Source organism: Aptenodytes patagonicus, chromosome 14, assembly GCF_965638725.1.
Source record: "Aptenodytes patagonicus chromosome 14, bAptPat1.pri.cur, whole genome shotgun sequence".
Classification (NCBI taxonomy): Eukaryota; Metazoa; Chordata; class Aves; order Sphenisciformes; family Spheniscidae; genus Aptenodytes; species Aptenodytes patagonicus.
In genome coordinates, this window is record NC_134962.1 from 18,259,012 (window position 1) to 18,375,237 (window position 116,226).

The 116,226-nt window shown below is 55.3% G+C and overlaps 1 protein-coding gene across 7 annotated transcripts; it reads right to left on the bottom strand.

Moving 5' to 3' along the window:
- Positions 1-3,504: 3,504 nt before the first annotated feature.
- Positions 3,505-98,364, bottom strand: CHD6 (chromodomain helicase DNA binding protein 6). Of its 7 annotated transcripts, none has more exons than XM_076352310.1 (38): positions 98,271-98,364; positions 65,236-65,291; positions 52,654-53,153; positions 48,256-48,394; positions 47,516-47,665; positions 44,511-44,576; positions 43,960-44,018; positions 43,482-43,599; positions 41,931-42,017; positions 41,518-41,652; positions 41,076-41,197; positions 40,207-40,450; positions 39,582-39,758; positions 37,754-37,897; positions 36,716-36,971; positions 36,004-36,214; positions 35,291-35,486; positions 34,575-34,739; positions 33,989-34,168; positions 32,633-32,743; positions 29,041-29,243; positions 28,425-28,624; positions 24,925-25,084; positions 24,403-24,492; positions 23,286-23,389; positions 22,469-22,598; positions 22,122-22,182; positions 21,352-21,409; positions 20,469-20,688; positions 18,154-18,362; positions 15,431-16,996; positions 14,679-14,827; positions 14,185-14,391; positions 13,039-13,485; positions 12,156-12,347; positions 10,225-10,344; positions 9,078-9,182; positions 3,505-7,029 (listed from the first exon to the last, which is right to left on the bottom strand). In XM_076352310.1, exons 2-38 carry the CDS (start codon positions 65,266-65,268, stop codon positions 6,139-6,141), a joined length of 8,205 nt encoding a protein of 2,734 aa, XP_076208425.1. In that variant the 5' UTR covers positions 65,269-65,291; positions 98,271-98,364; the 3' UTR covers positions 3,505-6,138. The 7 variants fall into 7 exon arrangements, with proteins under 7 accessions (XP_076208425.1, XP_076208424.1, XP_076208423.1 ...); XM_076352309.1 differs by having other exon boundaries at positions 14,194-14,391; positions 41,503-41,652; XM_076352308.1 differs by having other exon boundaries at positions 41,503-41,652.
- Between the last annotated feature and the right edge of the window lie 17,862 nt (positions 98,365-116,226).

Sequence of the window (116,226 nt, forward strand, 5' to 3'; positions counted from 1 at the left end):
CCCCCTTCGCCGCCACCCCGCCGGGAGGGCAGGGCTTTTGCAGCCGTGGCCTTGGCGGGGCGGTCCCGCGCCTGAAGCCGAGCGAGCGTCCGAACGCGGGGCCGGCGCCGCTGGGTGCCGGCGGACGGAGCCGCGCTCGCCCGTCGCTCGTGGCGCAGGCCCGCTCCGGTGCGGTTGGCGGTGCGGTTCAGAGGCACCACAAGATGGCCGATCTCCCCGGGTGAGGCGCGGGCGGCGCTGGCGGCTGGAGCACTTCTGAGAGCGCCCGGTGCTCGCCGGGAGCGGGCGCCGGCCGTCCCCGCGGGCAGGGGCAGCTCCCGTACCCCCTGGAAGGGGTTCGCGTGAGCCGGAGCCTGGGTGCAGAGATAGGGGATGTGGTTTCAAACCCGCGTAATGTTGGAGGGTACTTTAACCACCATCTTACGCTTCGTTTCGAGTCCGCTGCTGCTGCTGCAGGTCTCTGCCTTGTCTGAGCTGCGGGCAGGTCGTGGGACAGAGGAAACGTGGAGCAAGCCCAGAGCAAGCCGAGCTTTCTAGCTGGGGGGTGAAACCCCCACCCTGCTCATCGGTACCTTGAACAATGTGATGCTCAGAGGCGAGTTCACGAGCAGCTGTAGGAACACAGCCCCGGTGTCCCCCGCTCACGCAGCAGCTTCTGGCCTGCCCTAAGTCATGGTCCGACACGCGCTGGGTTTAGTTTCTTTTAAAATGTTTCTTCGCAAAGCCCAGGAATCATTTAGTGGGAAGCCACGGGCTGGCGGAGCCAGTCCCTCACCGAGAACCAGCTCAGCTCGGTGCTTTCCAAAATGTTACTTCCCCTAAAAGCCAGCTTTAATCCAACACCTAAATGTGTTTTTAAAAAGATTTGCTGTGAGAAGAAGGAAAACTGACTGCCGTGAAAAGCCAGGAAATGCATTTAATTGCTGATAATTAGGCTATGCAGTCAGAGTCCTGCAGTTGTATTTATTCCTTCAGGAACAAAGATGTGCCTTCCTTGGAGGGACCCACGCTCTGCTTTTTGTGCATCTGTTCCTTTATTAGAAATCTCTGCCCTTTTTTTGAGAAAAGAAAAAAAAAAGTCACTGTGGGATTTTTCTTTAAAAATTTGTCTTTCTAAATGGTACAGGCTATTCCTGTAAAATGTCTCCTTTTGCTACAACATATCCAGCTGAAAAATGTAACGGCCAAATGCTTGGCAGGAGCCAAGAGAGATGAGCAGACACGCTGCAGAGCATCTGCTACGACTCCTGCTCCCCTCAGTTGCTCGTCCGTTGCTGCTGTTCCTTGACACCCCCCCCCCGAGGGCTGGTGCTGGTCTTGCACAGACCGATGCTTTCAGTGAGACTGGGACTGAACTCCAGGCTAAACCAGTAACGTCACATCCCCATCCGGACCACTGGCAAACGGGAGCCAGGTAACAGTGCCGAACGGAGCCGTTCCTCTACGTAAAATCACGCTGGAGGGCTAACGAGGCAAGACGGGAGTGGGACCGATTTTCTACTGGGCTGGAGATCCTGCATTGTTTTATGCCTTTTGAGGTGAAATCTGGATTCTCCAGGAATTAGTGCTGCCTCGGCACCACACGGATGGCCTTGAGCCACCCCGGGTGCACCGTGAAACCGCAAACGCCCCAAAAGCCACAGCAGGAGACTGAGGATGATGCTCCCAGACCAGCTACACAAGCTGTAAAGGGCATGTTGTGCATGTAGCTGGGAAGGGAAATGAGAGGTAAGCTGGATTTCTCTTACCGCTAATTTTCCAGAGTTGCTGCTCTGCCAGCCGCTGGGCCAGCTCCTTGCCTGGCAGCGCTGCCCGTCTGCCCGGCGCCTGCGGCTGAGCACCCTGCCGTCCTGGCCAGCCGGCGACCGTGGGCTGCTGTACGCTGGCACACATGGTGCAAAGCACTTGGGGACTACAAACAGTGCTTTTACCTGTTTGGTAAAACGCTTGATATTGCTTTAGAGTTGTAAAAAGCGATGAGAATTAGTGGTCTCGTGACTCAGCCCGTGCTCCACAGCCCTGGAGCTGAAGTGGCTCCTGGGGAGGTGGAAAATACAAATGCACTGAAAAGCTCAGGTTTTATTTGATACAAACCAAATGTCATTAGAGGAACTGCCCTCTGCTCACTGCCAGCGGAGATTTTGGACCAAAACTCCTTGCTTATAACTCTGTCAAGACACCAGAGCTGCGATGTCTGCCCTTAGGGCAGGTAACGCTCACCCAGCCGTAGTTCAGTGCTGAGGGAAATCCTGAACAACCTTTTTGTGACCATAGAGAGAGTGAAAGATCCTGCCTAAATGTGCAATGATACTTTTCTATTCTGTGTTCTATCAGATAAAAATCGGGCAGGGACAGAAGTGCAGAGATGAGCGGCTGCAGGGTGTCTTACTCCCTCACGCTCCGGGAAAGGGCACCTGTATCCTGCAAAACAAAACCCAAAGAGAGAGCTGTGCCTGCCAGCGCCCCGTCCTCCACAACCACATCCACTCACTTCTTACCAGAAGGTGAACAACACACCTCATCTGATGAGACAGAGCACATCGCGGCCGCCATCAACTTTACAGCGTAAATGCCAGAACGAATGCTTCTCCATGTACCAAGGGGCTGCCTGGTTTCTGCAGATCCTTCGAGCAAATATTCTGCATTAATGATGCCAGGGTGGAAGGCTGCAGTGTGTGGAGCCAGAATTCAAAGGGAGACTCGGGAACTGGAAATTCAGAGTTCACACCATCGTTTTGCCTCCTCTGCCCCTGTCCAAGCGGTATCTGATGCCTCTTCTGCCCGGTGCTTTCCTGTTTCTCCCACCAAATAGATGCAGCAACGAAATTCCAGCACAAGGTGTTTATGCAAGGGCAGGGAGAGCAAGCAAAAACTCTTGGTTTACTCTACCTTTTTTCCTGGACCTTAGAGAAATTATTTAGCTTTTCCTGTGCATCTGTTTATTCATCTGAAAAACTGAATTAATACCTACTTTTCTAAAGCATGAGATCCTTACATTGAGATTTATGACAAGCATTTATTTGGCACCTATTAGCATTTTACAAGGCTTAGATGGAGGCGATTAATACCTCAGCAAGAGGAACCGAACACCTCTGCTGCTGGGAAGTGCCGCGTAAGTGCAAAACTGGTACGGGGGGATCTCATGACCGGTCTCTGGGCTTCTACCCATCCTCCGGATGGAGCAGGTCAGCAGAGAGCCCCTGCGCACTATCGCGTGCTTAAACTGGCCGTGGAGCTTGGGCTGCTCCAGTGATCTTGCAACCCACGCGGGAGGGCGAGTTAACCCACACAGCGCTGGGTGAAAGAGCCGCTGGCCGCAGCGGGGGGGGTTTAGCCCGGTAACCTCCTTCCATGGCAGGAAAAGCTGGTGAGCCAGCTGCAAGCAGCCCTTCCCCAGAGTAACACGCACGAAGAGGAACCCTAAAGAAGGGAGAAGTCCGCTGGGTTCGACAGCTTCTCAACGGATTTGTGCTGAGAAAAAGGCAAGTAACGTTTATCACTGAGTCAGGTGAATTAAACATTCACATATATTTGCTGAAAAAAATTATATACATCTGTAGCAAGGCTCTGCCAAGTTTGAAAGATAAGCATCATCTAGTCACTAAATTAAAAAAATAAAAATCTGACTTTTAAATCTTTTTCTTTTTATCCATGTTCAAGAGCACAGACAGTTTATTTTGTTAGCACATTTGGTGACGAATGTATGTTTGTGTGAGTAGCCATGAAAACCGGTGAAAATTTGGCATTTGTTTTGGATATGATGGAAAATAAGAAGAAGCCGCTTACGCCTTACAGTCTAAATAATCCACAGAGTATATCGGGTTGCAAAAGGGTCACAAAGTAGCAGTCAAAGAGAAGCCTAAACACCCAGAGACGTTGCATACATGTCTGATAAGGAAGAACAAGGCATAGAGCATGCTGGCTAATTAAATATATTTCACTTTAAACCCTGTTCCTTACGTGTGTAACCCTGGGAAAACCATCCCGTAACAAGAAATGGACTCTGAAGAGATTTCTGTATCCATTCACAGTAAGGCTTTGAAGATATATGAAGTTTTATAGCATTTGTATTTTAAGGATTTAGGGCAAGTACATGTTCTTCTACTGAATAAAAAGAAAGTTAGTACTTAAAAGGTTCAAAAATATATCAATCGTGATTTTTTTTTTACATAAATAAATTATATTGATTTTGGATTTAACAGCTGAAAAAACCCTTTCTGCTTCCACTGGAGGCAAAACTGAACAAAATGTTAGTTAAATAGAGATAGCAGCATTTCTAAGAAATCTGTCGATAGTGATACAGTATCTATGCTACAAGGATGTTATTAAATAGAACACATTTAATTATCCGGGGGAGTTGCATTATGATTGGTTACATACTTAAAAAAAAAAAATCATCCAATGCAGTAAACTGGGAATAAATTCCGTGAAAATATAAACCAAATGCTTTTTAGACCATGGGTAACAGACTTCTTTGAGATGCTAATTTTAACATGTACATAATTTATAATCCCAAATGTATAAAAGACAATGACAAAAAGCATCATAAATAAATAATGCAAACTGAAATAGTTATGTCAAAACATTTGGACCATCTGATAAATTAGCAAAACTGTAACAGAAAATAAGTAAAAAATACAGTAAATCGTGACAACCAAATGTGAAACCAATTACTAGCACGCTCCCAACTCCCTCACCAGCCTGCCTTTTATCTCACTGCTGCACCACCGTGGGTTTATTTCAAGTCTCAAACCATGAGCTGCAAATAAGAACAAGCCCAAGTGAAAGAAAAATTAAACAAGGAGTGAGGGGAAGGAGAAATAAGAAGAGTTGCCTGTGGAGGTGTCTCAGTACCCAGAGCTGCGGGGGGCTGACGACGTTAAAACCTGTCCATTTAAAATGCAGACGTCAAAATCATTTGCCAATGGGGGTGGGACTCGGAAACACTGTTCAACAGCAAACGGAATGGAAAGAAGAAGCCAAGGTCATCTCTTCACAGTCTAACGCTAGAAAAGAAGAAACTCAAGCTTTGAAAGTCTCAATGGTCCTTCTTAGAGGACTCCCCAAGTAGGAAAGCCGGCCTACAGCCTTTTCCGTGTTTGCTGAAAGGACGTTGCTTCTGGGGTAAGGAGTGGAAAATATAAAAACTCAAAAAGCCTCAGTGTTCATTATAAGAGCATTAAAATCAGTGTGGCCTGTTCACAGCTGGAAAAAAATACCTTTACAGCACTTCTAATGCCATAGATGAGAACTAACGCCATAGAGGAGAACTGAAGACTAGCAGAATGATGAAGAAACTGGTAGCTACAGGTACAGTAATCCCAAAAAAGTCATGCAAGATGTGCAAAACCTTTCCAGCTCAAGCTGAAAAGTTCTTGTAACTATCGAGGAAAGGGCAACTAAACTCCACTTAACGTAAAACCAAACTTTGGTTTTAAAAAATACAAAAGAATGTCTACGTCATATTTTCACTCGCTGCAGTTTGTCTCCAAACCTTTGAGGTGGGGGTGATAAAGAAATTATATCACTACCAGTTATGCTTTTTCCTTTCAAAGAAATGAATATATGCATTTTCAATCATTAGTTATATACTTCTGTCTATACTACTATTCTAGTAACCATGATAAAATAGGGAAATACTTTAAATCAAAAATACACATTAGCACTTACTATAGCTGTGCTTTTTACCCCCAAATACAGGCTTTTTCGTTCAGTGTCGCTGTAGACAGAAATACCCTTGTCTGCGTGTAGACCAAGAGGTAAAGACTTTTCTTTTGCTCTTGTTTTTTTGCTGCTTTTTCTTCTCAAAGGAGTGAGCAATTTGGGGGGGTGACCGAGTACTGGATTTGCTATCGTCGGCTGGGATGAACGACTGGAAAAACAGAACGAGAATTCGGTGCCTCCCATACTAGCTAGACAACACTGTTTATCTAATAAAGTGGCAAGACCCTGCAACTATTAACATGTAGTATGTCACCAGAGTTTTTTCTGACAGGGAATTAGGTAGATAATATTACTCATGGAAACACAGGTTTATGAAGGCGGAGCGGGGCAGGAGGGTAAGTAACAAAGAGTTTATGGGATAAGAAACTCACAAGCCACAATCTTTTTGTGTTTTTTTTCAATGAAACAAAAGTTCTAATTGGTATCGCGAGCCGCTGCGCGCTCCTCCTCTGCTGGTCCGTCCTGCTCTTTCTCTGCCGACAAAGGCGGTGTTTGCTCTGTACAGTTTTGACTGTTTGCAGCTTCTTTTTCCGGCAGCGAGACAGTTTCTGGCTCTGGGTTTGCCAGTTCCCCTTTCGCTTTCTTTCTCTTCCGCTTCTGGCTTTCCAGGTTCGCTGCCTCCGAGTGTCTGGTTTGCTGTATGCCAGGCAGCGCCATGCCAATGCCAGGGGAAAGAAACATTGAGGGATAGATCAGTCCAGGAGACATCCCTGGGATAAGAAACGGGTTAAAAGCTACAGGACTACTGGTAGTTATTGCGGATTCTGTCTGATTAGAAAACGAACTAGGACCAGGCTTATCTTCCGAGAGAGTTTCTTTTTTCACATCCTGGCTACTCTGTTTATCCTCAGTAGCTTTCTCTGCGTTGGCTGTACCACTTTTTGTTGTGCTTGTTAACGAAGTCGGAGCAGTTGCAGTACAAGTAGTTGTCATGGGGGGGTTGAGAAGTCCTCCAACGCCAAACATCTGTGGTACAGTAGCCATGCCCGGCAGCATCATGGGCAACATATTCAGGGTGCTTTTCACATCCTCGCCGGCGGGCACTGCTGCAAATCCAGCAGGAAACCCAACCAGCCCGGTCAGAGGGATCCCTTGCATGTTTCTCATGTTCTGAAGTCCTACTAGATCCATCCCAGCAATCAGTCCGTTCATGAACAATGGTCCCATTCCAGAAGAAGAATCTGCTACAACGCCGGGGCCTTTAATGAGTTCGCTTCGGGGCCTCCTCCCCCTCCGGCGGGGCCCTGCGTCTCGGAGCACAGGCTCGGTTAGGATGCGATTGAATTTGCTTTCTGGTAAGTAGCCCTGAAAACGAACACACACAACAGAAAACACGTGACAGTTATTACTGCATCAAAGGAAATCTGGCTTTTCTGTGCTCGCATCTGCATCCCAGATGGTGTCAGCACAGAAACATTTGCCTACATGATATGGAATTTGAGAGGTACACACAACTTTTCCCCAAGGGATGCTGCCAAATGCAAAACACCCTCGCCCTGCCCTAGCATGATACTGCAGCGTCAAAGTGCACAGGGAGGAAAGGAGGAAGCACATTTTTACCCCGCATTTTCACCCGAGCCGTCAGCATAGGCTGTTCACAACACGAGAAGCACCGGGACAGCTCTGTGTCAGATGCCAACTTAGCTCCCCTTCCAGCTTTAATCGTGGCTTCAGCAACAGGTGAAAAATCATGTCTTTTAGATGTGAAGGGCCAAATTTTCAGTGCTCTGCAGGACAGCAAAGCTGCATGGGATGACATACAGAGAGTGGACATGCTGTCTGAGGAGCTCCTGGTTAGAACTTCGCTGAGACGCCAGGAAGGTTCTTCTAGGCATTCAGATATGGGACCAAAACCCAGCGGCCACAACTGGGCGAGACTGTCCGGTTACACAGAGCAGCGTGGGGGGATCCGTAGTGCAGTTTAAAACTCCATTTTTCAGCATCCTCATCACAGACATTGAAACATTTCCCTTCGTGGCTCCCTTGAGTTTCAGTATCGCCGCTCTTTGAACCGTTTCCAATAATAGATTTAGGTAGGAAAAGTACTTCCCATTGACACCTGCAGTGCAGAAACTTGAATCAAATGACCCTGGCAGTCTGCACAGCACAGCTACTGCCCAAAGAGGGAGAATCTTCTGCTCTGTTCCCACTGGCACATGGGAAAACCTGCATGGGACCATGACCGCGCCTGGGCTCTGCGCGGCAGCTGACGCCATGCTCCCGCCCAAGCGCCTGGAGTAGCCAGACGTCCCTCCGCATGCACGTGCCAGGACGGATGTGCCCTCGCCAAAAGCAAAGTGCTGATGGGGCTTGGGGGTGCAAATGCTAATGGGCATGCAGCCGCCGAACCAGGGTATGTGAGCGGGTGCCCGGGGCGGTGGCCAGGCACACAGCTATTCCTACTGGCAAAGAGACCGTCCCCTGCAAACAAAGGTAAGGAATAGCTGCCAGCTCACATGGGTGCTGGCCGCCCAGACGGGGCACTGACGCCAGCCCAGACGTGGAGCTGTTTCCTGGGGAGTGGGACAAACCATGCCAAATCTCCAGCGCTAATTAAAAGCAAATTTGAGAGCAGTACAAATCTCTAAGCCAACTGATTCCCCTTCCAGCCCCCCGTAAGGGCATCACACAAACCACTGCAGCCACAAAACCAGGGAGCAGGCGAGAGGGACCGTAGGGAGAAGTCCGGATAAGGCCAGCCCACAGGGCGGGGAAGGGCGATCTGGCAGCACCCGTGTGCCGGAGGGAAGAGCGCTCCTCCTCCTCAGGGTCTGCCATGCACCGGGGCAGGGACTGGCTTGACGAACAGGGTGAATGAATGCGGCAAGGGTCAGCTCTGTCCTGCCCCTCTCCCTGTCGCTGTCTGAGTCTTCAGGCCTGGTGACCTCTGGGGCCTTTAGTGGGCTGAGGTCTGCGCAGGCAGAGTTTGCAGGAGCTGATGAAAAGCCTCGGCTGAGGGTATTTTTGAAAATTTGACCCGCGAGAATGTGTTTTGTACACTCCCTGCCATCCAGCACCCGAGGTGGATTACTGCTCCTATGGCATTTCTCTTGCCCCTGCTATTTCGAAGCATCCCGAGGCTTTCTGGACAGTCACCCTGAGCCCTGTTCCCAGGGTGCTGACCCCCTTCTCTCCTTCCCCTGGCCGCACCGCTGAGCTGTGGCACGTGCCCAACCTCCCTCTCTGCCATGTGAGTGCTCCCGGTGCTGCTGGCCCTGCAGCTATCCCCTCCTGCGTGTGCAGCTGAGGTCCTGCCTTGCAGCTCCCAGATCCTCACTGGAGAAAGGTTGTGGGGATGGGGAGGGGAAAGAAAAGATGACATGATACAGATTTCTCCAAAAGCTCTAACTTACTGAAAGCTTAACAATGTCAGCCCAGTCAGCTGCAACAGCATACTCCAAGTTTGCATCAAGCCACCTTGGCAATTCCTTCAATGCTGGTGCTGTGGCTCCCCCTAACTATAAAACACAGCAGAAGGATGACCTCTATTGCAGAAAGAGTTATGTAAAATAATACAAGAAATACGATTAAACTTCCCCTAGCTCCTTGCTTTGGGCTGCAATTTGGCTGGGGCAGAGACTCTTCCCTTGCTACACATCTTTGCAGGACGCGGTATGCGCCTGCTGCCTCCAGACACACAGTTCAGGGAGAAAAGGCAAGTTCAGCCTCTGTGGCCCGTCCCATCGCTCTCCCCATGAACAAGCGATGGGGATAGAGCTTCTATAAAAGCCATGCTCAGAACTGGACAAACCCACCAATTCACCCAGGTCTCCAACAGCCATCGTGGGTGTGACAGAGGGAAACACAGATGTAGCTGAAACAGCCTCTTTCTGCCTCACTCTTTAGTTTTGGTTTTAGATGTGATTAATGTCACATCACCTTCTGACCTAGTGCAGTCCTGGGTGTGTTTGGGTGGAAAGTATCTCTAAACTTCCCCTCTCATTCAGAGAGGTGAATATCAGTGCACTGGAGATTAAACTGCAGACAAGTAAACCCATGCTCCTTGCTCAGTAAGCAAGAAAAAGCCCTTTAAACCCTCCACTTCCCGCATGCCCAGCACTTGGATGGTTATTGGTATGCTCTGCCTGTACCTCGTAAGGAGGAACAAAACAGAGATATTTGCATGGCAATATTACAATTTGTGGCATATTGCAGTGAATTCAGGGGGAACAATCAAATCCGGAATGGGAAGCACCAGCCAGGGCTGTGCCAATGGTGGCTTTAAAGCCAAAGGCTGAATCCCCTTGCTATTGCAGGGTCTGTGTACCCTGGCAAGGGTGGACACTCAGACTTTCCTTACTTCAAACAAAGTCACTTATTTCGCAGGTCTGTGTCCCCTCGGGCACACACGTGTTACAGGATAGTGTAGATCAGTGACGTGTTCCAGATTTCTGTCCCATCCACAGGCTTCTCTGGATTAAATCTGGCCCCCAGTGAGCTTGGGGTCTGCTAAGCATTTTAAGACACCAAGGGCAGAGCACAGAACAGGCCTTCGCTTACCCGCCGTCCGGTACCCTTATGTACCACAGGCACCCGCTCCTCTCCCGTGAGTGAGTTAATGTCCAATTTGCTGGGGTCCTTGCAGCGTTGCCTCCTCTGCTTGGGCTTGTCTGAAAAATTCTGGAGTGCAAACAAGACAACATTAATGAGACTAGATGGCCTAATGAGCCTGGACGGCTACAAGCCCTGCAGGAGAGTGACACAGATGAGCTCCCAAGGGACAGAGGGTCCCTGCAGACTTGGGTGGGAGCAGCACGAGTGGCACAAGCTGGTCTCTGCCACAGGGCCAGCTCTTAAATGAGGACAACTGATTTTTGTAGGTATAAAGGGGTTTTCAGTGTACCCCACTTAGACTGCTCCAGCCCTTTCTAACTCCCCTCCAGTCCTAAAACTGTAACTTGCTGCCCATTCATATACGTGCATCTGTAAACGAGGCGCTAACTACAACTAGGAAAGAAAGAGAGAACAGGTCTGTGTGTGCCACCTCGTGTCAGTCTGATACAGCTACCCACTTCTCACCAGCTCATCTGTGCTTTGTTTTGCTCCTATTTCAGCTGTTCCCACCACAGAGCTGCTGCACCATGTTTCTTTGGGATCAGAACCCTTCAGGACCGCAACCTACAGAGTTACAGTTGAGTTGTTGCACACCCACTGTGTGCACCGAGTCAACGTGCCTGCAGAGATGTAGCATTATAATGAACTACTGCAGGCTCTGATTCCTGAAAGTCAAAGAAAAGACCCTGAGCTTGGTCTGTCCTTCAACAAGCTGAGCTGCTGCAGTACCCCAAAGCAGCTTTCAATCCATCCTACCTGGAGAGAGGACACCCGCCCTGACAGGGGAGACCCTGCAGGGTTGGCCCAGGGCACAGGGGGCTTGCTGGGAGCAAGAGGTTCACCAGCGGCATGGCCAGACTGGGCGAGCTCCAGTAAGCCCCCATGGAGGGCAAGGGCAATGGAAAGGAGTGGGAAGGCACCTCCACGCCTGCTCCACCATCTGACTGCTTCTTGCAGTGCTACTGGGAGTCTGGCCTTGGGCACAGAGCTGCATCTATCTCTGGACTTTGAAAAGCAATGGCCATCCTGCCTGAGCAAACGGTGGGCTCCACATCTCTCATCTCTAACGAGCTCCAAAACACTAACGGCTTGCCTGTACTCCAAGCTCCAGGGAATCCCTGCCTCAGGCACACAATCCTCCAGGACCAAGATGTACAGTCTTTTATGTATTACCACCACATTTCTTCCTACTCTGTTTTACAGCCTGTGCTCTGCCTACCACATGGTCTAATAGGCTAAATAAGCTGAAACTTGGAGCAAACCAACCCGTGAAACCAAGAGGCGGGTGCTTATGAGACGGCAAGAAGAATCAGACAGACTTTGCCCCCCACCCTCTGCCACTCTGCTTTCTGACGGCGCCTGCGGCCATGCAACCACAGCCTTTGCAGCCTGCAACACAGCCGCTTTGGTCCAGTTTTTAAAGCGAGGAGGTTTCCTCTTGTCTGGGAACCTTATTTAATACAACAGCACTGCCTAAAATGACCCCAGGTGAAAGGGAGTAACACAGACAGACCTCGAGCATCCCAAATCCCTTTTCCCATTTCTCTCCCCATCCCTGGTGCTTCTGGAAGACATTGGACTAATTGTGCACTGGGCAGACGGATGCACTGGAGCTGGAGAACGGACCTTGGGGCATGAGGACGCAGCTCAGCAAGTGCCTTTCACTGCTGTACAGGGAACCGTGCCCGCCTCCCAAACATGTGATGAGCCTCCCAAACAGCCCTGATGAACACCACAAGCCACAGTACAGGGAAAAAGGCTGCATTTTGAGACACTTCATGGAAGCCCTGAACTCAAGAGCAACTGCAGAAGACCTAACACAAAGGGCAACACACAAGGCAGACAGACACACACGTGCCACTGAAGGCCACCCTTACTGTGCCAAAGCCGGGAACGTCGAGTGTGTAGTCGGACTGCTGACGGAGCCAGTCAAGGAGACTCTTATTTGGGACAGCCTTCTCTGCTTGGCTGCCTGCAGCTGGGACTGGCTGTGGAGTTGAGGTAGCAGCAACCGATCCATCGGGGAGGGGACTGTTCTGGGGGGGCTGCGGCTGGTCTTCCTGAACATCCTGACATGGAGGGAGGAGCAGGGAGAGCCCATCAGCAGCACGTGGTGATGCATGCGCACCCAGATAAGCAGAGCTCCCAAAGCAGGTCATCTGCTCCCATCACACAGATTAATCCACATATTCCCAATACCTGTTCCTTAAATTACCACCCACCACCGCATTACACTTCCACTCCGTCCCCAGCACTGGTGGCATGGAGGGCAGAGGGAGCTGGGAGATGCTTCTGAACTCACCTGGAAACACCCTGTTCACCCACAGGACCAACTTCCCCCCAGATCACTCCTAAAAGTGGTCTAGAGGGACTGGTCTTGCTCCCAGATCCCCAGCCTTCTTTGAGTGGATCCCAGGTTAGAAGGAGAAAGGGTGCAGGCAGGCTCTTGGCCACAGCTCCAATGCAGTAAAGGACCTTTCCTCATGTTCTCTAACCCTAGACACACCCTGAGGTGGGACAGCTGCTTTTGATAATGCTTAACAGGACTCAAACACTCCAGGCAGAGTGCTGCAAGCCAGAGGGAAAACTTCCCTTCCTCCCTGGATACTTCCGCTCCTGCCTGCTCCAGCACAAGCCAAGCTGTCCTGGAGGAGGTCCTGCATTGTCATTGGCAGCAGAGCTTGTAGGGGAGAGCTGGACCATGAGACAAATCATGCTGACTCCATCGGGGCCATGTGAAAGGGGGGAGCATCAACCCACCTGCAGCCTGGTTGGAAGAGGCCTCTCCTTCAAGAAGATGAGGTCCATCCCTTCTACATTTTTTCTCCTGCCCCGTCTCCTCCTCATGGCAGCATCGTCTCTTCGGAGGCTGCCGTTTACAATTTGTCCTGTGACAGGATGGATTAACCCTGCCTGGAGGATGCCAGACAAGTCCATGCCCAAGGAACCCTGGAGGGTGTTCACGGTCCCCAGTTTGGGCATGTTTGTGTTCAGAGGAAAAGGAGAGGAGTTCCCCGGGGACCCGTCAGAGGCTCTGGACAAGTCCACCGCTGTGTCACGCCAGCCGTTCAGCACAATGGGTGGATGAACATGGGTTGCTGCTAGCTGCTCCAAGCTCCTCTGCTTGGCATCTCTCTCCATCTCGAATTCATAGGGCCTCCTGTGCTTCCGCTCGTCCTTTGCAAAGGCAGGGGTCAGGAAACCTTCCTGTGTGTATCAAAGCCATGGAGAGGGTTACGGCTGCTTGCGCACTGCCCAGGGACCACAGCTCTTCGAACCAACACAGTTAATGGTCAGGCTCTTCTGCCTCTCCACAGGAGCCCTGAAGGATGCTCTTTCCCTGGGCACATCACACCTCTCTTTCCCTGTGTGGGGATGGTGCTGGAGCACCCTCACACACACTTTGATCTCCCAAGGTGCTATAACCCTGGGTGCTCCGCCAGCTTCTGGGCAACCAGGCTGGGGTCCCAGGCCAGCAGCTTCTGCCTCTGCACTGTGTCCAACAGTGAGAGGAGATGAGAGAGAGCTGGTGACTGACGGGGCAGTGCCCTCTCCTGCACCCTTTCCTTTGGGACACCAGGGCAGTGTCCCCTTTTCCCCCTGACCATGCCGGGTGCTCCAGTGCTGACTTTGGAAACATCTCTGCAGCCACAGGAGCTGCAGAGCTGTCGCAGAACAGCCACCTTCCCAGGACGTGAGCAGGGCTGGCAGGGGGCTGAGAACACAGAGACCTCACCAGGAGCCCTCAGTGGAGGGGACCAAGTGGCTTAAGCCATGTGTTATACACCACAAGCGGCACCAAGAGGCAGTGAAAACCCAGGCTCTGCTTGAAAAACTCCTGAGCACTTCTGGGCAATGCTTCACCCCAGAGTCCCAAGCCTGTCCCTGCCTGAGGGCCCCCCTCACCTTTTGTACCTGTGAGATTAACACCCCATTATTGAAGCTGGGATCGGGGGCTTCTGACTCAGCAAAGCTGTTCCTGCTGCCGGCATTGCTGGCTACCGCTGGAGCTGTCAGCAGGCTTTGTGTCTCAAACTGCTGGCTGGAGGAAGGCCACTTGCCCTTCAGGATGGCATGGCAGATGTTGTCAATGCGGTTGATGATCACACGGTCCTGCAAACAGAATCAGACGGTGTCAGGCTGGGACTCGAATGACTGACTCGTGTATGTCATCTCAGGATTAAAGACAGCGCCAGCCCTGGTGACCTCAGCTCAGCGGGGAACTACTTTGGGGCAGGCATATCCACGGCACGGGTGCTTGGGAAGAGCACCCCAGTTAGAGCATCCACAGGGAGCTGTGTGCGGAGGACCAGGAGGCAGAGCTGGGGCTGTGTGAGCCACTGCTGGTCAGGATTACGCAGTAACACTCCCAATACAAACAGTGTCAATTTTAAACTCACCTTAGGCCACTCAGAGAAGGAGTAAAGTGTCTTCTCCTGCAGCAGCTGGGCGATGGTCGGTGCCCGGGCATCCTGAAGGTCATCCATCTCCCCAGGCAGGACAGAAGCAGAACTCTTGCTCTCTTCCTCTAAGTACTTCTCTGGACCATCTGAGAAAGCGACAGAGAACAGAGCCCATCACCGCTCTGCCTCTCTCACCCTCTCGAGGTGGGAGCAACTCCTCACACCTTCCCACCCCAGTGCCCAGCTGGCTCCACAAGGGTTCTATTCCGCAACCAGCCACCAAGAAACGCAGCAGCTCTGGGTCACGGCAGGTGGCCCACGCTGCTCAGGAAGGGTCAGCACTCCCCTGGGCTGAGTCTGGAGGGCTTGTATTGCAGTGGCCGCCATCCCTGACCATCCCCATACCCCAGGTGGGCAAGGAGGAGGGCACATGCCTTTCCAGAAGAAGCTGGTCGCCAGGCAGTGCCCTGTGCCAGGAAGGGAAGGGCGTCCTGCATTCCATGGGATGCTTACGGCAGAAGAGCTGCTGGGGCCCCGGTTGGGGGGTTCTGGCCAGCCCTGCTGGCAAACACAACCACCAACCCTTTGTTCCCCAATCACATCAGCTAGAGGGACCCCAGCTCCTGCAGAGGGGAGGCTGCTCCGGGGGCTCGGCAGCCCCAAGGCTTTGGCTCTGCAAGGCAGACAGCAGGTCCCTCCCACCCCAGCCGGAGGTGACTCTCAACCAGAGGGAGCTCTCAGGACCGTACCTTGACTCTGGCTGCTGCTGGCTTTCTCCCCCTCATCTCTGTTCTCACACTCTTCTTGCTTCACCCCCTGGGGCTCGGGGTGCAGGGCCTCTCTGCAGCCTGCCTGCCCCTCAGCCCCTTGGCCCCAGGCCTCCCCGCCACCACGGGGGGGCTCTGCCCCTGGGGCCCCCAGCAGAGGTGCAGGCAGGCTGAAAGCCTGGCTCTGAGCCTGGCCTGGTGAATGCTGCAGGGTGCTCTCCTCATCCAGGCCACGGTCCTCCCTACCCTTTGGCCCAGGCTCCCCCAGCCCTTCGTGCGTCCCCAGCCCCAGGGACTCTCTCTCGCCATTCACGTCTTCTGGGCACGTGCCCTCAGGTGTGGGGAGTCCAGAGCTCTGCTCCTCACCCCCTAGTTCATTAGCCTCAGGGTCACAACCGGCCCTGGTCCTGGGACCACTCAAGCCTTCCACAACATCTGCTGCTGCCTCAGAATTATCATCGTCCTCTTCTTCCTCCTCATCTTCCTCACTGTGGCTCTGACTTGGCCCTGACTTTGCCTCCATTCCTTTCTCCTGCAGCAGATTGATGAACCTCTGCTCAGGAGGAACCTTTATTTCATAGTTATGAAGACTGGGACTGTAAAGCCCCACACTTATGACCCCTTCCATGGAACCATGCTCAGGCAGCACTGGCGCAGGGCTGGTGAGATCTCCCTTCTGCTGCAAGGCTTCGCAGAGCTCTGCTGGGACGCTCCGCGAGGGGTCGCTTTCGGGGGTAGAAGGTGAAGGCTCAGCTTCCTCGTTCTGACTGTCCATTCGGTCACAGCCCACCTGCAAACCCTCTAGGAAGGGAGTCTCTCTCATGGCATCTGCATCGCAGCTAGACGGATCCTCGTCCCCGTCTAGCTTGCCCTCAGAGAGTTTAGCAACACTGCTTCCAACATCTGTGCAACTTGGGCTGTCTCGGGCAAGGGAGCTTTGCTCGCTGTTACAGGCCTTCTCATCGTACATCATGCACACCAATGAGTCTGGCAGAGAGCTCTCATCATAGTTACTGGAAATTATGTCCCGGACTTTAGACATGAATGTTTCACAGTTTGCATCCGGCAGACTGCCCCCAGCCTGGGACATAGTGTTGTCTACAGTGTCTAGCTTGATCTGACTCTCGGCTTCATTCTCCAGGGATTCGCAAGTCCGGTCCACCTGGCTGTACAGGGGGGAACTGTAGAGTTTGGAGTTAGTCTGATAAAGGCAGCACAGGGTTTCTGGGCCTGGGAGCCCCGTTCTTTTATGCTGGGCATAGTTCCTGTATGCATCTAAAAAAGACAGCTGGGGGTCATTCATGATGTAGTAATCAGTGCGATTCAGGCCATGCTTGGCGGTGCCGATCAGCAGGTCCCGATCATGTTTGCCACACTCCCACCACACTGGCAGGTAGAGGCTCGGCCGGCACAGCTTGAGCCGCTCATGGAGCTGTGGACACTTGAGCACCTGCTCGCGCACCTTTCGCAGAAGTTCGATACGGTAGAGGGTTCTGGCAGCACGTTCCTCCGTGATGGGCTCCACGTAGATGTCAGGGTCTGGGGGACCTACAGCAAGGATAGAAAAGCCAAGGCCCCGTTATACAGATTGATGAGAGTTACTCAGAGGCAGAGATGAGCAAGGTGAGTTTTAACTCTTGCTCAGACTGCAGGTGAGGTGGGGGGAGTGCTTGTAGCCACCGTTGAGGCTTCTTTTCCCAGTCTCACCACCTTCCATTCATTTGCCACCAAATGGACACACAGGAGTAAACTCCCTCGACTTTAGCAGCTGGACCAAGAGTGGCACTTGGCTGCAGAGGATTTCAGAGTCTTGTCTGAGCTCTGCACCATTAGCGCCATCAGTGCTGGAGCTGCCTAGACCTGCCGGTGGAGCAGCTCCCTGGGGTCTGAGCCTCTGGTAGCCCTTCAGCAGGTTCTCAGGGAAGGGAGTCCCTCAACTCATGCAGCTCTTTTGATGAGGAACATCTACCTAAGGCATTAACACACACATCCAAGCAACTGTGCCTGAGACCAGACCTCCTGACAGGTCTGAGATGAAATCCTTCCTGCTGCTGTTAGAAGCAAATTGCTTTGTGTTTAAATAGCTCCCAAGCAGCTTTTCATCTGCCATGTCCTGCACGGTGCCAATGCACTGGGGCTCTGCAGGGCACTCTGAGAAAATGGATGCCCTGTGTGTTGGCCGGGCTTCCCAAGCCTCCTGCAATGGGTTCAGATGCGCTTTACCCTGTAGCAGAGCTCTCTAGTCAGCTACGCCACAGCACGGGCACTGTGCAGACTCTGTCCAGCGCCAGCAGAGAGATGCTCGGAAAGAAAGCAGCAACACAGATCGCCCAAACAACCCCCAGCTCCAGTGTGGAGGAGATGTGGTCTGCTGCTTCTCTACTTCTCCTCCCTCACATCTAGAGGTTGCTGTCTTGGATAAAATTGGTTGTGATTTCATGGGAGAGCTCTGAGACCTGTGAGAGCAGGGGCCGGAGCCCACAGGGCTGCCCTAGCTTCCTGTTGCGCTGGGGAGGCGGTACACGGTGGTAACAAGGCAGCCAGAAATCTGCAAGCCCACAGCCTGCCTGGTATCTCGCTGCCTCCAACTGTCCCTGAAACTCCTCGCTTGCTCTCCTGCTCCACAAGAGCAGTGGGACCATTTCTGACCTATGGCTACATGGGCCTACCATTACCCCCCCATAGGCCATGCAATTTCCACTCACCATCCTCTTTCCACAGTGGGAGACCACAGACATTCTTGCACATGGCCACGAAGCTGTAGAAGTACTTCTCCAGGCTCTCATCTGTCTTCTTCTCCAGTCGAGAGATGGCTCGGAACTGGGCCCAGTCAAAGATCTTTTTCTCCTGGTCATAGATAACCCCAAAGGAGGAGACCGTGCGGTAGAAATCAGCCTGCTCCCTCCTGGTCCACCTGTGGTGCAGGGAGGAGACATGAACACCACTGAGACACGTTCTGGTGCCAGTATGGGCAAGGCACCAGGCAGAGAGGCTCAGAGAGGACTATCTAGTTACTGCCCACCAGTTTTTGGGGAGCTGCCAGGAGGAGCACAACAGGGAGATCACCACAACCTGAGATCCTCTGCCTTATGGCGCATAGTGAGGAGGAACGAAGGCCACGGGCCCTCTGGCTCTTGGCTCACTGTTGAAAAAACACTCTTGGCTGTTTGAAAAAACACTAAGTGCAGCTCCTGGCTGTGCTGCCGATGGGGCACAGGCTCCAGCAGCTTCTGTGGAGGCACAAACCTATCTCACCTACTTGCTTCCTGCCACATCGAGTTGTCTCACCACCTCCATGGAAAGGCCAACTCCCTGTACCAGGAATTAGAAAGGAAGGTCCTGCAGACCCAGCTCTCATCCAGCCTCTTCCAGAGGGAAACTGGGACTGGGATTCGTTGCCGTAAGGGTCCCAGTAACACCATCCACCCTGCTGACTCCTGTGGACTCCTGGGTGCCAGGGGTGGGTGTCACCCCCTTTCCACTGAAGGAAAGCAGCCATGGTGATGGGGGGGTTCAGTTACAGCACTGTTAGAGCACAACTTTCACCCTGGCTTGGACTCTCTGAGCTTTCAGCTCGTGGGGATCACTCAAAGGAATGATCCAGGACAGAGATGGTGAAGAGCGTCCTGGGCAAATACAGCCCCAGGCAAACAGAGCACAGAGAAACAGGCCACAGAGAACAGACCAGGGTGCAAACTACAGGGCAAGCGCAGGAGCAGGTCACGGCAGAGAAAAGTGAGTGCTGTAGGCTGAAGAAAGCTTAAAGTCAAATCTCAGCTCCTCTGAATTGCAGCTCTGAGCCAGCACCAGCAAGCAGCTGGGACACGTCAAGGGAGAGCAGACACAGCACTCCCCAACTAACCAAAATACACCTAGACCAGCATTTCCACCCCTGCTCCCAGGGGCCGTGAGCCCCCTGCAGTGATATTTCATTCCAAAAGGGAGAATAACAAGAGGAAAGTTAATAAAAAAATCAATGATCCAAATCAAAGAGCCCAACAGGGAGTTTGTTGAAAGGCCTCAAATTAAAGGCTGGTTGGAAACTGCCTAGGACACTCTGTAAGGACACTCAAAAATAAAAAGCCCACAGAATTAAAGAGCAGGAAATACCAGACTGCTGTGGTGTCCACAGCACAACCACTGATGCCCCCACCTTGAACAGGGGACAGTACAACTGGAAGAGGTCCAGAGGAAGGGGAGAGGGAAGATCAGTGGGCTGGAGCAGCTTCCATACAAGGAGGCCGTGAACAGAGAGCACAGGGCAGCACAGATACCAAGTGGTTACGTGGGTTCCTGCAAGGGGGACAGGTTCACAGGAGACAAAGCCATGAGGACTGCTAACCACAGAGAGCCCCTGCAGCTCAGGAAGTCCCACAGCTGTGCACTGGGGACTGGCAGTGATGGAGGCAGCACCACCCTGCTGCACACCCTCCCCGGTTTCTTTAGAGAGCCACGCAGGGTGCCAGGATGGTCCCACCATCCTTCCACTTACTGGGACACCAATGAAATGGGAGCACACCGCAACCAGGATATGCCACCATTGGGCTCCCGAGGCCATGAGCAGGAGGCTAATGCAGCGGCGTGAGAGCCACGAGGGTCAGAAAGGCTACACACATGGGCTGTGACAGCGCTCATCTGTCAACCCTTCATCCACGGTGTGTCCCAAGTGCACAACACTGCTCAGAAGCACCTGCTCTGCTGGGGCTGTGTGCGATCCCTGGCCCAGCAGATGCTGGATTTGACCCTGAAGAGCTGTCCCCTCGCTTCTTTCCACCATGTCACCAGCTGCTACCCACAAACTACAGTGGAGGCTGCTCTCCGGCTGGGCTGGCTGCCAGAGCCACAAGGCTCCCTCGCGGCTGGGAGCAGCATTCCCTGCCCAACAAGGACCCACGTGCCTCCGTCACACAGGCAGCTGGCTGCACGGACAGCCATGGTGACATTTACCTGGGTAAATCCAGGGGGGCAAGGATTTCAACTGGCCTAAATCAGCTTTGGAAAGGACCCTCTGCTGCATTACCTTTTCTGCATTTCTTTGTTCACTGAGTCCATCTCAGAGGCTCTCCTGAACATCTCGTCCTGCAGCCAGTATCCATGGTTACCAGGCACCAGCATCTCGGCACGGGGAGGCAGCTCTTTGCGGTTGCAGCGCTGGTAGACGGTGACGAGCCTCCGCAGTCTGGCTGTGAGGGCAGATGAGACAGGCCAGCAGGATCTGTCTGAGTCGGAGCCATCCTGGGCTTCAAACATCAGCAAGGACATTAGTATTTAATGAACACTCAAAGCCACAGGTTCCACATCCCTCCGGCCAGCTCCCAGAGCTCCCTCTCACCTTCCCTCTCCCATGGGGGACATAAGGGATCACAGTCATGAGTGGGGGGCTGTGGTGACCATCCCTGGGCCTCCGCAGTCCAAAAGCTGCTGGCTCACAGCCTCACCATGTCTAATCTTCCTTCAGAGAGAGCCCAGAGGCAGAGATCGGGGTAGGAATGATGGCTCCAGGCCAGGCCATGTGTGGGAGAGGACTGCTGCTCCCTGCTCAGCAGTGGGAGCATGGCATCCGCCAGCATGGCATCCGCCAGCACTGCCCACTGCAGAGACCCTGCACGCTCATCTCATGCAGGCAACTGCATGGACAAGGGCAGGCTAATGGCTTCTAGTCACCCCTGGCTGGCTTTGGCTGGAAACACTCTTTTTTGGGACCCTGGCTGCCCTGCCACAGGGCCCATCCCTGGGTCACGCATGACTCTGCACGGGAGGGCCCCTAACAGGAGCCTGCCCAGGTTAAGATACCTCACGCACTAACACAGAGCAGCATGTCCCTCCCACCCAGCAGCGCCTGCCTCTGTGCCGTGCCAGCCCCTGTGAAGCCACATGCCATGCTGCGGGAGATACGGCCTCACCTGCCGCTGGCTCGTCCTGCTTCTCACCGGCTTCACCCACCCCAGCAGCCATGATGTCCTGCAGAAGGAAACCATCAGAGAAGGCTCTCCAGCCCCACACAGAAACCCCCGTGCCGCAGCCCACCCGGCCCTGGCAGGGTACGGGGTGGCAGGACGGGCAGGTCCACGTGTCCTGTGCCCTCGGGCTGCAGTCACTGGCTGCCCTCAGCACACGGGATCAGAGCAGCATGGACAGGGGAGGTGGCAGCTCAGAGGGGCAGTGCTGTCCATTTTGGGCCTGGAGGGGTGGTCCACCACAGTGACACAGGCTGTAGTGCCACTGACCAGGACAGTAGCAGTGCGACAGCCTCTGCTGCTCAAATGAACCTTGCACCCTCCCATGCTGCCTCGTTTACTGCTCTTCCTCTCCCCCAGGGCCATTTCTTTTGGGACACCCCCAACTCCTTTGCCCGCCCCACGTGGCTCCTGAAGCCGAGTGCGAGAGCCAGCACCCCTGGCCATCAGCTCCCCATGAGGTGGATGCTGCCCAGGTCCGCAGAAAACACACAGAGCCCACAGCAGAAGCTGTGCTCCAGCGAGCAGAGACGACGCAGACAGCGTGGGGCAGAGCCCATGCACAGTGCAGCAGAACTGGCACAGAGCAGGGTCACCGGCAGTGCTGGTTCCTCCGTGCCCCGCAGCAGAGCTGACGGCGCTAAGCCTGCAGCGCAGGGTGGGAGGGCAGGCCTGGCAGCAGCAGACATGCATCGATCACCGTGAATCCCACTCACCTCCTGCTTTGGCAGCCCCTCCAGCTTTTCTCCACCGCTCTCTTCCTTTTCCATGCTGCCCCTGGGTAAGAGAGTGAATTAGTCCCTGGTAGTGGCAGCACAGCCCCCTTGGCTGTGCCAGTTGTCGGCAGGAGGGAGCAGAGAATTGGTGCTCATGCCATCCCTCTGCCTTGTACTGGGAGCCAGCTCCCACCTGCCTTCCCCCCTGCCCGCTGTGCTCAGATGCATGGTCTGCTTCCTTCCCTCTCCCTATGCACAGCTCACCCCACAGCACTGCCCCACTGCTAACATGGCCCCCAGGAGTGAGCCAGACAGCCCCCGAGAGCTTGGCTCCATCCCCTGCCCACCTTTCGGCAGCGTCGTGGGCCCCGTCGCTGACGCCCTGCTCCGCAGAGAGCAGCTTCTCGTCTGGCATGCCCACCTTCTCCAGAAAGCACAGCGCCGGGTCCGCCCGCATGGCATTGTACCTCTCGTAACCTGCCAACCGCCATGGGCCATCAGAAAGGAGAAAGACGGCACAAAGCCAGGCCTGAGCCTGGTTCAGGCGAACCTCCTGCTCTGTGGGATACAGCTCCCCACCTGGCTTTCACACTCTCTGTCTGTGCTGCTGTGAGAGCAATTCTCACCCCCAGAAATTCAGAACACTTTCCCAAAAGCTGCTAATTGCTCTGCAGCCCCTGGGCAGCGGGCAAAGAGAAAGGTCAGCCTTTCCATCCCAGCAGGCAGCCCTGCCTGGTAGGCAGCGCAGCACCCGGAGAGCTGTGCACAGCACCCGTGGCAGGTTGCAGCTGGGCGCAAACAGCCCTGTGGCTCCTGGAAGCTGCAGGGGGACTTCATGACAAGGCTGGGGATGCCAGGATAGGCTCTGTGCCTTCCTCCTCGCCCTCACGTGGCAACTGCATGCTGCTCCCGGCAAACCAGAGGAGTCTGCCACGAGACTGGGCACAGCAGTGTGCCTGCCCCACCACCCGAATGAGCTGGCAGCGCCGCAGCTGGCAGCTCATGGGGAGAGCTGCCTTGGCCCTGTGTGGCTATGGTGCATGGCCGCAGCTCTGCCCCCTCGCACTGACGTGAATGTCCCCTCCAGGTACCGGAGCTCTGGCCAGGTGCTCCACTTGGGTCCCTCTCACGCACTGGCACCCACCAGACAAGCTGGGTACACACCGTGCTTGAAGACGCCGATGAGCAGGGATTTATCGGCTTCGGCATTCCACCAGTCCACTGGGATCTCCACGTAGTCAATGTCTGGCAGCAGCACGTCCAGCTCCCTGTGGCAGACAAGGTATGAACGCCCCTCTCCCAGCCTCACCAGACACTGGAGCGCACTGGGTACTGCTGGGCAGGGGCAGGGGGAGACAGGAGGCATCACCCACTGGCTTGGGGACAGCTAATGAATGCAAGGCTGGCCTGGGGCCTTGCCATGGCCTGGTGTGCACATCTCCCTGGGGTCAGAGAGCTGGAGCCTTGGCTCCACCGCAACCCACTGCCTTCCACATCGTCTTTCTCCAGAGATGGGGAGGCTGCACAGCCCCTCTCCCCTCCCACCCAAGCAACACCAGAGGACTGGAGATCCTAACTGATCTGAACAGCATCTCTTGGGGGAAACCACTTCAAACCTACCAGCCCCAAAAGAATAGAACATCTGGTGGGGTGGGCTGCAACATCCCCTCCGCACAGACTCATGCTGATGGAGCTGTGCTGGGGAAGGCAGCAGCCTCTGCTCTAGGAAATTAAGCTCAGCATATCACACTTCTCTCTGAAGCACTGAGAGCTGAGTCTTTGCAGGAAGATCAGGAGCTGGCAGGCTGCAGGCTCAGTGGCATTAACAGAGCCTGTCAGCCCCCTTGTCCTCAGTGCTGGGAAGGGACTACAGGCCACAGCGATGGGGCATGCTCTGCTCTGAGGCCTGGCCCTGGGAACCAGGCACAGTCTCTCTCCAATCCCACTTTGGATTAAAGGCCAGTTTGTCAGGCAGCATGTGGAGACATTTTCCTGCAGGCTGCAGGGTGTCCCTGAGTGTCCTCACCACCCCCCCAGGCTGGTGCTGCAGCCTCAGAGCTGCCTCAACAGGGCTGCCACGGCCACGGTCCCTGCTCAGGCAGAGCTGCCATCTAAGGATGAAGTTTTGCCTGAGCAAGACCTAGGGATTTGACCACAGGGTCTGACTCGCCCAGAGCCGCAGTGAGCCCAGACCTGGCTGGGCTGGATGGCTGTGGCAGTGCTCGAGCGCTGCCACCACCTCCCCGAGAAGCATCGCAGGGGTTCACCGTAAGGTCCCTACCTGGCAGGGGTCCCCTCGAAGGCTTTGTCTGCGGCCTCCCCCAGCACTTCAGCCTTCAGGTAGTAGAGCATTCGCACCCGCAGCAGAACCCTGTCCCAGGGCAGCAGAGAGGAACATACGCTAGCACGCAGGTGCTCAGATGCCAGCCTAGGGCCTGGCCCAATGGCCCTCGCCAGAGCATTTGCAGGGGGATGCTCTGAGGGTCAGCAAGGCCAGAGAAACCTGCTCGACACCGTGTTTCCCCATGTGGGAGGACCCACCTCCTCAAAGCAGGACACGCACCGGCCATGCGGTGTCCTGCCACAGTGCCCAGCCCTGCGATCTGCTGGGACCCTGCAGCCAGAGGTTTGCTGCTCAGGGCATGGCTCCCGTTAGCTGGAGGAGCATCCGAGAGCGGTCCAGCAGCCGGAGCATGGTGATCCTGCATGGGCTGTGAGCCTTTTGCAGCTCCCTCCCACCCTCCCCATGCTAAAGGCCCTCAGCCTACGGTCTACATGAGCTGACATGGGCTCCTGCACTCACTTGTTGCAGTGCTGTTTGAGGTGCTTCTTGTAGCTGTCGTCATGCAGGACGACCTCGGGGTTGCAGGTGGCGAGCCAGTCCGCATTCTTTATCTCGGGAAGCAGCATCTGGTTTTTCGTCTTCTTCCCCTTCCTGCCTCTGGGCACCGGTGCTGACAAGCCTGTAACAGCAAGTGGCAGCCAGTGAGCACCGTGGGCACTGTGGGCCAGACCAGGCATGGCCTCGAGGCATCTCTGGCCCTGCGGTGCACAGGCAGGGCAGCAGAGCCAGGGAGCTGGAGGAGGCCGTGCAAAGCTCCTGGCTGCAGGTCGGCAAGCCAGGGTAGGGGAAGTTCACGGGGTAAACGCAGAGCATGGGAGGCTCCGTCTCCAAGAAAAACTTGGGGATCGCCACAGAAACTGAAGTGCTGTGAGTTCTCAGTGCAATGCTGAGCCCAAAGGATAACATGGCCCCTTGATGTACAAAAATATCACAGAGAAGCATGGAAGGGACCTTGGTCCTGTGCACGGCTCTTAGAGCCTTACTTGGACACTACAGCCAGCTCTGAATTTCACCCTATGGGGTAAACACAGTGATTTGGGACAAGAGTTCAAACAAGAGTCTCCCAAATGATCAAAGACCAGAAGACAATCCTGATGATCTGATCTGTAAGGGTTGTTTCCTGTTCCATGCATCAGGAGGAGGGCTGCGTGGCAACCAGATCACTGCAGGGGGCATTTAACTTGGCAAAGATAACGAAGTGAAAAGGAACGCAGTGTCGTCTGGCTGACAAAGATAAAATGAGATCCAGTGGCTGGAGCTGAAAATTAAACACATTTTCAACCTTGAAATAAGATGCGAGTTCACAGCAGAACATGGGAACAACTCCTGGTGGGGTCACTATTGTTTGGAGTCTTCTGAGAGGGATGAGCTGCCTCCCTGGGCAGCCGCTTCTGAGGCAGGGTCCTGCAGATGTCCTCTCCTGCCTATGTGTGTGAAAGGGAAAGAAGTGTCTCAGCAGTCCCGTCCCATCCGTCTGGTCTTGTGACACCAGGGAAGAAGAGAGAGTGTCACCGTGTCCTCAACCCCTGCACAAAGTCTGCAGCTCCACGACAGGACAAGGGCTCCAGCCTAGGTGGCTGCTGGAGGCCTGCAGTGGGCACCAGGGCTCCTGTCCCCAGCACTGAATTGGCCTGACGAACTCTGGGCAAACGCTGCTTCCTCAGCACCTTGACCTCTTCCAGGACGGAAGGCAGGACGGGGCTGGATCAGAGCAGAGGTCTGAGCTGCTGCCCACGTGCTATGCTCGCCCCTTGTAGTCCCGTGGATATGGGATTGAGAAGGAACAGCCCCAGGATGCACTAGCAAGGGCTGGAGGTTGCTGTTGTTTTTCTGCACATCAAGGAGGCCCGGAGCATGTCTTGCCTGGTCAGCTCTCTGCAAATATGAGTGGTACCTCAGGCTCCTTGGCGAGCCACAGCAGCACCTGCCGCGTGGCTGCTCCTGAGGTTAGGCTAGATGGTTTTGTTGTTCCTCTGGCCAAGACCACATGGAGGTTTCACAGGTGGGAAAAGCCATTCTGAAGAACTGATGGAGAAGCTCCTGGTTGCTTCCCTCTGCTAAATATCCAATTTTAGTGCTGCTCTCGCACTAAAGCATTCCTGACCCTCCACTGAAACCGCAGCTTGTTCGTTACTTGGCATATCTAAATCAAGCCCATTCATATCGACCAGTTTGTTTCTTACTCTTGCTCTGCTCCCCACAGGGCTCTCGAGTCCAGTCCCAGCACCGCTCTGGGCACGGCTGTGTGGCAAGGGCAGCAGGCAGCACTGCCAGACTGGCTCACATTGTAGGTGATTGGAGTAACTTAAGGAAGCCACTGAAGGCCACATGCTCGGACCGCACACTGTAAAGCCAGTTGGACATTTCCAGACAGAAGGAAATGGTGATGTCGGGTTTTAAGCACCAAGTAACACGCAGCATGCTGTCGGCGCTCAGCGACAGCACCACTCCAGAACAGCCTTCCTTGTGCTCCACCACCTTGAAACAGGAGCCCCACGTTTCAGCCTGGCTCCCTGATGCCAAAAGCAGGCTGGAGACTCCCAGCCTCCTCGTTACTCACCTTGCACCACAGATCACAAGTGCACAACAAGCAGCACACAGCCGTGGGGCCCTGACCACCCCGAGGGAGCGCCGTGGCCTCCCCCAGCTGGCCCTCCCAGCCCAACTCACCTGTCCTGAAAGCCGCAGGTCGCAGGCGCTGTGCTGCTAGGTCAGCGCAGAGTCCTCTGACACAGAACGGGCAGTGACCAAGTGTCCCAGGCCACAACCTTCCAGCTGATCCAAGGAGCCAGCACCGGCTCTGTCTTCATATCATTAAAGACAAAAGCCACAGCGGCTGCACAATGCTGTTTGCATGGTGGGCTCTATTTGCTGTGCTGCTCCAGCCCCAAGGGATGCCTACAGAGAGCAGATGCTGCACTGCAGGCAAGGGGGTGAATCTGCAGTGCCCCACTGCCCAGGCAGAGTCAGCGACAGTGGGAGAGCAGGGCTGGGGAACGCTCTGGGTGGCCTGTCTGAAGCTGAGGATACACTGGAAACCTCCACCCAACAGAATGCAGGTGCAACTACAAATTGGACATGTGGTGTGATATGTGGACCTCACACACACTGGAAAATAAGCGTACGAGTGCTCTGAACAGGGAGGGCACAGCCAAACCTGAGATAAAGGGTCCTGCTAGATGGAGTGAGAGAAGGCAGCATCACCTGGGTAGGATTCTGCATTGCAGAGGTCTCGGGACAAACCAACACTGCACCTCCACCCATCAGGGCAGGTACTGCAGACCAGTATGTCTGGGACAAGAACCATGATGAGAGGAGACACAAGCTGGTGACCTGGGGTGAGATGGCTGGACAGACTGCACCACTAGCTTCCCCGGCGCAGCCACGAGTGCCATGCCTGGCAGTCTCAGCTGTTGGCGTTAGCGCTGGGGCTGCCAACAGGCACAGGTAGGGTCCCTTGCACAACGATCCATGCCGTGTCCTGTGATGCCCTGAGGAGCAGCCAGGCACGTCTACGCTCATAGAATATGCACCCTCACACCTATCACACCCAATGTGTTCATACGATCACCAGCACCCCACAAGCTCACTGCCCGGTGTCTCCCCGCATGGGGGAACCCTGACAGTATTCACAGGCCAGAGAAAACCTAGCAGCGCCCATTTGAGAGTAGGATGGCATCTCTGCTCCCACCACAAGGCGCTCTCTGCACCAGCCATGGCACTGGGAGCCAGGAAACAGCCTCCCCCACCCAGCCAGCCCCTGCTGCTGGCTCTGAGGGTCAGTGTGGAGGTCAGTCCCATGGCAGCCACTTTCTCTGTGCAGGGAGAGTCACGGTGCTCAAGCACAACTGCTTGCTGACTGTTTCAATCAGCTCTGCTTTGACTTCTGCAGCCTCGGTCCCATAGGCTGGCACAGTGGCGACGGGTACAGGTGCAATGGCAGAGAGAACACGCAATACCTGAGTGATTCTGCAGAGCCTGGTTCTGGCCATCCTTCGTCGGTGTGATGAGATCCCAGATAAAACTCTTAATCTTCTCATCCCCTTTGTAGTGTTTGACGCAATAGACCAGCAAGGCCCGACAAATCATCTCCATGTCCTTCTCATTCAGGTGCCACTTGAACCGCCCATGGGTCAGGATATCTTTCCAGCGTCCCCAGCTGGAACAGCAGGAACACAGACAGAGTAAACACTCCTGTGCAACTAGAGACCTCGCCGGCACCTCTCTCCAGGAGCTCGCTCAGGGGCACGGCCCTGCCAGCTCCCCTGGATAGGGGTGTTCTGCCCCCACATTACGGGAGCAGAGAGGGGGAGAGGTTTGCCCAGGACTGAACAGGGCAGAGGCAGGAGCAGACTCTGGAAGCGTCAACTGCCAGCTCATGATTTGCCCGCCCTAACTCTCCTTCCGTCCCAAATGTTCACTTAGAGCCCAGGTCCCACCAGGGAGGTCACTGCTGGAAGGAGGGGACACTGCAAGCAGGATGGACAGAAGCTGGCTGGGGCAGCCAGTGGCCCATGTGCGTGCTGGGGCAGCTGGAGGCTGTGGCTGTGCTCTCCGGGAGCGGGTGAGACTCACCCGAATATGAGCAGGTTCTTCTCCACACGGAAGCACTCAGCCCGCAGGTACCGCCGTGTCTTCTCGTTGAAGCGCCGTGAGCGCGTGGGTCGCTCATCCGAGTCACTGTCCAGCTCGGAGAACTCCATCAGCTCGTCCTCTTCGAAGGAGTTGTAGTGTTTGGTTTGCTTCCGCACCCGGGGCCTGTCGATGACCAGGCTCTCCTATGAGGGGCAGAGAGGAGAACGTGCTCAGGTATGGGCAGAAATACCTGCCTTCCATCAGGGCACAGTATGTCCTCTTCTCCACACTGCCACCCTGCTCTGCTCATGCCTCTGGTTCCCAACCTGCCAGCTCCATAGCTAGCCATCACCTTCCCACTGGGATACCTGCTCCAAATTACCTGCATGCGGCTCTGCCCGCACACATGAGACAATTCCTGGCCAGCACAAAATTCAGCCTGAACGATGGCAGGCTGAAAATCAGGCCCTCTGGGTTCAAACTGCTGACAACCAGCAGCTGATTCAGCTCTGAATCATACTCCCAGCCCTCCCAGCACCACCTGCGCTGAGCGCTGTGCTGGAGGCAGTGTAATTTCTGTACTGGGGGGGATGGGTGTGCCGGAAGAGGAAAGGCAGCTTCCAAGAAGGTGCAGGAAGGAGCAATATGAAATTAAACAGCATGTACCTGCCTCCTCTCCTTCCCCCCACCCTGTCAAATGAATCCATGTCATCTAAATCTGCCTGGATTTCAAGCATGTGGGACACACACACCCCCCCCCTCTCCCATTCTCCCTGCTAGAGCAGTGAGCTCTGCAGAGCTGTGGGGCGCCTCCCTCTTGCTGTTGTCTAACACCATCTCTACAGCGTTGCTGCCTTAGCTGGAATTTTGGCAGGCCCTGGGGCTGCACTGAAGCCGGCTGCAGTGCCCTATACTTGATGGAGGAGCTGGGAGCAGAGGCCCGGGTTGCAGCCAAGCCCACGAGCTCAGCAGGGCCAGCAGAGAGATGGGACCCCATCTGTCCCCTCCTGCCTCCTGACAGGCAGAGTCATCAACCCTCCCAGCTCCATCTCAGTGCTCAGCTAGAGAGCTCCTTTCGTGGGCAGAGCAGGGAGGGACAAGGATGCTGCCCCCAGGAGATGCTCCCCAGAGCCGCATGGGGAACGTCCGGCAGCTCTGACACCAGGCCAGGAGAAGCCAAGTACCGGCTCGCTGGAGCTCCAGCTGCCGCGTTTGCCCATGGCCGCTGCTGGGAAGGAACCAATTTGCCAGTGAGGGCAAGAGGCGAGACTCCGGGAGCATCCCTTTACAGTCCGCAACCCCCTCACCCAGACATGGTGACGGGCCTGCCAGATCCACTTGGCTTTACTCCTTGTTCCCATCCCTGAAGGCAGGAGAGCAGGGCTGCAAATGCTGACGGAGGAAGGAGCGGCACAATCCAAACCTGTCCCCACTTGCTCCATCAGGCCAGGAGAAGCTCTGGGCAGCTCCCTTCATCCCTATTCACATTCAGCTTTTAGAGAGATTTGTTTCTAAAACAATGCCTGGATATTGAGCCTGACCCACATGGTCTTCAAACAATGCCCCAGGCTTGGGTGAATGCGGCTAGTATTCAGTTGGATATGGAAAATATCCAACAGGCAGCACGAGGGAGCATTTGACACTGTAAGAGCAGGGGGAAGTACTGGAGGAGTTGCCCAAGCCGGACCTCCTCTCGCAACACCCCTTGCACTGTCAGGGCCAAACCCAGCTGGCCCGGATGACCTCGCTTGCACCCTCCTGCTCAGAGAAGATGAGAAGTTGAGCAAGAGGGAGCATTTGCAGACACCACGCAGGGCTGTGTCCATCCCCTGAGGCACTGAGCCCCTGGCAGCCCCTTCCCCAGCCTGCGCTAACCTAGGACAGAGCTCTGAGACCCAAACCAGACAAAGCATCCACACACAACAATGCTCTGACAAACCCAGTGCCACAGCCATGATATTCAACCTCCCTGCAACCTGCCTTCGTCTGTGAGCGCAAACAAGGCAGGGAAGCAGCAGGGCACCTCACAGCCCTCACAGTATTGGCGTGTTCACCAGAAAGAGACATTTCTTCTGCAAAGAGGTACTGCCTTCCAGCCAGCACCCACCGCCTGCTCCAGCCCAGCCAGTACACTGCTCCCACTACAGCACCACAGCCCAGTGCTTGCTCAGTGAGGGCCCCCAGTTCCGGGGTGCCCTCATATCCACGAAGCTGGTGAGAGGCTGGGACCTGAGGGTGCCAGTGTGCCTGACACAAGCCTCTTGACCAGCAGTGTTCTCAGCACCATCATGCCACTGCAGCTCCTCAAAATCTTCCCGGGCTGCTGCTGGAACCCATACATTAAGCTTTATGAATAAATCACAACAGAGAAGCACAGTTATTATGGTTATTACCTTGGCATTAAACAGGACCACGTGATGCATGACTGATTCCAGGGACCTGCTTGCTCATCATTACCTGCTCTCCAGCAGCCTCACCTAATTGCAAGTCCACTTTGCTTCTAGGTCACTAAATGGCTGGACTTGCTACTGGGTTGAAGGCTCCCTGAACAGGCCCATGGGTGCTGCAGCCCTGCAAAGGGTCTGGAGGACTACCCGGGGAGAAGAGAGGGAGCCCGGGCCAGCGGGCACAGTCGCATGCAGCCCAGCTTCCTCTCTGCCTGCTGCTGGGAGAGCCGGGGCACCCTGCCGAGCCTCATCATAACAAACACCACCTCCTTAGCCATCAAGACCCAGGGTGGTGGGAGCTGGGAGGCTGTGGTGAAACGAATGTGCCCGGCACTGCGAGCTCCAGGGCTCAAAGGGCTGGAGTATACAAACTCATGTCAGCTCGCCAGGCTTCTTCCAGAGCTGCCAGGCCAAATGCTCCCCTCTGTCCAGGGTGCCAGGGCTCACGTGGACTTGGGTTTGGGCTGGGGAATGGTTATGCAGGTTAAGAACCTCGCTTACCCCACCAATCCCCAGCCACAGCAAGAGCTGGCACTTGGGCCCCTTTGTGCCCTGCCAGAGCACAGAGCAGCTTGGCCCTGGCGTGCCTCGAGCTAACAAAGGTGTCTAGGCTTGGTGAGACAGCCAGGGAGCTGGGAGATCAGAGCTGGCACCTGGAGGGCAGCATGGGACCATCCTGGCACTGCTCCACACCAGAGCCCCAGCCCCAGCTGCCCAGGCTGCCAGCACCCAACCTGGCTGGCAGCGGTAGGCACTCATGCCTGCCTGTGCTGTGGGGAAACTCTGGCACAGCTCGAGCTCACGCACAGGCAGTCACACCAGTCTGCTGGGTTCACAGGCATGCCATTGTGCTGGCTGTTTCATCCTCTCTTCCCCTCACATGCTGCCAGCCCCAACTGTTGCCTCTTAACGAGGCTTGGGAGTAGCTGGGAGCACAGACTGAGCACCCTGAAATACCAGGTAGACACAGCCCAACATGTGGCTAAAGTAATTGGGGCATGGGTCAGTCTTCTCTTGCAGTAATTCCTGATGCCTAACACATGTCCCTTCATGAGCCCAGTGGAAGCACACAGCTCCTGCCTGAAGACCATGCCACGCGGTGTCAGATCAGTTGTGGGGCACACGGGCCACGAGCTGGATCCTACCTTTTCATTCTTGGCGTCTGTATCAAGCTCTGCTATCTTGGCCCACTTTTGCCAGAAGTTGGGGTCATCTAAGGAAATGTCAGTTCTGTTTCCTGATGCTACAAAGCTGGCCTGGGAGTGAAAGAAGAGTAGTGAACAGGGTGCAACCCACCATCCAGATGTGCCTTCCCCCATATAGAGATCCCCAACAGATCTGTCTGCAGCGCACAGTCTCGCTGCCATGGGGTGTTACACCCCATGTTGACACGTGCCAGAGGGCTCTGTTTGCTTAAGGGAGCTGAACCCCTCTCTTCTGCAGTCCTCCCTGACCTGTTGGAAACGGAGCCTGGGCTGTGCCACCCGCAAGAGGAGGAGGGACAGATGGCCCTTGGTGCACCCAGCAGACAACCAGCCACAAGCGTGGCACAGAGCTGGCTCCTTGGGTTCTCTCCTGTGGGGATGTCAGTGCCCATGGTGCACAGCTTCCCATGGCACAGCAGCACCCAGCTTCGGGCATTGTGCAGGCCAGCAGCCGGTTCCCACCACCTCCTTGGTGCTCTCCCTGCAGAGCCAGGACCCACGGCAGCAGAAGAGTGAGGCTGGAGACAGAGATGGGCTGCACTGTGGGAGGGCTGTGCTGAAGCGACCACAACTCCTTCCCACAGCGCCGGCAGCCCAGGTTTCCATCTGCATTTCTGCTTGGCAAAGCACCACACCGAGGCAGCACCAGTGTCCGGAAGGGCAGGGGAGGTGACAGACTCCGGATCAAATAAGCTCAGCCCAGGAGTAGAAGATCAGCCCAGCTCAGGACTGGATCTCACCCGGGCTTTGAACTCATCCATCCTCCCCAAGGAGAGGCCTGACCCTGCCCACACCAGCCCTGGGCAGAGGATCTAGCTCTGGACATGGCCTGCTGCCACGGCAAGGAGTCCTCAGCCCATCAGAAGAGCAAACCCTCCACCCTGCAGTGCCCCGACTGGGACACAAGAGCAGCTCTGCATCCGTCCACACTGCTGGCCCAGTGACAGGGCACACCCTGGCACTGCCTTCTCACCAGCCTAAGCCAGCTTCAAAGGAAAAGTGGAAGCTGGCAAGCTGAACCCTCCCGGGCAGCCTCACATCACCCACCCAGGCTGGTGGCCCCCTCCTCAGTGCTCTGTTGACCACCAGTGAGACAGGAGACCAAGCTGCTGCCGTGCCCCAGCAACATCTCACTCCTGGGTGCAGCAGGACAGGCAGGAGAGCTTGGCATCCACGTGGACATGTCTCTACACACGGGTAAGAAGTAAGCCCACCACTACTGCCCTGTGCGCTCCCAGCATGTCCCCTACCACCCCGGGGGGAGTCCCCCTTCCCTCCTGATGGAGCATAGCACACCTTGGCAAAGGTGGAGCCCTTCCCCTCAGACTGGATCGTGATGGTCTGTGTCCTGCGCTGGAGGATCTGATCAATGTCTTCCTCGCAGAACTTTGATCCTTCATCCTCCTCATCCATGAGAGCGCCGTAGGCACCCTTCCGCAGCAGGTCCTCCACCTCCATCTTTGAGAGCTGCTGAACCTGCCCAAAACACGGGGGCATCACCAACCTGGCCAGCCACCCTGGGTACTGCACAGCAGGAGAAGGCTCTTCCATCTGCCCCAGGAGGGAGGGCAGAGATGCCCCAAGCCAACCCAGACCTGCTGCTGCTACAGCAAAGAGGTTACTTCATAACACTGCCTGAGGGACTGTCAGGAATTTCAGTCCCTGTCACCCATACACAGTACCACATGTGTCACCCAACCCCATGGCAGTGCAGAGACAGCCTGCCAGGCCAAACAGCAGCAATGCGAGTGTGTGGGACTGGGCTCTCCCTCCCCAGAAGCCTGCCCAGGTCTCTGCTCCGACCTCACAGTGACTTGCAGGGGAAGGAAGAGAGCTCTCCCGCAGTGCCTCCCGCCTAGCCCCACTCTGACAGCCATCCTACCCCATTGGTGCTGCCCTTGCGGTTGATGTCCTGCAGCACAGCCTTATCCAGGCCCAGCTTCAGGCTGGCCTTGTCGAACATCTCCCGCTCGTAGGAGTTCCTGGTGATGAGGCGATAGACTTTCACCGCCTTGCTCTGCCCAATCCGGTGGCAGCGAGCTTGAGCCTGGGAGTGCAGAGGGCACAGCATCAAGCACAGTGAGCCCAGCAGGATGGGGACCATGTGGCTTGTGGCACCCTGCACCAGCACCCACCACTCACCCACCTGAGCCACAGTCAGCTCCCACCCACCAGAGCACCCTCATCTACTGCCTGTGGCTGACCTGGCAGGGGTCTGCCAACAGGTGCTGGTTAGCGCCAGGCCTGCACAGCTGTGGAGCAGGAATCAGAGACCCCTGCACCCCCAGGCAAGGACACAGGGCTCAGGCTTGTGTCAGCCTTGGCTCTCTGCAGATGGGAGCACCCAACACTTCACCCCCTCCAACACCAGGTATGGACAAAGTGTTGCCTGGCCTGTGGCCCACCCATGCTTTTAGCACCACACCGTGATCTCCCCCATGACATGTCCCCTCTGCCTGCACTCCTGCCGGCTCTCCCAGCACAGCACCCCATGCCCAGTACAGCCGGGTGCTGCTGCCCTTCCCTCCCCGGCTGGCATGAGTGACAGGAGCTGTGCTGCAGGACCTCCCGGCAGCCTGTCCCGGCCCAGCCTGTTACCTGGAGGTCGTTCTGTGGGTTCCAGTCTGAATCAAAGATGATGCAAGTGTCAGCAGCGGTAAGGTTGATGCCCAGCCCACCTGCCCGCGTGCACAGGAGAAAGACGAAGCGATCCGAGTCGGGCTTGCAGAAGCGGTCGATGGCAGCTTGGCGCAGGTTCCCGCGCACCCGCCCATCAATGCGCTCATAGGTGTACCTGCTCCGAGAGGGGAAGAGGTGAGAGCAGGATCACAGCAGGGCCTGAACTGGCTGCAGCTTACAAACCCCTTCTTGCTCCTTCCCCCAGGCTGTGTGTGGGCATGCAGGCAGCTAGGACTTACTGGCAGGACCTGTGCACAGGTGGAGGCTCTGGCCCCATCAACCTGTGTGCACTGTAGTTGTTCCCAAAAGTCGTTCCTCTTATGATGGCAAAATCATCAATGACCCCACGCGTGGTACACGGATATGAGGCTCATGGGAACCAGGACCAAGGGAAGGGCCTATTTCCATTTGGTCACTCTTAGGACTAGCCCCGGGCAACGCAGAATGGACAGGTCAGAGCTGCCCAGCTTTGGGGTCTCTGCAGCCACCAGCAGTAGCTTGTAACTCAGATTCTTTGGTACGTGGGCACAGAATGGCCAAATCCCCACCTTGGGCTGTTTCCACTCTGTATCTACAGTGCAGGATGGAGGTGATGTGGAGGAGCTGTGGTGAATGCTGAAGCCTGTACTAACCGCCTCTGAATGAGATAGTCTTCCAGGATGTCGAGGCAGCGCACCATCTGGGAGAAGATGAGCACCTTGTGCCCACCGGCAATCAGCTTGGGAAGCAGCTTATCAATGAGCACCAGCTTCCCGGCCGCCTGGATCATTGCCTGCAGCTGGAAGTCTGGCGCCTCCGGGCTGTGTGTTTTACGGAAGTCTTCCAGGATTTTCTCCTCTGCCCCTGCCAGGTGAGAAGGGACGTGAGCTCTTGGCGAGGCTGGCAGTGCAGCTGCCCCCAGCCTCCTGTCCAGGGCAACAGCAAGCCACCACACGAGGAACAGAACCCATGCAATCAGATCTAGGGAGGTTGATTAGAGACCTCCAGAAGCCCCTTCACTCCTGTGACTCTACTCCTTCTTCAGGGCTTGCACCAGCTCTTGGCAGAACAAGCCAGGCTGGGATGTTAGAGAGGGTCCCATGCCAGAATACCCCCAAACATAGCAAGCCTCGCAAGACCCTGAGGTGCCCAACAGCGAGCAGCACTTGCAGGGAGCTGGGCTGCCCATGAGGGCAACAAGGCAGATCACTGCATCCTGTGCTGGGCCTGGATGCACAACCACACCAGCAGCAGATGGCATGAGGGCCTCAGCTGGCTCCCAAGCTGGGTGAGCTCTGCAGGTAGTGACCAGTAAATGTTGCAGTGATATCCGTCCCCCCCACACCTCCTGTGCACAGCCCTCACCGTTGATGAGATATGGGTGATTGCAGCACTTCCGCAGCTCCATCATAGTGTTGATGAGGTTGGGCATATTGTGCTGGTTGGCACCCTTGGAGAGGAAGGAGAAGTTCTTCTCCAGGATGGCCCGGTAGTATTTCTTCTGGATATTGGTCAGCTCCACCTCAATGATGGTCTCCTGCTTGGGTGCCAGATTCTTCTCTACATCATCCTTCAGCCGTCGCAGCATCATGGGCTTCAGGATGGACTGCAGCTTCTTCACCTGCCAGAGCAAGCGCAGAGATTCACTGCCCTCCCTGCATGGCAAGCACATGGTGACAACAGCGGAGTGGCCTGCAACGCTAGAGCCTCCCCAGGCTGGAAACCCACTACAAATGACCATGAAGCAGCTGCTCTGCTGACAGCCAGGACAACTTCAGGGGCCGGCTTCCTTGGGGCAGGCATGTGAGTGACCCTGGGCCATGAACTCCACACGCTTCTGCTGCTGGCAGCCTTGGGTAAATGTGTCTGCTGCAGGAGGAGAGCTGAGATCTTTGATAGCAGGTGAGATGATGGTTGCTCTATGTGCCCGTGCCTGCTCCCTCAGAATGATGATCTTTGTGCAATCTCCACTTAAGCCAGACATTCAAATGGTAGCGAGACAGCCCAGGGGACTGAGCTGCTTTCTGTGACGCATGCTCAAGGGGAACTTTGGAGGACAGCTCCCCAGGGGAACCTGACAGGGGCGACTGACACATGGACTTACTGATCCCCCTACACTCCTGTTGGTCTCGGGGACAGATCAGGTGGGAAAGTCGGGTGAGCTGTGCTGCCCAAGCATGCAAGGGGCAGCAGGGAGCTAGGTGGGGAGCAGACCACTGCCTTGGCACAGGCTGGTCTCCTCTCTCCAAAGCAGTGCTGGGGGCTCTGTCACAACTTTGCTTCTCCTGGCATGAGGAGTCCTATTCACTTCCATGAAGCACATGTCTGAGTGCGTGCCTGTCTTGGTGACCATGCATCCCAGTGGCCTGTGCTAACAGTCACCAGCATCACTCTTCTAGGTACCTGTTCCTCTGTCTTCAGGTCTCCAAACTCCTCCAGGAAGGCTGTCTCTGAGGGGAACTGCTGTGGCTCCAGGAAATTCAGGAGGCTGAAGAGCTCCTCCACCGAGTTCTGCAGGGGGGTTCCTGTCAGCAGCACCTTATGCTCCTGGGTATACACAGAAAACAGGTTGAGGGCTCAGACACACTGGCTGGGTCCAAGGGGTCCCAAGAGCACAATGCTCTTTGTCTTCCAGCCTCAGGAGCACTCTGGGTGGCCTGGGGGCACACGCACTCCCTGAAAGGCTCCCCTGGCCATGGTGCCAGCCCTGACCCAGACACTGCCACGCAACACTGTCTTGTGGCTTCCAGGATGCTCCCCTGGATGTGTCCCAGTCCAGCTCTGTGCAGCAACAACAGCCAAAACTGAGAATCCCACACTGCTCCCAGGCTTCAGCCCTGCCCTGGCACAAGACCCTCAGGTAGGGCTGTGCTGGCACCGGACGGGGATGCTGACAGAACCCAAGCCTCCATGCACCTGGGGGCAGGATGTCCCTCTTCAGGGCTTGGGTAGAACAAGAGGGAACACGTCCCAGAGCCATGTGATACCGAGGGGCATCAGAGACCTGCTGCTAGGGCCAGCGTGAGCAGGGTGCTCCAAAATCAGCAGGGGCACGTATGACTGCGTCAAGTGTGCACTGGGAACAAGGAGGAGCTTTTATTAGAGGTTCACCATGTAGGTACATGCACAATAGAAGGAGACAGGGGTCCAGACAACCGCCCAAGACCTGAGGGGGTGAGGAGCGGATGACCCCTCAAGGAGAATGCACTCCCTTCCCTGTGCCGACACTGCGGGCTCTGGCTTCAGGCCTCCCGGGGCGCACCATCTGCTCTGTCCCAGCACTGTCAGAGACTTGGGTGCTTGCTCTGTGCTCAGGCTAATCCTCCTGCCCAACCTAATGCGGGGAATGTCCCCAGGAGTCACCAGCTATGAAAGAAGGGCAATTGTAAGGCTCCCAAAGGACTTGTACAAAGGAAGGTGATGGTTACGAAGGGGGGTCAGCAGCAATCCTGCTTTGCCCCAGGCTGCTCACAACCCAGCAGGGACCTGCACAACACACAAGGTCACGGGGAAACAGCAGAGTCTTTGGGAACTGCAGACATAAGACTAATAATTTTCGGAGGCCTGGCCCAGCTACAGCTGAGTGTGATGGAAGCTGGGTAGGGCTGGGAGATCCAATAGGCCTGATGGCCCTCGGTCCAGCAAACAGCAGTGCTGTCTTTCCCAGGGCTGGAAAGGAGCTGGACATCCAAATTCATTTCTCAGAGCAGCTCATTGATCCCTTTTTCACCATGCACAGTCCTGCACCCCCATTCCTGGCACGGACTGGTCCCATGTTTGCAGAGCAGTAAGAAACCAGCTTGAATACTGCAGCCCTGCTCACCGCAGGGTACAAGGCACACCACGGCCAGAGGATGCTGCGCACAGCTGGTCAGCAACTGCCTCCATGTGCTGCAGCAGCCTAAGCTGTGCTGCAAGGCCAGACAGTGCTCTGCCAGGGAGTGCACACAGATGGGAAGGCATAGGGGACTTGGTCTACTGTGGGTTAATATCCCACTTCAGCAAAAAGGAGTTTGTGATGGCTGCAGGGCACCAGTGCCCCATCCATCAAAGGGCGCCCTGTCACTGGCACTGCTTCAGTGACCTGATGGGTCCTGGACGGTTTTCCCTCTGACAAGGAGCTCTCAGCCCTGGCACTGGGCCTGAGCAGCTGGCAGTGGCATCTGACTGCTAGGCATGGCCATCTCTGGCCCACCCTGCTCTCACGTGAACCTGGGCAGGACATGCTCACCAGGGCCATGAGCTTTAGCCCCTCCAGGAGTTTGCAGTTCCTGTTCTTCAGGCGATGTGCCTCGTCAATGACCACGCAACGCCACTGGATCTTCTTCAGCTCTGGGCAGTCGGCAAGGATCATCTCAAAGGTGGTGATAACCACCTGGAACTTGAAGATCCCAGGGAGAGCGTTACCCTAGGGAGACATAAACCATATGCAGTACTTGACTCCTGAAGGGTGGCAGGACACTGTCAGACATCCTGTCAACATATCAGTGTTAGCATCTGGGTCCCAGCTGGGATTTCCCCAGATTCATCTCTCTCAAGCAGTGGGCAGGTTCCTGCAAGCCTCCCCTCTGGCCGCAGACTGCATCTCTCCAAACCAGACACTGCTTCAGGGCAGACAAACAGGCCTGGACAAGAAATGTGGCTGGGGCTCTGCTGTATTTTCCCCTTTCTGCATGAGTTGGGCCTGTTCTTCACTCATACACAGTGCATCCTGAGTCCATGCCAGCAAAGGAGTCTTAAAAGATCACCTTTCTGTCTCCAGATGAACCACAAGCTCCACATGCAGCTCAGTGCTTCCCAAGTAAAGGAAGCCAGGGCTGGGGGATGCATCTAGGAGTGTTGTGTGCGTCAATCACCTGTGTGTCCCTGTACACCATCTCGTACTGCTGGATCATCTGCCGGCTGATCTGGCTGCCATGGTACACGATAGCATTCATCTCCGTCCAGGTGCGGAACTCCCTCTCCCAGTTGGTGATGGTGGAGAGAGGTGCGATGATGAGGAAGGGGCCATGGATGCCCATCAGGAATATTTCTGAGAGGAAGGTGATTGACTGGATTGTCTTCCCCAGCCCCATCTCGTCAGCCAGGATGCAGTTCTTCCTGCAGAGATGGACAGGGGCAGGTGAATGTGGCTCTCAGGGGCAGGAACCACCCTGTTGCCAACTCCTTGATGGGATGTCAGGCACATCACCTCCACCCACACTTCTCTGACCCTGCAGCGTGGAGGGTGAGTCGACATTGGTACAGTGGCCCAAACCGGTCTGGGTAAGCCAGACCATCCAATTTCTTGCAAGATGATGCACTCAAAGTTAGTGTGAAAGATGCTGTCCTCACTAGCCAGTGAAAGATGCATCTGATGGCCTGCTGCAGCTGAGAACATGCATATTCCCGCACTCCTGCCACAGGAATGGGTCACCAGTAGCCTGGCCAGTACCAAAAATCAGGTGTATCTTAGACCCATAGCTAAGCCCTACTATCTCCAAGACTCATCAGCATTTACCAGGGAGAAACATTCTTAAAGACTCAGTTGCAAAGCTAAAACAAACACAATTTTTCTGACAGCTGCCTGCCAGTTCCAGCACTGGAAGGTCTCAGCAGCTGCTCTGTCAGGCCCCTGTTTTTCAGCTCTGCTCCCCCAGCTCTGCTGCTCCTGTGACTGGACACACCAGGGCCCCACTGCCAGCAGGACTCCTCATGGGAGCACAGGGCTCCAGCCCCTCCTCACCTGTTATACCAGTTAAAGAGCAGCCAGTTCATTCCCTCCAGCTGATACTCCCGCAGCTGGTTGCTGTTCTTATACTCCCGGGACTTCTCCAGTTTCTGCCAGGACTCAGATGCCGGGCGCTCCTAGGAGGAGAGAGCAGGAGCAAGGTCCATGAAGAAGAAGAGGCTAACGCTCAGCGAGGCCAGATCCCACTTCTGGGGCTGTGCATCAGGACAACACTTCAGAACAGTCATTGACAGCTGATTCACAGCAAGGTCTTGGCCTCCGGATCCCACCCTCGGATACTGTTAACTAACCCATCCAGAGGGAAGGATATGGGGATTGCACTGCAGCAGCAGGGATAAGAAGGTCAGCACTGCTGGACCTGTGCATGACACAGACAGTCCCTGCCTGCCCAGGGCAGCGAGCTGCCAGCCGGGTACGTTACCTCTGGGTACGTTACCATGTGCTTGATTTCTGGAGGGATTTGGAGGGCTTCAAACTCTTTAATCTTCCCTGGGTCGACATCCTCCTCCAGCTCCCAGGTGCTCTCCTCGTAGGGCAGTGAGCACCACTTCACCAGGTAGTGAGTCACCTCCTGCAGTGCAGACAGATAGGCTCAGAGACAGCGCAGGGCTCACGGCCACTCAGCCCCAGCGTGCGGGCGCAGACTGCGACTGAGAGCGAGTCACAGGGACGGTCAGCAGCCCTCCATTTACCCCTGTGCCAAGGGGTCCACGGGGACAGGGCTCAGGCTGCGCAAGGCTGGGAAGGCCTCAGGGTGCTCAGAGATGACATGCAATGCATCTTGTGGGTCTGGGCCTCCTGCCAAGCCTCCCTCCCTCCGTGGGGCAAGCAAGCAATGCAGCCACTCACCTCCCCGGTGTCAGGGTCCTTCGTGTGAGCGACCTCCAGAATTCGATCTACCTCCACATAGTCCGGGTTGAACAAATCCTCATCAGGCTGCGACAGCAAAGAGTGAAAAGAGAGGTAAGTTCAAGGTGATTCCAGGGTTAAACAGATGGCGGGCATGAGTAAACAGCTGCAGGACATCTGTCCCCAGGATGCTGCTAGCTGTGCGCAGCACACCAAGTGCCCTGGATGCAGGTACGTGACATCTGTCTCTGGGCAGGGAGGATGCAGGAGCCCTGCAGAAGGCAAAGCTCTTGCTTTAGAGTGGCCACAGGCTCCATGCTGCCCTTGCTGGGAGGCAGGAACATCCACTCCAGCCCATCTGGCCTCAAGGTACAAAGCCCTGAGCTGTATGCTCCAGCTTATGTGCAGCATCCAGAGCTGTGACTGCCACAGCACAGAGGCACACATAGCACCCGATGAACTCCACTCCTCTGCAAGGGATGACACCTTGTTCTCTGTCTCTACCTCTCTCTCCCCACCTTCAGCTCAGCAGTCACCAGCAGCAACCACTCATGAGGCAAGGGCTCATCCTACTGCCAGGAACACCTGGGGAAGAGTGGGCTTTAGACTAGCAGTGGTCGTCAGAGACACATTGTCTAGGGCTTGGGAAGGAGAAAAAACAGGCTTCTATGTTCACAGCTCCCCAAGACCCAGTTAGTCACAGGAAAGAGCATTTGCTCCTTGCTAAATTGTTAGTGGTACAGTGCGTTCCAACACATGCTTTTTCTTTGCATCCTGGGAAAGACCCAAACGGACTTGGGACTGAGAAATTTTACACACCCCCTCAGCTTTCCAGCTACATCCATGGAGAAATTTTCATAGCCTACTGGCCTGATTTACACCTGTAAGGGGCAGTTTGAGGAGATCCAACAACAAGCAGCAAGATAAATTATAGAACACCTTTCATATTAAACAAGATTAATCTGCTTATAGAGCAGAGCAGGCAGGAGCTGCCCTAAGCCCAAGTATTTATAGCTCCCTCTCTCCCATAGCATCTCTGCTCCACCATGAAAGCATCTCCAGCACTGCACGCTGCCCTCCCTCCCATTGAGCAACGCTTCCAGGGTTGGCAGTGCCTGGCAAGAGACATTTGTCACCCTGCCCATACCTTTCCCAGTCACACCGTGGGTGTTCAGGGCACCGTCATGGCCCCTTGGCTCCAGCATCCCCACCCGCTCACCCTCTTGTGCTGTGCCCTGGTTCAAACCAGCCTGGAAGCTCAAGGTGCCATGCTGATGCCTGGGCATTGCCATGGTGTCAGCAAGGGGGCACAGGCAGGGCTCTGGGCAGCATTCCAAGATCACTGAGCTACGGCAGAGCTCAGGCAGGGCAGGCACAGCTGCACAGTGAGCCCTGCCTGCCCACTCCAGCCCTCAATTTTGGCCCTAAAGCTGGTCTCACCTAGGCAGGGAGGTGCCAGAGGCAGCGCTCAGCTCTTGGCCTGCTCAGCCACCGCACCGGGCCCAGGTGTGCCAGGGTCGGGCACAGCTGCTTGCCACACTCAGCTCTCACCTCTGTAAAAATATGCTTCATCTGAGCCTGCTTGTTCCGGAAGCGCTTTATCTTCTGGGAGATCCTGGGGTCCTTCTCCAGCTCCTCTAGAGTTGCCCACTTACAGTGGAGGTAGGAGCTGCAGAGGAAAAAAGAAATCAACAAAACATGACCAAAGAGACCTTTGGGCCCCATCCCATCTGCCACGCAGACCAGCAGTGATCTCCCAGTGACCCAGAGAACACCCAGCCTATGCCTCGCCATGTGAAACCCCAAACTGGAGGAAGCCGTGGCCCAGGTCCAGGCCAAGACGGAGCACTGCGGCTGCAGCAGCTTTCCTGCTTCCCTCCACCAGGGCTGGCTCAGGAGGACAGGGGCAGCGAGACAGGGATGCTGGGGCTGCAGCTGGGGATGGGACAGAGGTGGGAGCTTACAGCCCTCACTCCTGCATGCACAGGGCCCACTGCCGCAGCACAGAGCACCACAACACTGCACGTACAAGTTCCTGTACTTGACGTAGAACTCCTCCATCTCAAATGCCAGGCCTCCGGGATGAGCCTGAAACCGAGGGAAGAAGAGTTAGCAACAGTCAGAGCCTGTGCAGAAACCGGGGGGCATCCTCTGTGGCCTGGGCGCAGACATGCGTCCCCTGCCTGGCCACAGGCTCCAGGCAGGCTGAGCCCCATGGACGGCGAGGATGGCCAGATGCTCAGCGTGCTGCCTGCCCCGGAGGCTCAGGGCCCTCAGGAACGTGATGTGAGACCACCCTTGAGCATGGGGGACTCAAACACCTCCTGGGCATCAGCCCAGGCCTGACTCCTCTCCAGAGGCTTTCTGGTGCCCAGGGCAGGACAGGCACCATATTGATCCCCAACCCAGAAAGGTGCCAGTCTGGGCATACCCCAGCAGCACCCTGCAAAAAGCAAGTGCAAGGAATGCATGGCAGCACCAACTGCTGCTACGTCTCATATCCCTGCTGCACAAGGCAGCCAAGTCCCGTCTCTCCTCTGCCCAGGCACCTCCAGCCCCACTGACATCTTTGCCACTCACCTCCTTCTGCACCATCCTGGAGGCAAGGATCTTCTCAATGATATTGGCATCATCCTCAGGAGGCTCCTAGGGACAGGAGAGCGGAGCACTGTTTTCCCGGCTCATCGCGTGGCTTGGCTTCTGGCACCCTCCCAGCACAGAATGGCTGCTTGCTCCTCTCCTAGGCCACCGGCTGGGCAGGCAGAGCCGGCACAGTGGGAGCTGGGAGAGCTGCGCTTGGGGAATCCTTGCTGGGTGTGAGGGTGCAGGTGCTGCCAGCCCAGCTACACTCGCCCTCTGCCTGTGCTCCCCAGGCCAGCAAGGCCACAGCACTGTCGTGTTTAGCTGTGCAGGTCCTTCCAGCTAGACCAGGGCAGCCAGAGAGGGTGGCAAGTCTCCCAGAAAAGAGGGGGGAGCTTGGGTGCTTCTGCCCCGAGACTCAATGAAGGAAATATGCCAAAACGTGCACATCTCCTGCTCCCAGCCACTCTCCATGCCAGATCTCTGACTTGCCTTGGCATTTATACAACCCTACAGTGCTGGATGGCCCCAAGGGCTCCAGCAGAGCCAGGAGCAGGGCTGTTGGGTCCTGCCACAGGCATTCTCTGGTGCTGCCGCCTGCCCATGGCCACAGGACATAGGCAACAGCACCTCAGCCCCACCACTGTCTATGCAGCTCTTCCCAGCAGGCTCAAAGTGCCGCCTCCTTCACTCCGCAGGCTTCGACTCTGCCATGAGGAAATCACCCCATGAGGCTGCAGAGACCTTCCACTGGCCACCCACGGGCTCCCACCCTACTCCCTCACGCTGAGCACATGAGGTTTGCTGGAGGTGGCCCTAACATTGTCCTGCTTCCAGCTCCAAGACAGCAGGCACAAGGCAAGTGGGGAGGTCGAGGCTCTCGCAGCCGCGTGCTGTGGCAGGACCAGCCCCACTGAATGACAAGGGACAAGTGAACCAGGCTTGCGCCTGTCTGCGCTGTAGCAGGAGAGGCACAGAAAGATTAAGGGGAGAGGACAGACAATAAAAATGTGGAGCTTGTTTTTGCATTAGAAATATCAGTTCTGCCCTTGCTGGGATATGGTATGGCAGCAGGAGGAAGAGCAAAGTGCAGAGCAGAAAGGAGGAGGACTCTGTTCATCTCCTTCAGACCGCGGCAGAGTCTGGTCCAAGGCAAAGCAGCCCTGAGATGTCCCTTTGCAGACTAGAAAGACCCCTCCAAGAAAGGCACAGGGCAGGCTGGGGAGAGACAGACAGCCAGGGCATCCCACACCACTCACCCAAAAGGGTCTGGGAAAGCCAAGGCAGTGCCCAGGGCTGCAGCAACCCCCTCCATGCCCCAGTCCTCAGCCAACCTGCTGCCTCGGCACTCCCACTGCAGTGTGGGGCAGGATGCTGGACCCAGCACTGCAACACAGCAAGCAGGGTAACAGCAGCTCTGTCTGGGCCCCTCAGCTGCAGTCCTGTGGCCCAGAGGGGGGATTTCTGCCCTATCTGGGGAGCTCTGCCACACACCAGGGTAACACAGCCGAGGGGAGCATGCAGAGATGCTCCCGCTGCTGCCACTGTGCAGTGCCCATTTCCCCACACCCAGGCATCCATCCTGGCGCTGCTGGGCTCCAGCTTGACCCTGGCCACAAAGGGCTTGTGTGAACATGGCCAGGGGCACAGTGCTGCCATCGCAGCCACCTCCAGCGCTCCATGGCTGGGAGCTCCCACGCTGACCCGCAGCTTACACAGGACCGTGGCTCATTGCTGGCAGCCTGCAGGCTACCAAAGGAGCCCTGCCCCACCCCAGAGAGCTGCTGAGGAACGTGGCCAGGATCCAGGGGGGAAAGCTGCAAGTCCAGGCCATGGGGAGAGCAGCCCTGAGGCCTCAGCACTCCCATCTTGCCCTGCCGGGTCAGTCCTGACCCTGGGAGCAGCCACAGCCAGGCCCGGCCATGCCTGCTGGCAGGAGCCCAGAGCAGCCACTCAGCAGAGAGCCTTGCTGCTGTCAGACACCAGCTTTAATAATTCATCTGGAGCAGGACAAATTGAGGTGGAAGTCCAGGACTAAGAGGAGAGCAGGGTGGCAGCATGGACACATGTCAAAGGCAACCCATTCCCACCTGCTGTTTTGAAAATCTCACTTGGAGAGATCACTGCCAGGAGTCCAGCTGGGACACGGCCCCGGGCAGCAGCTGAAGCAGCACTGGCAGCACCTCCCGTGGGTGTGCAGCAGCCCTCCGGGCGAGGCCGGGAGCATCAGGCCAGGTCTTATTTACTGGCTTAACAACAGAGCTGACTAATACCCACACCAAAGCCTTGTGAAGAGGGGACTAGAGAGGGACACAGGAACACTATGAAAACAATTAGTGACCATTATTATCTGGCAGCTTTGTTAGCGATCAGAGAGAGGGAATGAGCTGCAGGATCCAACACACAGACCAGCAGGAAGGAACTGCCAGCACCCACCAGGAGCCAGCGTTGAACCAGTGGGCAGAGGAGGCAGGGCAGTGAGGCCCAAACTGCAGTGACACCAGCTGGTCCCTGCCACACTGACCAGATCCCTACCATGCTGCCCGGCAGATCAGTTTGGCTGGCAGGTGTCAGGCTGGGCATCTCTACACTCCAAGGTACTGATGGAGATCAGCAATGTGGGCAGAAAACGATGACCTGGCACCTACAAAGCCCTTGGCTGGCAGAGCCAAAATAATAGACTAACCTCATGGACAGGAGCTACAGAGACAGGAGGCAAAGGTGGGCATGGGCAATGGGTGGGTCATGCCTTCAGGGACATGTCCAGCTACATGACATGTTCCAGAGGCCTTAGTCCCCAAGCAGGAGGGGGACAGTTGGACCTGCATGCCTCTTGCCCATCCCTTTGTGCACTCACAGTCCCTGCAAAGCCAGCCTGCAGCCTCGCAGACAGGCACACTCTCACCCCATCCTTGTGCTGGGATCCCCCACTTCCTTGAACCTTGGCACTGACACCCTGTGGGAGGCAGGAGGCCCTGTTACCCCAGTCCCACATCCAGCTCTACCTCTGCCTGCCACGCCAGAGTAGAGGCGGAGAGTGCGGAGGTTCGCCCAGCTCCCAGGACGGCTATTGTCTCGCCGTCATCATCCACCACCTTGAAATCCAGGTCCTCGTTGTACTTCCTCCTCTTCACTTGCCGTCCTGAGCGGCGTTTCTGTGTATGGGATGAAAAAGGCAGTCATGGGGGAGACAACTAGACCAAGTACCTCCTCCTTGCTTGAGCGGAGGAGAGAAAGCCCCAGGGCTGCCTGATCTCCAGCCCACCCCCTGCTCCAGTGGGATGGAGGTGGCGGGAAGAACAGGCAGCCCTTGGAGGTAAACCCATCACAGCAGTGCCGAGGTCTCCATCAATGCCTGACCCACACAACCCCATCAGCCCCCGAGACCTGAAGCAGTGGAGCCCTGTGGAGACACACGCAGCTCCCCAAGCCCTGTGGGGCTGACCTGCCTCCCCGCGCTGTGCCGGGAAAGGGGAGCTGCCAGGAGCCGTGGAAGGGAGGGAAACTCAAGGCTGAGACACGTGCAGCGCCCAGGGCAGCAGCATGCACCCAACCCAGGGCCACCAGCTGACTTAAAGCAGTGTGGCTGGTAGACCCCGACCCCAGAGTCTGAAACCCCCAGCAGGTTTCAGCCACACTGCTGAAAGTGTTCTCTGATCACTGCACCCTGGGGCCCAGCTCTTCTCCCACTCAGAGGCAGCCGGGATTTCCCCCACCAGCAGCCAGCCAAGGGCTTCAAACATACCTGGCTGTCGGCCGACTCTGCAGACTCCTCTGGGCTCTGCATGGATGGGCTCAGGAGATCCTGATCCAAATCCAAACTGTCCACTGGTATCTCATTTTTCCGCTTCCCTTTCTTCTTCTTCTCCACAGGGGTGTCCTTGCTGCCAAGACAGACTGACAGTTAGATCTTGTCCTAGGGATCCTGGGGGATGAGCCAAGCAGGCACCCACACAGGGCTCTGCTCCCACAGGATCACCCAGAGGCAGCTCAAGGCTCCTGGGGCCTTCCCCAGCATTGGGGGTCCCCAGTCGGTGATGCTCATTAATCACCATCAAGTGTTTCTCCATCCAATTCCAGTACACTGGGATGAAAGGGTCCACCTGCCCCGGCCTGGTGTGGGGCAGAAAGGGGCTGGGGGCTCCCACCAGCCAGGGGAACAGCCCCACAGGGGCTATAGGAGATGGGGTTCAGCTCATGACCAGTCCTCACTGCTCCTTTGGCATGGGGAGCCCAAATGCGTGAGGTCAGGATGCTCTGGATAGTGGCTCAGGCGTGGTGATGAGCTGGGAGGAACCAGGCCAGCCTCTTCCCTCCAGGTAGGGTGACCCCTTCCTCAGACCATGAAGTCTCCACAGTGAAGGCAGGTCCTGCACCAGAGCGCAGCAGCCTCTGCCCCAGCTGGGAAACTGAGGCAGGGACCTCTGTCTAGCGCAGGTGCAAGGAGGATCTCCCCACCGCCAACCCCAGCAGGCCACGGCAACGAGGTGCCTGCTCCGAGCAGAGCACTCACAAACACATCCTGCACTGACGAAAGTCAGGAATACAGTTCAGCAGCTCCAGAGGCAACCCGTGTCCTGGCACCCCAGACACAAACCTTCTAGCCCAGTCTGAGAAGCACTGGCCATCCTGCCGGCCACCTCCTGCATGCGCTGCAGAGCCCTGCCAGACCCCAGTAAAACTTTACACCAGTGTTGAGGCAGAAGCTGCTCCAGCTCATGGTTTGTCTTCCCTGAGCCACAGCACCGAGTCCCCTCCTGAGATGGCAGCTCAGCAGACGCTGGCCTGTGCCTTTAGCTGAAAGGAGTTAAGCCCCGTAATCACCATGGACCCAGGGAGGATGCAGGTCCCAGACTCCCACCAGTGCAATGGCCCACCACAGCGGTCACCGCCACCTCCAAGGGCCCACCGGGAGGCTCTATCCCACCAGGCAACTGTCCTCCATGCTCAAGTCGCGGAGGGGATTTGGGCCCTGCTCCTGGTGAGTCCCACCACCTTCCTGCAAACATAAAACATGCAAAGACGCAGCCCAGCCCCGTGGCACGCTCTCAGGGTCAGGGCCACCTGGCTCCCCATGGCACCCAGCACCCACCACAACCTGCCTGTGCAAGGGAACATGCCCAGGAAGCACCAGGGTAAGAAACAACCACTCCCAACGTACCCATCCATCCTTACCCTCTGCAAGGAACACTGTTAAGGGAATGATTTCAAAGAGCAACATCCCCTTCCTCACTCACAGCCCCGCCAATCATCCCCTCCACATCCCAGACCTGCACAGTGGCAGAGGAATGGTTAGTTTCAAAGCCATGTCGAGGTTTTACCCCCGTTTCATGAGAAAAATCACTGCTTGCCTGGGACTCGCAAAAACCAAGCAGTTAAAAATTTGCTGTTCAGGCCAAAAATGCCCTGGCCAGGCACCCGCGCTTCAATGAGAGGCCCTGAAAATGCACTGCAAGCACTGCTTCCACCCAAGCAATAACTCCCAAGATATTGATTTGTAAGTCACAATTAACAACTGCTTCATTCATGAACCAGTAGTTGGCTATGATTAGAAATAATTTAGAAGAAATTATGCCACCATTATCTGCCACTTAGAGAACTCCCAGCAATCACTTCATCTGCACGGAGTGCTTACCCTGCCTGCCGTTCACCTCTCCTTCCCTGTACTGCCAGGGGCCCCCAGCCCACCTCCCTGTCTCTGTCCCAGGCAGCGGGCACGGGGGGGACACAGCCCTGTTCCCTGCAGAGCTTCCACCTTGACACCCATGGGTGCCTCCACGGGCCATTCCTCCCGTGGGTGGGTATGCTGGTGGCTGACCCAGAGGCCGAGGCAACAGTCTGAGAAGAGGCTCAAAGAGGGGCTGCGGAGGGGGGGAAGCTGCAAGGAGGACCCACAGGCTGGATTTTGCAAGCAGCAGGGCTGGACCTAGGTCCTCCTGGAAGGTGCAGGTGAGCAGGAGGAAGCACCACGGGCTCAGGCTCCACTGGGACAGGGCATCAGGAAAGCACAGAGCTTTGTGGCACTCCCAGACTCACACACAGTTTCTTCTGGCTGCATGATGTGTTACGGAGTTACATTAATTGGTCTTTTTTGCATGAAGTGACCTCTTCACCAGGGCTCCACACGCTGGCCCCCAGCACAGCAAGCAGATTCCCCTTCAGCCCCCCTCCTCGTACCCCCAGACGCTGCTGTGACTTTGCAGGAGGGACCAGGGTCTCCAGCTCTGCAGCTGGGGTTACCCCGCCACAATCTCCATGTCTAGCAGAAGTGACCTGCCCACCAGCTACCCATGGCAGGTTGCACTGTCATGGGCTGCTTTTAGCACCCTGTGAAGGCACTGCTGTCAGCCAAGGGACTTGCCAGGGTGGCAACAAGCTCCTGGACAAGAGTCATGAGTGCCTCCAGGAGCCCAAGCCTCCACAGTCTGCTGTTCACCAGGCTTCCCCTGCTTTGGTCTGGTCCCAAAGGTCCCACTGCAGGGGTGGACCTCTGTGAACTGCCCATATGGCAGTTTCTTACTGGTGGAGCAGAGGTGTCATTAGGAAAAGCTGCTAGCTGCATCCCTCATCCCAGGATCCTCCTTGGTGCCCAGTGCTGCCTTTACATAGGCTTCATCCTTCCCTTCTTTGCCTGCAGCCCCTCTCCTTCCCTCTCCACCTCCAGCCCCTCCGCTGCAGGCCTCCTCAAGGCCTTGAGGAGCCCTTCCCTCACCCTCCTGGCATTGTCCACTTGATCTGTCCATCCCCATCTGCTCCGGCTCACCAGCCCACAACAACGCGGGGGCTTGGCTTCCTCGTGTGCAGAGCCCCAGGCTCGAGGAATACCAGAAGTGACAGCGCTGCACAGCTCAGGGACCCGCCAGGGACACGGCGCCCAGCTCTCGCCCTGCTGAGCTCCCCGCCAGCCTGGCGTGGGAGCTTTGCTGCCCCACACCTTCTTCTGTTCACCACCAGTCCACGCCAAGGCACTAACAGCCACCCTGGCACCGGCTCCACAGCCCTGGCCTCTCCAGGATCCAGGTGTCAGCAAGCTCTGAAGGAGCAGGGCTGTGGAAGACCCGGGGCTTGGTCCTCGCCCTGCACATGCGTCCTGCAGGCAGCCACGGCGGGAGAGAGGTGGGCAGATCCCACAGACCCTGGGATGCCCATTCTGGTGACCATTTCCAGGAAAGTGCCATCGAGAGAAGCTCTACCAAATTGGCGTTTTCTAACAAAGAAAGTTTTTGCTGAGAAATTCCCAGCTGGCTCCTGTATTAATTCCATTTACAGTAGAAATATATTCATCCTATGGATTATTTACAGTACATGAGCAGGGCCCAGCTCCAACCGATAAGCCTGCTTTGTACAGGACTCTCCAAAAACACTTATTCTAGCCAGTCCACAACAGTAAACCAAATGATGCTGGTGCTGTTGAGACTGCTCTGCTATCTGCACACGTTCCCATTTAAAAAGAAATCAGAGTTAAGAAATCAGAGCTTCTGGCCAATCAGCCTGTTAATTAAAAGGATGAGGAATTACTGGAGGCAGTGGCATTGGGCTGTGCAGTACGAGAGAGTCCTCAGGCCTCCCCCTGCTGCTGGCCTTGGCTGCCAGCACAGCTCCGCAGCTGCAAGGGAGGGACAGGTCCTGCCGCCCAGGAGAGGGAGAGGGAGAGGAGACAGTATGTGCTCCACCATCCTCCCAAACCTGAGCCGCGGGAAGGCAGGCTGCCGGCCCCCCTCGCTTGGCAGCCCAGGGTCAGGTTCGTCTCACTCACATACCCTCTGCCTGCGCCCCAAAACAGGTATGACAGGCCCTCTGCCACACAGCACTTTGCTGTCCTGGTGAGACACCTCCCTAAGGTCCCTCTGCCCCCCAGGACACTCGGCACAAAGGTCAGGCCAAGGAGAGGCCAAGACTCTTTGGTCCTCTTCTGGATCTGGGGTCTCAAAGGGCCTCATCCCCAAAAGGGCACCCGCCTGTCCTGTCTCAGCGTGGCCAGAGAGCTCATCCTGGCCTCCCGACTGGCACGTTCAGCCTTCAGCACAAGGAGCCCATGCACCCTGCAACATGGTGGCCCAGCATGGCTCTCTTGGCCAAAGCTCCTGCGAGCCCACAGCCCCATCCACACCAGGCACAGAGTCAAGGTCACACCACCACCCACCTGCTCTTCTTGGGTCTTGCTCTGGGGGCAGGCTCAGAGCCGCTCTTCTTGTCTTTAGGCTCCTTGGGGGCTTTGGGTTCCCGAGGTTTCCGGGGCTTCTTGGCCACCTCCCTCTGCTTGGGCTCCTTCGGCTTCTTGGGCTCCTTAGACTTTTTAGGCTCTTTTGGTTCTTTAGGCTCTCTCCTCCTCTTTGGTTTCACCTCCACAGCTGCTTTTTCTCCCCCTTCCTGCTCTCCCAGATCCTTTTTCTTCCGTTTCTTCTTCACCCCCGTGCCCCCGCCCCCACTGTCCTGCATCCCGTTCTGGGTGCTTGTCCGCTTCTGGGGAGCCCCGTCGGGCTCCTCCTCTGGGCACTGGCACGGGCCGCCCGTGTCTGTGGCCGTCACCGTCACCTGGTGGGGCACCTCGTCCTGCTCCTCACTGCTGGCAAAGGGGTCCTGCGCCTTGCACTCCCAGGCATCCGACATTGGGGAGCGGCTCAGCACTTTTAAGCTTGGCGGCTGCAGAGAGAACAGAAAGGAGGCGTGTGAAGCAAATGCCACATATAGAAATAGCAGGCACTCTAGGGGGAACTGCAGCCCCAGCGAGGCTCTAATCACCTGGGTGCAGCACGAGCAACGTCCCTCGACATACAGGGGATTATGGCTAAGGGCCGCCACACACAGATGCAGCTCAAAGGGGAGGACCCCCCCTTTCCTGCCTGACGGAGGCTGACAGGTTAGAGAGGCTTTTTGGCTCCCCACCAGCCCATGTAGGTCCAGAGCGGAGGTGGCTGGCCCCTCTGGTGTGTCCCCAAGCACAGTCCTGCCTTTGATCGCACACCCCACTCTGCTGAGATCCAAAGCAACCCACGCACCCAAGCCACCTCCTGCCCATTGCCCAGAGCTAGGGATTGTCCTGGCAAAGCAGAGAGGGAATTAAGGATGCCTTGCAGCCTCTGGCAACAAGAAGCAGGCCCACAGGTCCGTTTGGGGCAGAGCTCAGGGCAGAAGAGGCGGGGTTAGACCAGCACCTTTCCTGGGAGCTGCTGGGCACCAGGCCTCCTTCCAGCCCAGGAGAGTGGAGCCGCTCTTCCTGCTCCGGCTCTTCCTTCACTTCCTGCGAACTTTCCAGCACTGAACACTGAAAGGAATTCAGCTGCCTCCCCAGCGTGCTCCACCGCAGCAGGCCCAACCAGAAAACAGCATGAAAAGGCCCAGCTCTGCTCGAGCAGCAGCAAGAGTGTCTGTGATAAGGAGCCCAGGCTCCTCAAGAGCAATCTGCGCCGATGGGGCTGGCAGGGGACAGCCAGAGGAAGGGAGCTGCAGGTGACGATTTGTAATGGGGAACAGAAACATCCCTTGGAGCAGCTGCCAGAGGGGGAAAGAGCAAGGGATGCGCAAAGGGCCGGGCAGAAGCGTAGCTGTGTGCAGCAAGGATGGGGAAAGTAACATGTCAGGCTCCTCTTCAGGTGCTCTGCCAGTTAGTTCCCATCCCCAGCGCCCCAGCACAGGCAGCACCTGGCCCTGCCTGCACACTCAGCCAGCCCACTGCATCCTCTCCTCTCTGCCTGTGATCAGGGGGCCACCGGAGTGCGGCTGGGCCCACGGCCAGCACTGATCCCTTGTGGTACTGCTGAGAGCCTGCCAGTGCCAGGCGCCCAGGGAGGTCTCTGCCCACTGCCCCTCCGGCCCCACAGCAGGAGAGCAAACCCCACAGCCTTCACAGGAGATGGCAAACTTTTCACCCACAACCACCTGATTAACTCCTCCGTTTAACATACAGCTCAGCCATGACCAGAGGGAACCTGCAGCCATCCCTGGCCTGGCTCACTGCCACGGGGCTGGCAGATCAGCACCAGACCAAGCCCAGCAGTGCGACCAGGGCTGGAAAGCTGGTCCTGCAGACAGGTGTTTGGTGGCTGTCCCATGAGACAAGGCACGGGGCTGAGCCCCTGCCAGGCCCACCCCGTCAGCCTGGAGGTGGCACCTCCTGGGCGGGAAGCTGTGGGGCAGCTGGTGAGTGGCCCGAGAGCCGGGCAGCGGCACACCTGTGAGGACGGCGGCAGTGCTCGCCCTGGCACCCTGTGCCCACGGCTGCCCCGGGCCAGGGGTGCTGGTTCCTTCACAAGCCACTTCCCTGGTGCTGAGGTGCCAGTGCCTCTGGCAGCAATACCCTGGCCCAGCCATCTGGCTCTTCAGATACCCCAGAGCTGTGGGAGAGAATGTAAATATTTACATCCTACGGGCTGAGGACTAGAGCCTGTTCGGGGTGGTCTAGGCGCAGGGCACTCTGTATGCTCAGATTTCTGATTTGGATTAGATGGAAGCATTAAATGAAACAGGTTGCAAAGGGGAAAAGACCCCCGATGCCCCTGCAGCCACCCATGAGTGGGGCTGCCAGCGCATCTGGCATCAGCCAGGCAGGCTGCACCAGCATCTCTGCCCGCACGTGGCCACCTCCAGTGCCTTGCCCTGGCCCCTGCTGCCGGTCTGCTCCAGCAAGCTGGGATGGGGGAGAGCAGCCATCCCGTTACACAGACAAGCCACCAAAGTGCACCCAAGCAATTAAGGAGAACCTATTCTGGGCCAGGAGAAAATCAGCACTACAGATGCTGCCTCTGAGCCCACAGGCTGAGCAACAGGATCAGTCCCAGCCTTTGCATTCCTCAGATCTTGCAAGCTCAGTATCAGCTGGAACAACTTACTGGATTAGCTACAAAGCTCACAGACCCCCAAGAGCCTGGATCTCCTTTTGCTTCTGTGCTGAACAGCAGCCAAGTGCAGATACCAGACGGAAAGCAAATCTTCAGCATCCTTGCACAGCAGGAAGGTGAACTACTCCTTCCCAGCCTCAGCTTGTAGCCCTGAGTCTCGCAAGGGGCTGCCCGCTTCCAGGCAGACCACCCAACGAGCAACAGGTCTGGATACCGCAATTCTGGTGCCGTCCAAGAGCAGGCGATGTCACCTGCCCTGCCAGAGAGGGGTTCCCTGGCTCACCCACAGGACTGGACCAAGACTGGGCTGGGAGCGGTGCTGAGCACCTGGAGCAGCTCTGTCCCTGACAGCCTGTGCCTGGGGGAGCTGAGCCACAATGGCCAGGCATGGGGACGTGGGTCCCTCTCGTTGCGTGCTTCAGCAATTCCCAGCAAACCAGTGTGGAGTAGGAAGTGCTGAAACTGGCTCATGATTTCCACCACTGTACACCAGCCAAGGGGTCCAAAGCTCCCCCCTACCCCATCTGCTGTCTGCACCTACAGCTCCAACGCAGGCTATGGAGCCCAGGCAGGTCCCGCTCGCCATTGGCACGTCCACTGCCCGGCAGGAGCCTCAGGCCCCGCTGCATGAGACAGGCTGATAAAGCTCTCAGGAGAACAGGCCGCAAACCGTGACCTACTTTGTGGGGTCTGCCTTGTGCCTGCGTTGTGCTGCTTAGGCAAATCGGAAAGGGCATTTTGGTGATTGCTGATGAAGACATCCCAGCCTGCCACAAGCCCTGCTGCAATAAAGTTGAATGCTTTATAGAAACAGCCACGAGCTGTCAGAAGGTTTGTGAAAATGCAAGCCATCCCTCTGCTCCTCCCGCATCACCTCTTGGCTGCCAACAGCCCCTCCAGCCTCTAGGCAAGCCCATCACGGTGGAGCACAGACATGTCCACCCCAGCACACCTCCCAGGCAGCACTGCAGGTCCCCAGATCCAGCAGTGCCAGCACTTTGCCATGGGATGCCCTGTGGGCATCAGACGTCACAGCCTGCTGTGTCCGGGAAGCAGTGCTGGTACCAGTTAGCAGCGCTTGCCTCCAGCTGGAGCAGCCAGAAGCTTCTGGCGCAGGCCCTGCCATGAAAGGGCCATCGAACACCAGCCTGTGGGACCGAGCAGCTCATGGTCAGCTCCTCCATGCTGACTGCTGGCAAGGTACTGCCAGCCCCAGAAACCCTTCTGCACCCAAGGCTGCTTGGTTTGTCTTGAGGGGAAAAGGCTCCATGTCATACTCCTACAAGTCCATGGCAAGCTCCTGCCATCCACATAGGACTGTGCTACCGAGTACAAATCTGCAGTCAGAGCTCGGCGCACTACTGCAAGCCAGGGAATGGGCTTTTCCTACTTCCCCTTGATGAGGTTCAGTTTATCCTGGCTTCTCGTCAACAGGAAAAGCCTGAGAAAGCAGTGCCAGTGTTATCCGTGCTCCTACATGGCTTCAAAGCACACTCGCAGCTTGCCTGCAGCAGCCTGGCCAGCCCTTTGTGGCAGGCAGGAGCACACTGTCCCCGTGCAGCCAGTGCCGGAGCATCAGCTGCTGCCCCTGTGCTGCAGGGAACCACCACCTCTGCTTCCAAATGGTGAGGAGCTGAAGGGCCCGTGTCACACCGATGGGGACAGAGCACCACAGGGAGCTCTGCTGCAGCAGCAACCTCCAGGCTGAGTGGCCTGAGACACACGTCTCCACGAGCCATCAGGCTGCCCATGGCTTTGCCCAGGCTACTGGCCACCAAGTCTGCAGCAACAGCCAGCAGTGACACACTACCACGTTCAGACTCCCTTCACAGGGGAGAAACACATCCAGCTTCAGGAGCCTAACATCCAGCTTCAGGAGCCCAAACCTGGCAAATCGTAGCCCCAGGACGCTTGCTGCAGCAGGCAGGCAAGGCGGGCTCTCCTTGGCTGCTCTGGACCAGCCAAGGGCCGCTCTAGGCCAGTGCTCTGACCCCAAGTGGAGCAGGAGTGGGGCAGGGCAGGCAGTGTGCTCTGCCTCCCCATCTGCCCACACTGAATGCGGCTTTGGAGCTCCAGCAGCAGGACTGCATCCAGACCATGGTAGCTAACAGCTGCATGAACCCACCTGTAACCATGGGCACCAAAGCACCAGTGGCATTCAGTACTACAAACTGATAAGTTATGGGAAAAACCCACTAATTTTGTTTAAATCGTGCTGCCCCCCTAAGTGGCTTCTAGTTCTCAAGGTGTGAGAGTACAAAGGAGGATTTCCTCGTCACCCGCTCTGTCCCATTCACTGTTTTGCCATTCTCCATCACATCCTTCCCCTGCAGAGCTGTCTTGGCCCAGCTAAGGTACAGTCACTCTCTCCTCGCAGGTGGGCTGGGCCAGCTCTCAGACCATCTGCCTTACCCTTCTCTGCACCTCTTCTAACCCCATCAGCTTTGGGGTGGCAGTAGGAAAGCACGCAGTATCAGAGAGGTACCACATAGCAGCAGGAGGGTTTCTGCTGTTCCTTCTCCCTTTCCAAACCACTGAACGCACCTCTGGGACAACCTGCAGGCAGATGCCAAACTCTCTGCCAGCATTTTAGAGTCTCCTCCAGGAGCAGGGACAGCCCCAAGTGAAGATACGTGCATGGCTGATTTCCCCATATGCATTACTTGGCACATCTTAAGACTTTTCAACTCTTCAGACTCCGTTTCCATTTCAGCATCTCAGATCATTGCAGGAATCAGCTGGCGCCTTCTCCCCTGCTCCGTGCCATGAAAGCAGAGACATTTTTCCTGTACTTTGCTTTCTGTTCTTTAACCAGTCACCAATTCACAGAAAGACCTCTTATCAGGACAATGCTTAACTTCTTTAAAAGCATTTGGTGAGAAACTTTCTCAACAGTTGTTTGGGAGCCCATGAGCACTGTACCAGCCCAGACCAATCTCACCCTGCCATCTGGCAGATTGCAGGGACTAACTTTGCTTTACAAAGGCCACACTGACTATTCACCAGTGTAGTATTTTCATAGACAAAGTGTTTATTATAGCTCCTAACGACTTACCCAGTACCCCAGTAAACCTATTGGCCTTTAATATCACATTTGCTACACCTCCCTTTCCATGGATGTGGCCCTGATGGGCAACGGCCCCTAACACTATTTATTAGCGATTCCCAACATCTCATCAGGCTCCTTTACAATTCTAGAGTAAATACCATAAAAGCCTGGTGGCTTGTGTTACTTTGCTCAAAAATGTCTTTATCAAACCCTTTAATTTAAGGGCAACTCTCTGATGTGTCTGGCATCAGGCACGGCTCTGGGTTGGGAGCCTTCCTGGCCAAGCTGTTCTGCCAACGCCCTGGTTCCATGAGCACTCACTTGACACCCCAATCGCTTATTTACCCTGTGACTCCTCTTAAAGGCTTTTTAGTGCTGAGATATTTGGAAAAAAAATTATTATTAGACTCTGTGTCTTTAGCAAGTGGTTCCTAAAAATCTTTTTAGTCCTGCCTTGTTACAGGTTTACTTTTAAATTCCCAGAATATGTGTCCTTTTCCTTACTACAACTTTTTTTAACTGAAGAAAAAGATCATTTTACATTGAACAGCCTCTTCTATACGTCTTCTTACATGCCCACCTAACCATGCAGGTTTGTTGTTTCTGGGGTATTTTGGAACAGGGGGGAAGTAAAGACGACAACTTCCAGGTTTTGGTAGGTGATGCCCACCTCTGAACCTCTGGTACCATACCCAAGCAGCCTCCATACGCCCAGTACGCTTTCTATCCTTAGAGTTGTGCCTTTGCACTGTCTCTCAACTGGCACTTTTTTGGTGGTGATTGTAACAATTTTACATTTTCGGAATACACTTTCACATAACGTTTGTACATTTTTTTTATTCCCAGAGGAATCTTCTATAAATTACATTTCATGCAAGTCCCTCAGCAGCAGCTGGAGCACAAAGTCTTGTCCCATGCGTCTAACTACTGTCAAAGAGAAGGTCAGGGGAAAAAAAAATGTTTAAAACCTCCCCAGAGAGCCATGAAGGCTAACAGAGAGCACTTATAATTGCATGATCCCACTAGAGGGCAAAGCCAAGGTTAGGGTGGGACTTAATGGTGTGTTTCCTTAACTTAAAATTGTTTAATTTCGTTTATAGTCCCAATTTGACTTGACTTCCCAGTTTTTATTCAGGACTTAAGGGAAAACACCACAAGGAGATGGGAGGCAAAGTGGCACCTGCCCCTGGTCTTCGAAGGGCTCCCTCCGCTCTCCCAAACTGCTAAGCCTGCGAGATGCACCAGCCACCCCGGCCCATGAGGGTCACACAGCACCCCTGACCCTCTCCAAGCCCTCCAGCAAAGAGCAGAGCTGGGTTCACAGGGACCTGAAAGAACAGTTTAAAAACTCCACTTGGCACGTGTGCAGGGAGCTTAGGAGCAGTGAAGTTCAGCAGCATTTTCCCCACGACTGCCCAGGGCGTGCACCAGCCCAGGGCCAGCGGGACTGCCTGTGGTCTGAGCTGGGTCTGAAACCCTCGCCCTCACCCTGCCTGCACCAGGTACCTGCAAAGGGAACAGCAGAGAAGAGGAACGAGGGGGAACAGCAACTGCAAAGAGAAGGTGGGGAGGGGAAGAAGGAGGGAACTGGGGATAGGGAAGGGGCACCTAGGACAGGGGGCCAGGATGACACTAGGACACTATGGGATGAAAGTCCTAAGGAGCAAGTGAGAATGGAGAACAGCAGGCAGCTTTGGGTGAAGACAAGAGAAAACTGGGCCCAAGCACCTGGGAGAGGTACAGCAGAAGGGGTCAGGCTTGGCTGGACGGGGCAGAAGATCCTGCACCTTGTGCCCAGCCAGGAGGGAACCATCACACACCCAGAGCCCCGCTCCCTCCATGGCCTGTAAGACCACATCACCTTCCCTGCCTCTGGCGCTCCTGGGCTCCCACCCCATGGCTGGGCAGCCCAGCATCATCATCTGCCCCATAAAGGTGGCACAGTTTATACAGCTTACGCACTTGCCATGCGATACCCAGAAAGGCGGGAGCAGAGAGAGGCTACCCTGGACCCACGTGGCAGAAGTCTCAGGCCAGCACTGCTGGGAGGCGTGATGGGGTGAAGCTGACATTGCATTGGTACTCCTGGGTGTCGGAGCCTCCTCGCCAGCCAGCATCACTCCTGATCCGTACCCAAACCCTGCAGTACCACACAAGTTTTGGGGTGGGAAGGGGAAAGGAGCAACAGCCTGATGTCCACCCTGCTGCCCATCCTGCGCCTCAGGGCCCTGCCCTGAGCTCTGCAGGCTTTCCCCACCAAGAGCACAGCGTTCCCAGCAGGGCAAAGCTCTGCCACAGACTCAGGGTCTGAACAGCAGCTCCATCCTGTGAGGAGGCCACAGCTGAGCCCTTCTCATGGTCATCGCCAAGAGCAAAGCCAGCTCCCCTGGCTACCAGACTCGGACAACATCCACACAACACACTCTTGCCGGGCAGCGTGACCAGAGCCAGCAGCAGTGGCCATGCCACATGCTGTCTTGCATGCAAGTGCCAGCACCATTCAACCCCCGTTTGCTGCAGGCTGGGCCAGGCTTTCCTGCAGCCCCCCAGGAGAAGCAGGACGCCTCCACAGAAGCCCTGCATTTGGGTCTAAGGCACAGCTCAAACCCCACAGAGATCTGTCCATGGGGACCCTGACTGCAGGGGTCATCAAAGGTTTCCATGCTCTTTAGACAGAGGCCAACGTCCAGGGGCTGCCCAGCACCCCAGCTGCTCGGCTTCCCCCCACGGCACTGACTGAAGCCACCAGCCAGGCTGCCGCCATGCCAGCAGCCCAAGATGGGCACCATCACACAGCTCTGCCTCCCCGAGACGGCCACACTGGCAGCCACCGGCCCAGTCTATCTGTGCAGCCGGTTGCAGAGCCCTGTGACGGGAGCGGAAAAGGCAGCTTCGTCCATACACAGCGTTTTAGCAGACTGTTGAGCCACCCTCTCTAGCAGCTGCAAACCCCACCGGTGGCGTGCACAGCATGGGCTGTTGTATTCTAGTCGCTGGGTGTCCACACCCCTTGTTTCCAGCTCTTAATGCAATGCAGCAGAAGCTAAAAATACACAAGTGCCACCCTCCATCATGTCTCCGAGCAGGCTCTGCAGTCGCCATGGGATGTGCGTGACGGAGGTGGGGTCTGGCTCCATTCCCGAGACACTCCACCAAGACGCAGCCCTCAACAGTCACAGCCAGGAAATTCCGTCTCGTGACCGAGCCAGCCCTGGCAGCGGGCACACATGTCCCCACCACCCTGGCGCAGGGCACAGCAGGGGCAGAGGGCAACGCTGCTGCCCTAGGCTGGCCAGGCTGCCCTCCCTGCTTAGTCCTCTCTGGCAGGGCAGAAAGGCAGGCAGGGAAAGAGCACGGAAAGAGGAGGGCCTGTGCAGCAGCATGCTGCCATGAGTGGCAGCAGGGCGAGGAGCCCTCAGGACCATGGGGGAGGACCAGGACCAGTGCTCCCGGCTGTGGGTGGAGGAGCAGGGCACCCTGGCAGCTCACCGCTCCCCCTGCTCTTCATCTTTACCAGAGTGGGTGCCCACATGCTGCTCGACAAAGCAAAATTCCTCCGTGCACCTGACAGTCTCATCACCACAAAAAAAGCCCAAGATGGGCCAGGAGCCCATGGACACAGCCTGGGACAGACACACAAGTGTCCTCAGGCTCGGGAGCCCCCTTTCCCCTGCACCGGCTCCCACTGCTATCAGGACTCTGCTCCAGCCCCAGGGAGCTCTAATAACAGCCCTTGGCAGTGTTTGCAGTAGGTGAAACATGAAAGCTCAGGCTTCACTTAAACAGATCCATAAAATTCAGGAAAAACCTTCATTTTATGCAGTGAGTGCTTGAAGCAAAGGCAAGCAGAGCTCCCACAGATACTCCTGGGGACCTGCACGCCCTGACGCGTCCCTGCTGCGAGGGCTGCACAGCAGCCATGCAGTGCCCGCAGCCCCTGCTGTTCCCCGCTGCCTCCCCACACCGCTTGCCACACACCGCTGGGGATCAGGCCATTCCCACTGCCTCCAAGCCCAGGCTGAAAAGTCAGAAGAACCCTCCAGGAGAAGGCAGGAGCTAAGGGGTCACAGGGCTTCCCATCCCCTCCCTCTCCAAGAGGCAAGCAATGCTGCTCTGCTCTTATAGTCTGTGCAGGATGGGAGCATTTCTATGGCTGTAGAATACGGAGATTTACAGGCACTGTGGGATAACTGCATTTATTTTAGTTCAATATTTCTCAGGTTATTTAACAAGTCACAGCTTGGCAGAAATAAGCAGGAGTAGAAGACCCTTCAGTGCCCAGGGAGGAGCAGGACACAGATGGGAGAGGCAGCCCAGGGAATGACGGTGCTGCTGAAGCCCTCAAAGAAAATCCATCACTTGTCATTGCTCCCTGAGGTAGCTAGGCACCCCTGTCCCACCTCCACCAGCAGACAAGGCACCCTGGCATGAAGCCTTGTAAGTCACGAGGGAAGTGACAGGTTTCACGAGTTAGTCACAGCTTGGTGACAAATCCACCAGATTTTCATGCATTACTAAGAAAGAAGAGTCATGCAAACACAGACCCTGCCTGCGCTAACAACAGCTCCTCATCTGGTGCACCAGTTGGCAGTGCCCTGCACGCCAACCCATCCCAATCTGTGCAGGAAGGGTGGCACTGCTGCAGGGGCCAGCAAGGGGGCACAGAGAGGAGCTCCTCCCAGGACAGTCTGCTGCAAGATCCCAGCTCTCCAGCCCAGGCTTTGTAATCCACTGGTGGTGGACACAGGCAGGACAAGGCACTTGCTCAGGGCAGCCATGGACTTTGGAAAGGAGAGAGTACATCCATAACCCATTCCCAAAGGAAGCTGACAGCTATCTTGCCATCCCTCACCAATATGAAGGGTGCCACGGGCCTGAACACACACCTACATGATGACCAAGATGGAGCTTCTGCAGGTGAGAGGCTGGCAGGGAGACACGTACGGAAACGCGTGGCCCTTGAGAGCCCTGGGAACCACACAAGCATCTCATCTTCTCCAGAGAGACTGCTCAATGGACTTTTGAAGGCAACAGCCCTTCTTGGTGCCATGAGGAGTCTGTTTACAAGGTGTGGGAGCTCCTGGGCTCAGGTGTTCAGGGGAACGTGGAATGGCACCTCTTGCTAGTTTTGCCTCCAGTGCCTCTCAGGCAGACTCTGCAGAGCATGGCAGGGAGCCACGCACCTCGGGAAGCGGCCACCCCCTTCACCACATCAATCAGGAACCCAGAGTACCCCCAGGAGCCCTGCTTGGCCAGGCTTTCTTCCAGACGCTGAACTCACAGCAGCATTTCTGACTGCTGCCCAGACCCTTCTGGGGACACCCCAGCACAGACCTTGCAGAGCTGGTGACCCCAGGAACACTGCAGCCCACTCCGTCACATGCTGCAAGGATCATCCTACACTGCTGCCAGTTCAGAGAGCTCAGGAGATGGGCAGCTCGACCCCTGCCCCTCCTTGCTCACACTGGCATGCCTTTATCTCCCTCCCAGACTTTATCTGCAGGGGCAGTTACACAAAACACTTTGGCAGCTGAGCCCTCTAAAATCTCCAAATGCTGGGGGAGGACGGTTTTGCTGTGCTTAAAACCCACGTCATTTCAGCAATCCCATTTCCAGAGCAGCCAAACCTGCTATATTAGTCCAATGGAGCGGTGGGAATTTCTTACCCGGGCTTTGCTACCAGAGGAGAGAGATCACTCACCCGTGCCCCAAAGTGCCCTGCTCTCCTCCAGGCCTTCCCCCTGCCCTGGCAGGAGTGATCCAGCAGTGCTGGTATGCAAGACCTGCTGTGCTTCCCTCCTCCTCACCTTAAGGCTGGCTCCGCTTCTTCACAGCATCTTTAGGACACACTGATAAACTCACTACTTCCTACAGTATCGGTGCTTTGTACACACACCTTCCTATATCCACAGCATTTGGCTTGCTGCAAGCTCATAACAGCACACTCACCTCTTCCAAACCCTTCCCTCCCTTCCTCCTCCCCATTAACCTGCCATGACGGTGCGATCTGCAGCTGCCCTGAGCAGCACGAAGACGCTGCTTCAGAGGTGGCTAGAAATGCCACCAGCTCGTGCTTTCCAACAGATTTATCCCTTAGCTCAGTGTTCAATTTAATGGTTTCCCATTAAAAGCAGCACAGACACAAATCAGCTCAGGGTGGACCGGTTTGTTTTACCAGCCGTATTTCACCCCAGCAGGCAGAGCGAGTCTCCATGCATGTAACAGGTCCTTTCCCCTTATCAGAGCACCGATGGTCAGGTTCTTCCTCTGCACACAGTTAATACAAAGACCACTGGCTCATAAATCTCCTCCAGGAGCAGCAGGTAGTTATGATCCAATGTGGCAATTCAGAAATGGCAGCTTGGTGGGATGGGATTATTTCTGAGCAAGGGAAGATTCCCTGCCAAGCTCTCACAGCCCCGCAGACATGATCTTCCCCTATCTCCCTGCTGGCGTTAGTCCTGGAGCATCATGTTATTAGCAGTAATCACAGCAAACATGCGGTTTTGTAATATATATGTGATGAGGTTCAAACAAGAACCAATACTAGGGACTTTGAGGGAAAAGAAGGGTCACTCCTCCACATGGAACAGAACCAAATCAAGAGCATTACTATTACTGAAGATAAACCCCACCTTGTTCAATTGCCCACATCAGACTCATCCGCTCTAGGCTGCAACTCAGGTCAAGCTGTCGTGCTGAGCTGCAGCCCTGTATGGAAATGCGAGGCCCACCCCCAGCCCCCTTCCCACCACACATCAACTGCAACAATTCACAGACAGGACATGGTCCCCAGGCCTTGCCGGCTGAGTTGGGAGAATGAGAGAGGGTCACAAACCTGCTTTTCTTTTTTCTGTATTTTCATTATCATCAAATCTGGGATGAATGTTATTTCTGCAAGACACAACACAAAAAAAAATTCACAATAAAGAGACTGGTGAACCTGAGGTACTCCATCCTTCCACATCACGCCTCCAAGAGGCCGAGCCAACCCCGGTGCCGCTCAGAGCAACAAAGCTGCAGGAGTGAAACGCTCTCAGAGACAAGCTTGGGGACATCTGCTCTGCTGAGCCATGGCAAGGAGCCCGACCACACCTTTCCCCGCAGCTCAGTGCTATGTGAACCCCGCCGGCAAGACCAACCTCACAGTCGCAGTCCCAGCATGAAGTGGTGCACCTGAGGCTAGCGGAGACGCACTCCACCTCCCCAGAGCCCCAAACCCACCCCAGGCACCCCTGAGAGATGTGTCAGATGCTGCCAACCCTGCAGCAGCAGAGGGAAGCAGTAAACAAACCAGCCTCTGCCAAGCAGCGATGACAGCAGTAAGAGACGTGGAGAGGATGCAGGAGCTTGAGGCAGGCTGTGAGCCCTACTACCAAGGAAGAACTGCTAGGGGGATGAGGACGGGGCAAGCAAGGAGCGGGGAAGAGCCATGCTGGCAGACACCATCTCCTCAGTGAGCTGCAGCAGCCCTTGGAGCAGCACTGGGGCAGGGCCAGCTGCCTCCTCAGGCCTGTGCCCCTGCAGCGCAGGAGGATGCTGCGTGAGTGACACCCACCTTGCAGCCCACAGGAGGAGGGGGGCTGCAGGCAGAGGTGATTCCCAAGCAACCCCCCCACACCAGGCCTGGCCAGAGGGGCTGCAGTTGCAAGTCCAGCTCTTAGCAGCACCTTAGTGCCAGAAGCAGAACTGCCTGTGCAACCAGGTCCCCACACTGTCCCCCACCGGAGGAGGGGACCAACGAGGGACCTGTGGCAATACAGCACCCCGACAGCTCTCTGGGGTGAAGACTGTTCTCCCAGGACCCCTGTACCACAACTCAGCACCCTGCACCCATTAGCTGTGGTTGGGCTCAGCCAGCAGCACCTTTTAGCTGGTCTCTCCCCGATGGCCACAGCTCCCTGCAGGCACTGCCTGAGCAGCTGAGCCCAAACGCAGAGACACAACACCCAGCACACCCCCTCCATGGGCTGCCACGCACCCTCAGGATGGGGCCAGCTGGCGAGCAGACACGCACCTGCCCAGGCCCAATTTCTCTGGGGATTGGGCATAGGTTGGACACCATCAGATGCAGGACAAAGCCGGGCTCACTGCTTCCCTCCTGCCGGTGCTGTGTCAGTAGAAAGGCCAGGAGCAGCCCCGCCACGCGCAGGGTCAGCATCAGAAACAGCACCGATCCTGGGTGGATGGGGCATTGCTGCAGCTCCCCAGGATGAACACGCTTACCAGCTATGACAGTCAAGAGGACACGGTGAGGTTACAGCCCCGTGCCCTCCCCGCAGCAGCCCCAGCCACGGTACACTTGACAGAGCTGTCGGGGTTTGCCCAGAGCCCCCTGCTCCAGGCAGTAGATGCTTTTTGGGGAGCTGACCCTCAGCAGTTGTCTGCTCCCACAGTACCAGCAATGCGCACCAAAGAGCCCAGAAGTATTTGACAAGTGTTTTAGACAAAAATCCCACAAACACCTGCCTCTCGTTTCCCTCCCATACCATGCAAACCCCACTCCACGAGCCACAGCGACACGAGAGCCTCCCTTGCTGCTGCAGCTGTCAGACTCGCTTGGCACAAGGGCGCAGCTTGCACCACCACCAGTCTGCAGGCGAGGCCCAGCAACCCCCCAGCACCCCCCCATCATGTCTCCCCTCCCTGGCAGGAGCACCCTGCTAGGCCCAGACCTTATCGAAACCCAGAGCCATTTCTCTCCTAACCCAGTGGCCTCTCTTCCCAAAGGGGAGAACCCAGTGGGTCCTACAGGTGGGCAGTGCTCAGGCCAGCACAAGAAGGGACCAATTCTGCACGCCGATGCTGGTCCATGGCTCATGCCCACCACACCAAGGAGAAGAGGCAAAGGCTTCTAACTCTGATCCCTGCTACATGGCACAGGCCAGACCAGCACATCCTACACATAAGTCAAGCTTGGTGGCAGTAAGACAAGGCACCCAGTGCCACCAGCTGAGTGGGGAGGAGTTTGATGGCATCTGTAGACAGGATGACACAGAACTTCTTTCTCATGACTAAGCCTGCCAGCCCCTCCTGTACTCTTCCAGAAGGCCCAGAAGGGCCCGGAGGACAAGGGGCTAAGCCAGGCTGGAAGATGCGTGCAGCTGCAGCAGTGGTACTCTCCAGGAAGGATGAGGCAGAAATTTCAGACTGAGCGGACGTTGCAGCTCAGAACAATCCTGCTGGGCTCCAGCAGAGAGCAGCCCCATCCCAAGGGTTTGCTCGGAGCCAGAAGTGTTGGAGATCTGGGTTCGGTTCAGCTTTCAGAGAGGTCTCTGGGCTGCAGGAGACTCCAAGGTGCTCAGCTTACCCCTCCTCACCAGCAGCACATCAGCACGCTGGCCTTCACCCACCAGCCCCAGCCTGCGCCCAGCAGGTCCTGCCAGGGCCCATTCAGTCCCCCTCGGCTCTGAGGGCAGGAGATGCTCTTGCCCTGGCTCTGCTTCCCAGACTTTCACTCACACATTTTCTTTTCGAGTAACCCAGAAGATGGATCCTGGGCCCTCCAGCCCTTGTGGGCACTAGCGTACTCTTCCTGCTCTGTTTTCTTTCCATCATCAAAAGGCTGTGAGCTCCCTCAAGCTGCCCCTTCCCCAGAGCCCTGGCAGCCATGGGGTCCCCTCTGTGCTCACGGAGCTCTCCCTGTCACCTCCTCACCCCGAGGACTCACTCCCTGACACTTAACTAAGTGCCCCCCACTTGTCACTTGGCAGATACCGAGGGTTTTTACAGGCTAGCCCCAAAACAGAGCTCACACAACGCATACAACTTCCAGGCCTGCAGGCTGAGCCCTGGCACCTGGCATTACGGCACTGAGGTGCCTGTGCACACCTCCGGCAGCCTCCTGCTGACACAGCCGCGGGGACAGCACCAGGTTGGGATCCAGCAGCACCACCTTCTCCCAGGGCAGGAGAGCAGGATGTTGGCAGCTTTCATCTGCACCCCTCCGGGAGCCACTGCATCTCACCAGCGTGGCTCTGGCCACCTCCAGAGCCCAAGGCAGGGCCAAAGCCAGCCCAGAGAGAGACTATGAGGACATCTGTAGCCCTCTGCCTCCACCCCAGCAGAGCCAGGGCCCCACAGTGGAGCACACAGGCGGTTTCACTGAGACCCAAGAGATGTCAGCGAAGGAGAGACTCGGACGTTGTCTGCAAGGCAGCAGTTCGGCACCACTTCTGGCAAGCAAAAGCCAAGATAAATACCTTGCTACAAGTTCCTCAGCACCGGGCTAGCCCAGGCTGGAAGTCTCTTATCGTGTGGCCTAGAAGAGCTTGCTCCTATCACTCAGCTCTGGGTTTTCAGGGTTTTTTTTTGTTAAAATAAAACAAACATCATATATTGAGAATCACACACATTTAGTGGCCTAGGTCCCAGCATGCTCACCACCTTCTGTACGGTGGTAACACAGGCAGTTGCCAGCAGCTGAACAAGAAGGCCAAAGGATGCCAGGAAGCTTGGTGCCGCAGTGAACAAGCAGCCCAACCCTGCTGCCTCTCCAGAGCCCAGGCAAGGGCTGCTGGACCTCACTGCCATCAGCCTTGGTGGCTCAGTCCCACAGCCCTGGCCTCTGCTCCCATCAGCTGCTGTTTTGGCATCACCCCGCCTGTTCCTTCACAGGCACCGGCTACTCGGGCTAGGGTAGGATTCAGAGAACATGACACTGGGCCAGCAGGATGACACTTGCAGGCAGGGAAGGGTAGCCAGTGGTGCAAGCAAGCCACACAAGGGAATGAGCTTTAGACCAGCCATGCCTTGGTTCACAAGCCTCGTCTCTAGCAGCAGGAAGCCAGATGCAGGCTCTTCACCAGGACAGCAAGCAGGCAGCCGGTGTATGCCGCAGGTCCAGTGCTCCCGGGAGTGGCTGTACAGAACAGGGATGTTCCTGGGCTCCCCAGCAGAAAAGAGAGCCAGGATCCTGCTGCCAAAGCAGCCCTCTGCCTGCAGCCTGCCATTCTTCTTCCCGGGGCACCTTTGGACCAGGCTGGGGTGGGGTAGGCTGCCCATTCCTAATATCCGTTTTTCCCAGGGAGCGTACAAGGACTCACCTGCACACACATGGCTCACGAACAACTTTACCAGGTTAAAGTTAGTATCAGGGAAGGACTTTCGCAGTTCCCTGAGTGTGGCAGGCTGCAGACCACCCCTGGTTTTAGGCGTTTGCAAGATGCACAGCAGAAGCCCAGCTGCTGGGCTAGCCAAGCTACGCCAGCAGCACTGGCACACAGCAATGGAGAAGGAGCTCTTGGCCAGCCCTCTGGCATGCTCTGAATGAGCACCGGGACGAGAGGGGACAAGGGCACAGGTTCAAGAAAGGACATGGGAGAGCAGAGCACAAGAGGAGGTTTCTCCGTGTCCAAAGCAGAGCGGTCACTTCTCGGCACGCACCTTTGTTTCTACTCAGATTCACGCTCACGGGTGAACTGTGGGAGACCTCAGCCGAACCCAGGGAGGTGTCTTGCACAGTGCCTACTCTGTTATGGGCAGGAGGCAGCTAACAGGCCATGTCCCCCCTCCTCTAGGCAGCAAGGGCTGCCCACAGCCACAAATGGAGCCGTTCTGGCCCTTGGCAGGGAAAGTGCCCAAGAGTCCTCACTGCAGGCCACAGCCCAGGACAGACTGTGCCCCAAAAGTGGTCGGCACAGGCCACAGCAGGCAAGGGACAGGCAGGAACGGAGCGGCGGGCAGACCCTCCTCTCACCCATCTCTCTCCCAAAGAGCCAGGAGGAAACATCTACAGGTCTTCCTTCTGTCTGTCCCCACATATAGCAGCTTGAATGTGCCAAGCTCTACATGGGCATCACCCGCTCTGTTCACGTCCCATCACTGACAGAGCCCAGCTGCTTGGCACTGCTCGCAGTGCCAAGGCCGGGCCAGCCCCAAGGCAGGGCAGTCCCATGCTCAGCAGTGGTCCCAAACCACCAGCAGACAGGTCTTCTCTACGTTCCATCCTCTTGTTCCAGCTGGCGACAGACACACAACAGTATCACCCCCACCACACACGCGTGTATTTCCGTAGCACTGAAGCCAGTGTGTGCATCTGTCTTGATAAAACAAGGCTGTGATACCAGTTAGACCCAGAGGAGACAGTTTAAGAGATACCTACTTTCACCATGTGCAAAGTCATTCGAGTGCAAGGAGAGGCCCAGCAAAGTCATTGCAGGTGTCAGGGGAAAGCGCCTGGTCTCCTGTCCACACACAGAGCTAGCCACAGTGAGAGGCCACCCTGTGAGGATGGCAGCACCCCAGGTCCTCGTGGGGCCCTGCTGCAGCTCCCAGGATGACCTGCCATCCTGGTTTGTGGAAGGCTGCGTTAAACTCTGTGCTGGCCAGGGACCAGAGTCACTGCGGCCAGTTATGAATCCAGACACCAGGGAACCTGGGGCATTTAACACATCGTATTGTTCATAATCCTGTGGAGCAAGCACGTCCTGCCATCACCTCTTAGGGGACAAGCTTGAGAAGAGGAAAGGGACATGTTCATGTCTGCACGACACTGTGGGTTGCTTTTGCCTGCTGCATCCAGAGCATCTCACCTGGCCTCAGAGCCAAGAACTTGTCCAGCATCCTGAAGGGAAACACACCACCTGCTAGGGAGCACCACCACACTGGCATGCAGATATATACATTGAGAACCCCATTTAACTAGCCATTTCCATGCTAATTAAGTATTTGCAGATTAAAAGGAAACTAATCTCAAATGAGACAGCCCAATTTTCTAAATGAGCTTATGGTTTTCATATGGAGATCAACATGTACTCACTAGCACATCATGCAAGCGTTCCAGGCTGCTAGATTCAGCTTTATTGACACTGTCACAAGTGGGGAGTTTTTATTCTCCATGCTCAAGTTTTTACACCTTTTTAACCCAAGATAATTGATGCATGTCCCACACCAGCGCTGCCAGCCTGCAACACCCCCAGCACCAGGCAGTCACCAGTGCTTTCGGCTGCCACAGCCAAAGGCAAGTCCTCCTTCATGAGGTCGTGGTACTACCTCCTCTGAAACCCCCCAGTGCCAGGCACTGCACACAAGCAGCAAACACACCAACATGGCACACTGTGCTGGCAGGCTGACCATGCACTTGAGAGCTGTCTTGCTGCATTTCAAGAGACAAGCTAAGCAGTGCTGAAAGCTATGTTTTGTCCCTCTACATGAGCAGACCAACTAACTGTGGCACGGCCTCTACAAAGCATCTGCTGCTGGCAATGACGTTTTCAGTTACACAATTTGGGGCACATCAGGTTACTATCCTCCTCCCCTGGATTTATTTTTATTGTTCTGAAAGCACAAGACATCCCTACACCAGACCGAGTCCACATCATGCCAGTATTTCCTGCCGCTCCTGCCTGGGCTCCTCCAGGAGTTGCAGCATCTATGCACAAGCCAAAAACATTATCAGAAATTCCACATCTGAGCCAACACCAACCCAAGACCAAGCAGTGACCATGTGCTCTTCCCCTTCTACCAGCCTTCCCACAAGAGTGACCAAGCTCTCCTCTGCAGCTGGAGGATTGATTTTCCCAGTTCTGAGGCTGAGGCTTGCTAACATGCGGCTTGTGCTCCCAGAATCCTGCGGACACGCACAGCACTCCCGCCACGCAGCCCCGAACACCAGTCCTGCAAGCACAAATACACAAAGCGTTCTGTGAAAGCAACCACAGCTCACTGCGGTGAGCGATCATCTATCTCATTTGTACACACAGCTCCATCAGCGCACGTCCCCACAGAGTGGTTCACCTCTGTTTTCCCTCTGAAATGGGAGAAGATCTTCTCAAGATGATCTTCAGGTGGAGAAGAAAAAGGGGCGTTGAAAATGAGCTGAGAGCAAAGGCAAGGAGAAGCTGCAGTGGCCCTGACTAGTCAACCTGTAAAGAGACAGATCTTCTCCAGGGCTAGAGGAGAACTTTTAACATGCATTCAGAAACACGCTAGCCAAGTTTGGGAGAGGAGGTCAACCAACGTATGAAGGAAAAGGAATAAAGCTCTACAGCGGTAACAGGGATATCATAGAATCATAGAATAGTATATACACAAAGGCATGTGTAAGCTAGTCCATCTTGGCCTGGATTAGCCACAGTGCTTGCGGGGCATCCAAGCTGGAGCCTATGAAGTGCAGACCCTTGGCCGTGGTGTGCCGCCCAGTACCCATGTAGCTTGTTAACTCATTCATGTTAGCAGAGACAAAGGAAAACAACATTTTGAGACCACAGCACTCGGGAGAGGCTGTGTGCTAGGAATGACTTTCAGCACTATCACGGACAGCCCTGAGCAGCCCCAGGGACTGCCTAGGACAAAGCCATCACAGATGGGCCACCGCTGAGGATGCTTTTCAAGATCATACCTGATGGAAAGACAGACTTCTGTTGCCTATGTCCTGTTGCATGTCAGGAAAGGAGGGTCCTGGCACAAAAGCCAAAGCGTCTTTCCAAACTTTCCACCATACGACACGTCTCCACACCAGAGCATCCAGTTTCTTGCTTGCTCAACACCATCTGCTGAAAATCTAGCTCCGAGCAAACAAAATGCACACTTGTGCACTCACCCTCAAGTGCAATCCATGACTGATGCACGAGCTGGGCAACATAAGCAGAACATCGTGGACTCCATTTGTACATGCAGCTGCTACACCACCATTAGACTAGGAAACATGCACTCCTGCACCCGGCCTGCAGAGACCCACCAAGGAGAAAAGAAGCACCTGGACAAAGCAGAGCCAGGAGATGTTCTGGCGCAGCAGGTACACCCTTCTGTACATGGTGGGAGCAGGTACCAAGTGTATAGCACCCAAGGAGTAGCTAGATTCATCCCTGAGCACAGCAGAAAAGGTACTAATGCAAATCCCAAGTGCAGGATCCTGGCAAGCAGGACTCACGGCTGGTAGAACTAGCTTGCTCAAGAGAGCCAGCCACACCAGCTCCTTAGGGTCCCACTCTGCCCAGCTGCCTGCAGTACCTTCCTATTACTGTTCTGGCCACCCACAGGTCCCTCCCAGCACCCCACAGTAGAGTGCACTCCTGCAAACACAATGGCGAGCTGAGGGTGTTCAGGGCACCCTCTGCAGAGTCTCCCACATGCCAGGCAAGGATTTTACAGCTACACAGGCAACACATCCTTCCTGGCTCATAAAAAGCTCTGAAGCATGGAAATGAAGTGGTAGGTGCCCAGATAATACCTTGACAGGATCAAATCACTTCAGAGAGGCAAGTTCACATGGGCTGCAGTTCTCCCTGCACCTTCCTCCATTGTTTTAAACCACCACATTCCCTTGAAATTCACTCCCCAGCTGACGCTCCAGCCTGGGTGTACGTTCCCTCTCCCCAGACATCTTCCAACAGCCAAGCTATGGCACCATTCAACATCAAAGCTCCTGTCGGGGCCATCCATGTGTCACACAGCATGTCCCTGCTCCTCTGTGCTTCGGAGAGCCTCCTCTTGCAGCTCTCCCCCCAGCTCCCATGAGGGCCAGCTTGGCTTTCTGAACCTATCTTGCTTCTCTCTTCCTATTATTTTATATTATATTTATATCCTGTACAGGGGGCTAAAAAGAGCAGGCAGGCAGCCCCACACTGCAAAACCAGGAGGAATGCCGCATGCGGCTGGACCCCGGCTCTCTGCCGCTGCTCTGCATGCCTGGGGCTGTGCTTTGAGGAAGGCCAGCCTGAAGTCAGAGAGGACTGAAGCTGAAAATAATACAGCACTTGCCCTTTCTGCACTCAACCCCCAGGAAAATCCAAGACAAAACTCTGCTTGGGGTGATCAGCAATTTCACGGCACATCCGATGCTTGCAAGAGCTGGCATGACTGAGAGCAAATGGGACAAACTGAGGAGGCTGGGGAAGGCTCAGAGAAGTCTGTGCCAGACAATCGGCAAGGAAGAGCTCCTCTCCAGATGTGTCTGTCCAGCTTCCATCCTTTTTTCTCCAACCGTGCTGAGCCAACCCAGCGAGAAACTATCCCCAGCCTCCAGAAGCGCATCCCTAGCCATGCTGCCTGCCCAGATCAGGGGCCAGCCCAGGAGAACATTTCACAGCCCTCTGCGAGTCTGACCTACCCAGAGGAGTTACTGCAAGGTCAGGCTGACCTGGCAGACTTTGTTCTCAGGCCCATATCCACCTAAAGAGCTCAACATGTCCTAAATATCACTGTTACCATCCAATGTAAGAAGTCCTCGGGCCAACAGAAGGGCTGGGTGACAGGCATCTGTGGCAGAACCCTCCGAGCGTGCCCCAGTGTTCCCACAAGCGCCCGCGCGCAGCATCTCCCACACGGCCATTGCGATGGCATGTGAGGCCCGTAAAGAAACCCTGCAACACCACTGCGACCGCAAGGCTATAAGAAACGTTACAAGCCACAATGCTGGAAGCAGGAAACCTAGAAGACAAACTGCCACAGGACACCAAAGAATTCCTAGTATGTGGTTTGCAAAATAGTTACAATGCTAGCTTGCCTGCAACTGGTAAACAGCGTTAAAACGAGCAGCTCTTCAGGGTCCCCCTTTACCCACCAAATAGATCTCAGATAACCTCAGATGTATCCCATAGCAGTCTCAAAGTCACGACCCAAAGAAGTCCCCCAATTTAATGGGATAAGCATATTTTTGGCCAGGTTTTGAAACTTTAAAGACAAGAAAGTCTCAATGTTCTTTAATATTAATTTCATTTACATACTGCATAGCTAGTGGTCTGTAACCACAGCGAGCAGCATTGTTCTGCTGCTTCAGTCTGTCTGGGAGGATGCTTGCTGCAACACACACCTCCTAGCCTTCAGGCTAAGAGCAACCAGGAGGGAAATCCTGATGCAGCGGCTAGGGATGCACAAAGCTCCCAGACAGATACTAACCACGTGCAGCCCCCATAAGCTTGCTTCCAAAACGGACGGTGTTTAATATTACCACAGAAGAATAAATAATTTCTGATACTCATCTCATCACCTTGTGTGACGGCAACAGCAAGCTCTGCGTGAAGTTTACTCATACATCCAGCTCATTTTGGGAACTGCAGGTCTTCAGGCAGCACAGATGAGCCTGCGCACGTGGGAATGTGCGCTGCAGGAGTGGGCCCCACCACGGGAAGCCCAGCACCGAGGGCTGCTAGTGGGGCACTGCTGGAGCGGGCAGCTCGCTGGGCGACAGCTCACAGTCCGGGCTACTGTGTGCTCCTTCCAGAACCCAGCCTGGGTTCCGGGGGTGTGCAGCCCCCCACCCGGGACCCTGCCCGGGCCAGCTGTTAGCTCCAAGAATAGCTCAGATCAGCTGCAGAGGATCAAATAATTGCCCCAGGGATGGGAAGCACCAACTATTTTCAGCTTTCTGGGAGCATTGCTGGGCAAGGGGAGAGCAATCGCGGGGGAGGCAGAGGCTAGCCACCCAGCCCAGCAGGAAGAAGAGCTTGCAGCTTGTTACGCTCTTTCAAGGTCTTGTTTCTCCCAAGAAAAGGAAAGGGTTTCAAAGAGGGTTTAAACCTCAGACTTGCTTTTTTGAAACAATTTTCCAGACTCACAGGCTGCAGTTTCACACCAGGAAAATATAAAATACGCAGATTTTCCACCAGAAGCACAATCCTGACATCTCCCACCTGCCCTCCCACAGCAGCAGAGAGCATCCCCTCCCCAGGCTGCTGCATGCCAGCCCCGGTGCAAGGGGCACGCAGCACTGCTGACCATGCTCCAAGGGGGCAGTCTGGGTCACAGCTGGCCTCAGTGCTCATACCCCTCATCACAGGCACTCAGCAACCTGCTGTTGGCTCCTTTTCTATGAAATCTTTGCAGGTCACCTTTAAAAGCCACATGAGAGCCCTAAAACTACTTTACAGGCTGCAGAATTAGTTGTGCCCATAAAGATGTTCTTTACGGCAGCGTGCGATGCCAGCTCCAGAGCACTACTGCTTCCATGCCTGGGCAGCAGTAGGAGCATCTACTCCCCACCCCACAGACCAGCGCCTCTCCCCGCGTCTCCAGGAGCCTGAGGTCTGGGGTGCTCACAGGCCTTGGCTGCATTTCAGCCACACCATCTCACATCTCAAGAGGGTATTTAAAGGACACCGGTGGAAGCACTCAAAAGCCTGAAAATGCTACAATGAAGGTTGCACAAGCACTATTAATTGAATGTCTCTAGGTGGCTGTTCCACGCCAGAATCCAAATCCAAAGCTTGGGTCCAAAACTGGGAAGGAGCAGCCTGTCTGTGCTAGCATCCGCATTCTTCATCAGCCCTGCAGACAGGAGAAGACACAGCTGCTGTGCTATCCCCTGAGAGCGAATGAGAAGGAAGGGGAAAAAGGGAAGTGAGTTAATGTTGCACAATCCCTGTCCGACTGCTCAACTTCGAAATAGCAGTTTTCTCACTTGAAAAAAAATAATTCCAGAAATCTGCATATAAAATTTTAAGGTACCAGGAAAGGAACCCCAGCTAACCTCAGCTCTGCTCTGCGTTACCAGCAAGCCTGGGGAACGGGAATTCCGGATGCACAGGCCAGCCAGGGGGAGCGGGGCCGTAAAAGCTCTGCCAAAGCAAAGTGGGAGCTGCCAAAACACCTGGCCTGGGAAAAGACTCATCTGGCAGCCCTTGTCTGGGGTTCAGATGTAAAATTAAGGTTAGGGTTGAGAGAAAGACAAAAGCTGCAGTTCAAGAGAGGCTGGAAAGGGCTTACTATAAGAAAGTGGGGGCTGCTAAAAGACCTGGGCTTGCAGAAACCTTCCACAAGGATGACCTTCTCCAATGTTCAGCCATAAGGTTAGGGTTGGGATAACGCTGAGACAAATAAAGTCCAGAGCTGCAGCTGGAGTGGGTCTGCAAAGGGGCTGCAAAAGTACCTGGCAGCTGCCAAGAGACCTGGGCTGGGAGAAATCACTGGTCCAGGTATCAGTGGGAGACTTCTCTACGGCTTCCCAGGAAAACCAGGGTTATGGCTAAGAAAAAGAAAACTCAGAGGTGCAGTGGCAGCTGGGCAAGGGAGGGCTCGCCTGAGCAAAGCGGGGTCTGCAAGAGGCCTCACCTGGGAGAAAGCTTTCATCGTGGAAATGGCTGGGGGGCTTGACTAAGGCTCAGCTGGAAAACTAGGGTTAGGATTCAGAAAAAGAGAAAGTCTAGAGCTCACATGGGGCTGGAAAGGGACTGCCAAAAGAAAGAGGGGCTGCCAAGAGGCCTGGGCTGGGAAATGGCTCAGAAGCCTTCCCTACAGCTCAGCTGGAAAACAGCTCCTAGGGTTGGGGTCTGGACTGAAAGGAAAGATTACACTCGCAGTTGGGGTGCAGCTAGAAAGGGGCTGCCAAGAGACCTTGGGTGGGAGACACTTTTTGCCAGGAAATGGTTGGGGGGGCCCTTCTTTATGGCTCAGCAGGCAAACGAGGGTTCGGGTTGAGAAGCAGAAAGCCTTGCTGGAGCGAAGCTGGAAAGGTGCTGTCAAAGGTTAGCGAGGGCTGTCAAGAGTCCTGGGCTGAGAGAAAGCTTTGGTGTGAGCAATGGGTTAGGGGTCTTCCCTACAGTTCTTCACAAAAAATAAGAGTTAGGGTTGAGTGAAAGAGAGCTTACAGCCAAGCCTGGGCTGGGGCTTCAACAGCCAGGCAGGGGCTACCAAGAGAGCTGGGCTGGGTCAAAGTTTTCATCTGGGCAATGGCTGTGGGGCTTTTTCTATTGTTCTGCGGGAAAATGAGAGCTAGAGCCAGGGTTAGGGTCAGGGCTGAGAGAGAGACAAAGCCTAGAGCTGCAGTTGGACTGTGGCTAGAAAGGGGCTGCCAAAGCCAAGTGGGGGCTGCCAAGAGACCTGGGCTGGGAGAACTCTTTCATCTAGGTTTCCACATCTAAGGCTCAGATGGAAAGTGAAAACCAGGGTTAAGGCTGACAGAAAGTGAAAGCCTAGGGTTTCAGTTGGAACAGGGTTAGAAATGGGCTGCCAAAGATTATTTTAGGTTGCCAAAAGACCTTGGCTGGGAATCATTTTTTGTACAGCAGGTCTTGTCAAAAGGTTCAGCTATAAAATTAGGGTTAGGGTAACACTGATGGAAAGAGAAAGCCTAGACATGCTACTGGAGCAGGAATGGAAATGGGCTGCCAAAGCCAAGTGGGGGCCTGCAAGGAGACTGGGGCTTAGAGAAACCTTTGGTCTGAAAAATGGCTCAGCAGCCTTCTCTACAGCTTCCCCCGAAAAGGGAGAGTTAGGGTTGAGAGAAAGCCTGGACCTGCAGACAGAGCAGGGCTGGAAAGGGGCTACCAAAAGGAAATGGTCAGGAGACCTGCGCTAGGAGAAGTCTCAGGTCTGCAACACGGCTTCAGGGCCATGTCTACCCATTCCCAAGAAAATGAAGGCTAGGGATAGGACTGAAGGATGAGAGCTGCTGTTGAAGTGGGGCTGGAAGGCAGCTACCAAGACACTTGGATGGGAGAAATTTTTACCCGTGCAATGCCTGGGGGTCCTTGTCTAAGGCTCAGCAGGAGAATGAGGACTAGGTTTGAGAGAAAGACGACTTCTCCATTTAAGGTAAGACAAAGACAGTCGCAGTAACAGGCTTCTGCCCTCCTTCATTCAGGTGCAAAGGGAATAGAGCACAGTGACATAGAGCATTTTTAAAAATCAAATGTTTGTTTTCAGAGGCTGGTGCTTTGCTGAGGCTGGCTGAATTTTTACAAGGACAGGAAAAAGATCAAATTTTGCCTTTTTCTGTAACCTCTTCCTCAAAAACAACATCCATTCTTGTTGAAACCTTACAAAAAAGCCAGCCTGAGGCACTGCAAAGATTTGCACTGCAAAACAGTGAGAGCTAGACAAGGATTATTCCGACTGCACAGAGGAGCTTCATCACAGAGAGCACCAACACCACCTAAGATTGAATTACATTAAAACATATCTTGCGGGAACAAGCTGTAATTAGACTGGCCCGTAAGTCTGATGGTCTCCCCAGCCAACAAGCTGAAAACGTAGCATGTGTTAACAAGCAGAAGAGTACTGTGCCCACAGGTTACATATTCCAAGAGCAGGCCATGGGATGAGTCTGCACCATCCAAGTTGCTCTCAGTTGATGTCCTACTTCCCTTTTAGGAGAGTCCGTTGGTGGGCTCTCACATCTGAAACTCCAGTTGATTTTGCAGTGCATCCCCCCAAAAAGGCTGGGCTAACACAAGTTCATTGATCACCAAGATACCCGGCAAAAAGGTGTCCTCTGTGTAATATAACACATACACAAGTGAGGATCAGCCAAACAGGGCCAGTTCTCAGGGTCCCAACAGGACAAGCACTTTGGTGGAATGGTGCAGGGGGATGAAGCTTTGGTTCAGTTTTGGGCCCCTCGCTACAAGAAAGGTATCAAGATGCTGGAGCAATGAAGCTGGTGAAGGGTCTAGAGAACAAGTCCTGTGAGGAGCGGCTGAGGGAACTGGGCTTGTTTAGCCTGGAGAAGAGGAGGCTCAGGGGAGACCTTATCATGCTCTACAACTACCTGAAAGGAGGTTGTAGCGAGGTGGGGGTCGGTCTCTTCTCCCAGGTAACAAGCGATAGGATGAGAGGAAACAGCCTCAAGTTGTGCCAGGGGAGGTTTAGATTGGATATTAGGAAAAATTCCTTCACCGAAAGGCTTATCAAGCATTGGAACAGGCTGCCCAGAGTAAGTGGTTAAGTCACCATCCCTGGAGGTATTTAAAAGACGTGTAGACGTGGTGCTTAGGGACATAGTTTAGTGGTGGACTCGGCAGTGTTAGATTTATGGCTGGACTCAATAATCTTAAGGGTCTTTTTCAACCTAGTATGATTCTATGGTTCACAAAAACTGGGAACAGTCCCCAAAACCAGTAAGGCACATGGCACGGTCAGGGCTGCCCCTGTGTTTCCCTTGGGGACACATGCAGCCTTGCCTCAGCCCTTCCCTCTACCCAACTCCTGCACGTGCTCCCAAGATACCCACACAACCACCAACAAGGACAGGCACCACAGATGACGTCAGACATACAAAGTACAATCTCTGAGTGCAGGCTGGCATTCCCCCATTGCAGACTTTCACCGATATCCCTTCAAGCATTCTGCGTCCCAACAGGAACAGATGCTCCAACAGCCCCTCAGTCATGGACACACCAAGGCACTTCAGAAAGAAAGTTTTATTCATAGCCTTTATCCAAAGAGCAACTTTCATTTCCTGCAGGGAAATCACATCTGCAGCGTGGCGAGGAAGGTGGGAGTCAGCAGCTCTGAACGCAGTCCTGCTTTTGCTTTGCCTTCACTTCCCAGCTCCGTTCCCCTGGCTACTATCTACAAGCCCTGCCCTCCCCTCTCTTCTCTGACTGCCCTGGTGCACCCAGGCCCCCTGCCCCATCACACAGCTGTACCTGCCGCAGCTGCAGCTCAGAAGCTCCCCCGAGGCCAGTTCAGCCCCGGCCTGCGAGCAGCAGTGAGGCACCAGAGCTGCCTCGGGGCGGGCGTGAGCACAGCCTTGCCTGTTCCCCCCAGGTCATGTCCGCAGGCTTGTCACCAACAGCCAAACGGGCTACAAATTCAGACAAAGCAAAGGCCTCAGCATCTCCAGAAACTGATGGCATTTGCCCAAGAAAGCTCCTTATTCAGCACAGCAGCACGGATGAGAATTTTTTTACTTTATTAGAGCACATCCCTGCAGTACAGTGCCATGTTCAGCTGCCTGCAAGAGGCAGGTGGCTTCCTTCTTCAAAGGGGAAAAAGAACAGATTTTATCTGTAGAAATAAGCTGCAGCCAGGAAACAATGTGTGCAGTTAAACCAAAAATCAACACCCAACCGTCAGGTCCTCAGAGACTGTCGATCCTCTTCAAAAGGGGCATATGGCTTTCTCCAAGGGAAGAACGAAGCACAACAGGAGCTGGGATTCAAAGAGCAAGCAGTGCTCACAAGCCACCTCTTGAAGGACAATGGACACCCACAGGTGCATGTGGGCAGGTCCACCTATGTGCCAGAAACACTGGTGATAATGCACTCAGAAAACCTGCACTCTTTCTTTTCACTTTCTAAGTAGGAATTCTGCACCAAAGCCCCTCCAAAGCTGCCGCAGCAAAGAGCAGAAACAGGCAGCAGCCTTGGGTTGCAGCCACAGGCACCATGAACAGTCACTTGTAAGTTGATGTGTGCCACTACACGATACATTTCAATTCTGATTTCCAGACCACAGCTGTCGCAAACTTTCACTGACACAACCAAGCCACTCAGCACCCTGAACATGCACACTACAGCTCAATGAAGTGATAAAAATCCAGCAAAGATTGCATTTGCTTCTCAGCAGGTCTCTGGAATACTCAGGTCCCAGGCCACAAGTGAGAGCCCCTGACACCTGCTCTTGAAGCAAAGCAAGCTGGGTCCAGTGGGAGCACAGTCTGCCTTGCACCACGGCTGAGGTGAGGAACCCCTCCAGCAACTACTTTCAGTGCAAGGTAACAGCACACTGCCAACTGGGAGCATACAGTGACACTACAGGCTCACAACACTATCTTAAATCACTCTGAAAACAGGAGTTGGGGTCCATGCCTCAGCTGCCCACCCTCACCTGGAGTAAAAGCCAGCATTTAGAGATTAGCAGCTTTCCCAGCCGCTTTTCCTACATGGCAGACTGGAAAATGAACTCATTCTGTGGTTCATCAAAGACATTCAAGGGGAATAGGAGCCCTACACTTCAGGCTGGAGGGCCTTCTGCTTATTACAAACCAGAGAAGTACTCCAGAACAGTATACCCGGGCTCCACATAGTCTCACTCATCCCCCAAACTTGCTGGCACTGGCCCCACTGGAGATGCACCCTCTCCGGGCTGACCTCATCTGCCAGCCATGCTCCCTGTAGCCCAAGGGTCCCCTTCCCAAGTGCAGGAGCAGCACTGGGCACAGCACAGCAGTCTCAGGCTCCGGTGAGGTGCTAAGGACAAGGTCTCACTGCAAGCAGCTCCTTTGAGACAGAGGCATCAAGTGTCCAGTCTCCATTTGTCAGCAGACTTCTGGTGACGCTTCCTTCCAGATGAGGGCTGCAAGCCTCGCTCACCTCCTCAACATCATGTGGCCTTTCTCTCTCCTCCCTCCTATAGTTTTGATTACAGAAAGGATCCCTTGAAAATACAGATCCCAAACAGGCACAGCACTCTGCATGCAGCCCCAAAGGACAAGCAGGAAGGCAGGGAATAAAGAAGAGAATTGCACAGCTATGCCATTAAATTTTCAGACAAGCAGGTCTGCTCTGCTGAAGCGCCTCAGGAAGTAATGCATCTCCTCAGTGTTTGGGCACAGCTTGAAGTTAAAGAGATTAGTCAGGGGTGCTGGGTCCAAACCTGCTGCCCAGGCCTGCTGGGCAGCAGCAAGCCAGGCTCACAGACTGCAGCTAGCCCAGGTGGAGCCAGGGAGGCTCAGCACACCCTTGCTGCTCTGGTACCAGAAGATGTGCTAACCTGCCCTGAGAAAGGCTGGCAGAGGTCAAAGTACAGACTGATGAGAAGATTCAGATCTCTCTAGAGCGGGAGCCAGCACTTCCAGCAGCACAGAGCCGCAGGCAGCTCCCACAGCCACAGCACAAGGGCCCTGCTCAGCCCTTCCAAACACAAGGCAGCAACAAAGGGCATCAGGCAATGGGGCAACCAAGAGCTTTCAGAAGACTGTCTCACGGGTAAAGGGTTCTTTTGCCCCACACCACCAACTCCTATGCCAGTGTCAGCAGCTGTCCTTGTGTGTACACACCATTTTGGGGTGGTGGGGACATCCCCACTGCCTCACAAGTTGCAGAAGCATCTCTCTGGGGGGGAAGAGGTGCTGCTCCAGCCTTGGCAGCCTGAGAGCTACCTTGCTCCCCACCGCCTGCTGTCATCATGCCAGCAGCCCTTGGCTCAAACATGGAGGAGCAGTGTCTCATGCCTGACAACAAACCTTACAGCCTTCAGGAAAGGGGAGAGTAGTCAGTAGCCATTCCTACCATGCAGAGATGTCACTGAGCCACATCATTTTTGTATCAGGGTCAGGCATCACGTGAAACCTTTCAGGCCTTTGCAGAGCTGAGGCATTAATACTGCTGCTCCGGCAGGAACTCCTAGACTCCTGGTACTTGGCACTGGTCAGAGGCACAGGAACAGCATCAGCATCTCATGGCGTGCCCCCTCCCACAGCCTGGAGAGTCTCTTGCATCAGCACACTGACCAGAAGCATGACGGGTCAAGCTGGATCAGTGTGCTGGGGGTAAGGGACCAGCCTTGACAAGCAAACACGAATCATTCCCAAAGAAGCAAGGGTGCCTGCGTCTGCCTGAAGACAGCTGGGGGAAATAAGTGCTAGCCATTGCTTGCCAAGAGGTTTCCTGCATTGCCCTGCTACTCCTGCCCTAATCACTAGGAGCACTACAGAGTAGCAGACAACAGGCCAGGACTGATGGGCCCTGGCAGGCTCTCCCAGGCAAGCTGGAACAGAGGTCCCCAGGGCCTGGCAGCACCTGCCCATCAGAGGGGCCTCCAGAACACTCTCCACCCTCAGTAGCTTTGCTGTTGGCAAGGCAGACAGCAAGCCCAAGGACGATCAAGCATGGCCCAGGCATCAGCCACCCTCCCTACCTGATGCATCCACACCGCAGGTGAGCAGCCGGAGAGGACCCACAGGTCTGGCTGGGACAGACCGAGAGCAGAACTCGGAGCCTGCAATGTCCTTCATCTGCTTGGCTCGACCAACACCCTTCTCCAAGGCACCAAACAGCAGAAAGAGACATCTGCAGTCCCCTGGTGCTGTTTGGTTCTTGCTACCTTATCAATTCCTGTTTCCAGGCAGGGCTGCACAGACACATCTCAGCCGGCAGAGCTACCGGAGCTTGAAGCCTGAGCATCTGTGGTGCAATCCAGAGGGACTCAGGCAACTACATTCCTGTGGGCTGCATGGAGAAGGGGCTCTGCAGTGACATCGCCCTGCCACCATATTTAGAGAGGTGCTCCTGCTCACTCAGGGAGATCCAGGCAGGGTAGACGAGCACTGACAAGACAACTGCCTGCAAAACACTGAAGGGGCAGGGCTAGGGGAGGGGGGAAGAGAAATACGGCACAAGAGTGACACTTCTCTCCCTGGCTCCTCCCAACCAGCTCTCAGCAAGCTGAATCAGGGAGGGCTGCATGGCCCAGCAAAGCCTCCTCCGCTGGGCAGAACAGCAACCCAGCCGGCTGCTCCTCTACAACATGCTCAATCACCCGAGAGCTTCTCTGTGGGATACTCTTTGAAGGAGGTATCCAGCCCCCATCAGAGGCCACCCGTCTGCAGGCTGTCACGCAAGCAGCCTGGCAGCCCTGAGCCCGGCTCTCTCCCCACAGCCTGCTGCAGCAGGATTTGTTTATGTGTCCGCAGCTGCTCCGTGCATTTGCCATGGGAATCCAGGCTGAAACTCCAGCCACGTCGAGCAGAGAAGCGGCCTCCCCACCTCCCCTCTGCACAGCCTCGTAGCTCGGCAAGCATGCAGAGCCCAGCAGGCAGAGTGCTGCAGGGGGCACAAGCCCCTGGAAACAGGCCTGCAGGAGCGGTGAGCCGCATTCCCAGCCCTCCGCAGTGCCTCCCCCACATCCTGCCTCCAGCCCTCCGCTGGGGGTAGAGAATGCAAATCTTGGGTTGTAATTTTTCCAAGTTAAAAATAACCCAGTAGTTTAGTAAGAGAGAAGCAGCAGCAGCGAGGCAGGGGGCTGGGGAGCCTGTGAGCTTGCTGCGAGGCAGCTACAGCATATATTTTTCCCTTCCAAGCAGAGGCTATGGAGGAGCAGCCTCCCAGCTCTGCACACATAGCTACAGAAAGCAAGACCCCTTCAGCATCCCAGCTGCAGAGGCTTCGCTGAGCAGCCAAACGCTCTTCCTTTCAGAGCTGCCCTAACACTCCCTCACTGCTCCCTAGCCCCAACAGAAAGGGGGCACAGGCCCCACTCCCCTGAGCAGGACATACAGCAGGACGAAAGAAGCAAGGGGAGAAAGGAGCGTACAAAGAGGCCCGAATAATCCAAAGTCAGGGAGCAAAAACCCCTCCGGCAGGTGCACATGTCCAGGGCAGGCTGGGTACAGCATCACACCAATGGCCAGCCCCAGGGGAGTCACAGTGGTGCCTCAAGCAATTTTCTGTTCTTAAAATATTTTAATCTTTAAAAAGACAAGGGAGGGGAAATTAACTGTGTTCTCTGTGGGGCCAGGGGAGCCGAAAGATCTGCTGATAAGAACACCCAGTGCACCTGGCAATCCTGCCAGCCAAGCCATGCAGCGCCTTCCCAGGACACCCAACTCCACCACCCCACAGGGGAACAGGCAACAAGACTTTGACAGGCAGGCAAGAAACAGCCACAACCTCCTTGCCACATGCTCCATGGGACAAGGAATACAGCGATGCTGCACAGCGTTCCCCCTCCAAAAAGCCTGCTCAGCACCAACACTTCTGCTCCCAAGCCCTCCCAGGCAAGCTCTCAGCCCTAAGTGACAGCCACGTCCAAGACCCTGGGGAGACACTTGGGACAGTGCCACTGCCTGTGCACAGAGGATGCTCTGTTGGCACCCAACAGGCAAGAGAGCACATGCAGGCTGGATGCAGCCCCCGGTAATGCAGCTTCAGTCAGCTGCGCTTCATGACTCTCATGACAAGCTCATGTGGCAAAAATGGCAATAGCTCCTTTTTGGAGAGTTTTCAAATGCAGCTCCTAATGCAAGACCATAACCACAATGACCTTCAGCAGTTATTTCAAAGCTGCACAGTGCCACAGGGCTGAGAACCAAGGGCTCGCTTAGACTCCAGTGAGCACAGCAGCAAGCAGGGACCAACAGCACAATGGGAGAGAAAGATGCAGAATCTCTGGAAACACCTTCGGTTTTGTTCAGCGAAGGCACATCACGAAACGCAAAGCCATGCCTGGCCAGCCAGCGTGTGCACAAAGACACGACACTTGAGCTCGTTGCTAAAGAGAGGGAAACCAGGTCTGAGCTCACCCTAAAACGTATTTCTTTTATCACCTTCATGGACAGTTCAAAATGAGGGGACACACCGCTCCCAAGAGGCACTGGGGGTTGAGAAGTGGCCATCTGCAGAGTGGGGATGCACCCAGCATTAGCTGCACACCCTTCCCCACCATGGGGATGCACCCAGCGTTAGCTGCACCCCCTTTCCCACACCATCGCCCTGCTGCCCTGGTGTGCAGGAGCTGCCAGGAGCAAGACAGGTTTCTCAAGCCTACGTCTGTTGTCTTCTGATCAGCAGGCCAGGAGTCTCACTACAAACAGTTGCGCATAAGCCGCAGGCAGTGGATTTTAATCCTCCACATCAGCAAGGCAAAAACCAGAGGAAAAATAAAACAAATCTCTACAGCTCAGTACCTATGCAGACAAGGAAGAGAGAAGGGAGGTAGGCCAAGCCTGCCCAGCCTCGGAGCTGGCACCCAGCAGGCTGGGCTCCCGCGGGTGGCAGGCCTGTGACCATCCTCAGCAGTGCCGAGGGCCAGGATTTCATGGGTGAGAGTGCACTGGTGTGTGCGTGAACACACGCAGCATTCCTGCGCACACAGGGGGCCCACAGCAGCTCCCTGCAGGGCAGCACCCCACCAGCACGATTCACATGCCCTGTCAAGAGCATCACTAGCTCAAGCTCCTGCCACATCAGCAAAGCCCATCGCACTGATGTTGGCATTTTCCAGACCTCTGCTCCCCATTAAACACAAACACGCCCCGGTGTGGCATTCGACCCAGGCTGCCACACAGGCCAAATTAACTGCCCTGTCTGCCAGACCTTAACAAGCCATTTCTCCATCACCAATGCCAAGTTTTCCTTCCACTTATTCGCCAGCCCTGGCATGTTGACCAACAAGCCAACAAGGAAGACGTGAATGGGGTGTCCAGGGAACAGACTGTGCCAGTGGCCATAAAGCCTTCCCACTTGTCCCATCACACTCCCAGCACTTAATATCCTACTTTAAAATAAGGAAAAACGCAGTATCTGTATCCATGTGCTGCAGGAGAGTCCCAAGTTGCGCAGGCCAATAAAGCCTATGGCAGACTGCCACTTCCACAGCTTCCCGCACAGCTCTCCCAACCCCTCTGGTACCCCGCTGTGGGCAGGAGGCAGACAGCTCACAGCCTCTCTCCTTGCCTGCCAGAAGCCAGAAGCACACTCCTCATATCGGCAGTTCAACACAGCTGCAGGACCAGCTGCCAGCAACCAAAAGGATGCCTGGTGGGCAACTCCTCTTCCTTAGCCTGGGACCGTACACCCAATCCGCTCCTCCACAAGGCGGGAAGCCTCTCATACCAAGGGGAGTATGTGCTAAGGCTGCCAAGGAGACTGTGCAAAGTCTCGGGTCAGAGTGACAACACAACCCTAGATACACATTAGATGGAAACAGGCAAAGTAGCTCTGAGGACACACTCTCGATGCTAGAAGCAGGCTCTCTTCTCTGAAGTGCCTGGCTGTTACCCCTGGGCAGAGATGGGATCATGGGCTCAGCTCCTGCTGGCTTCCTGGACCAGTGGTCATGAGGAGCCAGACTTCCCAACAGCATAAGAAAAGCCTCTTCCGAATTACTGGGCCCATGGGAGCACAGGGGTTATTGCCAGCTGCTTCAGAGGCTTCTTGCAACAGAGCAAACCACCCAGCTGCTCTCCAGCTATCAGGAGGGATATAGAGGTTTCAGCAGAAACCAGTGCCCTGCGCACTCTGCATGTTTTCTTGCTGCCTTTTATTTCTCACACAGAAGCACTCGGAACTTCACTTAGCTGCCCAAGTCCATCCTCAAGGTCACCGGCCCTGTAAAGATGCCACCAGGCACATAATTTAGCCTACAGCACCTTTATTAGTACAAAAGGTGTACAAAAGCCAGCTCAACCAGTAGACCTTGACAGCTGGCCAATTCAAAGAACCTTTTATAAGGTTACAGCTTGAGAGCTACAAGCCGAAGAGCACTGAACTCAAGCTATCCCAAGGCAGACGGCCAAAAATTGAGATGGCATTCCTGAAAGCACAGATCTTCCCCTCTTGCTGTTGTTAATATCCTGCACAGCAAACTCAAGCCGTCAGAAAACAGCTTTGCCACACTGCAGACAGCTCCTCAAAGGCAATCAGAGCCCTTTCTGCCTCTATTTTCCAACTGTAGAATGGGGATAAAAATCAAGCCTTCACAGCAGGGCTACTGAGAAGATGAACAAGCACTTGCAATGCACCTCAAGACTTGGCTGTAGACACATATGAAAGAGCACATCTGACACCCAGAGCAGATTTCCTGCTGGGATGGCACAGCAACACCAACAACACGCCACAGCTCCAAATGGTGACAGAGACCCCACTGCAGAGTCCAGCCCTGCTGAAAATCATTCCTTCAGGCGTTTCTGTCGGTCTTCTCCAGTTGAAACTCCCTGCCGTAGACCTCCATGGTGGATCACCTTTACCCCTGCCAGCCATCCAGCTGGTGTCCCCACACCCCCGTTTGCTGCTGTTACGTGCCAGCTTTAAGTTATTCCCTATTGCTCTCTTGCTATAACCACAGTAAAGTAAAAGGGAGAACCAGGCTTTGCACCCTCCTGGCAATCTGCCCCTGCTTCATCTAGTGAATAGTCCATGGGAACGTGCCCTAAGAAACACATCCAAGCCAGGAGCTGAATGAAACGTGGCCAAGCCACCAGCAGCTGGGCCACAAGAGCACAGTCAGCGTTTTAAGCATTTCCAGGGCCTCGCAAGCAGGATGGACACCACTGCTTTGTCAAATGCCTTGTCTTGCGTACAGGTGGCGGAGCAGGGACGGGTATACAGTGCATGAAGCAAGCTCAGGGCCAGCCTTGCTTTGCCCACCATGGCCACATCTCACGCCACAGTTCTTGAGAGCAGGCACTGAAGGCTGATCCCAAGCTACATCTTAGTGTGTGACGAGTGAGCAGCTCTCCTTCAGGCTAGGCAGCACTGCCATCTTGGTCCTAGGGGTCTCAAAACCCACGTGACAAAGGAAGCTCATCTCGGTCTGTGCTCTCTCACACCCAGTGAAGGTTGCAGGGGAAGTAGAAGGGACCTCCAGGAGCAAAAGGACATTTTGCTACACTGCTCACTCCCCAAGTACAGGACATCTCCACCACCAGCTTACAGAGGTCACTTGCTTGATGTTGCCCTGTTGGAGAAGAGCTCCTGCACACGCAAAGGCTGCACCTGCCCTGTCAGCACTGCAAATGCAGGCCACCCCACCCCAGGGGAGAGCAGAAAGTTGGCTGGCAAGAACCCTGCCTATGGCAGTGCCAGGCACTGGGGGAGCCAAGCTGTTCCTCAGCACCCAGGAAGGCAACATCCCAAACAACCACAGCCTGAGAGTTTACTGTATGCTGTGGTGAGGTCCCATGGCTCATGGCATCTGTTCTGCCTGTACATCCTAAGAGAAACTAGCAAACCTCGGCCCAAAATAGCAACAGACAGAAATCTGCTGTTCTCCAGGCCTGAGAACTCGCATACTGAAGCATCAGACCTGTTTCCCAAGCGTCCAAAGAACAGGGAGAAAAAGCAAAATGTAGCAAACTCTCCTGATGCAACACAGAGCAAGAGCACCCTTCACAAGCGGCGCTGCTACCCCACAGCCCTCAGGTCCACATCCTTACACACACCTCCACTTCAACTGCTCTGCCCTGCAAGGACTGTAACTCCCTGACATTTACCTCCAGGGGCTTCCAGTTTGTTTTGAATTTAACTCTCTGGGATACAAGTTCTCCACAATCTCAGCTGAAGCTACTTTGAAGAACAGTCTCCAGAGTTCAGATGCCATCTGTAAGGAGACATTCCTCTCAATCATCTCAACGCTTCCTTGCATTTGTCTTTTACACCATCCCAAGAAACACTCCAGCATGGGAGGGAGAGAGAAGTGCCAAAAAGAAATTCATCGATTCCTCATGTGCAAATGCTTGGAGTTCAGCAACGCCAGGTTTGGTTCCCTCCTCAGCTACAGGCAATTCTTTAATACACTTGGGAAGCCTTTTTAAACAGCAAGCACCCAAAGTCCTGCCCAGACAGGCTGCAAGTAAAATGCTACTGAAAGCACATATGGAGAGGTAGCCCCTTCTTGTCCCAGCTCATAAAGCCCTTCAGAGGCCAGCTCAGGGAGCAGTGAGAGAGCATCAGCCTTGCCAGGCGGGAGGTCCACACTTGCACAGGGAACACACCCCTCCTGTCAGAGCACGCCCAAGCTGCAATCACTAATGCTGACTGCAGAGCACCATCTTTGCAGAGTCCCTTTTTCTAAGCAGAGCTAGGACCTGAGAGCACATCAAGCCCCGTCAAACAGTGCACAGGCAGAGCTGCTATGGGTCTCTCCTGAAGTCAAGTTGCATTCATTCAGGGCACAGACACAGAAGACAACCACCATGTCTGGGACCCTCTTGGCCAACCAGCACCATCTTCATGGGGTCAGCTAGCCAGTGGGCAAGCACATGGCATCAGATGCACCAAACTACCAAGAGACTCTTGTCCCTGCTTGCCTGGCAGGCCTATAGACATCAGTCTCCTTTGACATGTAGCAACATGAAGGCCAAGCAAGCAAACTCTGGACACAACAGCAGAGCACAGGTCCCACAGACCCATGTCCTAGCCCACTCTTACTGCACATACCTGTCAGAAGTCCATGCCAACATGGTTTCCGCATCTCCTCTCCCTCCGTACCTGGATGAGCTACTAATTTTCTGACCCCTTCCTTCAGCAGATGTCTCTGGATGAACCAGCACGCAACAAGGTCCAGAAATCCACTTCTGCTCTGTGTCAGACATCTCCCTCTCCCAGCTCAGGGTGGCAGAAAGAGCAGGAGGTAGAGCTGGATCCAGGAAAGCGTTTAGGAGCACTGTCCAGAACTCCTTCTCTGCTCAGCAGAGCGGCCAGCAGAGAGCCTGTCTAGAAACCAGAGAGCAGCATCTGCAGATAACCACATCTCCACACACAGTGCACTATGCCCTGTCAGATGTGGGCACAGCTGTACCTATTCAAACACACATGTGACACACATTGCAGTCACACATTGTGACTGCAAGCCTGCAGTCACACCTTGCTACAGGGCTCCTGGAGAGGCCATTCTCATTGAAATTACAACTACTAAAGCTTCAAAGAGCCTGTGCCCATAGTGACCCACTCCTTCATTTGCTTTCCGGATTCAGGACCCTGGTCCTCACTCTCAAAGCACAGTGTGGGACTGGCCCAACTCCAAAACAGTGATGTTATTCTCAGACAGAAATTCTCACCCTCCGGAGCAAGGAGTTGGAGCAGTCACTGTGACTGGCCCACAAATCTGTAACCACTTCTCTGAAGAAATCAGGGTAACCACAAACCTCAGCACCTTGACAGTAAGTGCAAACCTTGCTTCAGTCAGCCTCCCCACAACATCACCACACAGCGAACAAACAGAGCACAGTCTCTGCTGTCTGCGGTGGAGGGGAGAAACCTGCCTTTATGTATGCACAAAAGTGCATGCCGGGAAAAGCTCAGATACCCTGGTGAGGGGCACCCTACGGGGACTGAGAAAGATCACTGAGAAACAGGGCTTTGCTTGCCCTAAAGCAACAAGCAGAAAAGCATACAAATAAGAGCAATACACTGTGCATTCCCACACCCCACTGCTCTCCATCCCAGGCTAAGCGAACACAGGGTACAGCAAGGATGCACCATGCACATATATAGAAGTCATCAAGAGAGAACGGCTCTCTTCTCTGATCCTCAACTAACAGACACCTAACATTTAAGCTTCATTTTATCTTAAGTATGTTTTAAGTTCAACCAAAGCGGATGAAACATTTAGGGTTAAAGGTGTTCTGTCCACAAGACCCACAGAACTCAAGGCAGCAGCTCACACAAAAATAGCAGCTTTCACAGCACATCTATAGCAAAGCACTAATGTTTATTCTTGTATCTAGGACTAACTTTAATTCTGCCTTGATGCACATATATAACAAGGCATATTAATGTTTCTTAAAGAACCAATACTTCACCTACCTATACGTCAAAAAAGTGAAAGTCCCCCATAACTTCGCATCACCCTTGTTCCCACATGTAGCATACTAGCACATTGCTAATGCTGGAATTCACCTTCAAAGGTAGCCATTGAGCATAAGACAAAACGCAAAATGAAAACCAGAAAGCACATAAAACGACTTAGTTATCTAATTGTGTTCATGACTTCTGAAGAGAGGTTTAACAACTGGAAGATTTTTGAAGGAAACTCAACTATGTCCACATAACAAACGTCTATTTCTAGTGCAATACAGGGGGACCAAAATTCTCAGCAGTGGCTGCTAACGTGGAGGGCCTGGTAGCCAAAGTCCTTCAATTAGCTAAAGTCCCGCTTCTGCCTTCAAAGAAATGCAAATGAGATACCTCCTGGGGGAAGGGGTTGGGGGTCTTACATCCTAGGGAGTTTTAGCAACCCTCAGGGCAGTAAGTGCTGCAGTTCCTATCCCCCCGGGCATACTGTCAGCAGGCCAGCCACAGGGACACTGGGCTGCGCTTCCCCCACCAGGCCTTTGCACAGACTTTTGGCCTGGGGTCCCTCACAGCACGCTCATGCCCCTCCCACCTGTGTTCCTGTGCAAGAGCTCCCAGGCTGCAATTCAAACACATGCTTTAGGACCACATAAGATACTGAACAAAACAACCTTGCCCCTCCACTGCCTACCTGACCCTCCCTTGCAATAACATGCACGTTAGTAGGGACATGCAGCCCTGGGTTAACACCAGCCTGACCCCAGATATTGCCTCCTTTTACTCTAATGCAAAGCAGATCCCACACTTTTATGGAAACATTTAGGAAACACAAATACTCTGCAAATTGACACTGACAAGCATAACTTTCCCCTGCTTTTGGCACAGTCACCCCAAAAGGGTTGACAAAAGCAAAGAGTTACCTGCATTTCAAACCAGACTTCCCATAACAACTGAGCCGAATGGCAGAAAGAGCCAGACAAGCGTCAGAAAGCTTCACCAGATCTAAACTTAATCTCACCAGTTAAAACACAATTAAAAAAAAAAAAGCCAACCACACCCCAAAACAACCAACCACATAACACTACCTATACTAGTGCAACATTAGGGCTGCATAAAGTTAGGGCAAAGGCAGGACTGCAGAAGACATGCTGTACCTCCTAGGATAGATGTTAATAATATCACCGTCAGACTGCTACTGAGCAGCATCCCTCACAGGGAAACCAGGGCTGGAAAATGTGATGTGTACCCCATGGCCAAGCCAACATCTCATCGTCATGATAACACCCGCACTCCTTGATCCATACCCAACGCACCTCCGCAAGCACATTTCCAGCACCCACATGAAAAACAAAGAGGGACTGGGACTCGGTTCCCACACTTCTCACTTTCTTTTCTGGACTGAAAAGTGTGTTTTACTCCTGTTAGAGCAGGACTTATACTCACTACAGGCTGGGAATCCCCTAGAGGCAACAGGCTGCAGTACAGAAACAGCATGCACCCCTTAACCTCAAGGCAGCACTTCCTCCGCAGGGGGAAGGTCCCTGCACAAAGGATGGGTCAAGTGCTCCACTGACCCCCTCGGTGCCAACACAACCAAGGCCCCCAGCTCCTCTCTGAGCACTGGGCCCAAGTGCAGTGTAGGGCAGGAGCCCTACACACCCAGGCACCAAACTCTCCCAGCTTTTAGCTGACTTCCCGAGGAGCCAAGTATGCTCAGGCATTCCCCAGAACACAGCCACACAACCTTTCCCCAGATATCTGTCAGGGACCTGCCTCAAACATTAAAGCCCAGCCACAGCATCCCAGGTATTTCCTACTTCTTAGGCTGACTGGACACATCCAACATAACAATGCTAAAAATTAATAGCCACGTATTGGCAGATTGCTAGGCTGCATACCAGATTTTCCCATATAAGGGAAAGTTGAAGGCATTGTCCTATCACACAGAAAACATATTGCACCAGCCTGAGGTATTAGAAAGCAAAAATCAGAGTCTCCTCGTGTCACAAGCTGACACCCACAGCACCACATTTTTCCGCTTTTCCCAACGGTTTGGTCAGCTTTCCCCAGCTCCGTTATTTCCACCAGGGGCTCATGCCTGAGGATCACTGGAGGCTGGCTGGGACAGGCACTGCCCAGCACAGTGTTTGCAGCACGCTGCTACACAGGGGCCCTGCACTTTCTTAGAGGATTTTCGTATCACCACGCTGGCGCTGCAGGCACTGACATTACCACCGTACCCAGGGTGAAGTGTAACTCTGTTTTCATGGGTTTTTAGGGTGCTGAGAACCCACCACACAAACCCTGCATGCTGTCGCCAACACTCTGCCCGCAGCAAACATTGCTACTGGGCTACGTATAGACCATTCACCCAGACCATCTTCTCTCCCCTTTATACAGCTTGTTGGCCCCCAACAACAGCTCTGCCTCTGCTTTCACAGACCAGGGCGAGGTCACCAACACCAGAGACCGACTCCACTATCCCAAGCAGGAAACTGGGGATGAGAGAGGAGAAATGCTTTCACTGCTACTTACAGGAACAACGAAAACAAGCCCTCTCAGCTCCCCTGAAGCCCAGTAAGACATCCAACCACCCTGCTTGCCAGTGTCTCTTTAAGACAATTTCAGAGAATCCTCCCTACGCATACCTGCTTTCTAGACCCAACACACCAAGTCCACATTCCTGCACCAAGGGCTCACTCGCAGTGCAAGGCTGATCAACCCTCTCCCCTCCTTTGCAACAGCAAGCTTCTCCTGCACGCTGATGTGCACGATACCAGCTCTTATCTCTGCAAACCTGAGACAGGCCAGGACACCACAGCTTCATGCAAAAAACAAAGGCCTGCTCTGGTGGCCGAGCTCTCAGCCTTGCCATCTTGCAAAAACAAGTTCACTTGCTTGTGCAAACCCCTCTCGAAATGACACAAACCATTAAAGTGAAACACTTTATATTATCCACCTGTAAAAGTTTATGTCTTTGGAGAAGCTCTTGAGAAAATATTGAAGCTCTCTCAAGGAAGACTAAATCTTAAAAATTATTGCGATTACACTTCTGGGAGGGAGGCAGAGATTTGCTTCCTGTTAAAGAAATATGGTAAAAAGCAGTCAGGAAAACAAGACATTCCTCTGCGAGCCTCCTCCACCAAGCCACTAGAAATCAACAGACCCAGAAAATACCCACAGTATTGACCATCAGGGCTAACACTGGCATATCCAGGGCCAGCTGCTCGAAGACCAGCAGCTTAGACAGAGCCACTCCCCCAAACATCAACATGAAGGACAACGGAGGGAGGGAGAGGTAAATTCAAGCCATCAAAAAGGCACACGCTACCAAACCAGACAGCAGCACTCAGAACAAGGTAATGAGGGGCCCTGACAGCACCTTCCACAAGAGATACGCATTATTCACACGCTACAAGCATTGAGAAACTGCACAAGAGCTGCCTTAGTTTCACAGATTCACACAGGCTAGTTTTTAACACATCCGTACTAGCCCACAGAGAGGGGCTGCAACTGCCTTCTCAGCAACAGGGCAATCAATGTTTCTGCTTGGAGAAATGAGGCAATAGGCAGAAATAAACAGCCACGGCTGCAGGATGGGCTTCAAACTTCACAAAACTGAAAACGAACCAAGATCAGTCTTTCTCCAAGTCCTCTCATTGACTTTGGCTTTTATTTGAAGAATAATAATACATTCTTTCAGTTCTGCTGCACAAGGTAAAAGCAGACATTTTGATAGGATGCAACTCTACCAGTTATCATGCTTTACAGCTTGAAGCACTCGAGGGGCAACATTCAGTCAGCTTCACCCCACCACTGCCACGCACTTCCCACCTTTGCAGCGAAGGAAACCCAGGAGCATATCAACGCTCCTGAAGGATCTGCAAGTTTAGGCAGCTGTACCAATTCAGAGACAATATGCAGAATTAGCTTTCCAAAAGCAAACAGACAACAACGTTAAGCTTTGTAGTGGAAGAGGAGTCAATTTTCCACTAAACAAGTGGGAGAGGAACCCAGTTGGAGGCCAGAAGCCTCAAGAGAAACAACCTATTTACTCCAGGAAGAATTTACTCCCAGAGCAAAAATATGCTGTTATTGCTTCATACTTCAACAGCTGGACCGAAACAATTTCTCTGCAAAGCAGCACAGCAGAGCTCCCGTGTGAATGAGGTAAACAAAGGGCGAGGAGAGGTAAGGCCATCACCTGAACAGCGCCCAAAAGCAACAGCAACACTTCACAGTGGGGAAAATACTCGCAGAGCTCAGTGTTCTCTCTCCTCTGGCAACACTCTAATCCAACTGACCCACACCAGTTAAAAAGATATAGGCAGCACCAGCTGCCAAATATCTGTAGCCCTGCAAGTGAAGGGGTCAGGGATAAACTTCTAACAACTACAACCACCTCTGTCTGTCCACGAGGAGCCCTCTGCCAGGGAGGCCAGTGACTGCAGAGGGGTGCTGGAGACTTCTGCACAGACCTACAGGACACTTCGCACAACCACAGTGAACCGTCTCCACCCCTCTCCCCTCATTCTCCAATCCCAAAAGCATTTGCTGCAAGCAGGAGGTAAACAACAAAAAAGCCTGAGCTTTTGGCTAAAAGCATCCCAACTCACTAAAGAAATAAACCAACCGCTTTTCATAGCAAAATTACTGAAAAGCTCTACCACACCAAAGGCCAGCAGCAGAACCAGCTCTCCGTGTGCTGAGGCAGTCTGCCTGGCCTCCGCGGTCCCCGACTTTACTGCGAGTTTAGTGTAGTTGTCAAGAAGGCAAATCAATACACAGAGAAAACGTTAGGTGCTCCAAGACGGGTGTGCACGCTAGGCAGCAATATTAGCAAACGATTTCTCTTCATCTTTCCGTATTCCGTTTGCGTGCATTTCTCTCGCAGCATTTACCCTACAAACCTCATTGATCAAGACTAAAATCCACCTCAGTCACCAGTAAAAGTCACCGATAAGAACAGGGAGAATCCCACAACGCAGCCACCAAAACACAACGGACGCAAGGCTGCGCGGGGCGACTACGGCGAGATGACTGCAGCACGAACGAGACGCGACTCCAACGTGACTGTGATGCCTCTCTGTTGTGACATGGCTGCAATGTCACAACAGATCCACGTCTGCTCCGCGCACAGCGGGCGAAGTGGGACGGATCCGCCGGTGACAGGGACGAGCCGTCGCCTGGAGCGGAGGGAACGGCCCTTTAACCGAATCCCCCCTCCTCATCGCCCCGGGTGCCCTTGCTCGGCAGGGGCCGGGCAGCAAGAAACCCGCGCCCCGGGGCCTCCAGCCTGCAAAGGGACCCGCTTCTCCCCCGCCCGCGAAGTTTAAAGACTTAATTATCGATTTTCTTGAGCACTGCGGCCGGAATGATGGCGGAAAGCTGCGCCCCGCGGGCAGGCTCCCGGCACCCCGCATCCCACCCGCCGCCGAGGTCGCGCAGCTCGGTGCGGGGCCGGGGGCCTCGCTCCCCCCTTCCCGGCCAGGAGGAGCCTCCGCGCAGCGCCGGGGGGAGCCCGCCCCGCCTCCGCCCCCGGCCCCGGCCCCCCGCACGCCCCGGGGCCGCCGCGGCTGCGGGGGCCGCCGGGCCGCGAGGTGCCGGCCCGGCGCCGGCTAGGCCCGGCCTTCCCCGCGCCCGGCGGGCCGGGGGCGAGCGGCAGGAAGGGCCGGCGAGAGGGGCCGCGGCCCCCGGCGCTGCCGCCGGCCCCGCGCTCCAGGGGAGGGCCGCGAGGAGGAACCCGCGGGGGCGCCGCCGCCCCTCCCCCGCCCCCGCGGACCGGCCCGTCCCCGCGGCCGGAGCCATGACAGGGCCGGCGGCCGCCCCGGCCCCGCCGCCCGCCCCGCGGCCCGCGCCGCCGCCGCCGAGTTCATTCATAGCGCCGCCCCGGCGCGGCCCCGCCGCCGCCCCCCGCCCCGCCGCCGCCCCCGGCCGCGCCGGGCGGGCGAACCCAAAAGTTCGGGGCAGAACTTACCTAAAATGGCTCCTCGGCCGCCCAAATACAAACAGCTATTATTTGGTGAAGTTTAGCCCAGCACCCTGCAAGGACACCCTAACCTCGCCCGGGCACGCCTCCGCCCCGCGCCCATTGGCTGCCCGCCGCCGCGCGCCGGCGCCCATTGGCGGGCCGGCCCGTCAGCCGCGCGGCGCCCGCGCCAAGCTTGGCTGCAGCGCGCCCGCCGCTCGCTCCATTGTGCTCCTGTTTGCACCGATGAGAGCGCGGCGGCGATTGGCCGCGCCGCCGCCCCCGCGCCCCGCCCCCCGCCGCCGCCGCCGCCGCCGCCGCCGCCGCCCCGCCCGCGCCCTCCACGTCCGCGCCCGCCGCTCGTTCCCCGGATGTGAACGGGCCCGCCCCGGCCCCGAGCCCCTGCCCCGCTGGGGCCTGTAGCGGGCACCGCCCGCCCCGCCGCCTAGCGCGGGGCTGAGCGGGGCCTGTTGGAGGGGCTGCGCGTGTCCCCGGCCCTGCGCCTCGCTCCCCTCCGGCGCCGGCGCCCAGGGTCGTCTGAGGCCTCAAGAGGTGCGAAGGCGCCCGGGGGCGGCCCCGCTTAGAAGGGGCCGGGAAAGTGGGGGCAGCTTCGGGAGGCCGCCGGCCGGAGAGGAGGGAATGCCGCTCCCCGGAGGGGTGCTCCAGGGGACCCGTTGGGGGCAGACTCGGGGCACGGGCTGTGTAAGCCGCCTGTCCGGGAAGGACCTCGGCAGGGAGCAACCCAGCAAGGTCCGGGTCCAGCACAGCCTAAGGATGAGACAAGCCTGCCGAGGTGGGGTTTCTGTTGGAATTCCTCACAACCAGCCCTCCTCGGGTGCCCGTTCCTGGTCACACAGCGCTTGGGGGCTTTGCGCAGCAGCCACGGTCCCTCCTCCGGCTCAGCACTCTGGCAGCCGGACCAGCAGCACCCTTGCCTTGGTGGCCGGCAGTGTTGGTGCCTGCCTTTTCTGCCTGAGAAGGCGTGAGCTGCTTGCCTGCTTGGGAAGAGGACCAGGGCTGGCAGTGCGGAGTCACTCCATCCTCCCAGCTGATGCAGGGATGCTCTGAGCAAGTTAGCTCCTGCACCAAAAGGAAACTCTGCTAGAGCTAATTAGCTCTGCTGAGACTCGGCGCTGATTAACTGAGTGCAGTGCAGTCCTTGTGCAGCCATCCCGCTTGCCGGGCCCCAGGGGGATGCTGGCACAGCCCTGCGCTGCACCCTCTGAAGTCCTGGCTTGTTCAGTACCAGCTGGTGCTGATGTCCTCTGCTGTCCAGCTGGCGCGTTCCCTTTACGCCTCCTGGCTTTCCCCAGATGCTGTCCTCTTGGCTATACAGCTCTTCCGATGGTCATGGAGGGCTCCTGGGCAGAGAGCAGGCAGCACCACTGGGCAGTGCTGGTGTGCTCTGGAGGTACCTGTCACTGCACATGTGTAGATCAAACACAAGAGGACACAGCCAAGGGACACAGATCTATCACGGAGCAACATCCACCCCGTTCCATGCCTCCTCCAGGTCCACTGCACAGATGAGTATACCACTGTGCTCTTCCCAGCGAGGCAGGACTTCCTTCTCCGCAGCATTCCCCTTTATCCTTTCTTGCTCCAACCCACATCTTTGCCATCCACCCTTTTTCCTCCCTCAGCCTGGCTCCTTGCCCATGGATGGCACTGGGGGACACTGCTGAGATCTCACATGTATGTTTTGTCTCTCCTGTCCCCCAGGTTCAGATTCTTTTTCTACTTGTAGATCAACATGTGTGAAGTATTCCTCTCCAGTGCCTTCCCCTTTCCCTAGTCCTGCCTACTCCTTCTCTAGCCACCAGGCATGCCTGTACCTGATCTTTTCATTTTCATCCTGCACTGGTCAACCTTTGGCCAACCAACACCATCCTTTGCTATATCCTCCCTCTGTCTCCAGAGCAGCACCTTGGCCTCTGTATGAAGAATGCCTGTAAAGGTGGAATTAATTGGTACTTTATGACCAGAAAACCAAAGCAGCTTATTTTCAGATTAACCATGTTTTGATCAGTTGGTCTCAATGCCTAAGGGTGGTTAAGTGACTCATTACTGTACATGCAAAATGGGCGGGCCAGTTGTTAGGAAATGGCAAAGCAAGACACAAACAAATCCCCTCCTGGATGAGAATTCATCTGGCAAATATCATTTGGGAAGACATTTTAATACCTTCGTTACAGAATTGCAGAAGTGTTGGTGGGAAGGGACCACAGGAGGTTGTATTAGAGATTTCCAGAGGTCCCTGCCCAGCACCATATTGGTGACCAACGCAAGATGGTATCAGCCGTGGCTCTGCCTACCTGAGCCTTACCACCCTTCACGGCCAGAGATTCCCCCACCTTTCTGGTGACCTGTGCAAGGCTGCACCATCCTCCCAAGGAAAAGGTTTTCCTAACATCGCACCTGAACCTTTCAGGACTCACTTTGTGGTTATTCCTCCTTCATGTATCACCAGGCACTGCCAAGAAGGATTTGACTCCATCATCCTTGTAACTGCCCTTCCAGTACTTGTAGACTGCTGTTAGATCAGCTCCTAGGTACCTCCTCACCAGAAGAAACTGGCCCAGCTCCTCCACCTGTATTCAAGGGCCCTGTGCCCATCTTGGTCATTCATCACTGATACCTCTCTGGCTTCTCAATTTTGTGGGCCCCAAAATTGGGCATAGTAAAGACAGAATGTATGATTTTATAATGGAAACTCATCTACCAATCTAGTCTTAATCCAGGCCATGTCTGTTTTATTATTTACGGAGTGGGATTGCTGTGTTTTGAACAAGGTGATTTAGAGAACTGTCCCAGAGTCGGTATTTCACTGTGCTAGCAACATCCAAACAGGACTGAACAGTGCACCCAAACTGGGACCATTCCCACCTGGTACCCTCACAAAGCCAGCGTGAGCTCTGTTGTTGGGTGGCCCCAGCACCCTTTGACACCAGTACTGGACCCCCCCTCAGCCTCTCTCGAAAGCAGGGTTAAGTCCCAAGCTCAGCTATTCCCAAATCCTCCTGGGTGCAGGATGTAACCCCTGTGAGTGCAGGATGCTCAGCTGAACAGAGCTGGGGTCAAGCATCACCTGGAGCACAACCTTGCTGCAAGCAGCCATCATTGTGCACAATCTTCGGGATCACCGCCTTCTGATCTGATTTGCAATAATAACAACAACAACAACAACAACAACAATAGTAATAATAATAATAATTATAATAATGATGTTTTGGCCTCTATAAAGAGGGATTGTGACAGTCTCTCTGGGCAAACTCTTCTGGGCTCAGGACACCCCCATACCTCACTGCCCATGGAGGACCTGCCTCCTCCCGGGGAGCACGGCCAGCTCTGCACCAGGATGCATGGAGGGGCCATCATTACCTGCATCGTTACCTGCGATGTGCTGGGTGGAGGCTGTTGTGCTGTCCACTGCATGCATGAACATCCACTGTGGCACTGATTTACAGACGTGCCCCACCCTGAAGGAGAAACGTGTTACTGTTACATACTTACCTTGAAACCAATGTTAACTGGAATCAGGAAAAGCAAAATGCAAATGAAGGTGGTTACTCACAGCATCTCAGCTAGGCAACAGCAAGAAATGCAAAAGAAAGCAATGAGAAAATTAAAGAAATAATACGCTTTGTTGGCTTTCACAGAACATCAGTGCGAAAGGCAGAGGCTGATCTGCAGCCGACTCTCCTGCCGGGACATCGTCTCTTTGGGTGCCTGTGCCTTTCTCCTGGCCAGTGTCCCTGAAGCGGGAGAAGAAGCATCATTTGGGGCCTGGTGGTACCCAGAATGTGCTCCTGCTTACAGAGAGGTCCTGAGGACTCCCGAGGTCTGCAGGGATTTGGGCACAGGCTCCTGGGCTGTGTCCCAAGGTTGGTAGTTGTGACCTGAATCATGTCCCCTGTGTGACTGGGGCAGTGACTTTGCTCTAGCAGCTGCTGCACACCAGCACCCACCACCACACGACCACCTGCAGGCCACTGTGTGTAGCTCTGCACCTGGATGTGTGAAGAGCAGCAAGGTCTGAGCTTGGCACCAGGGATGGAGACCTCCGACGTCGCATGCCACTCTTGCAAATGTCACTGATCTATCCAAGATGCAGATTTTGCAGCAGAAGGTGCAGCCTCCCCACCCAGGAGCACCCAGGCTGAGCAGCAGCGCAGTGCCGTGCCATGCCGGCAGGCTAGTACCGACCACGCTGCTTCTCCTGGACAGCAGCCCCAGAGATTTCCAATACCTGCTTAATATTCAGTGGCAGTACAGATTACCCAGGCACACCTCAGTGCTGCAGCGCGTTCGGCTGGGCGGCTGTGTGTGCCCGGGCCGGCGCACCGCAGGTCTGTGCAGCCCTCGGGCAGCCACGCGCACCGTGCTGGGCGTGCTGCCACCGCAGGGACAGGCACTGGCTGCCACGGAGACAGCTTCAGCAGCGGGAAGGAAGGAGTCCCTTGAGGATGAAGAAATGCCAAGTGTTTCCAGGCTAAACTTGTCCTCCTGCAGAGAGGGATGCTCCGGTGCTGCCTGCAAGAAATGTGCCTGCCTGGGCGCTGCTGAGCCTGGGGTGCTGGGGTTTCTGCCTGTCTTGCAGGCAGGGACAGGCAGACCAAGTGTGGTTTCCCTCTAGCTGGTGTGCCACCCCGTGACTCAAGCCCAGGGAGATAAAGACTTTTCTCCGTGGTGGCAGCCCTCACCCAGGAACAGGGCAGCCACTCCACAGGTTTTGGAAGCAGTCTGAAGAGGTCATTAAAGGAGCAATTAACTGCTGTTAACCATGGGGGTTTTTTGGGTGCAGGGACACAGGGCTTCATCCACTTCAGTAAATTAGTCTCAACTGATGATATAGCAGCACTTTGCTTGTTGTGGCCATCTGTACATTTGCACATCTCAGACGGGTCCTTCACTCGCCTGGTTCTGGGGAGGTTGGTGTGTCTCCGATGGTTATCTGTGGCCTCCTTACAAGCCAGTGGCTTTGCTGGGGCTCTGGAGCTTTTACGCACAGACTAGTCTTCCCAGGCTGTCGTGGATGTTCGTCCCAGCACAAGGTGAGTGAAGGATCCCTCAGCTCCTTTCTACTGTGCATCCTCCAATGCCAAGGGCTTGGCCACACAGCGCTGAGTCCAGACTGGAGGGGAAGCTCGGCTCTCATCAACACCAAGTTGCTCTATCCAACCTCCATCCCGGCTCTCCAGATGGAGGTCGGCAGGAACTGAGGACCAGGAGCCTCTGTTCTCCCATCCCTCTTTGGTGATCCATTTGTAAAGCAAGGCAGAGGGGTACGTTTGTCTAGAAGCTGTCCAGAAGCTGTCCTGCGGATTTTATAGTGGACACACAAGATGATTGTTTCCAAGTCTGGACCTTAGACTCTGAGATACGTAAACCCCTGTCAGATGCACATCAGCAGACAGGTCTGCATCCTTTCTCTCCAGAAGCAAATTTCAAGACAGATTGCTCATGCTGATACAAACCTGGGCAAAACTACCGGGGTTATTGCACTGGAGTCATCAGCGTGAACAGACCATGTTCTGGCCATACGAGGGGTCGCGGCCAGGCTGGGTGTGCTGCACCTGGCAGTCAGGACAGCTCGAGCACCCTCAAGCATCCTTTCCCCATACATGCTACAAGCATGACTGGAGAGTGCCAATCTGTCACTTCAGACCGGAGTTTGAGTGTGATGGGGCTGTTGGGCTGCTCAGCCTCTGCTCTTCTACCTCCAATGGTTCAGACGTCGACAGAAGGCTTAATGGGAGCCATGGGGTTTGTACACGTACTCCAGTACATGAACCCTGTGTCTGTGAACCAGATACCGTGCAGAACCATCTCAGGGGGGGTGGAGACCTGCTTGGTCTCTGGCCTGGTGTTTGGAGTGGAGTTTGAGGAGCACTTGCCAGAGGTCATATAAAATCACGTCTTTTAGAGCAAAACTTAATGTGTCTGTCTCTCCCCTAGGACAAACCCCCTTAGGTTGATTCAGGAATGTCACAAAATGGTTTTGATTTTGCAAAGATTTGTGCTGCCTGAAGCAAAGATCAATCGCTTTGGGAAATGCTTTGGCTAAACCCATCTCTGCCTGCATCAACCATCTCATGCCCTAGAAAGGGATATTCTCTAATGCTGAGCATCCGAAGGCTGGAGCTGTGGGAAGGGTGCTCCAAACTTGTGCTCTGACACCAGAGACGGGGGGTGACACCCATGGGACCACGGCCCAGTGCAAGGCGCAGGGAGAACTGCCTGGGACTCATCACCCAGCAAGGCTTGACCAGGGCTCTGCAGACAGGCCGCAGGATTTACCAGCCCTCCTTGCTGATGCTGTTACATCCCCAGAGCAGATGCGTATTTGCTGCTTGTGCTGCTGGCCCTCCCTGTGCACAAGTCCATTGGCTGCAGCCACGGGTCCTCTTCAGCAGCTGGGGAGCAGTGGCCATGTCACAGGCAGGAGCTGGGAAGCGGAGATGGAGGCTGTAGAGTCACACCGGCAGTAAAAGCATCAGTTATGTTTACAAAGGTCTTTTGGGAGGATTTTGCTTGGGAGCGCTGGATGGTGGGCAGTGACACCCAAGCAACCTGGGCAAGGGGGACATGCAGGTCCAGCTGCCAGGTCCCGCTGGGTATAGGGGTGTCAGCCCAGACCTTGCCATGCTGCAAAGCAGGTGAGAAGCAGAGCTCAACAGCTGAGTGCCTCTGATGAGGCAGCAAACCAGAAAGGGGCTGGAGCTGCCCCGGCAAGCTGCTGGCTGCGTGCAGGGCAAGCGGGCAGGGAACCCCCTTTCTGCTGGCTGCAGCCGTGGTCAGGTCCCAGCCGGATCCGGCACAGCAGGAAGGAGAGGGAGTTACTCTGATGCAGCAGCACGCATCCTTCCCTTCCCAGCTGTTGAAGCACACCTATGCCCCTGTGAAATACAGAGCCTGCAGGCAGCCGGAGGGGGAAGGAACAGAGTTTTAAAGAACCTGAGCAGCCTGTAAGCATGCATGAGTAATTAACCAGTGTTGGCATCAAGGCAGAATTCAGCATCTTAAAGACCCGTGTGGCAGGTTGGGTTAAAGCAGGCTGACTTTCCAGTGCAAGGTCTGAAGAGTGGCTCTGAATCCAGGTGAGATGCTTGGATGCCTCTGCTCAGGCCCATGGGCACTGCAGGATCCCCTGACTCCAGGAGCCACCCCGGGCTGACCCTTGTTGAAACTCCTGTACATCAGGTGCTCTTCACTGGAGCTGACAGCAACGAGGTGGCGGGCTCCTCCATGGGCAGCTAAAGTGGTGGCCGAACTGTGTGTGGGTTTGGGGACACCCCAGCCCAGATGCCTCTCGGCCCTGGCTTTGCTTGTTGCCTGCAGGGTTATCCTGCCCATGCTCCCTGCTGCCAGTCTGCAGCAGGAGCAGTCGACCTCCAGCTTACGCAGGTGACCCCAGGGATCCCATGGACCAGTGTTTCCTCAGCCTTGGTCTAGGGAGTCTGTAAGGCAGGCTTTGGCTGGAAACTCCCCATTCAAGGACGGAGGTTTCCTTGGATGTGGTTATTTGAGGAAATTCCCCTGTCCTCAGGAGCTTCTATCAGATAAATTACATGATTGCTGTTGTAAGTTTTCCTGTGGGATTATTTGGGATTATTAAGTAGTTTCCTGGGCTTTGCTGCTGCAGATGATTGATGGGGTGGAGATGGGATGGAGATGATTGGTGGGCAGAGGAGATGGGGTGCTCCCAGGAATTGGGAATTTCCTGGCCAGTGCCCCACGCCATCACAGTTCCCTGGCACTGAGCTGCTGTGCCTGGGGCCGTCGCTCGCCCTGGCCCTGAGGTGAGCCCTCTGCTTTGTTGTTGCTGTAATCCTGGGGACTGTCCAACACTACACCCTGCTCGTGGTGCAGGTGTAAGTTTGTGATGGATCACACAGTGAGGACCTGGGAGCCTCCTTCCCCACAGGGCCCCCACACGCCCTGAGGGAGGCTTTCCCACGAGGCACGAGGCTGTCCCCGGGACGCAGTATCACAGCCCACCTTATCCCACAGACGTGTATGGGGCACGAAACTTCATGTCTGTGGAGACCTTAGCCTTAATCTTCTTTTACTGCTGCTCTTCTGCGGCTGCAGTCCCAGGCTGGGAAGAAAAGGACTGAGCAGGCAGCTGTGATGTGCTGCATCCTTCCTGCTCCATGCCTGCATTGGCCGTGCGGACCCCACACAGCACTACCACAGCAAGCGATGGTGGCAGGAGCTGTTGTCTTCATCTGGTCAATCTTAACCCCAGGGCCACCCTGTGGCCTGGGGGTGATTTGGCCTGAGAAAGATTTGCCAACAGCAGTTTCCCAGTGCTCTCGGTGAAATCTTTCTGACTTACTTTCTGCTCAAGTTTTGTGGCTCCTGTTTCTTCAGAGCTGCCAGCTCACAGGTGCTTCTAATCACTCCTCCAGTTAACGAGAGTGAAAGGTGCTTAACATGCTGTTCATCATTAGCCACATCCCTGAACATCCATCACCCGCCTCCCACATGAGCTCTGCTCATCCTGTGCATGCAACTAAAGCAGAGCCACCGGCCATGACCGCCCCTGGATGGAGACAACAGAAATAATTTCACAAATTCAAATTACATGGCCCTCAGCCCTTTAAACACTGTTTTTTTCCCGGCACATTTTCCTCTTGCTAACTCCAACTGATTTTGCTTCCAGGCAGGTTTCCTCGCTAGGCTCCTCTTTCCCCAGGCTCTTGTTGAGCCCCCAGCATGATGTGGGGTCTGCTGCCCACATGAGCTTCACCTGCTTTGCTTTACCCCAGAAGTGCATTCCCGTGACTTCTCCAGCCCTGACTTCACTGTCAGTTCCCAGGGGAAGCTGCTTTGATATCTGATCCCCAGCAGCTCCCTGTGTGGCTCTGTGGGATGATGCTGGTGTTGCCCCTGTGGTCCCTACAGACCCTTTCATTCCTTTGGGTCTCCAGGGGTTATTCTCAGGGCTTGCCCAGCTGTTCTACCTTTCCTTCTTTGCAGACCATGTCAGGCCCGTGCTTTAGGGGTTTTCCCTATGATTGCACCCAGAAATGGTAAAATCCTAGAAACGAGGGAACCTTTGGGACCAGCTAATGCTAATGCCAGCTAATGCCACGCTGCCTGGGACCCAGCTCTCCCAGAAATCTCGGCGATAGAGACTCCGGCCCCTCCCCCCTCATGACTGGGAAGATTTTTCCCAGTGCCTACCTTGAATTTCCCTGTGATAATTTAAGCCTGCTTCTCCTTGCATTATCTGGCACGGGCAGATTAATCCTTTCCTCGTTGCAGGAATCATTTACATTCCTGCAGACTGCTGCTGCAGCCCCCTCCGCTCTCTCCTACCAATTAAGCAGTCCCACATCTTGCCGTTTTTTCTTACCAGTCATGTTTTCCAGGTCTCTGACATCCTTCCCTGGATCCTCTCCAACCGTCCCAAAGGGCAATGTCCAGACATAGCTGCCTTCTCCAGCCGCCGCTTCCTGGTGCTGTAGAGAAAGGCAGAGCCGTCTCCAGCACCTCTGAAACCCTCCTGGTTACGCATCCCGGCGTTGTGTTTGTCCCTTTTTTGCTGTTAGCCCCCTGCTCTGCTGTGATTTATTAGAATGCCAGGTCCTTCCCCCCCAAATTACTCACTTGCTTCTTGCTCCCCATTTCTTGTTTATACAATGGCCTGGTTGTGCTGGGATGCTGCTGGCATTGGGCTGTGCTGCGTGGTGTCCTGATCCCCAAACCTGTTTAGCTAATTTGTCAGTGAGGGTGGTGTGGAGGGAAAGTTTGGGGTTAGGAATCTGCCTTCCAACATAGTTCCCACTCTTCATATCTTCCTATTTTGTCTGCAAGTCCTGTATCCCATTATCTCACCTGCTGGCAGCTGCAGCCTGGAGGCGGTTATCCGAGCTGGGACCAGCACCCATTTTATAGCAAGGTTAGGCTGAATATGATCTGCAACTTGCTTCTGAGCTTCTTTTATGAACCTGTGTCAAAAGCCTTACAAACATCAAGATATACACACTGCGTTTCCTGTTCTTCTGTCAAAGGAGAAAATCAGACTGGGTTTGCCACAGTTTGCCCATGCAAAGTTGGCGTTGGCGGCTGCTACTCCACGTGCTGTCCTGCGGGGTCCTGGGGTTGCTTCACTGCTTGTCCTGGTGTTTCCCAGGGGACCGAAGCTGTGCTGAGCACTCTGTGGTTTTCTCTTCTGTTTAAAGAGCCGCACAGCATTGCCCTTCTGCTGCCCCAGCCCCCCTGATTTCGGCTACACCCCTTCTACTTCGGGTTCTTCTGCTGCCAGCTCTGCCTGCATCCATAGAGAGGGCTGCCAGGCCTGGCCTGCCTGCACCACTCAGTCTCTCCAAGCTCTCCAGCCCTGTTCCCGGCAGAGCCATTGCCCTTTCGCCGGTGCTAATTGCGCACCCCAGCTGATCCAGGCTGATGCACTAAGGCAGTGAATGCCCCCGGCACTGCAGTATCCCCATCAAGGGCTTCCCACCCCACAGCATCAGCCCCGGCTTTGCCTGTCCCCTTCCTCCCCATGTGCTCTCATTGCCTTGCTCACTGAATCCTTTTTCTTTTCCCTTTGGCCTTCTTGATTTTGCATTCCAAGCTGATGCATTTACATTCAAACCTGACCACCTGCTTCTCAGCTGCTCTCCAGCCACCTGGTGCAAGGCTCGTAGTTTGGAGAGAGCACAGGATGCTCTCCATCTTGCCATGGCCTTTGGTGTGGCTTTTGGCATGGTCTCCCACAGCCTCCTTGCAGCCAGGCTGGTGAGATGTGGATGGCAGAAATGGCCGATAATGGGGGGGTAGGAGAGGGCTGGAGCATGGGACTCTTGGGGTGCACAGGGGCAGGACAAGACCCAGGGGGCTTGGGGAACTTGATATAAGGACAAGACTTTCCCTGTGAGGGTGGTCAGCCGCTGGCCCAGGGCTCACAGAGGTTTGGGGTCTCTGTTTGTGAAGATATTTGAACCGTACCTGAACAAAGCCCCGAGCACCCTGGTCTAACTGGTCCTGCTCAGAGCAGAGGTCCCTTTTCTCGGTCCCAAGCTCTGGCTCTTTCCCTCCACAAGACAAGGAGCTCCTTCATGTCTCGGCCACGTTCATCCCACTTATTTCCCCCCGCCCTCTGCATCCATGCCCTGGAGATTAGAAGCAAAGCCAGAGCCTTTCTCTTCTACTTGCCTCTTCCCCCTCAAAAAATCACTTTTAATGCCTTGGGAGTGTTTGCTGGACAGTCTGTCCCTGCTGTCCTGATTCCACACCGGCCACTTGGGTAGGGACATTCTCCATCCCCACGATGTCCTGGGCTTTGGGTGAGCCTGTCAATTGTTCACCGAAAGCTCCTCAGCGTGCAGTGCAGCTGCTGTGGCAGGATGGCAGCCAGGTTCTCCCTGGATTGCAAACCAAACATATCCAGCCTTAATATACAAAGCAACACATTCCTCCTTAATCCCCTCCCTGTCTTTCCAGAACAAGCTGCATCCCTCCATATTAATATTCCAGTCATGTGGCTGAGCCCACCAAGCCTTTGTTATGCCAATTAAATCATAATCTTGATCACACATTAAGACTTCTAGCTCCTTTTGTTTATCCCTCCCGAGCACCCCGATGGGGCAGGCATGTGGTGGGCTGACACCCTGTCCTCCTCTGTGCCCAAGGGCTGCACTGGAAATGCCACCTCCTGGGTCACCTGCGGCTCCTTCGAGCTGCGGACGTGGGGCTGCAAACCCATCCATGTGCCAGAGCCAGTGCCGGTCCGGTCCTGGGGGAGACGCACGGCGCTGGGTCTGGTGAGGCCAGCACCCCTTCTCCTTCCATCATTGGTGCCAGGAGGTTGAGTGAGGGTGGCCGGGGAAGAAAGCAGAAGGAGGGTGAGCAGCGAGCATCCAAGCTGGGCTCTGAACACCATCTGGCTCCATGAAGCAGCCCCCAACGCTGCTAGAGGCAGCTGTCAGGCAGGGGTGATGCTGTCTGGGGACTGCCTGTCCCCGCACAGGCATCACGGCAAGGGGCCAGCCGGAGGGATGGGACCCCCTGGGCCCCTTTGTGCTGGCTACAGAGTCAGTAATGGTGCAAGAAAGGGCTCTGTGTGTGTGTGCATGTGCGTATATGTGTGCGTGACAGGAGCGTCCGTCTCGGTCTGCAGAAGACTCCCAGCACGGCATCAGAGCCAGGAAAAGCCAGGTTTGGGTTATTCCAGCTGCAAGGTAATACTTGGGCATTTTAAGTACCTGGTGTAAACCCAACCTCTGGACACACTTCCCTGAGGCGTGAGCTCTCTCCCGGAGCTTTGTGCTTCGTTGTCAAAACTGGCTTGGAAAAATGAGCCCCCCCCCAGCCCTGTCCCGAGCAGCCCCAAGCGGTGGGATGCTCCCTGCCTGTGCCACGCCAGCGCATCCTGTGGATTTAAGGCAGGGCCCCACTCAGAGCAGCCGAGTCTTCATTACCCAGAGGCAAGCCATCTCACAGCAGAGCCCAGGGAAATCAATAGTGTGAAGGAAAATTAGCTCATTATACAGCCATCAACGCAAATGTGAGGAGCACTCATAACCTCCCACGGCATCCGTACGATTGTTTGCTGGATCTGGCCAGAGACAAACCCAGCTGTTGGGCAGGCAGCAGCAGGGGATATGTTTGCTGGGCTCCCCGGTGTGCCCAGCACCCGTGTGGGCGCTGGACATCCCCGGGCTGGTGGTGGTTGAGTGGAGCAGCTTTCGGGAGCCACTTGGCTGGAGCAGCCCAGGGCGAGGGACAGGGCTCGGCTGTGTGTGCAGCAGCACCGGGCAGCAGGAACGGGATGTGCCAACCTGCCCTGCCAGCCCCCCTGGCACGGGCAGCACCTTCCCACCATGGGGAGCCCCCCCTGCTGCCAGCACCTCCCTTTTGTCGCAGCACCTTGCAGAGAAGCAAAAAGCCATTGGGACATGCTGTCCCTCCGGGAGAGGAGCCCAGCCTCCCAAGCACCACCCTGGGCCAGGCTGTTTCCACAACTTTCCAGGGAGTTTTTTTCCCCCGTGGTCCCGGGGCACACGAGGTGGGTGTGAGCCAGTGGGGTGGCCTGGCCGCAGGGGACCAACAGCATTCAGGGCTGCAGGAGCGGAGCCAGAGCCAGGCTTTTTGCTGTGCAGCGGGGGGACAAGGGACAACGGGTGGATGCTGGGACAAGAGAGGCTCAGGCTGGGGCTGGAGACCTCCAGTGGTCCTGTGAGTCACCCCGCGATCCTCTGAGCCAGGGTCTCTGCTGAGGACAAGCAGGGAAGAAAATAATAAGGGAATTTTTTAAGGTCTCATATTTTGGGGCAGCAATGCTGTGCTGGAGCCGAATGCCATGTGATGGGGAAGTTTACTCTCTGAAAGCAAAACTCATTTTCATTTTCCTTGACGCAATGAAATAATTTACTCCTTTTGGAGACGTCATAGCAATTCTTAGGGAATTAAAGCAATTTGATTCCTTATCGTTTTGTTACAAACCCTGGCGAACCAGCACAATTATTTAGCAGAAATTAATGGCACTGAGTATAACCAGTTCTCCACGTGAGCAGATGGTTGAGGTGTAAATCCCCCGCCGCATGCCCCTCACCTGCCTAAGTGCTGCCTTTCAAGGAGCTGCCTGTCCCCACTGCCGGGCAAGGGGCCGGTTTGGCGCCTGTGGTCACTCATGCCTGGCCTGGTGTGGGACCTCATGGGTCCTGCTGCAGGCAGTGCCCTGGAATGGCACCCCAAGACCCCTCGGGCACCCCACGGCTCCCCAGCACCGTGCAGCCCTGGCGGGTGAGTGGCATGGCCCTGGGGCAACAGCTGTGTGTTACTGATGGGGAAACTGAGTCAGGGAGCAGCTGGGCTGTCACCTCCTGCCCAACGCGCCTGTCGAGGGGCCGAGGCTGCTGGCAGCATCTCCCTCCCCCCGCCAGACAGGGGTCTGCAGTGGGAGGCTTGGAAAAATGAGCCACCCCCCCCAGCCCCATCCCAATGCTCTGTGCCGGGAGCACACGAGCATGGCCACGCTGAGGGCACGGCCATGCCGAGGGCTCATTAAGCACCAGGTGCTGAACAGAACAAAACCCAGAGTCATGAGGGTGTCAGTTAGCACCGGTTCATTGCTGAGCCCGGTGCTGGCAGGAAGGAAGGGCCTCACTCACCCCGTTTTGTCCCTGTCAGGGGGGACTTCTCACGGGGGGACAGTGATGCAGTGCCATCACTGGCAGCACTGTCCCAGAGGAGAGAGGGCAGGAGGACAGGATTTATCCAGGCCCAAAGCAGGTAAGTTGCGGGGGAGGAGGAAAACAGGGACAAGGCAAGGCAAAAGCAAACAAGAAAAACTTCAGACACATATTTTTGGGGCAAAAGTGCGGGTTTCTGGCAGGACCGGTCAGGCAGGTGGGAAGGAATAGGGGCATGAGGAGCAGCCACCTCCAGCAAGTTTCCGGCAAGGGCAAACTCCAGGGGAGCGGGGAGGGTGTGTGTCTGAGAGTGTGAGTGTGCTTTGGGGAGCCCCTGGTGCCCTTTCAGGCTGAGGGGCCCTGAAGAAGGACCCAAACCTCAGCCCAAGGTTGGAGCACACGCAGGAGAGTACCATGCGACACCATGCAGGGAGGTGGCCCTGCTCCCCTGCGTCTCCACAGTGTCCCCAGCTGTCACCCTGCCCCACCACCCACCAAAGGTGACCCCGTGTTCCCTGTCCCCCCGATCCTGGGTGACCCTGGCTCCTGCAGCTATGTGGGAGGGGGCTGGCATGTGGCACCCAGTGAGTCAAAATAAGCTCATCAGCTGCTGCCCCCCCCTCCAAACACTCATGGCTTTTATAGCCAGCGTCTGGCTGTGGGCTGGGGCTCATGCTGCTGTGAGAGTAGTCATGCTGGTGCATCTCAGCAGCTTGCAGGCACTGCTCCCCCTGCACCATCCCTGTCAGCACCATCCCCATTTGCACCATCCCCGCGTGCACCATCCCCATGAGCACACCATGGCCATCCCTGTCAGCACCATCCCCCAGGTGCACCATCCCTGTCAGCACCATCCCCCGTGTGCACCATCCTTGTGTGGTCATGGTCGATGGCTGCTCAGAGGTGGCCATGTGCCATGCCAGTTTTATTGCCATCTGAGCTGCCACAAGGAGCCCCGTGCAGGAGGAGGCACATGGCTGGACTAGCAGCACCTCTGCTCTCCTGCTCCGGGGCCCCTTGGTTTGTAACACAAAGGGCCGGGCTGGGTCATCGGCACGACAGTCTCCTCGCCACCCATGATCTCTGTCTGTCTCCCTGGAGGGGAGATATTCATAGAGAAAGACCTGAGTTGGGAGCAGAGATGTCTGCATCAGGTGGCAAGTCGATCTTTGCTAAGCCTGGGGTGACTTTCTGCACCTCTCGTTGCACCCTGCCCCCCAGGGAGATCTTCAGGCTGCCCAAGGTTCAGCCTGGACCAACCCCTCCAAGATGTCCTCTGCTCCCACACTGGTGAGGTGCCCTCATTCCTACTGCCACGAAATGCCACTGGGGTCAATGCTGCCTCCCCGCATTCATAAAACCGCAGTTTGGGCTTCATAGCTGGAAATCTTGAAGCTGAACATCCTAAAAATGCTTCAGCAAAAGCAAATCTGTGTCCAGGGGTGCCCAACAACAGCAGTGTGTCCCCCGGCGTGGGGCCTCATCCTGCAGCAGGGCCGTGCTGGGGCGTCCCTGCTCCGGTGGCCTCGTTGACCCGGTGGGGGGGCAGCAAGGGGCGGAGGTGGCTGCACAGCCCTTGCAGAGTCTCTCGCTCTCGTAACTAGAGGCGGTAATTAGGGTGCTCCTCTCCGCCCCGTGCTGTGGGAGACTGGAGCTGGGGCTGCTGCTCACAGGCAGTGCAGGCAGCGCAGGCAGCTCGTGGCCTCTTGTGTTGCCTCCCCATTTCATTCCTCCATCCCCAGGCATTCTGCTGGTGCAGGAAGATGATGGGACCGTGGTGCTGCTGGCGGTGCCCAGCATGGCACAGCTCCTGGTACTGCGCTGCCTGGCTGCCTGCCCCGCTGCCCGCCCTGCTGCCAGCCTGTGCCTGACCCCCAGCGTTTCCAGGGGACATTTTGCTCCAGCTGAAAGGTCACGGGTAAAGTCAAATAAAAACGCGGTGAGTCCTTCCCCTGCCTGCCTGCCAGCAGGGCTGGGGCTCCCCTTCCTCCCTGCGGTGGGCAGGCTGACACTGCCCGTGGCCTTGGCCTTGGTACTGGCTGCCCGTTGCAGAGCTGGGCTGGGGACGTGCAGCTTCATCAAACCCCGTCCGCAGAGGCAGTCGGGGCATCCATTTGGTGAGGGGGGGTGTCAGCGTGGAGCAGCTTCCCGGGAGACCCAGCACCCACCAGTTATCATCCTCAGGGTCCTGGGGCAGCCTGGTGCCAGCCACACCCCCACGTCCCCTCTGGCCCCCCGCCGCCATCCCCACCGCAGGAGAGCCCCAGGCACGGCAGCGTGGCAGCACTCCGCTCCGGCCTCCCCTCTCATGGCAATCAACAGCCATAAATATTGCTTAGCATCTGAACGGCTAAGCAACTGCTTAGGAAGTAAATTACTACTTAATTACACAAAATTATGAAGAAATTTATTTTCAGAGTGATAGCGGGTCTGGTCTGACGTGAATTCCTAACAACGTGACATTATTCTCCCTGGGAAAGGGAGCTGCTGTCGTGCTGGGATTTGTGCCGGCACCAGGACACAGTTCAGGACAGTTTTGCTGCAACAGGTTTCTGCAGAATAAAGACGGGGCTGGGGGTTGTGAACGGCCACGCCGGGGTGTCCCCGGTGTCCCCAGCCTTGCCAGGAACATGCAGGGGATGGATGTGCATGATGGCTCTGGACCAAATAACTAATCCCATCTCCAGGGCAAACCAGCCTGTAATTTTCATTGGTGTTTCAGAAACAGCAGCACCAGCTATCACCACGATGGATGTGAAATTTAAGGCAGAAAAGCTCTAGTATTCCCAAGGGAAAAAGGCTGCTGGCGGGCAATGTGCACTCACAGCCCAGAAAACCAACCATATCCTGGGCTGCATCCAAAGCAGCGTGGCCAGCAGGTTGAGAGAGGGGATTCTGCCCCTCTGCTCTGCTCTGGTGAGACCCCCCCCCGCAGTACTGCGTCCAGCTCTGGAGCCCTCAGCACAAGAAGGACACGGACCTGTTGGAGCGGGTCCAGAAGAGGGCCACAAAAATGATCAGGGGGATGGAACACCTCTCCTGTGAGGAAAAGCTGAGAGAGTTGGGGTTGTTCAGCCTAGAGAAGAGAAGGCTTCGGGGAGACCTTCTTGCAGCCTGTCAGTACTTAAAGGGGGCTTATAAAAAAGATGGCGGCAAACTTTTTAGCAGGGCCTGTTGTGACTGGACAAGGGGGAATGGCTTTAAACTAAGGGGGGTAGATTCAGACTAGATATAAGGAAGAAATGTTTTACGCTGAGGGTGGTGAAACACTGGCTCAGGTTGCCCAGAGAGGTGGTGGATGCCCCATCCCTGGAAACATTCCAGGTCAGGTTGGACGGGGCTCTGAGCAACCTGATCTAGTTGAAGATGTCCCTGCCCACGGCAGGGGGGTTGGACTAGATGGCCTTTAAAGGTCCCTTCCAACCCAAACCATCCTGTCATTCTATGATTCTATAAGTACCGTCAGTAGGTAGGGATGGAGCAGGGGATGTGTGGGGAGGGCTGTGTCCTCCCTGTCTCTCATGGAGAGTGAAGCCAAGGGACGAAACCCAGCCCGTCCTGACCAGAACCTGCAGCCCTGTGCTCCTAAAGGCCAATTCCAAACTGTGGTGAGAAAACACTGCTCCGTGACTCTGATTTCCCTCTCCCAGCAAGGTGCTCAGCTTTCTCCTGCGGTTTTTTGGTTAAACCTTCCTTGTCACTATTCCAGCTCATTCCTTTTGCTCTCTGTCCCAGGGAGGTGTCCCATGGCAGTGGGACCGGGCAGCGTCCATCTCCACGTGGGCAACCCAGTGGTCGGGGGGACCCTGCGAAGCTGG

Excerpts from the sequence above, each read along its gene's own strand:
- CHD6 (XM_076352308.1), bottom strand. The coding sequence starts at position 65,268 with ATGATAATGAAAATACAGAAAAAAGAAAAGCAG. Across the intron at positions 43,600-43,959 it reads TACGTCAAGTACAGGAACTT|CTCCTACCTCCACTGTAAGT; the intron begins GTACGTGCAGTG and ends TTTCCTCTGCAG. Across the intron at positions 13,486-14,184 it reads TAATCTCACAGGTACAAAAG|GAAGGTTTCCTGACCCCTGC; the intron begins GTGAGGGGGGCC and ends TGATACACACAG.